At 38.1% G+C, this 144179-nt stretch overlaps 1 protein-coding gene across 1 annotated transcript; it reads right to left on the bottom strand.

The window, feature by feature from the left end:
* Positions 1–97714: 97714 nt before the first annotated feature.
* Positions 97715–99206, bottom strand: TCIM (transcriptional and immune response regulator). Its single transcript, XM_025993890.2, has one exon. It carries the CDS (start codon positions 99003–99005, stop codon positions 98622–98624), a length of 384 nt encoding a protein of 127 aa, XP_025849675.1. The 5' UTR covers positions 99006–99206; the 3' UTR covers positions 97715–98621.
* Between the last annotated feature and the right edge of the window lie 44973 nt (positions 99207–144179).

Raw genomic sequence — 144179 nt, forward strand, 5'->3', positions numbered from 1 at the left:
GGCTTGAGAGTCATGTGGTCTCTGTCACAACTCTTTTAACCAGTTCTGTCACTGTATAGTGAAAACAACATATAAATGAATGGACATGATTGTTTTCTAATAAGTCTTTAATTACAAAATTTGGCAGCAAACCAGTTTGCTGACCTCTGGTCTATTGCACCCACCTTCTATGCCTGATATTAGTTATTTAAACCTCCTTTCCATTTTTCATGATTAAACCCAAAAAAATTAACATTAGTAATATTTGAAAATAAAATAACTTTTTAATTGGTTCACTCTTTGGGCATAGATTTTCCAGATTGGCAGTATGGTTGACCCTTGAGTAATGTGAGGGTTAGAAACACGGACCCTGCACAGTCAAAAATCCATGTGTACCTTTTGACTTCCCTTAAATTTAATTACTGATAGCCTACTGTTGACCAAGAGCCTTACTACTAACACACACAGTGGATTAACACATATTTTTTATGTTTTATGTATTATATACCATATTCTTATAATAAAGTAAGATAGAAGAAAACATTATTAAGAGAATCATAAGAGAAAATACATCTACAGTACCCTACTGTATGTATCAAGAAAAAAAAATCAACGTGCATCTGCACAGTTCAAACCCATTTTGTTCAAAAGTCAACTGTACTTTTCTTTTAGCAAATTGAAGATATCATTTCATTATGTCTGGACTTTCATTGTTGCTGTTGAAAGGTCAATGATAAATCTACCTATGTTATGCCTTTGAAGATGATCTCTCATTTCTTTGGCTGTACTTAAGATTTTCTTTTTGTTTTTAGAGTTCTGTACATTTATTAAAATGTCTTTAGATGTGAAATTTAAAAAATTACTTGCTGGAGATTCATTGGGATGTTTGAATGTCTTTTATTGTGTCTGAAAATTTCTCTGTCATCATCTTCACATGCTGCCTCTTTCTTTTCTCTCCTTTATGCAGGAATTGTAATTAAATATATATTACATTGTCTCATTATTTTATCTTTCATGTCTCTTAACTTCTGTGTGTCCATTTTTTCATTTCTCTATTCTGCTTTCTGTACAATTTCCTCTGACTTATTTTCCATTACACTATTTGCTCTTCATTATGTTCCATTTGCTTATAAATCCATTTATTAAGTTGTTGTATTTCAAATTGTAATCTAATCCAGAACTTCCAGAACTTCAATTTGGCATTTTTTCTAATATGCTAGATGATTTTTTAGAGCATCCTCTTGTGGGAAGATACTGCAAGTTTTTTTTTTTTACATAGTAGAACCTTTTTATAATCTGTTTTATTTTTTTTAATATTATTTATTGAGGATCTCTGCAGCAGTTTAGCATCTGCCTTGGGCTCAGGGCATGATCCTGGAGTCCTGGAATCAAGTCCCACACTGGGCTCCCTGCATGGAGCCTGCTCCTCCCACTGCCTGTGTCTCTACCTCTCTACCTCTCTGTCTCTCTGTGTCTCTCATGAATAAATAAATAAAATCTTTAAAAATATATATTATTTATTTATTCATGAGAGACACTGAGAGAGAGAGGCAGAGACATAGGTAGAGGGAGAAGCAGGCTCCCTGCAGGAAGCCAATTATGGGACTCAATCCCAGGAACCTGGGATCCCAGGAACCAAAGGCAGACACTTAGCCACTTGAGCTACCCAGGTGCCCCGTATGTTTTATTTGATGTTTAGTATTTCTAGTATAAGAAATGTTTGCAGATCCGTTTGTATATTTGTTGTTGATGTTTCTTACTCATGATTTCTTTTTCCTTATGTGCTTAGTTGCATTGTGTGAAAAGATACTTATGAGAATTCTTTAAGTCCTAAGATAAAGGAAAAAGGTTCATTTCTACATAGGGTGGTTGCCTCAGAGAACTATCAGTTCTAATGACTTTATTTATTTATTATTTTTTAAAGATTTTATTTATTTATTCATGAGAGACACAGAGAGAATGAGAGGCAGAGACACAGGCAGAGGGAAAAGCAGGCTCCATGCAGGGAGCCCTGCGTGGGTCTCAATCCCAGGTCTCCAGGATCACACCCTGGGCTGCAGGTGGCACTAAACCGCTGCGCCGCTGGGGCTGCCCAGTTCTAATGACTTTAAATTAATTTCAAGATCCAAAGGTTTTGTGTTTGTGTGTACATGTTTGTTTTTCTTTGTGTTTGGTCACACAGGTGATATGAATTTGGTTTCAAATCTGAAAAAGGGTCAGTTTTGGTTTATAGCTTATCTAGGACAGGATCTCTTTGTCCTTTAATTAGGATGAAGGCAACTTTTCTAGAGTTTTTCAGCAAAGGTGACTTTGTTTTTAGTTCATTCTTAATTTGAAAGGATGGGTCTTTGCAGATCCAACTTACTATCTAAAAGTCACCTCTTGGAACTCCCTAACTAGACTATTTCTGAGCTTTGATTATCTTGCCCAAGAATATGTGTTATAACACTTTCCAGTAGAAAGTTCAAATGTTCTGGGTAAACAAATGCTTCCACAGGGGGGAAAAATGGTTTCTGTGCTCTTCCCCAGATTCCTTCTTTCTCTTTGATTTTATCCTGACAATTCTTTGTATGTGTCACATCTCAGATCATTGTAAGACATAAAGAAATCTTTTAATACATTATTTGGTTGTTCTTAGTGGGAGAATTACTCCAAATGATCTAGCTCACGTTACTAGAACAGAGTTTGAAAAATCTTCAGTACATCTTGTGGTATTTACCCCTTTACTTTGTATTTAGGAGTTTTGGTAAAAATGAGTGAGCCTTGATTTTTCCCCCCTTGTCCTCAATTAGTATCCTGTTGTGAATTGAAACCACAAATGCTTAAATTAGAAACTTATCTATTAGGGACTTGGATTCTACTTTCAAAGCTCAGTACCTGAAACTAAAATACAGTGTGTTTCTATTTTTGACCTGCAGCACTGAGCTGGAGCTAATGATAATAGTGATAGTAGTAAATGTTCTCAAGTGTATGCAGCCTGTACTGGTAAACTTGAGCAACCACATTTGCCATTGTAAGACCATGCCTTTTTGTATTATGTCCAATACCAGTCCATTGGTGAAACATTTCTTCTCTCTGTTCCCCTATCAAAGGGCACCTCCTGTAGTTGGATTCCAAATTCTGAAAAGTAAGCTTGTCTTGTTACGTTCCTCTAAATTCTAAGAGCAACTGATGGCTGCTTTATTTACTTGGCACCAAGAAAAATAAATAAATAAACAAACATAGAACTCAGACTTTGTCACCAGCTTACACAGTAACATTAAATTTTATTGTATAAATTACAATAACTCAAGAGTCCCCTGCCTTTCAGCACAGAAGCCCACTGCCCAAGTTTTATCCCAGAGTTTATGTTGAAGAATAGGGCTTGGGTCTTCTCTTTTGGGTTTCTTATTACCATGGTATTTACTTGTAGTCGGGGGGGGGGGGGGTCTGGCCTGCATTAGATGACTGCTCTAGTACATCCTATCAGCCTTTGTTACTATCCACTACTGTTGCAGCCCCTCTAGTCTCAGATGATAAAGGCACTGTTCCAGGCTACTCTGTCCCATCTCAGGCACACAAGAGACCCTTACTATAAGGGTCACATCACATAAGTAAGATCAGGTTGTAAGTTCTGACAAGATTTTGTGGAAATTTTGGGTATATAAGAAAGTAAAGCCAGGAAAACAACAAACGCTTTTGAAAATGGCTATTCTCTGAGATCACAGGTTCAGACTCATTCTTGTGGAATGGCCACAAGTCAAGAGCCCCTAGTCTCTGTATACATGTGGTCAGTTTACTTTCACTGTCTATAAGGCCCTAAAGTTTTTCTACATTCTTTCAAGTTAATATCTCTCTCCTAGTCATTGTTTCTCTTCTGGGATTGATGCCTTCCACAGTTTGGCACACAGTAATAAGATTTCTTTTATATCCAGATGGACAATTTAATCAGAAGAAGCCAATCATTAGTGTACTCTGGATTGTTTCTAATCACACCAGTAGCACATTCCAAGTTGAATGTCATGAATCTAGGTAAGTAGATTTTATAGTGGGACAAGCAGTAGAGGGTGAAGATTTTGCCTTTGCGTCCTTCCTGCAATCTTTGAGTCATTCCTAGATCTCCCACAACAAACTCCTTGAACAAAAATACATCTCCACAAAGATGAGAAATAAGTTGTACTCTAAATCTGTACTTAGAAATGAAACTTTTCTTCTAAGGCAGTTTTTTTTTTTTTAAGATTATAGTTTGCAACGGTAGGGAAAGAAAACAACTTTCCTCTCCCCTTTAATGTTAAGTAACTGGGGCCTGTGAATTAAACTGACAAAAGACAGATTACTAGAAGGAAAGTTTATTTCTTATGGACAGAGGGTCCTCACAGAAAAGAATTGAAAACCCTAAAGAGGAAGCTAAACCAGGGATTTATATATCATTTTAAAAAAGGGCGATAAGGTATAGAGAAGGGGTGATAAGTTGTGGGAAAGTGACATGAAATTGATGGTAAATAAGAGTTGATTCGTAAGGTTTGTTATGCAGTCACAGGTGATAAGAGTTGTATGAAAATTTCCTTTACAAATAATAATAATAATAATAATAATAATAATACATATATGTCCTGCTTTTAGTCAGAAAGTGGAAGGACCAAGAGCTCCTCCTGTGTTTGATGTTTCTTAACTGCTTTCAGCTCAAAATAATTCTATGCAAGTAATCCTTTGGCAAATTCTTGGCCAAAATAATCCTTTGGTGAGTAGTCTGTTTTGAGGGGAAGCATTCTGATGCCTTTCACCACCAAGTGGCATGCTTTAAGTCACCATAGGCATTAAAACAAAACTACACAAAACAGAAATTATCAAAGATCACTGTGCGATAAGTGAAATTGTTTTGTGAAAAAGCTGTGCGTTTAGTACTGGATCACATGCAGAATGTAAAATATATTTCTCAGAGAGGATCTGTTAAAATGTTTGAGGAAAGTTGTTTTCATGAAACAACTCATCTAAATGTGCAGCCTTAACCACAACCATGGCAATCCTTTAAATTGTTATTCTTCCCAGCAATTTAGCTTCTTGAGCCACAGTTTCTCAGGCATCCATTTCTGTACTGTCTTTGCATTACATTTGCATGACTAAAAATATCCAAATGATTTTCCTAAAAGAGAAGAGCTCCCCAAGGAGTATTAGTCTCAACTTCTAGAGGAAAAAAAGCATTGTATCCCACTTTTAAATAACTTCTTTTCGTCTCCAGCTTCTACTTATCAGCATTTCCATAAATTAGTGAGCCAAATTTCAATTAGGGTGCTTTAAAGATGTTATTTTACCTTGTCATTCCACATATATTTTCATGGGTCATAATGTTGATCCTAATATAAACACTTTGAGGTTAGATATCCTACTTATGTTTATTTGAATTTCCATTAAAAAGTTACCTAATAAATATAATTTATAAAGGCCATCACATGATCAGAGGAGTGCAGCAATTAAAATGCAGATTAGCATTTTTGAGAAGTTAATGAAACGTCTGAGGCAGTTCAGCTAAACGCCCAGTACCAGGAACCATTCCTACTCGCCAATCTGTCCTTGTCCAGGTAGTGTTTGGTGCCATCCGGTGGCTGTTGTCTGCTCCACTTAAAATATTACTGGAGTCCATTCTGGGTCCCTGGGACTGGCTGGAGATCAATTTCCAGGATCATAACAAGAATTTGAAGAATCTCCAGGTAAGCTGGTACACACTTCATCGATAAATGGAATAGGAAAATCTGGAAATGTTCAGACCCAATCTCTACCTCCTGGTTTGTGAACTAGGGTTTTCACCATTTTTCTACCTGGCCCTATATTTCCACCCTTCCTTCCTTCCTTGCTATCATTACTGCTGTGCTAGAGAAAGGGGGCCAGAGGAACAAGGTTGATTCTATTAAATTTTAGTTCTCATTATAGAGGAGTTTCACAGCACTTGTCAAATTAAAAAAGAAACACAGACTTAGTAAGAAGAGACTTTATTCAGAAAGAATATCACAAGGGTTTGGAAAGTATGGGAAGGGGACTACTGCAGGGAAGAAAGATAATTGCAATAGGAAGAGTGCTGTGGCATAAGATCGACTAGCATCTCAAGGCCTAGACAAAATAATTTTCTTTTAAAGACTTATTTATATATTTATTTGAGAGAGAGAAAGAGAGAGAGAGAGGAAGCAAGGGGAGAGGCAGAGGGAGAGGGAGAGAATCTCAAGAAGACTCTGCTGAGCATGGAGCCTGACTCTGTGCTGGATCTCACAACCCAGAGATGATGACCCCAAGATCATGACCTGAGCCGAAACCAGAAGTTGGACATTCAACCAACTGAGCCACCCAGGTGCCCCAAGAATTTTCCTTTAGAGAGAAAACAAATATAGAAATAATGGGATGAGGGTGGCATGATCAAGATCCTAGGTCAGCAGATATCTTACCCTAAGACCAGCCTATTTTCTGAGAGGGGCACTTGGGAGGGACCGTATGCTGAGTCAGGCTGAGGGGGAGCCAAATTCCAGAGACTCAGGAGAAGAGGAGAATCTAATCAAAATGGTTTACAAGCATTTTTTTCTGCTTGATCAGTGGGAACAAGTATTTCAGATCATCATTTAGAAGCCCAAGAGTAGGAATTTGGAGGATCTGTGTCTGGCCTTGTTATAGGTCAACACGGGAGCTATCTTACAAATTATTTATCTTACAAATTGTCTGTTATTATAAATAAGAAACTAGGCACTAAAAAATTCCCTAAAACACATTCTGAGGAATTATGTAGGTTGCTTAGTAGAATGATGAACTATGGAATAAGGAACATAAGAAAAGCATTGGCTAAGAGCATAATTATTTTTTTAAATACAGAACTGAATCATTTATATATTTATTTAATTAACAGGATCTGTGGAGAAAATCTTTGAGAGGAAATTTTTTGGTACTGTCATATATATGCTACCTGAATTACCAAGCTATGAAGCCAATTTGTCAAAATATAAGAAAGGCTTTGCATCTAGGATTACAAAAATATTGACTTTCAATTTTCCTTCTTTATTTTTATCCTTCTTGGCTTTGCTTCCTGTTTTTCTTTCCTAAGTTGACATAAGGAAAATTCTTGATATTTATTACCAAAAAAATTTGCCATGAAAATAGAGAGCTTCATATTTGTTAGTAATGAGATTTTAACTAATGACAGAAATATGTCAGTAAGGAATCAAAAAGAATAATTTTGAGAGCATGTGGTGTGCCAGGTTATGAGTTGGTCAGTGGCTTAGGCAAATTAGGAAATTAATACTAAAAAGAGTTTATATTAAATGAGAATTTAAATCTTAAATTAATAAAAATGATCTGAAATAATAGAGATTATTTTCTAGATCCCATATTGTAATGTGCATGCAGGAAATGGAAACCTTTCTCTATACATAAAGAAACCTTTGATGATATAAATCAGCAGAGTCCCATGAGATTGAAACAAGGGAGAATGCCACACAGATAATTCTAAAGTGACATTTTGTTAAGAGAATGAGGGCATGATTTTCATTGCTTATTGGCTAGGCTAAAAAGTACTTAGGGTAGAATATGGGGAGCAGGGTGAGTCTTTGGGTTGAATGGATTTCTTAGGGACAGAGTGAAGGCAAGTGAAACAAAATTCCAAGCAAAGAAGAAAGCATTACGCAAGTCACAATACACTCAATGGTTAAAATTGTCAAGCTATAGGAAGCAGTGGTTCAGATTTTTAGGGATTATAATATGTATCATCTTGAAATCTAAGAATTAAACCCAGGGTTCAGGTTTCATTTCAATATGTACATCACCCTTTTATACTTTTTTTTCATCAATGAAGGTAGTTTGAGTTCATTGTCAGAAGGTCACCCATGTCTAAAGCAATGTACAAGCCTCTATTGGCTTGGTATCGATGTACCTGGAACATACCTTTATTTTACTCATTACTTCACATAGTACACCTAAATGATTGCGTAGCAACATCTGATGATACAGTAAGATGAACTGCCCACAACTGAACCATCAATAAAACAGTCAATAGAATAAAAATATATAGATAAAAAAAAAACCTTGAAAACCTGACATTAGTGTTGGTAACCCGTGAAGGTTTCTGCTGAGATGTCAGAATCTTTGAGAAATTTCTACATAGAGTACTGATGGGAAGAAATTGAGGTAGTTCAGTGAAGGTTGGCTTCCAGCAACCATTCCAAATAAAAGTAAATGTCCATAGGAAACATGTAGAGCAGCCCTTGGGGAAAAAAAAAATCCCTCTAAAACCTCTTGATTTAAAGAGCCTAGGGCCTGGGTCGAGGACTGGCTATCAGACCACTGAGGAAAGTGTTTGATATTTATTTCCCAGTGCAGAAGAGCAGCACATGAAAACTGTGGTTCACTGGGAGGCCAACACAAACAGAAAAACAGCAGAGGGTTGGAAGCTTAATCCCATCAGTGCAGCAGTCTAGGCAGCTTTGGTTTTAAGCATCAGACACCAACTCAGAGTGATTTAAGCAAAACATAAAATTAGTAGGATATTAAGTCACTCACAGAATTACCAGGAATGTTGAGGAGCTGGGATTATAAAACAGGCAGGAAATAAGTTGGGGGTGCAACACTGGGCATGACAGCTTGTCCACAGCTGCTTCCAGCCATGGGCAGTAAAAGGCCATTGCCAGTTCTGTTGCTTCTCTGGCCTCTGGAAACACAAAATGTTTCTCCCAACCCTTGCTTCTTCACATTTTTGACTAATGATTCAAGAGCCCAGGCAAGTATACCTCATTGTACAAGCCTCTGCTAGGGAGAGAAAAAAATGAACCAAATTGACTTTAGGTTGTTTTGCTGAACCAGCTATTCTTCTAGGAAAACAAGGTTGAGATAAACTTTTACTGAACACATCACCAGTCAGACAAAAACTCATGAATGGAAAGTCCATGACATAAGAGGACCAGTGCTGAGAACCAAAACTAGTTCAATATAGTATTAATCATAGTTTTTTTAATTGTGCAGCAATAAAAAAGGAGATATAAAAATAATAGTTCTTTACATATAACATATACAATATAAGTAATAATTATAGTGACTGAAGTCCCACTTTATGGAAAAAATTAGAAAATTAAGAGAGTGAGAAAAAGTAAAAGCATGCTCATTTCTTTATATAACACAGATTCTTTATATAACATTTATATAATGAAATGTCAGATATTCTTTCATTATTGCTCTTGATAATTAGAAACATACAGATTAGTGTCTTATTTGAAGGAAACTAGTGAGAAAAAGAGTGAAAAGATATATATTTTTTCAAGGTTTTATTTATTTGAGAGAGAGAGAGAGAGACTATGAGCAGCATGGGGAGAGGGGCAAAGGGGGAGGGAGAAGCAGGCTCCCCACTGAGGAGGGAGCCTGACATGAAGATCGATCCCAGGACCCTAAAATCATGACCTGAGCCAAAGGCAGATGCTTAACCAACTGAGCCACCCAGGCGCCCTGGAAAGATATATCTTTCAAATTTATAGAAAAAAATTAAGGACAATATAGTTCATTAATTAAATGGTAGATCATTAAGTATAAGAAGTTTAAAAACATAAAAATGAGATATAAACAAAATAAATGAGAATTAATGTTATGGAAATGAAGAAAACCTCATTAAAAATGAATAGACAGGAGGAGGGGCAGGATGGCTGAAGAGTAGGGTCCCCAAGTCACCTGTCCCCACCAAATTACCTAGGTAACCTTCAAATCATCCTGAAAATCTACGAATGCGGCCTGAGACTTAAAGAGAGACCAGCTGGAACGCTACAGTGAGAAGAGTTCGTGCTTCTATCAAGGTAGGAAGACGGGGAAAAAGAAATAAAGAAACAAAAGGCCTCCAAGGGGGAGGGGCCCCGCGAGGAGCCGGGCTGAGGCCGGGGCGAGTGTCCCCAGGACAGGAGAGCCCCGTCCCGGAGGAGCAGGAGCTGCACCAACCTTCCCCGGGGGAAAGGGGCCCGCAGGGAGTTAGAGCAGGACCCAGGAGGGCGGGGATGCCCTCGGGCTCCCTGGGACACTAACAGGCACCTGCGCCCCTGGAGATGCCCCGAGCTCCCTAAGGGCTGCAGCGCGCACGGCGGGACCCGGAGCAGCTCGGAGGGGCTCGGGCGGCGGCTCCGCGGAGGGGGCTGCGGGGCGGGAGCGCGAATCCAACAGCGCAGGCCCCGGAGCACAGGGCGCCGGGACACAGCCCAGGATCCGGCCTCCCCCGGGACAGGCAGAGGCCGGGAGGACCGCAAGGATGCTCCTGCCTGGAGCTGAGCAGATCAGCGGCCCCGCCCGGAGCCCCCAGGCCCTGCAGACTGAGAGCCCCGGAGCTACTGCGGGAGCTGAATCCAGGGCTCCAGAGCTGGCCCCGCCACTGGGGTTGTTCCTCCTGGGGCCTCACGGGGTAAACAACCCCCACTGAGCCCTGCACCAGGCAGGGGCAGAGCAGCTCCCCCAAGTGCTGAAACTGAAAATCAGCACAACAGGCCCCTCCCCCAGAAGACCAGCGAGACGGACAAGTTCCAGGGGAAGTCAAGGGACTTAAAGTATACAGAATCAGAAGATACTCCCCCGTGTTTTTTTGTTTTTTTGTTTTTCTGGTTTTTTTTTTTTTTTTTTTTTTTTTTTTTGCTTTTTGATTTCTGTTTGCTTCCCCCACCCTTTTTTCCCCCTTTCTTTATTTTTCTTTCTCATTTTCTTCTCTTTTTTCTTTTTTCTTCATTTTTTCTTTTTTCTGTTTTCTTTCCTTCTTTCTCTCTCTTTTTCTCCTTTTCCCAATACAACTTGTTTTTGGCCATTCTGCACTGAGCAAAATGACTAGAAGGAAAACCTCACCTCAAAAGAAAGAATCAGAAACAGTCCTCTCTCCCACAGAGTTACAAAATCTGGATTACAATTCAATGTCAGAAAGCCAATTCAGAAGCACTATTATACAGCTACTGGTGGCTCTAGAAAAAACCATAAAGGACTCAAGAGACTTCATGACTGCAGAATTTAGATCCAATCAGGCAGAAATTAAAAATCAATTGAATGAGATACAATTCAAACTAGAAGTCCTAACGATGAGGGTTAACGAGGTGGAAGAACGAGTGAGTGACATAGAAGACAAGTTGATGGCAAAGAGGGAAACTGAGGAAAAAAGAGACAAACAATTAAAAGACCATGAGGTTAGATTGAGGGAAATAAACGACAGCCTGAGGAAGAAAAACCTATGTTTAATTGGGGTTTCCGAGGGCGCCGAAGGGGACAGAGGGCCAGAATATGTATTTGAACAAATCATAGCTGAAAACTTTCCTAATCTGGGAAGGGAAACAGGCATTCAGATCCAGGAAATGGAGAGATCCCCCCCTAAAATCAATAAAAACCGTTGAACACCTCAACATCTAATAGTTAAGCTTGCAAATTCCAAATATAAAGAGAAGATCCTTAAAGCAGCGAGAGACAAGAAATCCCTGACTTTTATGGGGAAGAGTATTAGGGTAACAGCAGACCTCTCCACAGAGACCTGGCAGGCCAAAAAGGGCTGGCAGAATATATTCAGGGTCCTAAATGAGAAAAACATGCAACCAAGAACACTTTATCCAGCAAGGCTCTCATTCAAAATGGAAAGAGAGATAAAGAACTTTCAAGACAGGCAGGAACTGAAAGAATATGTGACCTCCAAACCAGCCCTGCAAGAAATTTTAAGGGGGACTCTTAAAATTCCCCTTTAAGAAGTTCAGTGGAAAAATCCACAAAAACAAGGACTGAATAGATATCATGATGACACTAAACTCATATCCTTCAATAGTAACTCTGAACGTGAACGGGCTTAATGACCCCATCAAAAGGCACAGGGTTTCAGACTGGATAAAAAAGCAGGACCCATCTATTTTCTATCTACAAGAGACTCATTTTAGACAGAAGGACACCTACAGCCTGAAAATAAAAGGTTGGAGAACCATTTACCATTCAAATGGTCCTCAAAAGAAAGCAGGGGTAGCCATCCTCATATCAGATAAACTAAAATTTACCCCGAAGACTGTAGTGAGAGATGAAGAGGGACACTATATCATACTTAAAGGATCTATCCAACAAGAGGACTTAACAATCCTCAATATATATGCCCCGAATGTGGGAGCTCTCAAATATTTAAATCAATTAATAACCAAAATGAAGAAATACTTAGATAATAATACATATACTTGGTGACTTCAATGTAGCTCTTCTATACTCGATAGGTCTTCTAAGCACAACATCTCCAAAGAAATGAGAGCTTTATTTTTTTTTTAATTTTTTAATTTTTTTTTATTTATTTATGATAGTCACAGAGAGAGAGAGGCAGAGACACAGGCGGAGGGAGAAGCAGGCTCCATGCACCGGGAGCCTGATGTGGGATTCGATCCCGGGTCTCCAGGATCACGCCCTGGGCCAAAGGCAGGCGCCAAACTGCTGCGCCACCCAGGGATCCCGAAACGAGAGCTTTAAATGATACACTGGACCAGATGGATTTCACAGATATCTACAGAATTTTACATCCAAACTCAACTGAATACACATTCTTCTCAAGTGCACATGGAACTTTCTCCAAAATAGACCACATACTGGGTCACAAATCGGGTCTGAACCGTTACCAAAAGATTGGGATCATCCCCTGCATATTCTCAGACCATAATGCCTTGAAATTAGAACTAAATCACAAGAAGTTTGGAAGGACCTCAAACATGTGGAGGTTAAGGACCATCCTGCTAAAAGATGAAAGGGTCAACCAGGAAATTAAGGAAGAATTAAAAAGATTCATGGAAACTAATGAGAATGAAGATACAACCGTTCAAAATCTTTGGGATGCAGCAAAAGCAGTCCTGAGGGGGAAATGCATCGCAATACAAGCATCCATCCAAAAACTGGAAAGATCTCAAATACAAAAGCTCACCTTGCACATAAAGGAGCTAGAGAAAAAACAGCAGACAGATCCTACACCCAGCAGAAGAAGAGAGTTAATTAACATTCGAGCAGAACTCAACGAAATCGAGACCAGAAGAACTGTGGAACAGATCAACAAAACCAGGAGTTGGTTCTTTGAAAGAATTAATAAGATAAACCATTAGCCAACCTTATTAAAAAGAAGAGTGAGAAGACTCAAATTAATAAAATCATGAATGAGAAAGGAGAGATCACTACCAACACCAAGGAAATACAAAGCATTTTAAAAACATATTATGAACAGCTATACGCCAATAAATTAGGCAATCTAAGAGAAATGGACGCATTCCTGGAAAGCCACAAACTACCAAAACTGGAGCAGGAAGAAATAGAAAACCTGAACAGGCCAATAACCAGGGAGGAAATTGAAGCAGTCATCATAAACCTCCCAAGACACAAAAGTCCAGGGCCAGATGGCTTCCCAGGGGAATTCTATCAAATGTTTAAAGAAGAAACCATACCTATTCTACTAAAGCTGTTTGGAAATATAGAAAGAGATGGAGTACTTCCAAATTCGTTCTATGAGGCTAGCATCACCTTAATTCCAAAACCAAAGACCCCACCAAAAAGGAGAATTACAGACCAATATCCCTGATGAACATGGATGCAAAAATTCTCAACAAGATACTAGCCAATCGGATCCAACAGTACATTAAGAAAATTATTCACCATGACCAAGTAGGATTTATCCCTGTGACACAAGGCTGGTTCAACACTTATAAAACAATCAATGTGATTCATCATATCAGCAAGAGAAATACCAAGAACCATATGATCCTCTCATTAGATGCAGAGAAAGCATTTGACAAAATACAGCATCCATTCCTGCTCAAAACTCTTCAGAGTGTAGGGATAGAGGGAACATTCCTCAACATCTTAAAAGCCATCTACAAAAAGCCCACAGCAAATATCATTCTCAGTGGGGAGCACTGGGAGCCTTTCCCCTAAGAGCAGGAACAAGACAGGGATGTCCACTCTCACCACTGCTATTCAACATAGTACTGGAAGTCCTAGCCTCAGCAATCAGACAACAAAAAGACATTAAAGGCATTCGAATTTGCAAAGAAGAAGTCAAACTCTCCCTCTTCCCCCCATTCCTGAGGATAATCTGAATAATTTAATAGGCACACAGAATTGCCCTCTAGACTGTTATTAATCCATGCATGAGCACATGCTCTAAGTTCAGCCTATCCCACTGAAGGGAAGAAATGATAGTCTTGCTATAGGTCATCTTAAAACTATAAGGGGTATAAGATTTAGATTGAAGTCACTGCTAAGATGGAATAGTGGGGAGATGGAAAGTTCATGGGCCCTTGATGGCATAATTGAGCCCTGGTTATCCCAAATAGATTCCCAAATATGTGAGATAATACAAGTTCATATGTTTAAAGCCAGAGACTCCTGTTACTTTGAGCCAAGAACAAACTCAAACTATAAGTCTAGCTTGCTCTCTACAGTCAAAAATCAAGCTCCAATTCTATGCTAGCTACAAAGCATACATATTCTGATTAGGGACTTGGTTAAATGTAATGGGCATATATTATAGAAGAGTATATGGCTACTAAAAACAATGAAACAGCTATTATCTGTAAAGATGATCAAGTTAAGTGTCAGGCAAGGTGAAGAACAATCTGTGTATTCTGATAACATTTATGTAAAACTAATGCATATAATGCATTTTCATATATATGGTTAATGAATATTTCTATATTAACTAGAAACTGTTACAGTGTAATGCATGGCTGGAGACAGAGTTGGAAAGAGGTCTACTTTTCACAGTATACTGCTCTGTTCCTTTTGAATTTTCTACCTTGCACTTGTACATCTAGTCAACACATAAACAAAAGCAAAATTGAAGTAGATTAAAACCAAAAAGATGAAAAAAATAATATGTTAACATTTTGAATACTTCAGATTATGACTCTTTTTACAAAGTGCCAATGTAACACTTATCAAGAGTTATCATATGTTAGGTCTGTATCAGCATATAATTATTTCAAGTAAACTAAAATATGGCTATACAGGTTTCAAGGGTTTCTTGTTGTTTTTGTCTTTTTTTTTTTTCTCTCACACAAGAAATCTAGATGAAAAAAGTAACTGGTGCTGATTCAAATCTCAAGATTTCACAATACACTTCTTCTGTGATTTTCTTAGCCTTTCTTTCAGGGTTGTATTATGGCTGCTGTTGCTATCAGCATAACATCTACATTCAAGGCAAAAAATAATAATAATAAATAAAAAAAGAATTGGGGAGGAGATGGAGTTTTTTTCTTCCAGTAAAGGAAAACCCTTAGCAGAAAATACAACAGACTCCCACTCTGGAAACACATCTTCCTGACCCCACAGCTGGAATTGGTGAGTGAAGGAGCAAGAAATTGGGTCAACTAACCAATATTGCTCACCGACTTATGAGATCAAGAAAAAGTTCTCATTAAATTTTAAAAAGCAGAAATTATGCAAAACACATTTTTGTGACACAATATCATTGAAATATAAGTTAATATGAAATGTCAAAAGAAAGAAAAATTTCCAGAACTGAAAATTAAAAGCACTGTCCTAATTAACTCTTTGGTCAAAGTGGAACAGTCTTCAATTGCAAACTCTTTAGAAAATCATTATAATGAGTATACTATATATATAAATTTATGGTAAATTACTAACATTATGCTCAGCTGAACTGTTAAGGTCCTAAATATGTCACTAATAAATAAGAATAAGTGAAAAAATAGTGAATCTACTCTAAATGTTGGAATAGTATCATTTTTATATTTCTAGGGGAAGCAAAGGGGATGAAATTAAGTGATTAATAGAAATTATGAATTAGAAAAAAGAAAAACAATAAAATGGAGACTCAAAGTTACTTATTTTAAAAATCAATAAAATAGGCAAACTTTTGACCTTATTATTACATCATAATCTAAATTTTAAAGAGACATACAAAATTCTGTAAAAAATAGACTTCCAGTTATGCATGGCAAATTGAAAATCTATTATATTTCATTTACTTGAACTTCTACTAAAATTTCAGTATAGTAATGAGGTTATTAATATACAAAGAGAAAGAGAATAGGAGTGAAGACAACAGAATAATAGTGATGTCAACCATTATTTGGAGGCTAGGAACCATTTTTTAAACAACAACAACAAAATCTCTTAATATAATCAGAAAGCAAGAAATGGAAAATAAGAGAAGAAGGATAAGAATTAGGGATAACCAATTTATAAAATGCACATCAGGTAAGTGAATGTCCCAGAAATGATGAATAGGGACAATGGCAAAGAGAAAATTATAATTAATTAAGGAATATTTTCAAGAACTGAAAGATCAGAGTCTACAAGATAAACAAACTAATTGCCCAGATTATTGATTGAAAAGAGGCCTATCTTTGAGTTCATCATTATGAAGAGAATTCCAAAGCCAATGAGCATTGGTATTTTCAAAAGTAATACTGGAAACTAGAGGTTAATAAAACACTGACTTGAAAATTCTGAAGGATACAGTTTCACTCTGGAGTTATATATCCAGCCAACATAGCAATCAAACATAAACTTAGAACAATACACATTTGTTGGCATTTAAGTTCAAAAGAAAGAAAGAAAGAAAGAAAGAAAGAAAGAAAGAAAGAAAGAAAGAAAGAAAGAAAGAAGAAAAAAGAAAGAAAGAAAGAAAGAAAGAAAGAAAGAAAGAAGAAAGAAAGAAAGAAAGAAAGAAAGAAAGAAAGAAAGAAAGAAGAAAGGAAGGAAAGAAAGAAAAGAGGGAAGCAAAGAAAAGAAGGAAAGAATGAAACTTCCATGCATTTTTTTCCTCAGGGATTTGCTAGAGGATGTGCTCCATCAAAATGGCAAATGTTTGATAAATTAGTGGTTCTCTCTCTCTCTCTCTCTCTCTCTCTCTCTCTCAGTTGAAGAGCTATTTGCCCAATTGAAAAAAAAAAGTATTTGCATAGACACATTGGTTTCTAGGAATTTTCAGAAGGAAACAGTGACATTATCTATTAGGGTGTTTTGTTTTGTTTGCATTATCTTCCTGAACAAAGTTATTTGAACAGATAGGGTCTCAGTTCTTAGTCTTGATAATTAAACTAGGTGAACATAGATGGCCTCAGTATTTCCTCCCTCCTGTCTCATCCTCTGTCCCTGACTCTTACTTCCTTCTTCCCTCCTTCCTTTTTGTCATCCTCCCCTTTTTCCTTTATTTCTTTAGACTGTCCTCCCAGAGCTCTCCTTCCTCTTTGTCCTGTCTGGTTGACAATTCTCTGTGCTTGAGACCTAGTGGAGATTCTGTGACTTCTTTGTGTTACTGTCTGGTATTGGATCCTCATGTTTCCAGGGTTTCCTTTTACATCATTCTGATGGAGCACATCCTCTAGCAAATTCCCAAGGAACAAATGTAGAGAAGTTTAATTTCTTTCTTATCTTTTCTCATTCCTCCTTTTCCTTCCTTCCTTCCTCCCTTGTTTTTCTTCTTTTATTTTGTTTCCTTTCTTTTTTTTTTGAGAACTTAAATGTCAAGACTCACTCCAAAAACATTGTCTTTCTGTTCTAACCCCCCCCCTTTTTTTTGCTAACATTGCCTATTCTTAGTAAATTTCCAATCTTAAACTATTTGAGCTTGCAAACTATTCCAAAGCTTGAGAAATACCCTCCCCTAAATTTTCTTGCCCAAAATATCATCATGGCACTGCCAATGTAGTGATTTTCCTTCTGGTGTTCTTACAGCAGGAGATTTAATAAACATCCTTGCTTGATTAACAGGTTAATCTGCTCTAGTGTGTGTATAGGGGAGAGGAGTATGTGGAGTCAAGTTGGCTGAAGACAAAAGTAGCTAGATTATCTGACACATTTCATCACATAGAAATAATATTGAGAGAATGTTAGAGATGTTTGGAAGAACTCTTATGTTATATATATCATATATGGTCTATTCTATATAATATATAATAAGTAGTGGAAAACGTTAGAATTATTCACTCCCCTCAAAATAATAAAAAATACAAGAAACAAAGCATAATCATAATGCATTTGTTGGGTTTGTAGTAAATAATATTTTAGGATCATAAGTTTAAAACTAAATTGAGATTTACCTGGAAATTGTAATATAAATGGTAGGATAAGAAGAGAAAGATTGAGAGAAAGATGGATTAAAAATGCTAAATCCTCCTCTACTATGATAGGAAATAGATAAAAGAAGAAAGAGAGAACAACACATACTAAAAGGTAAATACTATCACCATTACCTCCACCAGCAACAAAAGCTGAAAGTTCTGGAAGCCTTGTGAAATTGACCAGGCTCAGTTCTCTTGAGCCTAGATGACACTGTGAGAGTGACACTGGGTAATGGAGAAATCTGAGGTAGCAAGTGCAAAAGAGCCTCTCTTTGTCTGTCTGTCTCTCTCTGCACAGAGAGATGTCTGGAAATATATTCTCATATATTGGCAATAGTTATTTCCCAGGATTTTTTTTTACATTCTTCTTAACATTTTTTCATAGATGAAATTTTATAATGAATATGTATATACACACACATAATATCTACACATTTTGATAAAATGATAACTCATTTTCTGATTAAAAAAACTTTGAATCAGATTTCAGTAATAATAGCAAAAAAGAAAAACCACCACACATAAACAAAATACAGCTTTAGTTCGAAGTCAGTCACTGAGCCACGCATAAGTGCAGGACAAGCTGACAAAGGAAGGCTTTGCTGCTTGTACAGGAAGTATAGTGAATGGGTTTGGTGAACAGCTAGTCAGTCTCTGCAGAGATTTCTTACAGTAACACAACATATTTATAGTCAGATGATCTAGCACATAGCAGCTAGAACTGTGCCTCTTTCACTGCTGTACTGCAGGAATCATAAATAGTTATGATTGATATTGTATCATAGCAGGCTTCATCAAAATGTCATGTCATCTAAAGAAAAGCTGGTAAAATCTTCAGGATCTCAAGAATCTCTTTAGTTCTACTTGAATACTAGAATATGAGCAATCCGATAAAGATATTATAATAATATCATAAAATTATTGCAAACTTCATCATCCTTTTTTTTTTTTTAAAGATTTCATTTATTTATTCATGAGAGACACACAAAGAGAGAGAGAGAGAGAGAAAGAGGCAGAGACAGGCAGAGGGAGAAGCAGGCTCCATGCAGGGAGCCCGAGGTGGGACTCCATCCTGGGTCTCGGCATGGGACTCGATCCCAGGTCTCCAGGATCAGGCCCTGGACTGAAGGCAGCGCTAAACTGCTGAGCCACCCAGGCTGTTTTAAAAAAATATTTGTATGTTGCTTTCTCCCACATTCAATAATTACATATATCGCTACAAGCTGAGATCAAACTCTAGAGCCTCTGCAGAATTTTTGATGCTACCTTTATGAGACTCTTGAGCCTTTTTAGAAGAAACAAATTAAAGATCTTCAGTTTGGATAGTCTCAGGCAGCTTCTACCAAAGAAATACCTTGTAATTTTTTACTGGTACTTAGTAGGATCAATGAAACATTTCCATGAGATTTATTCTACACAGGATCTTGGGAATTTCAGCCTCCTGACAGATCATCCTTTGCTGGCTGCCAACAGATTACATCGATTATTTTTACCTTGTCTGTGTGATTCATTGTGGTTGAATATGGGGAACATCAAAACGCTTCTCCTGGGCATGGAAAGACGGTAGATGGAGAAAATGCGGCGCTTGAGAATTTTTAAGATAGTCTTTCTTCCTTAATCATTAATCACAGTGTATCTTTTTCTTGTTGTCGTTGTCGTCGTCTTCTTCTTCCTTTATTTATTTATTTATTTTTGCATACATATACAGGCACAGAGCTAGGATTATGGAGTCATGAGTTAAGTCTTTTGCTCACCACCCTTCCCTCTTCAGTATCACGTGTCTTCTTCAGGATCATTGCTTCACTGAATGCTGTTGAATATTGGCATATGTTTACAGCATCACTGCTAGTACCATGCTCCTTCTCTTATTTCAAGGACATGAGGATTCTACTCTGACAAATTTTTCACTAACAAATCATGTCAAAGTATAATAAGCACAAGTTTCTTTGCACTTAAGTATCAATGGCAAAAAAAAAAAAAAAGCAAGTCTTTCTTCAGGTGACTTAGGCTGGCACATTCTGACATAGTAATCAGAACTCTCCTCAGAACATTCTGTTTGGTACATTTATGTATTTCATAAGGACTATAACAATTATCTAGTGGTTTTTCCAGGGAAATGGTGTGCTTTGTTAGTTAAGAGTACATACTTAGGTATCAGACTTCCTGAAGCTGGATCTGCTAGTTACCAGCAGTGTGACCTGGACAAGTTATTTGTAATCTCTCTCTGTCTCAGGTTTTTTATCTGCAAAATAAGAATACTTAAAAATGTTTACTTCAGAGATTTGTTGCAAGCATTTAATAATACAACGTATTCAGGGTTTCAGCCAAATGTTGCCACATATAAATAAATGGCAGTGATGATGATGAAGAAATCCTAATGCTCATTCAGCACTGGTTTGTCATAGCTCGTGATTTCTACCATGCTTCTTCCCATTTCCACCAATAATTGAGGACTTAGGCTAAAGTTTTGTTTCAAATATATATTGTATATATGGGTGTATGTATAACACATCATACAAAAATATGGATGATACTTGTTATATCAAACAAGGCACTTAAACAGATATACTTAGCCATATGTGAACTGAGCAGGTTACAGGTTAAGAAAATAAATTCTTCAGAAATCAAAACCCTAAGATTCAAATCCTTGACTCACCATTTACTGTCTGTGAACTCAGAGAAAGTTACTTATTCACTCTGTGCCCCACTTTCCCTAAAAATCACATGGAGAAAATAATAGTATATTCCTCACAGGGTAGACCTAAGCTCCATAAATTTTATTTATAAGAACTTTTAGGCTTGTTATTTGAAGCTAGAACCTTCCTACAAAGTTTGAGGAACATATACAGTCTAAATTTTGGAAACTTCCCACATTGAACCCCTTCTGGGATTGATAGATTTCATTTCTTTTTTTTTTTTTTAGTTAAACATTTATTTATTAACTACTATGTCCTGAGTACTGTGATGGGGATGGTGATAAGACAAAAAAAGCATGGTGAATCCACCTAACAAGCTCCAATCTAGTCATGTGACCAAGCAAGGGAAAGCTAGGGAAATTGGGATATAGTCTTGTCTCTGCATGTCCTTGAGTCTGTTACTTCACCCATATTTACTGCAGATGTGGATCTGATTATGAGATCTAACCTTTAGGTTACCCTTTCCAACATTTCAAAATATTCCGTTTCTATTGGTTCTATAAGACTTCAGGCTCTCTTATTTCATTTCCTTCCTCCTTCCTTCCTTCCTTCCTTCCTTCCTTCCTTCCTTCCTTCCTTCCTTCCTTCCTTCCTTCCTTCTTTCCTTCCTTCCTCCTTCCTTCCTTATATACTTCCTTTTTTTAAATAAAAAATATCTCTAAAAGAGTTTTATAAAAGCTATCAGGCAATTCCAACCTAGTATAATTTAGGTTAATCAGAGCTTCACAGCTGGGAAAAAACAGATGCTTGAGGGAATCAGAATTTTTCTAGAAGCAAGAATGGAGAGAAAGATGTAATTTGGATTTTGAGGCCAAGCTCTTAAGTTTGGTTCAGGCCAAACTTAACCCCTAACTGGGGTATCTAGAAGCCAAGGAACTGAGATATCCAGAGGCCAGTTTGCTGAAGAAGAAAGAAATTGCCATAAGTAGAAGAAAAGTGAAGTATTGCTGCAATAATTCAGAATTATGTTTTTCCATGTCCATCATGTCGGTTATGTGTATTTTTAATTTTAACATTTGAAAAACAAAGGGTGATGGCAGGAAAGAAAAGAGATTTTAATTGTCAGCTTTGTTGTGTAATTACACAACAGAGCTAGCAATTGAGCCAATTATAATTGGATTATAATTCCATATAATCTGGAATGTAATTCAAGACGTGTGGTGAGCATTTATTTTATGCAAAGCATTGTGCTATGCGTGGAGAATACAGAGGTGCAAGGGTGAGGGAATATATCTAAAAAGATACATTTCTGAATTTTTTCTCTCTTTAGCAGTTTGGTGTAGTGCTGTAATGCTTAACCTTTTCTTTCCTCCTCAGTATTACTAAGGGCTAAAACATACCAGTCTCAGAACAGTGACTCAATTAAAACAGTGACTCTCAGTGGGGAATCTGGGGCAAGAAGATCTGGAAGCAAGCCATTTATACTTGGAGTTGGTAGGGAATGCAATCTGGTATGTGGGGGATTTGTGTAGTTTGGAAAAGGGCCTTCATGATTCTAATATTTTCACTTATGGGTAGGGATCATGAGGTCATCTTCTCTCCTTTCCTACTTCTTTTATGAGAATCACTGTGTATGAAGGAAATCAGGTCTCATAAACCCCAAACACCAAATCCTTACACATCTGTCCTTTTCCAGTGTTCTATCACCCACCTTTCATCCCAAAATTTTTAAGTAGTCAAACAAGAAATAGACAAGCACAATTTTTACGGATCACTAAATCAAGGTTTGTGCTCTTTGATCAAAATCTTTTCTCTAAGATATTCTTTTTTGTAAAAGTCATCAGGAAATCCAATTTTATTCTTTTTAAATTCTGAACTCCCTATTTCATCATTCCCATCTTTGTTTTTCTGTTGTTCCTCGTTTTATTTTATTTCTTAACTTTAATTCCAGTATAGTTATCATGCAGTGTTATATTAGTTTCAGGTGTACAATATAGTGATTCACCAACTCCATGCATCACTTGATGCTCAGCATGACAAGCACACTCCTCAGTCCTCATCACCTATTTAACCCATCCTCCTACCCAATTCCCCTCTGGTAACTATCAGTTCTCTGTAGTTAAGAGTCTGTTTCTTGGTTTACCTCTCTTTCTTTTTTTCCCTTTACTCATTTGTTTTGCTTTTTAAATTCCACATGAATGAAGTCCTATTGTGCTTGTCTTTCTCTGACTAAATTACTTTGCTTAGCATTATACTCTCTAGTTCTATCCATGTCATTGTAAATAATGCTGCTATAAACATAGGGGTACATGTATCTCTTTGAGCTAGTGTTTTTGCATTTTTTGGGTAAATATCCAGTAATGTGATAAGGGTTCTATTTTTAACTTTTTAACTTTTGGAGGAAACTCCACACTGTTTTCCACAGTGGCTACACCAGTTTACATTCCCACAAACAGTGCAGGAGGATTCCTTTTTCTCCACCATTCTTGCCAACACCTGTTGTTTCTCGTGTTTTTTATTTTAGCCATTCTGACTGGTGGGAGTGACATGTCAGCAGTTTTTATTTGCATTTCTTTGATGATGTGTGATGTTGAGCATCTTTTCATGTGTCTGTTGGCCATCTGGATGTCTTATTTAAAGAAATCTCTGTTCATGTCTTCTGCCTATTTTTAATTGGATTATTTGATGTTTAGCTGTTGAATTTTATAAGTTCTTTATATATTTTGGATACTAACCCTTTATCAGATATGTCATTTGCAAGTATCTTTTCCCATTCTGTAAGTTGCCTTTTGGTTTTGTTGATTGTTTTCTTCCTTTTTATCCAGATACAAAGCCATATTTTTACATTTATTTATGTACTCATATTTACCTCAGAAGAAAAGAACAGGGGTGGGAAGAAAGCAGGCCCACAGCTGTTTCCCTCTGTCCACTCCAGAGTCAGAACTGGTACACAATAAATATGAGAGGCATTCAGGGACAGGAACTGGGAGTTAACTGGGAAGGAGAAGTGCTCTATGCACATGTAGGTTTTTATCAGGGGAGGGTATAATATGGGCTAAGGGACTTGTGCATTGAGAGGCCCTATGTACAGCTTGAAGCATGGGGGAGATGAGCCCAGTGGCTACAAGAGTAAATGCCAGAGGTGAGAGAGGCAGGGAGATATGGCTGCTGTTTTTCCAGTTTTATTGAAAAATAAAACTGTATAACTTTAAGGCACACAGCATAATGGTTTGATTTATATATATAATGAAGTGATTATCACAGTAGTTTCAGCTAACATCTACCTTCTCTTTTTTTTTCTTCTTTTTTTTTTTTACAATTTTTTATTTATTTATGATAGGCACACAGTGAGAGAGAGAGGCAGAGACACAGGCAGAGGGAGAAGCAGGCTCCATGCACCAGGAGCCCGACGTGGGATTCGATCCCGGGTCTCCAGGATCACGCCCTGGGCCAAAGGCAGGTGCTAAACTGCTGCGCCACCCAGGGATCCCAACATCTACCTTCTCATATAGGTGCACTAAAAAGAAAACAAAGAAGAAAAATAAAACAAATTTCTTCTTGTGATGAGAACTCTTAGGATTTATTTTTTGAACAACTTCCCTATATATCATATAGCAGTGTTAGTGATAGTCATGTTGCAACCTCACAAATATTTTAAACTCCACTTATTCCTAGCCATCTACTGCAGAGGAAATTGAACTCACTTAGAATTTATTCTAACTTTTCCTCTTAATTCTGTGGATTCAATCATGTTTGCCATGGTCTCCTACTACATTGCAGAGGATGTACTTCTTCCTGTGATTAGCATCTCATCTCCATATTCCTAGGATTCTTACAATGGCAATTATTCATGTTTCACTTTTCTTTGGAATTTCTGCCTTCCAATAAATCCATCCCATCAACTACTGAAAATGTTCATACTTAAGACATTGCAGTTTTTTTTAAAGATTTTATTTATTTATTCATGAGAGACATGGAAAGAGAGAGGCAGAGACACGGGCAGAGGGAGAAGCAGGGTGCCTGCAGTAAGCCCCATGTGAGACTCAATCCTGGGACTCCAGGATCACGCCCTGAGTAGAAGGCAGGCGCTAAACTGTTGAGCCACCCAAGTGTCCCAGACATTGCTGTTTTAAATGGAACAATTCTCTTCAACTACCACCTTGCATTTCCTCTCCCTCTCATAAGCCAACTGTCTTAAAAATCATTGTTACACAAGCAGTTTCCATTTCTTTGCTTCTTATTTTGTAAAGTCACCGCAATCTGGCTTCTATTTACACTACTTCCTAGAAACTGTTCTTGTTATTTTCTCAATTATCTTTATGTTCTAAATCCAGTGGGCTTTTAATCAGTCTTCTTTGTCTCGACTTCTGAGCAGGGATTATTGGCCACTCTACTGCCCACAGTTTTCTTGAAACATTTTGTATCCTTTGCATCTGACAGCTCATGCTTTTCTACCTCTCTGTTGTCCTTCTCTTTCCTTTCATAAGCTCATGCTAAAATACCTAATAAGGAACATTTCCATTTTACATGTTCACCTTCATAGTATGTATTTTTCAGGCCATTTTGACTACGGCCCTGGCTTCTGCTACCATTTACAGTCTAATGACTCTTGTTAACATCTCAGGTCAAAACCTCTTTTTTTTTTTTTTAATTTTTTTTTTTTATTTCCACATATGTTCAACTACTCACCTAGCATCTCCATTTAAATGTCACAAAGACAACAAACCCAAGGGAGATCTTTCCTTTCCAGTCTAATTCCATTCAGAGTTCTCAGTCTCAGAGAATGGGGTCACCATTTATTTTCTTGCTCAAGATAGAAAGTGTGCAGTCTCTTAACACTTTCTCTCATTTTCTCTGTAGCTGCACTATATCCAATCCAGCATCAAGTAATTTTAAGTGAATTGAGCCCACATTAAATTTCTTATAGTGGTTTTTAACATCTCTATCTCCTTATCATATCCCATACATTCAAGCAATCAACTTCTATGGATTTTAATTCGTACATAACTTTGGAAAATAATATTATCTGTAATTGTCCTCTCAAGAGCCACTCTGGCATCAATTAAATCCATCTTATCAAATGTAATTATAATTATACCATTCTTAAGCACAAATCCCTTATGTGGATATCTAATTTATGACAATGACAAAATACCTACCATGACCCATGGGCTGTGCATGGTTTGACATATACATTCCTCTTCAACCTGGCCTTACTGCACCTGCCCCTCTGCAATCTGTACCTCAGCCACACCAACCTCCTATCAGTGTCTTTAATGTGCCATTATTTTTCTTCTGGATTAGAACCTGCATGTCTCTGTCTGGAATGCTCTCCTACTTCTTCTCCTCCTTGAAACATCACATTATATAACAATATATACATTATTGTAATTATTTGGGTATTTTTTCTTCTAACTACACTTTTTTTTTTCTAACTACACTTTCAACTCCGTTTTTAAGAAGCATATTAATTTTGCCTCCTATTACATCTGCAATACAGGGTACAATGCCTTCAACGTAGTAAAACTGCAATATTAAACAATATCTGCTGCTTAATATTACATTTGTGATATTTTTGCTTCTGATCTAGTACAAGTGCTACCATTATCATATCCTTGAAAAGATTAATCACCTTTGAAGCATAGAAGTTTCAGTGGTGGGTGGGGGTGAATTTGCTTCTTGTGTTTCAGAGAACTCCTCCCCTCCCACAATACACAAAACTGCCCTATGGGAAATTAATGCTACTGTCCAAGAAGAGGATTATAAATGGTTTTGTATTAATAATCAAAAAGTGGATACCATCAGGTAGATATCTGTTCTCTCTATAAGACAATCAATAAGTAGTCTATTTTTATTTCAAAGTATGTGCTGCACTGGAGATGTTCAGTGGGAAATGGAGTATTAGAGCCCTTTCCTACTTTGAGGATTAGAAATATATGAATATGTTCATGGTAAGATATCACAGGCCTAGAAAAGGAAAGAGAGTTGAGAGTTTAGGAATGGACAAAACTTGTGAGTTAGTCAAGACAAGTGCCCCAGGTCCAGTACAGATGGATATGTAAAAAGAGATGGAACATTAAGAAAATCCAGCAAAGGAGTACTAAGGAGGTGAAGTCACCCTACCCCCAAAGGCATTGCTATCCTAGGAGCTGAGCTAGGGAGATTGTTCTGCTAAGTGGTCCATCAAGGGGGGGAGAAATAGCATTCACATAAATACTGTATGTCAGCAATGACGGTACCTGCTGCTATGTGTACAACAAAGACTGTACCTGATGTATTCTTAAAAAGATACATCCTTTTTGGAAATCTCTTCAAGTGCTGTGTGACTATGTCCCTTTATATCTCTGAAAAGTACAGGCTTCATCTCACTGTTGCTGATGCTTTAGTAATTCTCCAAGGGTAATGCCACTGTCACACTCAATGAATCTAGAAAATGTCTTCCTGCAGAAACCAAATCCTCAGTTTTATTAGGAATGTCTCTGAGGCCCTTTATAATGAGAGATTCCCAGGGATGTGTTCATTCTCAAGCCCAGAGATTTGGTTACTTCTTTGTATCTCATTTTCAAACAGAAATGGGCTGTGTGTCAGATCAAAGACAGCATCAAATTCTTTGATGTTCTTCCCTTCAAGAGATGAGATCCATTTTATCTCTCCTTCATCCTGGGCAAGCCTGTGGCTGCCCTAATATAGTCAGTGAAAGTGATGCTAAACTAATTCTGGGTATAGCTGTTATTTTACTTTATTTTTTAGATTTTATTCATTTATTTGAGAGAGCACAAGCTGGGGGAGGGACACAGGGAGAGGCAGAAGCAGACTCCCCATTGAGTGGGGAGCTTGATGTGGGACTTGATCCCAGGACCCTTGGATCATGACCCGAGCTGAAGGCAGACAGTTAACCAACTGAACCACCCAGGCACTCCTGGGCATAGCAAAACATTAAACTTGTCCTCTGGAAACCTCTGATCTATGAAGTAAGAAGTCGGACTATCCTGCAGGAGAGATCATAAGGAGAAACCTTAAGACTTGATAGGTAGAAAGACAGAGCGAGCAGAGCCCAGCCTTCTAGCCATGCAACAAAGGCACTAGGCATTGAATAATGGTGGAACCACCATACCAGACAAGCTACTAGCTGAATAACACTGAGCTACCCTATATGGTATAGTATATCCTAGTTGATACTTGTCTGAATTTCTGGTCCAAAGTTGTAACACTAAGAGGATTTTTGTTTTATGTCATCATGTTGGAAGTAATTTGTTACCCAGCAATAGTTAAATGGGACTTTCTAGTAAGAAAGTTGAGGATAGGTGATCCAATCACCAAATGTTCATGAAACTCACCTTTTATTTTCCCTCTGCTTATGTCTTAACACAGAGAGATTTCTTTTAAGAGTAAATGTATCATATTTTGAGGCTATAGGTTTTGGACACTCATCATTGGAAGTGTTAGTTTTCTGGTGTGGTATGAGGTTGTCATGACCTGAGATTCTGGCCCTACATCCAGCTATGAGAGTGTGTGGTAGACTTTATATATCTGCTGTAAATTTACAACATATAGGTTAAATAAATTACATGCCAAATCATATTTATATATTATATAAGGACATCAACTTCTGGAATAAGAGGGTGAAAACCTTGGTGACCTTACTCTCCCACTAAAACAAAAATACAGGCAAAACAACTAAAGTGAGCCATTTAAAAACCACTTGTCAATTAACCAACACCACAGAACAACCTAAAAATCATTTATCAGAGATACTGCTAAATTTCAGTTATGATAGAGGAGGCAAGTATGAAGTTTTAACTTGGGCCTAATCATTTTGGTGGTGTGATATCCAAAATCCAGAAATATTGCAGATAATGTCCTATTTAGAGCTTCTTTTAAAACACCATACCCACAATATAGCCAATGTTTTATCCAAACTTGCAGCTCCCTCTCAGAGCATGGTGGTTATGTGGTGTGATCCAGAACTCAGCTTAGTGGGGAAGAGGAGGGAGTGTACCCAAGTTATTTATTTTTTTAAAAAATTTACTTATCTATTCATGAGACACACAGAGACACAGGATAGGGAGAAGCAGGCTCCCCATAGGGAGCCTGATGCAGGACTCAATCCCGGATCCCGTGAGGCTTTGACTTCAGTTGAGGCCAAGAGGCTGGCTGGGAATTTAAAAGAAAATCCAGGGGTCCCTGGGTGGCGCAGCGGTTTGGCGCCTGCCTTTGGCCCAGGGCGCGATCCTGGAGACCCGGATCGAATCCCACATCGGGCTCCCAGTGCATGGAACCTGCTTCTCCCTCTGCCTGTGTCTCTGCCTCTCTCTCTCTCTCTATGACTATCATAAATAAATAAATAAATAAATAAAAAAGAAAATCCAAGAGAACTAGAAAATCATAAGAAATTTTGAAAAGTTTCCACATATTTCTAGGGGACTAAACAGTTGTGAGAAAGGTTAGGGAAAAACCTAGAAAAAATCACTGGGCAGTCCCTCTGGCTGACTTTGAGGGTCTGAATGAACAGAAAGTGAAAGCCAAATCTGTCTTGTAAACTGTAGTTTGAAGTCTTACCTTCTCATATAGATCCATTTGGCAAAAGGTATAAATATAAAAAAAAGATATTTAAGAAACGCTGACCATTAAATTATACTGATCCCAGGTGACCCCTAGGAAGCCAGATTTAAAAATAAAAACATATACCAAGATTGTATACTTTGTAGACAAAGTCTTTAAGTCAGCAATTATAATACAGTATGCTCAAGGAACTAGAGGAAATTATGTCTAAAGAGCTAAGAAATATAAAAAGGTGTGAAGGAAGAAAAAAAGATGAAGAAAAATAAACAAAATCTCAGAGACTTGTTGGAAATTGTTAAGTGTATCAACATATACGTAATTGGAACCCCAGAAAAAAGATAATGAGACAGAAAGATATTTGAAAAATGACCAAAAATTCTCAAATTGATAAAAAATATTAATCAACACATTCAAGAAGCTTAACAAGCCACAAATAAAGTAAATCAAAGAGATTCACACCTAAACATATAGGCATATCATGAAATCAAAGAAAAACAGGAAGTGTTGAAAAGAGCAAGAAAAAAATGACACCACAGACAAGGGATCTTTACAAAGACTAGAATGATTCTTCTTTTTTTTTATTAGAAACCATGGTGAGTGGGGGTTGGATGGCTCAGTAAGTTAAGCATCTAACATCTCTAGTCTTGAGATCAAAGTCCTGGGACCAAACTCCCAAGTCTCTGGCTCTGCGCTCAGTGGGAAGTCTGTTTCTCCCTCTCCTTCTGCCTCTCCCCCCTGCTCATGCATTCTCTCTCTCTCTCAAATAAATAAATAAAATCTTGAAAAAAAAAAGAATCTGTGATGACCAGAAAACTTTGACATCGTCAAAGTATTGCAAGAAAACCACTATCAACTAAGATGTTTATATGTAACGAAATTCTTCAAAATTGGGAAAATGATGAAATTTTCAGAAAAATAAAAACAAAATTTGTAACTGCTAGACTTATCCCCACCAAAAAGATAGTAAAGAAGTCCTTCAGACTGTAATGAAAACACACTGAATGGTAACTGAATCCACACAAAAATATAAAGAGTACTATTAAAAAATATATATAATGATTATGAACAATAGTATAAACATATTTGTTTATAATACTTTACTGATCCAATCTACTTTAAAAGGCAACTGCATAAAGCAATAATTATAAAATTGTTTATAGGCTTATAACATGTAAAAATGTAATTTGGATAACAATGATTGTACAGAGGATTGGGGAGGGAACTGAAACATTGGAGCTAAATATTTTATACTAATAAAATTAATACTAAACCTAACTGAAATTATTTTAAGTTAGGGTGCTATGTGTAATCCCCAGGGTAATTACTCATTAAGAAAATAACTGGGCGGCTTGGGTAGCACAGGGGTTTAGCACCACCGTCAGCCCAGGGTCTGGTCCTGGAGACCTGGGATCGAGTCCCACATCAGTCTCCCTGCATGGAGCCTGCTTCTCCTTCTGCCTGTGTCTCTGCCTCTCTGTGCCTCTCATTAATAAATAAATAAATAAATAAATAAATAAATACAATCTTTAAAAAAGAAAAGAACTAAAAATATAATAAAAGTAAAACAAAGGAATTAAAAGATACACTAGAAAATATCACTTAACAAAAATGAAGCCAAGAATTAAGGAATAAAGAAGACATAAGACAAAAAGAAAACAAATAGCAAATAACAGACATAAATCCTATCTTACCAATAATTACATTAAATGAAAATAAGTTCACCAATCAAATGTCTGAAATTGGCAGAATTAAGGAAAAAAAGGATTCAAATATAGGCAATCTACAGAAAACATGCTTCGTATTAAAAAACAAAAATAAGTTGGAAACAAAGAGATAGAAAAATATAATTTATGCAAAAGGTAGCAAAAAAAGAATGAGTGAGATACTAATATAAGAAAATAGACTTTAAGTTAAAAATTGTTACTAAAGACAAAGAAGAATATTTGATATTGTCCAGGTCAATATATGAAGGAGATATAATGATATTAAACACAAATCTATTTAAGCACAGAGCTCCAAAATACATGAAGAAAAAACCAATAGAATTGAATAAAGAAACAGACATTAAAATACAATAGTCGGAAACTTCAAATACCTACATACGATAATGGAAAGAACAACCAGGAGAAAATATCAATAGGGGGAAAAATACTTGAATAACATCCTCAATAACACAGTAAACCAGTGGGGACTACAAGACCTCTCTGGAAGGCTCTATGCAACAGTTTCAGAACACATATTTTTTCCCATAGCAAGACCATATGACCTAGCGGCCATAAGATCAACCTGAATAGATTTAAAAGGATTGAAATTATATAAAATGTATTCTTCAGCCACAGTGGAATTAAATTAGATATCAACAACAGAAGAAAATTTTGGAAATTCACAACTATGTGGAAATTAAGTACACTCTTTGAAATAATGCAATAGGTTAACAAAGAAAACATAAGGGAAGTTACAAAATAATTTGAGAGGAATGAAAATGAAAACACAACATACCAAAATTTATAGTAAGCAGATAAGAGAGTGCTTAGAGGTAAGTTTATAGCTATAAATTCATATGTAAAAAAATAAGATCTCAAGTTAATAGTTTCCTGGTTTATGAACTATAAAATAAAGAACAAACTGAACTCAGAGCAAGCAGAATGAAAGGAATAATAAGATTAGAGTGGAAAGAAATAAAAATAAAGGATAGAGAAAAAGCAATGAGATCAAAAAAATTTTTTTGAAGGGATCAAACAAAATTGTTACATCTCCAGCTAGACTCTTCAAGAAAGAGAGAGAGAGATTGGGAGAGAGAAGACTCAAATTACTACAATTAAGGATGAAAAAGGGACACCACTACCAATTGTACAGTAATCATATGCCAATGTACTATTAGATAACTTCAAGGAAATGGACAAATTTTTAGAAAGACAGAAACTAACAGAATTTGCTCAAGAAGAAAAGATAATCTAAAAGGATTGACAACAGGTAACAAAATTGAAATAGTAATTTTAGAACTTTCAGCAAAGAAAAACTAGGCCTAGATGGCTTCACTAGTAAATTGTATCATACATTTAAAGACTAATGATGATCAGTCTTTTACAAAGGCTTCCAAAAAAATTAGAAAAGGAAGTACAGTTTCCTAATCCATGTTATGAGGCCAGTATTTTCTTAGTACCAAAACCAGATAAAAGTAACAACAACAAAAAAGAAAATTACAGACAAACATCTTTTTTGAATACAGATGCAAAATTCCTCAGAAAATAATAGCAAACCAAATACAGTAACACATAAAAAGGATTATGTATTAAGATCAATTAAGATTTATCCCGGTAAAGCAAGGTTGGTTAAACACCCCAAGACAATTAATTTAATACACTATATTAGTAGGATAAAGGGTTAAAACCACATGATAACTTCAATAGATGGAAAAGAAATCATTTGACATAATTCAATGGCCTTTGGTGATAAAAACACTAAAAAAACTAGGAATAGAAAGTACTGCTACAACCTGATACATACTATGGAAAATCCACAGCTAACAATACATACTAGAGAAAAACTAAATGCTTTCCTTATATGACTAGAGACAAAATGAGAATATCTGCTCTTGCTACTTCTTTCCAATATTGTAATAGTGGTTGTAGCCATAAAAATTAGGCAAGAAGAAAAAATAATGGATATCCACACTGGAAGAAATGAACTATTTCAATTTGCTATTTGTTTCAAAGGAAAAAAAATCTTGCAGAAAGTCTAAGTGGGAGGATTCAGTTTTCATCTCACTACAAAGCTATAGCTGATAAGAGAGTATAGTACAGACTTAGAAATAGATCAATGGAAGAGAATTGCGAATCGACAAATAAACCCTTTTATTTTTGGCTGATTGATTTTAACAAGGTTGCCAAGAGAATTCAATGGAGAAAGAATATTATTTTTCACAAGTGTACTGAGAAAACTGCATATCTACATGAAAAAAATTAAAATGAAGCCAGTTCTCTATTTCACACCATATGCAAAAATTAACTCCAAATGGGTCATAGACTGGGGTGACTGGGTGGCTCAGCCCATTAAAGGTCCACACTTGACTTCAGCTCAGGTCATGATCTCAGAGTTGTGAGATCAAACCTGGAGTCAGACTCCATGCTGGATGAGGAGCCTGCTTAAGATTCTTTCTCCTCCCTCTGCGCCTATCCCCCTCAAAAAAAAAAAAAAAGAGAGAGAGAGAGAGAGAGAGACATTTAAATTTTTAAAAAAGGATCATAGATCTAATGTAAGAGCTATAAGACTCCTAGTAGATAATACAGGAATGAATTTTGTGGCCTTAGATTAGGAAATGGTTTAATAGACATAAAATCACAAGTGACAAAATTTTTACTTCATAGTTTTACTTAAAACTTTTGTGTGTCAAAGGATACCATCAAGAAAAGGAAAAGAATCCATAGAATGGGAAAATATTTGCAAAGGAAATGGTTTAATAGACATAAAATCACAAGTGACAAAATTTTTACTTCATAGTTTTACTTAAAACTTTTGTGTGTCAAAGGATACCATCAAGAAAAGGAAAAGAATCCATAGAATGGGAAAATATTTGCAAATCATACACCTGATAAAGCATTATACCTACAATATATAAAGAAGTCTTATAATACAACAATAAAAAGACAGACAAACCATTTTTATATGGACAAAGGATTTGAAAAGATATTTTCTTTTTTTTAAAGATTTTATTTATTTATTCATGAGAGACAGAGAGAGAAGGCAGAGACATAGGCAGAGGGAGAAGCAGGGTCCCTGCAGGGAGCCCGATGTGGGACTCCATCCCAGGACCCCAGGATCACTCCCTGAGCTGAAGGCAGATGCTCAACCACTGAGCCACTCAGATGTCTCCCGAAAAGATATTTTCCCAAAGAATATTAATGTGCCTAATAAACACATGCCAAAATGTCCAACATCATTAGCCTTCAGGGAATTGCAAATCAAAACCACAGTGAGATATCACTTCAAACCCACTACAATTTATTTATTTTTTAAACTTTTATTTATTTACTCATGAGAGGCACAGACAGAGAGAGGCAGAGACACAGGCAGAGGGAGAAGCAGGCTTCACGCAGGGAGCCTGACATGGGACTCGATCCGTGGTCTCCAGGATTAGGCCCTGGGCTGAAGGTGGCGCTAAACCGCTGAGCCACCCAGGCTGCCCCTACAATACAATTTAAAAGTAATGTCCAGTGTTGGTGAAGGTGAAGAGAAAGCATTGTTGGTGGGAGTGTGAAATGATGCAGCTACTTGAGAAAACAGTTTGGCAGTTTCTCAAAATGTTAAACACGGAATACCATGTGACCCAGAAATCTACTCCTATTTACAACCCAAGATAAGTCAAAACCTATATCCATGCAAAAGTTGTACACAAATGTTCCTAGCAGATTTATGTATAATGGCCAAAGGTGGAAACAACCCAAATGTTCATGAACTGATGAATGAATAAGCAAAACATTGCATACCCAAGCAATGGAATATTTTTCAAAAATTTAAAAAAAGATGAAGTACTAATGCATGCAATGACATGGATGAACCTCGAAAACATGCTGAATGATAAGAGCTGGTCACAAAGGCCACATGTATGGTCTCATTTATGTGTGAAATGTCTGGAATAAGCAAATCTATAGTAATGGATTAATGGGTGCTTAGGGCTAGTTGGAAGGGCGGGTAAGCAATAGACAGTGATTGCTATGTGTACAGGGTTTCTTTTTGGTTTGTTGAAAATGTCCTAAACTTAGATAGTGGAGATAGTTGCACAACTTCTGTGAATATATTAAATACACGGACATTTTCAATAGGTGAATTTCACCATATGTGAAATATATTTCAATAGACCTATAAAAAAAAACTGTATGAAAAAGATTAACTAAGCCTCTGTATAATGTTACCAGAATTCTTTAACTGATTAGTAAACTGTAACTTTCTTTTTTTTTCTTTTTTAAAGATTTTATTTATTTATTCATAAGAGACACAGAGAGAGCAGATAAGCAGAGGGAGAAGCAGGCTCCATGCAGGGAGCCCAATGCAGGACTCAATCCAGGACCCTAAGATCATCCCTGAGCCAAAAGCAGACTCTCAACCACTGAGCCACTCAGGCGTCCCTAAACTGTAACTTTCTTGAAAAAAATTCATGTATGGTCATGTGTAAACATCCAATTGTATATTCAGTTACTTATCACGATTGGCATAGTTTTCCTGCAGCTGAAATTGGCACAAAAAATGCCCTCAATTTTTTTTCAAAAAAGTAATATTTTCTTTCTACTTTGGCTGATGTACTGAGCATCTTTCTTCCCCTTCTGTTTTGCACTTTTTCTCTTCAACATTAATTGCTCCAACTCTAATACAATCAGCCAAAACCTGTGTATGCAATAGAATCTCTCATGGTTTTACTCAAGCTTTCAGCTTCCTTTTAAATTGTCCAGTTCCTACCATCCTCTCAGACTTGTTAGTTTCAGTAGGATCCTTTCAGTAGTGGCAAACTAAACTAGTTAAAAAACCAAAACTTAACCATTTACTTTTTATCCTTGATTTGATCATTTGTTCTAACGGATAGGGCTTGTTGTTTTTTTTTTTAATTTGTCTCTGGCAGTTATCATTTCATAGATCCATTTCTATAATTTCATTGATTAATGAATGAAGGGAATCAAAATTAAAATACGTGGTGACAGAGGTGTGTCAGAATGTGGAAAAATATATATTTTAAAAGATCTCGAATCTTTTTGCCCCATTCTCTTCTTTTCACTATGTGCTAAGCAGGAACTATGGATTTCTCAATGTATGTAGGAACTATGGCCAGAGCCCAGATCACTTTACTGGATAAGAATTTTATTAAACTGAAGATGTCTTCTTTCTGATAGCATCAAAATGAATAAGTCATTAGATTTACAAAAATTAAAGAAATCCTAATGGGGCATCATAAGAAGCCACATGACTGTAAGTTGGAATTCATTTTCCATGAGGTGAGCATGTTTCTAAATGGTCATGGATGGATGAAACTCTTCCATTTATATTGGATTATTTCAAAAACAGCAAGCCCAGAATCTGATTTAATTTGAAAGATGACAAAATTATATTCCTCTGCTGATTCTCCAGGTGTTAGAAGTAGATGAGGAGGTTTTTTTTTTTTTTTTCCCATTTTTCACCAGTCCTCCCTAAGTTAATTTGACAAATGGCTTTTACAACAAGACAACATGCAATTGGAATTGCGTCAAGAATAATGAAAGTGTCAGACAAATGGCAAAGCATAATTGGGGTAGCTTGTTTTCTTTTCCTTGAAATTGTAATACATTTGACAAACCAAGATGTTGTGTCTGCTGTGAAAACATCACTAGAGCATCACTAGCAATTGATAGTACTAGCTAGTTGATACTAATTAATAACAACGGAAAGAATATTCCAAAAGAAATTTCTTAGTAGCTTATAGGGGAACAAAATTGTCTGAATAAGGTTAAAATTAATGTCTTTATTTCTCTTGATAAGAAAGTGAGATTGAACACCAATAAAAAATAAATTTATTATTAAAAAAAAGAAAGTGATATTGACTTGAGAATATCTTAAAAATAATTGAAAACATAAGGCTTCTGTTTAGTTCCATAGCAATTGACTATATGACCTTAAGCAAGTTACTTTTCAATCATTTTTGCACATATTCTTTCAATAATGTTTTTTGTACTGTGTGCCAGCCCTTTATCCAAATCATGATTATAGAGCAGTTCTTAAGACGTTCAATACCTGGTTATAGTTGCTGAAAGGTTTGAGGGGTTTTAATAGTTGCTATAATGGTACTAACACATGAAAAATAGAGACACAATCCTTGAATAATTAAAGGAAAAATCATGGCAGTTTATTTCTGTCTCCTGCACAAGATTTAGTGAGACCTCTCCAGGTCAATGGGGAACTGGGTTCCTTACAGTCAATCAGGGACACGTTTCAAGTCACTGCTTCAGCATGTCCCTACAGTATTGTTGCTGTTGACTCAGCAGAAGCTGGGCCACTGTCACAGGAAGACGATGATCAATGACCAATGACCACAGATGGTCAGTGACCAAGGATGGAGGTTTGAGAGTGGTAGACACCACTGCTCATCCAATGCCAAGATCGTAGTCATAGACAGGCCTAAAAGCAAGGGAGTCTGGAAAATTTAGTCTAGCTTGTCAATTATAATATCCAAGAAAAATAGGAGACCAGATTTTTGTGGCAACCAGCTATCTCTGGAGAAGAAAATTCAAAAAGCACAATAATTGAAGTATTTCTCGTCTATAAAATAAAATATTATACTTAAGTTAATTTGATTTAAGCTTTTAAAAGGAAGTCTCTTTGGTACAATGCAATCTCTAATGTACTCACTTAGTATAACAATACAGATATTTAAAATAAAAAGATTGCAAGTTCGGAAGAACAATACAAAGACATTGAGAATGTGATGCTTTACACATTTTATTTATTTATTTATTTGTTTATTTATTTAGTTTTATGCTCTACATATTTTATTTATTTGTTTTTTAAGATTTTATTTATTCATTCATGAGAGATACAGAGAGAGAGAGGCAGAGACACAGGCAGAGGGAGAAGCAGGCTCCATGCAGGGAAACTGCTGTGGGACTCCATCCCAGGTCTCCACCATCACACCCCAGGCCGAAGGCGGCGCTAAACTGCTGGGCCATGGGGCAGGGTTGGGTGGGGGGGGGCTGCTCTACACATTTTAAAGCAAAATATATTAAGCTGTGGACCAAGAGATGCCCTCTGTGGCTAATTACTTTTTCTTTCTAATTACAATTGTCTATTGCCTCCAACAAATAGCTAGAGTTAAGTTCACAGCATTCTAGGCACATTAGCTGTCATAAAATGTTTTTTCTTGGGAAATTTAAAATATATAACCTTTGCTTGGCAAGCTAAGTATGGCTGTACCTTGAATAGCCCTAACCCTATAAAGTTGCTAAGTTTTGAGTTCATGTTAATGATTGTTTAAGTTATCTCTAGGTCCCTTTTCTTTCCAAGAGAGTCTGGATGCAGGAGTATAGTGGTTAGATCAGCTATTATTATGATTATTAATAATAATAATAAATTTCAAAAATTATCAAGCAGGACACATCAGTCATTTAGGAAACATTCAAAACACATACACTTGGTTCTATATCTGGAGATACTGGTTCAAAGCTTCCCTGGAGGCCCTAAGGGCTGCATTTCTTATATATTTATAAGCCTATTTGATAATTACTATTATTGTGACCTCAGGAATAGGACAGAGTAAAGGATTACTTTTTTCCAAGTATGTGATATTCTAAAAGTCTTCAAAGGCTCTAAGAGAATTGGACCCAACTGGCCATTAGACGTGAGGGTTAGAGGGAGGGAAAATGGAGCAGAGGACCCCTTGTCACAGGCAGGTTTAGTCTGTTTGAGGTCCCACTCCAGCTACCTCAGCACATAGTACCCTTCCCCTTGGTTCCAAGTGTCTGTTTTGACTCAGGTTTGGAAAATGTCTTTTCCTGAGAATCCTGTTTACAGGTTGGACTGTTTCCGTGAGCATGAAACTATTTCTCTGAAGAAAATCCCAAAGCTTCCTGGGGAATATTTGTTAACTTGGAGCAAATCTTACAGCTCACTGTTGAATTCGGTGCTACAGAAAACTGGCAAGGTGAAATGAAAACCAAAGCCCCTTCCCATGCATCTCTTTGAGCTTTTTCAGAAGGTAGTTCAGGAAATAGTTCTCATCTTTCAGAACTTGTCAGTGTCACCCGAGAGATGAGTGACAGTGTCAGGAGGATATAAGATTTACCCATGTCTATCCCCACAGCTCAGGAGGCTACATGAATTCAATTTACCATGTGCTTTCATTTTGAGTGTTTTATTAATAACTCATGATATAAGAACATTTCATTCTTGAACCTGATTAATTAACCTGTCTTATTTTGTAGAATCATCTTAGAAGGAGGTGATGGTACGGAGAGATGTAGTGTCATGGTTAAAAGAATTGAGAATAGGGCAGCCCTGGTGGTGCCGCGGTTTAGCGCCGCCTGCAGCCCAGGGCGTGGTCCTGGAGACGGGGATCGAGTCCCACGTCAGGCTCCCTGCGTGGAGCCTGCTTCTCCCTCTGCCTGTGTCTCTGCCTGTGTGTGTGTGTGTGTGTGTGTCTCTATGAATAAATATAATAAAAGATCTTTAAAAAAAAAAGAATTGAGAATAGGGTCAGAAGGTCAGAATTCAGCTTTGCAACTCTCTTACTCCCCACCTCTCCCCACTCCCCTTTTTCCAGGCCCTTAACCTCCCTCTCCTGCCTCTCTTCCTCCAGGCTCTTTCAGAACTTCTGTATCCTAGGCACTTTTTTCCACCGGACTGTGTTGGTACTTAATACCAGTAGGATCATTTCTATCCAAACAGACCATTTAGCAAGACTTGCCTACAGTGCTCAATTGCTTGAGCAGGGACAGTGCTTAATTTGCTTTCAAAAGAGCCCATCCTACTGTGAATGATAATTACCACATTTACTCATATAATTTCACTCTTTAGGTTACCACTAAAAGGGAAGATTTTATAGTTCCAATAGCGATAAATACGCATGTAATACTGTTGCCCACATGGGAAAAGTCTACCTGTCTTTCAGGATTTAGCTAAATGTCTGTTACTTTTTGATATCTTTACTTAAAGATTCACTCTCTACTCTCAGAGGAAATTATGGTTTTCTCCCCTGTTCTGTGATATTTTGGCATTCTTCTATTATATAACTATACTTATTTGCATGCCCATCATCTACCCTAGACCGAGTCATATCCAATTTTCTAAATTCAGCTACAGGTCTGGTTTGAATTTTTTTGGACTAATTAAATGAATAACAATGAATATACATAAAGGTATTTTTTGTTTGTTTTTTTGGCAGGAGGGAGAAAGGAACAGTTAAAGTGTTACAATTAGAGGCTGATTTTCTTTCTTTATTTCCCCTTAAACTTGATTTAATTAAGTATGTTTATCAACCTAGTTTTCTAAGTTCCAGGAGTAAGGGATATACTAATACTAATACTAATATTCTCTATCCTATCTCTTGGGGCTAGGAGGAACAAATAAAATATTGTAAAATATCGAATAAACTATTCAAAGCAGACTATTTAAAGAAAACAGATAGTATTCTATGTGTTCAATATATGGCATTTTAAAAAATCCATTGCTTAATTTGACAACAGTCCCTTGAAGAAATTAAATTAAGTATTATCTCACTATACTATAAAGCAAGGGGTAGGGGTATTAAGGGATTCATCTCAGTTACACAGCAAATAGTAGAACCAGAAGTAATCTAATTTCAGATTCCTCGTGCAGTGTTCATTTTACTACATCTCATCATAGATATTAAGTGTGAGGGCTTGGTTGGCATACTTAATGAAGAATAAAAGCATTTCCCCTCTTTTCAATCCAGAATTTGTTTTGTTTTATTGTGATATGTGTATATGTGTTTTAAGTGATCTGGATTTCAACTACACATTTAGAGGTCCTATCTGTAGACAGGACCTTAGGCCAAGTAAGAGATTTATGTATTCTCAGTTTTACTTAAAGTCCAAAAGTCAGAGGGTGCCTAAGTGGGCTCAGCTGGCTAAGCATCTGACTCTTGATTTCAGCTCAGGTCATGTTCTTAAGGGTCCTGAGACTAAGCCTTGCTCGGTGCTCAGTGAGGAACCGGCTTGAGATTCCGTTGCTCCCTCTGCCCCTCTCCCACCTCTCACTTTCTCTCTCTCTCTCTCTCTGTCTCATAAAAATAAAAAAGTCCAAAAGGCAGAAAGAGAATAGAATACCTCTTTTTTTGGTGTTTTTCTTTCTTTTCTTTCCTTCCTTATTTATTCCTCCTTATTATTCCTCCTTTATTATTATTTTTTAAAAGAGCCATCAGCTTATTGTTCATGTAGTCCCAGAGTGGGCCTTACCCAGGCATCTGGGATGGACAAGGCTGGTGTTTCTCTCTGTCAATTTTTACTAAAGAACTTAAATCTAAAAATGCAATTGATGATGACATAGTGTTTTTTAAAAGTTGCACTTTTCCCAAGTTTCAAAGCTGTCTTTCAACATTTGGAGAATTTCATATAATTGTCTGCTGCATTGCCTGAGATAGATTATACTGTTGGGGCCCTTCCCTTCTATCATCTATCTCTTTGTGGTGTCTTATTAAGATAAATATCAAGGATAGCCTTGAAGGGGAAAATCAACAGAGAGGATGACATCAGAGGGCAGCAGACTGTACTGGGGAATTGTGGAAGATGTGAGACACTCTTGTAAAGCAGCTCTGTTCCAACTCTGCTCATATTCCTTAGATGACTCAGGAGTGTCTGTATGAGTGGAGGTGGTTATACCAATGGCAGCTAGGCTATATTTGCAGCATGTAAATACAAATTGTCATCATCACATGCTTATCCTCTGACCTCGAACCCCCTCATGTTACAGCAATCCCAATGACTTGGGGCTCAGAGCAATAGAGATGCTCACTTCGATTTACCAGTTTGTTGAGATGGGTTCATGTTGAGGAGAACCAGAGTTCTTAACTGGCTTTTCAAATAAAAGTACAGGTTTCTTGATGTGATTAACAAAACTCAGAACAACTATATTGCCATCTAGCTTTTTGTCCACAACTTTCTGGTCATTATAGGAAATAGCTTAGAAAACAGGAAATCTTTCCTTGTTCCAGGTGATTTCCCAGACTTCATTGCCATGAAATGTCACCTTCTCAGGTGAGAGAACAGAATTTATCACAATTAAAGAAACCATTGACATGGCTTTAAGTGGTTAAAAGTTCCTATTGACTTGAGATCACTACTCTATTTGTTACACGTGCACATGTGCATGGAAAATTTATTATGACTGCAAACGTTACTTGTTCTTCAAGAATGATCACATAATTTTTATTGCTTTCAGAAATGTCTGCTGCAAGAAAACTTTCTTGTCTTTGAGAAACTAATGAACTATGTTTATGATCTACAAATGTATACTGAGTGGTGAAGTAATACACACTGACCTGCTGGGGCACTCGTTTTCCACCTTGCACTATATTACTGCACAAAGTGAGCAAAACAAATCAGGATAATTATTGGGGGGGGGGCATCATGCTTCCAAGTACAATTTTCTCCAACTAGTTGACAAGCTGTGACGGCATTAATATCTAATTAGACCATACTAGAAATGAACGGCAATTTAAATCCCTGCACAGCCTTCTTAATCTAGGATTGTTGCATCAAATCTAGGAAACTTTCATAGCAGGTATTGTTGCTATCTTTACTCATCAGCTGTAATATGTGGTTCCTAATTGTGGTAGCTTTTCTTGATTTGGAGGTGCTAATGACATTCTCTCCTTTCTTTTGCATATTTTGTTTTTGTAAGCACATTAACAGTCAAGCAGGCAAACAGGAATGGACTGGGGGTGCTAGTTAACAATTGTTTTCCAATAGCTTTCAAAGTATAGAGCTGCCTAGTAATGTTGAACTAGAGAAAGAATTACTCCTCCCACTGAACTCCTACAGTGGAGTGGAAGAAGGATAAAATGTGCCTACAGGAGAGACTCTTCTCTGGTGAGCTTTTGGCATGGAGACAAGAAACAAAGGAGCATGTAAGCCATCCACAATGAACTGAGCAACTGGACCCTTTGCTATTCCAATGCAATGGACTCCACTTCCTACTTAAGCAATGTCCAGTGTGAGCCAATTTTTCACCAGTCTGCTCTGTGGAAAAACTGAATAATGGGGTATCAGAAGAATGAGATCTGTTCCTGCCCCTGTAGTTCCTTCTGAGGGAAAAGAAGACGATAGTCTTATTAGTAGTTCTTCAAAGCTTTTAAGCTTCAAGTGCTACTGTTTAAGAAATCCATAAAGTTTGGTAAGTCCAAATAAAAAGAAACAGGGAAACTGAGAGACTTTCAATCTAATCATATAGGCAAACTTTTCCGTTTGCCCTTTGAGAATTAGGAATAATCAGGTCCTGATCCTTTAGTATGAATGAAATAGCTGTCCTTAAAATGGAGTGGATTAGGGTGGCTATTGGTAGCAGTGGGTCAGAGCAGAAAGCCTTCTCCCTTAATTTTCACAACTAAATGCCCAACTCTGGTGTTCATTATTTACTTGAAACATATGGTTGCCAATCAAATATCCCATATAATAGTGTGACTTTAAACAGATTTATTTATCCAAGAGTAAAAGAAAATAAAGCCAACAAAAGTCTGAATTTTACGTATTTAAAAATAAGCAGTCAAATCTAGTGGGAACACTTTGGCATATGATTCAGGGGACCTAAGGCCTTCTCTACTTCTGTAGAAGTATGACCTTGACCAAATTATTAAGAGTTTTTGCCATCATCTTAATGCACTCCAGAATAAATTTTAAAATGTTAGAGCCAGAAGAAATGTAATATATAATCTATCCAAATCCCTTTTTCTACAAATAAAGAAACCTGGCACAAAGCTTAGGGGTCTTTCTCAAGGTCATATCAATTAAAACAAAAAGAAAAATAGGACCAAGGTCTTGCTTTATAATGCCCCCCCCCCTTTTTTTAGTGCATAGTTGCTGTGAGGGCAACCTGAGAAGGTATTATGTCAAAGAATGGCATTATATAAATCTAAATGAGTATTACTAATGTTTGCCTGTATATCGTTAGGGAAAATCATAAAGATTGAATTTTCTACACCAGATTGAAATGAACCTGAGGAATTGAGTTTACAATGAAAAGAAAATGTGTACCCTGTAAAGATTCATTTTAGTATTTAGGAAAAAAATAAAATAAAAGCCAATTGAAATGTTTAAAACCACAATCAATAATTTCTTTCCATTCAAGATTATTATAAAAACTTTCTCACATTTACTTTGTCTTCTTGCATTATTTTGGCTGCCTTGGTCTCTTGCTAGTCTATCTGGAGATACAATGAGCAAGGGAGAGCTAAAAATCTAAAAAATTTTTCTAATATATATAGTATAGTGATAGTAACTAGAAAAGATAATATCAGATCCAAAATCTGTACCTTAAAGGCTCTGGAGAAATAGCAGTGTTTAAACACATTGATGAGGATTGTCATTTCTTGTATCATTGAAGCTCATGACCCTGGGCCCACTGATAATTTGTCATGAAAAATAAAATTTTAATAGTATTTTTTATTTCTGAGAACATTGCAACAATCACCTTTAAGAGACATCAGTGACAGTATTGTGATCTGCAGTTTCCTTGAGGTTGCCCTTGTGGATGTCCTTCACAAGAACGACCAGCTTTTGTCTCTCCTCTGAACCACACAGAAAGGATCAGCTGTTCTCACTTAATTAAATGGCTATAACCTTTAGTAGTCCTGTTCTCTCATTCTGTCCTCTCAGGCAACCTCAGTGCAACACCCACCAATATTTAAAGAGTGATCCCAGCAGGGCTATTCTCAGTTGCTGGCAGGCTTTGGTTTCTTCGATCATTGTCTCCAGAAATTGTATATGGACTACATTCTGATAAATTAAATCACATCTTAAATAAGCTAGAACTCACATTTTCAAAAAAATGAAGTAATGAATCTTGCTCCCAACCCCCACCCTTCAAGTCCTTAATTTTACCTGAATTACAATCCTGGATTCTTATATGAGTAGGTTTATTTAAAAATTAGGTCAACTCCACATCAACTTAATTATGAATATAATCTAATACTGTCAGTAGGTCCGGACATGGAGAAAGTATGAAATATTGAGAAAACATAAAATTTGAACCCAGACTTTGGTTCTATATCTTATTAATGTTTGTAGCCAGAGTCTGACACTCGTTCTTGACTATAGTTTGTTAAACAAATAGTAAAAAATGAATAAATGAATTTCTAAAAGAAATATGTGAAATTGATTATGTAGAGGTAGGTTCTTAACCTTGAAAGCAAGAATACCATCAGATGTCATTTCACATAAACCAATAATTGAGTTATATATTGCAAATGAATTCACTTGTTTTTAAAAGTATTTTGTTTCATTTAACTGTAACAGTACTGAAAGGGTAGAGACTTTGCAGAAATATTTCATTATATTTGGCATTTACCACTTCATTGAGCAACAATTTTGCCAACAATTTGAGGAGGTGAGGAATTTGAAAATAAACTGAATTTATTCAGTCCAAGTTGTTAGCTCAGTGTTATTTAAACTTAAAGGAGTATGCAATTTTTTGAGAAGCAATGAGTTTTCTGTCAGTGGAAATATTTAAAAAGGTTGGTTGAGGAAATTTCTGCATATCAGGAAAGGTGTTTCCTGACCAAGGGTTTGCAATATGTGTTAGTATTTGGAATAACAAGTAGAGTATTAAAAAAAAAAGAAAGAAAGAAGAAAGAAAGAAAGAAAGAAAGAAAGAAAGAAAGAAAGAAAGAAGAAAGAAAGAAAAAGAAAGAAGAAAGAAAGAAAGAAAGAAAGAAAGAAAGAAAGAAAGAAAAGAAAGAAAGAAAGAAAGAAAGAAAGAAAGAAAGAAAGAAAGAAAGAAAGAAAGAAAAAGCGCCCAGTATTTGATTGTTTCGTTTGTGATTGGGTCTTGGGCATTAGCATTGTTTAAAGCTCCCCCAGTGATTCTAATGGGCAGCAAGGCTTGAGAACCATTCTGCGGATGATTTCTCTATTTTCCCTCAAACCCTTAAGATTTTGTTCATTTGAGGATGACTTGTACTTTATACTAGTTTAAGAAACACAAAACAGGACGTATATTTGAGTTTTGCAATTGAAAATATAAATCAAGATGTTAAGAGTCTTCTATGATCTAAGCAACCTAAACTGAGTTGTAATGAAAAAAATCTGGTTTTTGCACAAGTGTCTACTGTGTTCCAGGCATGGTATAGGTACTCTGCACATATTAGCTCATTGAGCTTTTAGAATAACTACATGAGGATGGTGCTATTGCCATCATCATCATCCCCATCACAGTAAGCTGATACATAAATTAAGGAACATGACTATCCGCTGAAAAGTTGAAAAACTGAAACCAGGCACTTTGGCTTAAGAGAATATATACCTAGTGAAAATACTGCACAGCCTCTCATGATTTTAAAATAGGACCCAACACAACCTGTATGCCCAAATAATTCGTCCAGTCGAGTGGCCTCCGTTAGGACATTATAAGACACTTGGGAAATACTTGATTTGTTTCAAATGAATGAGTGCAGAATTCAGTCCTGTCTGGAAGAATGAGCTTTACTCTCCAGGATCATCCAGGGATTCCATTAGAAAGGTATTAAAGACAGGTGGAAATTCATCCTTGCTATGAAATACTCCAGAAAATGATGTTGCATGATATCCCAGAGGTAATACATTTTTAATACCTAGCCTCCTTCCTTCTGAAATTTTCTTCTTATGGTTAATCCAAAACCCTCATATTCTAATTTAGACTGCTTATTCTGTTACATTCTTTTCTGACTTCAGAGAAGCTGGGGGGAAAAGCATTGACTGAGTCAAGTACTGTTTCCCTCAGCCAATAGCTGGGACACGGGGAACTTTGTGCTTTGATCCATCAGCTAACTGAAACGTGTGCCAGTGGTTGTCCACTCTGAATGGTCAGGAGCATTGGTTAGGGTACTTCAAAAAAAGGCCCATGCTCAGGTCCACCCCAGACCACAGTTCCATGTCGGGGTCATCTTTCCATCCCAAATAGCTATCTGCTTCATAACTGCCAATGTCTCTTTAATTATTTGCATAGCCGGCACCTTTAATACATTTTGGTTTTCTTTACAGTGAGTATTTGGCCATCTTTAGCACACTCCATAGGTTGTTGTTCACTTTTTAGAGTTCCACTTCACTCACATCTCTACCCCCAAAATGTTAACTGAATACACCCTTTTGGTGCTAAGCTAAAATGAGGCTCAGGAGAAAGCCTCCTCCTCTTTTCTGCACAGTATCCCCTAAAAAGACAGATGTTTCTTGCCCTTACATAAAAAGCAGATTATCTCTGTCTTAAGAATTGCATCAAGGGATTGATTTGGAAATAAACACATTTCCAAATTGGATATGCAAAAATGATTTGGCATGTGCTATAAAGTTAACAGGTTGGCAGGCAGCTAGATACATCATTGTTTTCTTATTTACCAAATAGCATGATTTTTGAAAACTGGAGAGTCTCTATTATGTAATTGTGCAAAACAACAATAAATCCACATGTGGCATAAAAAGGCTTATTTTGAAAAGTTAAAACCAAAGTCTTGATAGGACAATAGAATCAAAGCAACTGCTGGTTTGTTTCAAACAATATATGTGTTTGCTGTCACTCTTGACTCACATCAAAATGATTCTGAGGTATAAAATAACAAGCAAACAAAACCACCCACACCTGTTCCTGTGAGGGCAAAACAAGAACAGAAAAGCAAATAAAGCAAACAGCACAACATCCACAACAGTAACCAGAACCCCAGAACACTGCCCTGTGTTCAAGTTGAGGGAAGCGCCACTTGCCTCCACAGGGCAGCCCAGGTCCTCCCCGCTGTGTGCAGGGCTGGAACGGGAAGAGAAGAAGAGTGTCCACTTCTCATTTTTACCTCAGGTTTTTTTCATAAGAGCTGTCAGTTCTCTCCTTGGTGATTTATTGCTCTCACTTCAAGGGGGGAATTTAATATTTGGTTTAGCAAACTGGCATGAAATTAAAGGATACCAAGAAAGACCCTGAACTGATCTAGGGATGACAAAAAACATTTTAGAGGTTTCTGTGGACCACACTTTCATTTATTAGAGAGTGACAACTTTTTATACAACGTACTTTCTGAGTTTCCAGTTTTCCTTTTCTTAAAGAAAGAACAAAGTCACTGGGCTCTGTCATGATCTCGGAGCCTTTGTGACAGGGGAACAAGTTGAGGAGAGTGTTGCCTTCCCAATCTCGTTCACAAAAGGGAGCCCATTTGGAGGTAAGGGTTACTTGTAAGCTTATGCTTTTGTCTTAGGCAGCATCTCTGGAAGGGCTTGCATGTTCCTTAGAAGGGCAGGCAGTGGCCCTGGCATTCTCTGGAAGCCTAAGCTGAAGGGCTATGGGTTCAGAGATATGCAAAAGGGGATGTTCCTGAGGCCCATTGCCTCTCAAGGCCCTGGCTACCACCTCACCAGCATCTTCCAAAGCTCCCAGGACAGACCTATACACCAGCTTTGTGCACTGGGAGCTAAAGAATCCAAACCCAGGAAATTTTCAGTTGCTGTGAGCAAATCACAGTCTTTCTAGGCCTGTGATTTCTCAATTTTCAAACAATGGGTGGGGATGGGGTATAAATGAAAGAATCACTACAGATCCTTCCACCCCTGACATTGTATGCGTAGTGATTTAATGTGTCTTTTTACACAAACACCCACACATATACTCACACACATATATGCACATATGTGCACACACATATATGCACTCATACACTCACACACTTCCACAGTTTGAGGAATCATGGTGCCGAGAGTTAAGAACGACAGTTTCTCATCCACAGGGACATTGCATTAACTCAAAAGAGGCAAATTTTCTAAACATTCATATTTGCTGTTTCTGTGTTAACATGCACCATCTGGGACAGTTTCCCCTATACCTGTAGCATAAATAAAGGCAGGAAGGGACTGACATTGTTTTCAGCCACTAAGGATGCATATTTGCATATTTGGTATGTTTACATGAGACAAAAATGGTTGCTTTTAAGTATCCTCAGCCTCCTAACACCCCAATTTCATCCATAAAGAGTCTGATTTTTGCCTTCCCAGCTTCTCTTCTGCCTTCAGAGGCCTTCAAGAGATCTACAAAGGTCTCTACCAGCCTTGAGTGTTTGCAATGCAAAAATTGGGAACAGGGTCAAAGTCCTGGAGATACTATAGGAAAAGGAGGAGGATTTCGGACCCTACCAACTGATTTGAATAACGTAGAAGTGATTGAGGGGGGCAAATGGAGTTATAAGGGCTGAGTAGAGAATCGTTTGGTTCAGGGCCTTTTTAGGTGCATTGTAGCAGCTGCAGAATATAATGGATGAGAATAGGAAGGAAGAAGGGATGGTCATAAGGTTGCCTTAAACTGTGTATTTGGATTGATCATCTTAGGGCTTTTTAAGAAAAGCAAGCAAAAGACTTGAACTCTCTTGTGTTTTAGTGACTGTTCCATAGCTCTGAGACTGAGGTACATTGGACCAGGTGGTAGAAGAGTTTCCGTTCTTTTCCACAAGGGAATGGAAAGGTAGTTCAGCAGACGAAAACTTTGTTTAGCTCACAATTTGTGCCAACATTAGTTATGATGAAAATGTAAACCCCCTCATCCTCAAAGGAAAACAGAAACAACCAGCATTCATTAAATCTCTATTTTAGATAATGTTCTCAGTGCTTAAGGCATGTATTATCTTAACAGAGATGGCCCCTCTGCTTCCTCAATTGCCCCCCCCTTTTTTCCAGCAAAGATGATAATTATGATAGCTATAAGGAGCTATCTGTTATTCATGCTTTTGGCATAAATACATGACTGTCATTATGCCAATAAACAACCGAAGGCAAATGATAATGAGACTGATGCTGAACTCAATCCAATCTCAAGCAGTGCTTCCTGAGCTGTGAGGCTCCAATGTGTCATTTGTAATTTCAGTATAATGACCAGAAAGTTATCCCCAAATCCCTACTGTCTGATGGGGCTGGGGAGATCTCTCCTTTTCTTTAAGATTTTATTTTTTATTTATTTATGAGAGACACAGAGAGAGAGGCAAAGACACAGGCAGAGGGAGAAGCAGGCTCTCTGCAGGGAGCCCGACAAGGGACTCGATGCCGGGACCCGGGATCATGCCCTGAGCCAAACACAGATGGTCAACCACTGAGCAGCCTCCTAGGTGTCCCAGATCTCTCCTGACATAGAGGAAGGACATGCTATAAAAGAAGAGTTAGGTGTCCCGATTTCCATTTCAAGCCATTGTGAGATCTGCTATCTAGGTGAGGTCCTCTATTTCCCTGAGTTAATTATCTGTGAATGAACTCTGAATTCATTCCTTGGGGAAGAAAAGCTGTTATATGTTAAAATATTCATCAATAAACTGATCAATTATTAAGTTAGAACCTAATCAACTAACCATTCCAATAAAATTACAGAGTAAAACTACACATTTTAAAAGGCAGGGTTACACATAGTTAAGGAGAATGGCTTTCAATCTGCTGCGATCACAAACACAACCACCAATGAATATGGGTCTGGGAGAATTATTCCCCCTGAAGATTGAGAAAATGGTTGGATTAATCAGAAGGGAATGATTTGAACATCAAAAGATGAGAGAGGCCCTTGGGAAAATGGATGAATCCATTGAACAAACAGATCTATGATTCTTGTGTAAAAAATCTGAAGGGATCAGTCCTATACGTTGCTTTCAGACAATCTATTAAAAAAAATCATGCCTTAAAAAATTCACATTTTGTTTATTCTTTGTTAATTCTAAGAATTAGTACAGAATGCAACGATGTCCCAAATCTTTTCAAATATAAAATCATTTATTTTTGTACTTTTAAGGTTTAAATTTTTTGTGAGAATATCTGAGATTAAGCCACTTATGTATGTGTACACCTGTCTGTTTGCTGTGTCTGATCAATTATTCTGTGCTACCCCAGAATATTTTTAACACCTCTCAAATCTGATAACCCATTATTGTGGTCATGGTAATGGGAATGATAATTCTGAGATAACTAGTAGGGAACTGGTACCACTCTCACTTCTCCCTCTCCTCACTATTTATTTATTTATTTATTTATTTATTTATTTATTTATTTATTTATTTATATTGGTACAGTGGTGTTTTTTTTTATTTTTTTTATTGGAGTTCAATTTGCCAACATTTAGCATAACACCCAGTGTGCATCCCACCAAGTGCCCCCCTCAGTGCCCATCACCCAGCCACCCTAACCCCCCGCCCACCTCCCTTTCCACTACCCCTTGTTCATTTCCCAGAGTTAGGTGTCTCTTCACCGTTTAAACTGAACCCAGTTGTTTCTCAGGGGTCGAGTCTTAAGAGTCTTGCTGCAATTTGCCAATCCACACAGATTCTCCCCACCAAGCATTGTGCAGTGTTAGACATTAGAGGGCGCCCATGGTGCAGAATGTGTGGTGCCTGTAGTTTGCAGATAGCTGGTGTCCTTGTGGTGCAGCACTTGTCAGCAGTTTTCAGAAAGGAAACAGGTTGCTTTTGATGCTGGCAGGTGGTGATCATTGGTAGATGACTCAACTGTATTATGTGGAAGAGCTTGGCCTCTTGCTTTAAGCTAAACAAATAAGCTTGGCTCCTTTCATTAAAATTGTTCCCTTTTGCTCGTCTGTGACATTAACCCCAAACCACCCTTCAGCTTTTACTTATAAGGACTACTCTTGCTTTCATGGAGGGATGAGGTATGGAGGAGTCATGGAAGGTGAAGGAAGATGTAAAGGTATATCAAATTAAAAGAAACATATTTGATACTGATAACCAGAAACTAAAATACAATCTAGTAGAATGAGAAACTAAATATATTGAAGTCAAAGGACACCATCTCAAGGATGTAGTGAACTCAGATGTTAAATTAGAATTACATCCCAGTAGGATTCAGATGGAACCAGGCCAGGGATTAGGGGATGACATTTCTTGTCCTGGTGCTTATACAGTAATGTTCCATTTTGTTAATGTAAAATAATGTAATTAAGTGAATGTGACAGCAAGTGATGTCCATTAGCAATAGTGGATCATTCCCTCTGCAGAGTGTTCAAGAAAAACTTCAGGACCAGATAGTCTGATGTATTTATAAGGAAGAGCCTATTAGTTTGAACATGAATCTGAGAAAAATGAATTGGGAATAATGAATTCTCTTCTTCAAATTCTCATCATAATGTATTCCAAAGACTAAAAGAAATAATTGGATTATCTGTTCCACAGTCCTGTTTTCTTAATGCAGATAACTGATATTTGTAAGTAATTTGGAAATGTCACTTAAAAAAAAAGTGACAGCCAAGCAGAATTAAGAGCAGATAGATCAACAGATAAGCCGTTAGGATATCTATTCAAAGTATCAATGTGGAATGTCACAGTCCATGTTCTTGTGCATCACAGTCCTTTTCACTGTTTGTTCATCTTTGTAGCTCCATGTCGTGCAGCTGATGGGAAGTGTAAGGCTGGAAATAAAACCAAGGTCACCATTCCTTTTCACTCGGGATGCTAAGGTTGGTAAGGTTTTATGTTGCATTGTTGTAGCCTAATTGCAAATCCTCTAGCCTACCCCATGCCTATCAGTGGCATCTTCATGCATCTTCTTATTTCAGCAATTTAGAATTGATTCCATCTTCAGTCCCAACTTTTTCTTGTCCATAGGAGTCTTCCTCATATCTAACAATTTGAAGTGTATTCATTATACCAGGCCCAGGTGACATGCCACATTCTTTAGAAAGGCTTCCTTGATCTCTGTAGTCTAAAGAAAGAGCTTTCTTCCTCCAGAACTATGACATTCTGTGTGTCATTTGATGAAAGTTGTCTTATTTCATATGTGGTCATACCTTTTATCTTCTGATAATTGGTTAAGTTCCCTGAGAATGGGAATTGTTTTTTCTCTTTTGTATTCCTCATGCTACTAATATGTCTTTTGGTGGAAAGGAGAGGATCCAAAGGATTTATTGACTGGGTTATTGCATTAAGTATGTTAACTAATTAATTGATAATGGTACACCAAGGAACAGAGTGAGTTTGTCTTGGTACTGCTCCTGAAAAACCAATTAAACGACATATTCAAGAAGGAATGAGGTTACGTTTAAGCACCACTCTTGAAGTTGGCCTGCCATGGGGGGGGGGGGTAAACTATGGAGGAGTCATATCATGGAAAGTGAAGGAGGCTAGAAGAGTCCATCACCTAAAAAGAAAAGAAAACACAGTAAATGTTGATAATCAGGAAACTAAAATGGAATCATATTAGATTGTATTTTTTTCTCTCTTGCCCTCTTCCCTTCCTCCCCCTCTCTTGTTTTCCTAAATTAGAGTTGTACTGTGTATTCTGGACTGGGAGGTCGTGGATTACTATTTTAGATGCAGCCCACCAAGTCAGGAATAAATATGAAGACTCGTTACTCATATTTTTGCTTTCCTTTGTCCTCAGTACATGCAACACGCAAAGAGGTGAGTGAGAGGAGAGCTATTTTATGTTCCAGACTCCAATGTCCCCTCTCCAGGGAGGAACAGAACAAATTCTTTAGGAAGGGCAGTTTGTAAAGCAGAATAATCTATGACTCTGGAATAACACAAGAGGGAGCCCTTTCCAACCCAGGCATAGGAAAGAAATGTGCCCTTGATTTGAGAAGCCCAGTTCCCTAACTCCTAATCAGACAGCTACTAACGCTTGTACTCATTTTTTGCCTTTTTAAAATTCAAAACCATGCAAAATAAATATATATATGGTGAAATACACTGAGTTATAAAGAAGCATGTTGAGATGGTAGCTAATAAAAATATTCTACTAAAATTTTATTCTTTCATTTTATACTAGAAGCAACAACTGAATTAATTTTATTTTGCAGTAAATATTTATCTTTCTTTATATGTATGTGTGTGTAAACTGTGCATGTGGTTTAGAATCTCATGTGTTTTGTTCCATGTCATAAAATGTAAGTGAAAATATCCTGGCCTAGGATTCTGGAGACTGAATTTAATCCCATTTTTTCCATTGTATGATTTTAGATAATTAACTACTTTCTCCTTCCATTTTTTTAGTCGGTAGGATCACAAGTTTTGATCTGATGGTTTCTAAAGTCCTCTCCCAATTAAATAGTTTACTGGGCCTATGAAATATGATAGCTTTATTAAGTGTTTAATAAATATTTGGGATATAGATATTGAATGGATATAATCTATAGATATCTAGCTTTTAGGTCTCTTACTAAAAAGAAACAGTATAAATTGAATATATGGAAAATGGAGTGTTTTAGAAACCAGGAGGAGTAACTTAAACTTTGAGGTCAAAATATTTTTGTTAATTTTCTACACAAGTGAATTACCATATGGTCTTGAGGTGACTCAGTTCTGGTGACTAGGTTAGGTCTATAAATACATGAAGACATTACTCGATCTTTTTGATTAGTGTGTTGGTTTAACCGATCCAAGGAAATGGTTTTATTTGTTGGGGGTGGGGGCTGGAGGTTGTGATGGCTAGTTCTGTTTTGTTGTTGTTGTTTTTTTTTTAAGCAGTACTTTTTAAATATCTGTATTTAGAGGAATAAATAAAACTTCACCAGATTGAAGATACTGTTTAAAGGGCTTAGGCTTATATAATAACTATCTCATGATAACTATCTTAATTAGGGGGTAGACGGCATTATTGCTATCATGTTGAGCTAAACTACTTTTATCCTGTCTTCAGTCCATGGATGTAGACATCATTCTAGGTTTTGGCTTTTATTCTCTACATCATTTGTTTATATGGGACATTCTTCCTTCTCCTCCCACTCTCTTCATCTTGTCCTCTTTCTCTCTTGGATTCTGGGAATCTTGCATTTCTCTATCAAGCCATAGAAATCTTCACTAAATAAACTGGCCTGGTCAACCCCATGTAGAAAATTGGAGATTGTGAAAGAATAGAAAAGGATGAGGGCTCCAGAAGTTATTTTCTGGGGGAAAGTAACAAAAATGCAATGACATGGTTTTGGGAAAGGGAATATAAAAGAATAATCAGAAGATATCATGAGTGCAAAGCACTGGTTATGTCATATAAAGGGATAAGGTGCATATGGAAAGAAATACACAATATGCAGCCATAATGTAAAAGAGATCCGGAGCAGATGGATATTCTAAAGTTTAGGCAAGAGCTTACTTCCTTCCTTCCTCCAGTCTCTCATGAACATTGAGTATCTCCTATGTGTCAGGCTCTGTGCTAAACACTTGATATCAAGGACAAATTGCATGTGTTCTATGGTTTCAGGACTACTGGAGACTAGCCATGAAGTAAACAAGTGAACATATAAGAATGGAAAAGAGTAAGTATATACGAAAGAGAGTGGTGCACTATTCCAATAATGGTCCTGCTTGTCTAGAACAAGGGAACTTCACAGAGAAAGAATCAGTGGTGTTAAGTATAGAACAATTGCTAATTTCCCTGACAGATCTAGGGAGGAAGGACATTGCAAGAAGAGGGAAAATTTTGCAACCGCACAGAGATAGCAATGGCACAGTGTGTTCAGGGAACTGAGAGTTGTTTGGTATTGTTGGAGACCAAAGTTCAAGAGAGGTCATAGAGGAAGGTAAAACCGCTAAATCAAATAGGGGTCAAACCATAAGAAGCCTCAAAAGACATGCTAAAAATGCCTGCCAATTGATATTATAAGTGATTCACTGGGGATATGTGGGGATAAGGATGGTGAGATGAATATTTCAGAGAGATCACTGTTGAAGTTGTGAAAGATTCATTTGGGTGGTATACACATGGAGGCTCTAGGCAAGACTACTCTTCACAGTGGTCTCTACTTACACTTGGCATTTGAGAGTGTTTTGTAGTTTAAAAAGCCCTTCATCTCACCTCATCTTATCCTCTTCTCTGGTAGATGGTGCAAAATGGCATCGTGAACCTCATTTTACATGTGAGGAAACTACATAGAGCCCATAGTGAGGTTGGGATTAGAGCTTGTTCCAGGTCTTTTCTTGCCTCCCCTCCTCTCCCCTGCCCTCTTCTCTTCCCTATCTCTCCTTTCCTTCCTTCCTCCCTTTTTTCTTTCTCTCTCTCTCTTCTTCAATTCTTTAATTACAGGAAGCTCCTTTCCTAAGTTACTAAAGAAAGGCATTATGGAGCAATAGAGCTGTGCCCCAAATGCAGTCAATATAGTTACTGAAAAACCAAGCAGTAGTTAATGTAATGTATTTTACTGGATGAAAAATTCAGTTGCCAAAAACAATGTTGCCATTTCACATTCATTACACATTCAGTTGCTGATACACAAAAATATATGTATGTATATATGTATGTGTATGTGTATATATATATATATATGCACATATCTATGCCAAGTTGCATATAGGTTGTGTGTTTTTCTTATACAGAGGAAATTAGGTATAGATGGTCAAAATTTGTTCTTGATTTGCTATGTACATGGGTTAGGAAAAAACTGTAAAATAAGTTCAGAGGCACTTGGTCTCTTAGAAATAGTTTTTTTTTTTTTTTTTTGTAGGTACCTTTCAAATGAGAATCATTGAACAAGAGCTGTAGTGCCAGCCATGTGTTTGTTTCTCTGCTGCTGGCTTACAAGAAATCCAACCAGCAATCCTATTACCCAGAGAGAACACATTTTGTTAAAGGCCAGATTTCTCCATGAGGATTCTTTTTAGCATTTTTTTTCTTTAAAAAAAATTTGCCCAATAAGAAATGCCTTTGTTTGTGTTAGCAACTGGCTCCAATTATGAGGGTTTTTTTTTCTCTCTTGTTAATGGCTATAAAGAGGCAGGTTGTGGAACTGGGCATAATTTTCACAGCTAAAAATAACTTAATCTCTCTTACCAGGTCTTCAGGCACAACACAAGGAAATTTTCTTCATGTAGCACTCATCCAGCGAGTTCGCTTTTTACTTACCTGAAGTCATGCCCCTGGAAGGGCAGTTAGTCTTAAGGATTCTGGCACGGAGTATTAGCAAAAGCTGTAATCATACATGTCAAAGGATAAAATTCTCCAGAAAAACAAATAAGCTCCCTAAGAGTTTCCCAGATGTCTCAACAGTACCACGCAATAAGCAGCACAGACTCTTTGTCCTTCTGTTTGACTAGGCTGTTGAACCCTAGATAATGTATATGGATATTATCTCAGGCGTGCTGCAGACAGAAGCAAGGATTCTTTGGGGGGCATGCTGAGTAGATAGATCTCTCATCCTCTCTTCATTATAATTGCAGTCTGCTCAAAAATAGTTTATTTATCTGATTGAGGTAGGCCCAACATAGAGACAAATACTGTGCTGACTTTAAAATTGTGGAAGCCACAGTTTCTCTGGAGATGAAAATATGTAAGTGAAGCACAGCTGTGAAGTGCAAGGATGAAGATTTAAGGGAGAGGTTGTTCTTTTCCTGGCTCTTGTTCTCTTGTGTGTGCTTTAGCACCCCATGCTGCTAGGACCCATTTTATGCTGGGATCAGAATTAATGGAGCTGTTCACTTGGGCTCAATTATAGAGCACTCACCTGGGAAACTGTAAGGAGCAGAACTGTAAATCTTATAATCAAATATTGAATTATCTCTAATTTATTTACTTAGGGAATTGAGAGCTCTGAGTTCTGCAATCAAATGTGCAAAGATTTATTATGAAAGGACATTTTTAAGAGCGAGGGTTGGGGGGGTGGGGAGCAAAGCTTTTAGTTTTCCTGTGGTAAAAACATCTCTAAACGGCAGGGTTTTTAAAGGCTAAACCTAATTTGGCGAGTAGGGGTAAGGTTGCCTAAGGTTGCCTCTTTGTGCCAGGCACTATGCACAGGGCGGCCAAATCCCCTGCAATACCAGGGCCCAAGGCTCTCCTGCTACCTGCCGGAAATGAGATGCAAACATAAAGACCTTTTTTCCCTCTTAAGTAGAAACAAAATGAAGTTGGTCAGACCACCGTGGTGTTTGTTTGCCCTTCTACTCTTCCCTTGTTAACAGAGCCTAGAAGTAATCTCAGCGAGTACTTTCTCCCTGCCCATGTTTTACAGTCTTTCGATACAGTGGACAGCTCTGACAGCTCCCTTTGCTCCCTCCTGTTCCTTTAAAGGCACAGAATTACAGAGAACATTGAATTGAATTTTGCAGTGGATCAATAGTTATAGAATCTGAAGCATTCCGCGTGTGTTCCTCTGTAAACTTTATTATCCTAACATCTTGAATTAAAACTTGAGACCATATAAAATATTTATCGATGGGAAATTTACCTTGGATACTCCTTAGATTTTTAGAGGTGATTAATTATGTGAAATGCCAAAGCGAGCAAATATCTCAGTCATAAACAGGGGAGCCTCAGTTTACACAATACAAGCATTCAATAATTGCTATGCATCTTATGTTTGTAAAATACAACTGAAGTTATCATATGTAGATGAAGGTGGCAACAGTTGTTTCTGAATCACCAGTAGGACTTCCTTATTGCAGCCCACTGTCACTCCCAGGTGTTCCACAATCTTCAAGGGGAGGGGACCAATTAGAAGGTGTGCCAAGGGAAGCCCCACAGGTGATTCAGAGGTGAACACCTCCACCCCACCCCACAGGCCCCAAACACACACATTTTGAACTCCATTAATTTAAAGCAGTGGTTCTCGGAGCACGTGGGTGGCTCAGTTGGTTCAACATCTGCTTTCTGCTCAGGTCATGATCCCAGGGTCCTGGTATGTAGCCTGGTATCAGCATCAGGCTCCCTGCTCAGCAGAGAGTCTGCTTCTCCCTCTCTCTCTGCCTCTTCCCCTGGCTTGTTCTTTCTCTTGCATGCTCTCTCTCTCAAATAAAATCTTAAAAAAATTTAAAAATAAAGCAGTGGTTCTCAATCAAGAGGGATTTTTGTCTCCCAGGGAACATTTGGCAATGTCTGGAGACATTTTTGATGGTCCAGCCATAGGGAAAGGATGGGAGCACTATTGCCAGTTAGTGGGTAGAGGTTGAAAATCCTGCTAAACAGATGTTCAAAACAGACATCTGCAAGCAACAAAGAATTATCTAGCCAAAATGTCTACAGTTCTGAAGTTAGGAAAGTCAATTTAAAGCAACTTTTGGCTTGGCACACTACAACCTATGGGTTAATGCTGGCCCTCTACCTGTTTTTGTAAATAAAGGTTTTTAGAATTAGAACACAGCCATGCTAATTCATTTATATATTGTCTGTGGCTGCTTTCCTACCACAGTGATACAGTGAGTAGTTGTGGCAGAGGTTGTATGATCTACAAAACCTAAAATATTTATTATTTATCCCTTTGCAAAAGAGCAAACAGCTTTTTGTAATATAATCATTTTAATTTTAATTTTTTCAGATATATTTAGGTAATAATTATGAGACCACAAAAACATTAATAACATTCATTGAGGGCCCAGATGCAGGATCAGATCCAGGTCCTGCAGGACCTGAAATGCGTACAATTTAATGATCCCTTTTTAAAAAATTGGCATAAATTATGTATTTATTAACAAAAAGAAAATCTCAACAAATTATTGTAGACTTACAAATTCAGTTTCCTCTAATACACATTTAATCAATTTTCCAGATTTGCTTGCATAGAAAAGCTTCCTGACTGTATTTTGGCTGACCCTCTCCTCAAACACTATATCTCAGCACCCATGGGACCCACAGAGGCTAGCACAACCTGGGGACTCCAAGCCCCTAATTAGCTTCACTGGTATCTTCAGCTCTGTACAAATGTCTCCAGCACAATGTTTTTGTTCAATAATCAAGATCAATGAGCATCAGAAGAGTTGGGCTCTAATTCTGGCCTTGCCATTCATTAACCATGTGACCTTGGGCAACTTAAGAGTGACCTTGGGCAAGTGAATTCTGTGTCTCATTTCCTTAAATGGTTATAATGTAAATTGTCCCTTTAAGTGACTAATCTCCAGAAGCTATTGTTCAATTTCGTTTGATTTTAAAAATTTGGGTGCTCTTGGATTTGTCTTAGAAAGTTTTTATTATCTGTTATATTGCCATTTCCCCCTAGTTAAAAGAAAATTGGTGTCTCAAGACCAATATTCTTATTCAGTTCCAGCTCTATTCTAGTCCTAGATATTTAAATAATTCTGAATTGTCTATGAATCATTACTATTCCTTAGGATTTCTCGCTTACAATTTGTTCAACCAAGCCTGCTCCATTGAAATGTGTTTTCTACTTTGTTGTTTATTTTTGATGCTTAGAAATATTTTTGAAGCACTCCATATAAAAAGCATAAGTAATTCAGTTATAAGAAGCCAGGAGAAGGGCAGCCTGGGTGGCTCAGTGGTTTAGTGCCACCTTCAGCCCAGGGCCTGATTCTGGAGACCGAGGATTAAGTCCCATGTCAGGCTCCCTGTGTGGAGCCTGCTTCTTCCTCTGCCTCTCTCTCTCTCTCTGTGTGTCTCTCATGAGTAAATAAATAAAATCTTAAAAAGAAGAAAGAAGAAGAAGAAGAAGAAGAAGAAGAAGAAGAAGAAGAAGAAGAAGAAAGAAGCAGCCAGGAGAAATTCCTTTTCTTTCTGAAGATTTTTTGAACATTCTAGTGGCTATAAATCTTGCCTTTTTTCTCCAATTATCAGCAAATTATTAACTCTGTTGTTCAGGTTTCACACATGAATAGTCTTCTCAACTGGATTTCTTCACCTAAAATAGTTCTCTTTAGGTGCACTTTAAATCAGGATCTAATTTTAGTTTGTGGATTCAGCTCAAGAATTAAAGAACTGCCACTTTGACCTCACCAAGGATTCATCCTGCCTGAAGTATTATTCTGACATGTCACCAAGGAACTTGGGACAGGAGGAAGATACAGCATTGACGGTGGATGGGAAGGTAGGAAAAGGTGGGGCCAGGTGTAAATAACCATCATTACCATCAACTGCCATGTGCATGATGTCTCCAGATTTTAGATTTTATTAAGGAGGATGAACTTATCATTATTGTCACTTCTTCCCACCTCATGTATGAGGTTTTAGCATAGGCATAGATAACTATGATTGGAAAGTACTGTAGAAATAGTTGTTTATGTGGGTAAACTGGTTGTTTATGTGGGCAAACTGAAGTGCAGATAATTTTAGTGACAGCCAATTATAAATTGAATTAAGCCTTAGAAACAAGATTCCGAAATTCTAGTTGAAAACTCTTTTTTTTAAAAAAATAATTTATTTTCAAAATCAAAACCATAAGACATTAGAAGTGTTGGTGAAGATGTGCAGAGAAAGGAACCTTGTGCACTGTTGGTAGGAATGCAAATTGGGGCAGCCACTGTGGAAAAAAGTTCCTCAAAAAATGAAAAATAGAAATACCATGTGACCCAGTTATTCTACTATTGGGTATTTATCCAAAGAAAATGAAAACACTAATCCAAAGAGATATATGTACCTCTGTTTATTGAATCATTTGTAATAGCTCAGATATGGAATCAACCAGAGTACATATCCATAGATGAATGGATAATGGATATATATATATATATCCATTATATATATATATATATATATATGAATATATATATTGGAATTATATATATATATATATATATAGGAATATTACTCAGCCTTAGAAAGGAGTGAGATCTGCCATTTGCAACAACAACACCTAGAGGGTGTGATGCTGAGTGAAATAAGTCAGAGAAAAATAAATGCCATATGATTTCACTCATTTGTGTATTTTAACAAGACAAAGAAAAAAAAAAGAGACAAACAAACAAACAAAAATGTCCAGAAATCTCTTAAGTACAGAGAACAAACTGGTGGTTGCCAGAGGGGAGGTGGGTAGAGGGGTGGGTGAAATAACTAAAGAGGATTAAGAGTACAATTACCATGCTGAGCATGAGGTAGAGTGCAGAATCATTAAATCGTATTGAACACTGAAAACTAATATAACACTGTAGGTTAATTTTACTTGAATAAAAAATAATTAGTTTTCACTTATAATCAAAGTAGTACAAGCACATGCAGTTGACTCTTGAACAACACAAAAGTTAGGGGTACCAACCCCCCCTTGCAGTTGAAAATCTTCATTACTACTTTCGACTCCTCTGAAACTTAACTACTAGTAGCCTACTGTTCACTGATAACCTACTGATAATATACATAGTTGATTAAAACATATTTTGTATGTTATATGTGTTATATACTGGATTCTTACAAAAAGTAAGCTAGAGAAATGAAAATGTCACTAAGAAAAAATAAGAAAGAAAAATATGTTTACCATACTGTACTGTAAAAAATCCACATATAAGTGGACTGACAGAGTTCAAACCTGTGTGTTTGAGGGTCAACTATGTATACTTTGACACCTTGCCTGGATGGAACTGCCTTTCTTCTAGCATCACACTAGATTGATGGCTTGAACAAAGTGTAGAATTCTAGGTTGAACATTATCCCCTTCAAAATTTTTAGGGTGGTGTTTTCTAGCTTTTGAGTAGTCTTCTACTCTTCTGATTAATGGTATTTGTTTTTAAATTATTTTTTTAAAAATTTATTTATTTATTTATTTATTTATTTATTTATTTATTTATTTATTCATGATAGACAGAGAGAGAGAAAGAGGCAGAGGGAGAAGCAGGCTCCATGAGGGAGCCTGATGTGGGACTCGATCCGAGGGCTCCAGGATCACACCCTGGGCTGCAGGCGGCGCTAAACAGCTGAGCCACCAGGGCTGCCCTTAAACTATTTTTATTGTTCTGAAATCTTGTAAGATATCTATCCTCAGTCACTTTTCATAATAATGTGAAAAATTTTTGTTGGCTCTTCTAATACATTGTGTTTGATACTTGGTGAATAATTTTAATTAACTAATTAATTAATTTATTTTAGAGAGGGAGAGAGAGAGAGAGAGAGAGAGAGAGAGAGAGAGCAGTGGGTATGGGTAGAGGGAAAGGAAGAGAGAATCTTAAGCAGGCTCCACACCCAGCACAGAGCCTGATGTAGGACTTGATCCCACAACCCTGAGATCACAACCTGAGCCAAAACCAGGAGTCAGAGGCTTAACTGACTGAACCATGTAAGCGCTCTGAATCATTTAAATTTAGAAAGTCATGTTCTTCAGTTCTAGAAAATGTTCTTGAATTTTTCCTTTCATAAATTTCCTCCCATTCATTATCTACAGCCTCATTAGGAAAACTTTTGTAGTCAGATAATGGACATTCTGGATTGATTTTCGTTTTTTCCTGTCATGCTTTTTACTGCATTTTTTATTCTGATATTTGAGAAATTTCCCAGACTTTATGTTTTCATTCTACCATAAGAGTCTCTAATTTTTACAAATAAGTGTTTTATTTTCAAGAACTCTTAACTCTTCTTTGACTGTTTGCTTTTTACTTAGCATCCAGTTCCTATTGCATGGATCCAGGAGTAAACAAGAAGGGGTCCAATGACATTTTAATCAAGCCTATATATCCACCATGCTTCATATCATGGTGATGACAGTCCTGTATCCAATCCTCAAGCATATACAGGCATACCTCATTGTATCACACTCTGCTTTTTTGTGCTTCACAGATGTTGCATTTTTTTTTCTTTTATAAATGAGAGGATGTGGCAACCCTGTATCCATCATGTCTATTGGCACCATTTTCCCAATAGAATTTGCTTACTTTGTGCCCTTGTGTCACATTTTGGTAACTCTTGCAGTGTTTAAAACTCTTTTATTATTATTATATTTGTTATGGTAATCTGCAACCTGTGGGTATGATTTGCTGAAAGTTCAGATGATGGTTAGCATTTTTGGTATGTGCATTTTTTTTCTTAGATGTAATGCTGTTGCACACTTAATCGACTATAGTACTGTGTAGACTTAACTTTTATATGCACAAAGAAATCAAAAACTAATTTGACTTGCCTTATTGCAGTATTTGCTTTATTGTGGTGGTCTGGAATCAAACCTGCAATATCTCTGAGGATGCTTGTGTGTTCAAGGGCAATAAGGAAATAAGAGATAAAGTCCCACGAACAAAATACATTAAAAAATCAATTTATAGAGGCAGATCTGTCAGGATGACAAGGAATTGAGATATGTTAGCTGGGGCAGGCTTTCTCAGTATCAAGATTCTTAGAAATGTTATCTTTAAGTTTGATAAGCATGGAATGTTTGAACAAATGAGTTGGGTGGCATGAAATAATAATTTTATTTACTTGTGAAAATATAAAAATATGTCCTAATTTCCTATTTTGGTACTTGTCCTTGTCATATTGACCTACTTCCCTATCATGTTTGAAAACAGTTATATTGATGGAACAGAATAGTAAGCTTTAGAATGACCTGGCAAACTAGTTTTTAAAAAAAGCAAATATGTATACACAAATATATACATACATATATTTATGCATGTGTGTGTGTGTATATATATATATATATATATATATATATATATATATATATCAAGGCCAAACTCCAGATTTGGTCATATTCTTTAGGTATTGGTTCTAGTATCTGTTTCAAGCACATCCCTGCAATTCCAATTAAATATACCTGAGAAACCCTGAAATGAATGCTTACTGGTCTCCATCTGATGCACGTGTCAAACGCAAGACTTTACCTAAAAACCAGGTCCCCTGGGAGTCGTTTTTTATTTTTTTTCTTTAGAGCTCTGAACCTACTTAACTCCAAGCTACCAATAAGACTGACTTTATAATCAGAGGTGAATTTTCTCTCCATTCCTGCTAAGATGGATGATATTGGCTAAATTATTTAACCTCTGTGAACCTGAGAAATATATGAAGAAAACAATAAGCAGCAATATGTTACAAAACATGCCTATTATGTGGTAGAGTGTAAAAAAAATGTCTCATGTCCTCTCTCTTTTGATAGCATTTTGGATGAGTGCTTCCTGATGAGGTAGGAGACCATAATAAACCCACTGATAATGTATCTTTGGCTACTCGATGTGATGGCTTGCCCTCTGTAGATCTCTTGGACATAGTAAGTCCCATCCAGGGGGTGTGGATCTTCCTTAGATTCAGTCCCAGACAGTGGCACTTCCTGACCTGAGTGCCTTATCCTTTTCCTGATTTTGTGACTTCCTGATCTTCTGCACCTTGATAGGCAGCCCCTGTGGAAATAGCACTGGGCTTTGGAGATCACCATGATGTTCTCAATTCTAACTGCTTAACCCAGGAGGTTTCACAGAGGCAATTCTGGACCTCATAATATAAAAATTTCCTTCTTCTTCTTTTTTTAAAAGTATTTTATTTATTTATTCATGAGAAAAACAGAAAGAGAGAGAGGCAGAGACCCAGGCAGAGGGAGAAGCAGGCTCCCTGTGGGGAGCCGGATAAGGGGCTCAATCCTGGGACTCCAGGATCACACCCTGAGCCGAAGGCAGATGTTCAACTGCTGAGCCACTGAGGCGTCCCTAAAAGTTTCCTTCTGAGAAGAATTTACTTTCTCTTATTACATTTTCTTCATGTTACTTGTCATCTGTAGAACATGATTGCTAGAAATATACATTATAAGATAATTGCCTTAATGTCTGTCTGCTCTTCTGAACTCCAAGCTCCATGTCCATTTTGCTCACCACCATATCCCCAGCACTCCTTGTGCAGTGCTCATTGCCTAGTAGAATCTCAGAACATACATGTTGAGTGAGTGCATGACTGAATAATACAGAGATAAAACCACTTGACTTTTCTGCCTCATATGGTAATTATACTGATCAAATCAGATGATGTATATGCAAATGACTTATATATAGTATATATTATTATTGTGTATATATATTTGTATATATTATGATATATATTTTTATGATATGAGTGTAAAATACCTTAATTTTGTTAACCTCTACTTCACCATAATGTGTTCATAAAAAGCATTTGGCTATATCAGTACTACCCAAAGTTTCCTCCAAAAGCCAAAGCAGCATCTGGGAATTTGTTAAAAATGAACATTTATAAATGCTACCTAAGACCTACTAAATCAGAGCCCCTGATAGTAGCACCTAGGAATCTGTGTTTTAATAAGCCCTTTTGGAGGTAATTCAGATGCACACTAAAGTTTAAGTATTACTACCCTAGTAGTACCCTAGTAGTACCCAAGTAGTATATGGTAGCACATCTGAAAGTTTTTAGAATTACATAAAGTAAGCTTAGGATTCAGCTCTAAAACTATCCTTTTACTAGCCACAGGAAAGTTGAAAAAGAAAACCAAATCTGGGGGCATCACAATGCCTGACTTTAAGCTATATTACAAAGCTGTGATCTTCAAGACAGCATCAGACTGGCTCATTTTACTTACCTAAACAATCCCTCTGGATCTCAGCTTACTCCAATCATTCAGCTCTCAGAAAGGCCACATCTTCAGGAAGAAACACTCATTATTAACATTAGTACCTTGTTTATTAGCTTCATATATCCTAATTTATAGTTGCTTCATTATTTTTGGCCTATTTATTTGTTTTTTGTCTGTCTCCCCCCAAAGATAAGTGGTCTACAAGAGAGGACAGAGTTTGTCTTTAATGGACAACCGGATTTATCCCCAGTTTTCACACAATGTTTTGGTGCATAATAGAGTTCAGTAAATTCATAATTGAACAGACAGCTTTAAGAATGTATTCATCAGCAAAGAGTATGTGTGTATTAGTGAAGCATAGGATTCATATTGAGGGTCATGGTTTGGATCATGTTAAAATTTGTGCCTGCTTCCACTTTCCTGATAATTAATACAGATTTGATGAATTCTTAAATTCTCCATATTTTCATTTATAAAAGAAGTTGAGATTTCATCTGGTGAGATGATACCCTTGCCCATCTGCCAATGTCATTCAGTCATTTTTGGAGTAATTTGGAGGTCTCTCAATATAGTGTTTCCAATAAGTTAACTCCCAGGTATCTGTGGGTAAATTATGTTTCACAAACCTTGCATTAAGTCCTTGATAAAATTGTATAGATTTACTTTGTACATCCTCAGTCAGTCCAAGCAGAATTTATCCTAGCTGGGTATCCTTTTAAACAAATAATCACCTCTCCTAGAAAAAGAAATATGTGCATATTAAATAGAGCAAGTTTCTTCAGACTGGGATGAGAAAAGAGGCTGCCTTTCAACACTTCCTTTGCTGGTAATTAGGGAGGATTCTGGGCATTTGGGCCAAATAGGAAGGATACTATCTTTCTCACTTTTCTGATTTACTTCTTTCCCCAGTGCAAGATGATTATATAAAAACAGACTCTAAAAGTCAATAAATCTACCCTTCACTTGGATTAGCTTTTAAAAAATACTCACCACTCTATTACAGATACCATAGGTCTGCTCCATTATTCCAGTAAATAAAGGGAAGACACTTTATATAAAACTGCAATTAAAATATTACCAAAACAAGGAGCTTTATCTTGCGTTTAAGAACAGCCCAATTAGGGGATCCCTGGCTGGTGCAGCGGTTTGGCGCCTGCCTTTGGCCCAGGGTGCGATCCTGGAGACCCAGGATCGAGTCCCACATCGGGCTCCCAATGCATGGAGCCTGCTTCTCCCTCTGCCTGTGTCTCTGCCTCTCTCTCTCTCTCTCTCTCTCTCTCTGTGTGACTATTATAAATAAATAAAAATTAAAAAAAAAAGAACAGCCCAATTAGGAGGACAAAAATCATTTTTAAGAAATCTGAAAATATTGTTATCCAAGGGAAGGAAATTGCCTTAGTAGGTCCTCACTCAGTGTCGGCACTTCCACGTGTAGGTGGCTTGTGCAAAGGTGGCCCTTCTCCTACATGAAAGATGGCTACGAAGGAACTTCTGTTTTCCCAGCTGCAGACACCACCTCCCCGCACTTAGCCTGCTTGCCTTCCCCTCTTTCTGGGCTACCTATAACCTAATCTTTGTGATTCTCTCGCATTGTCTCCAGGATGCACTGTGATATGCTCAACATCTAAGGCAGGCATGGGGACATTTCAGAGTGAAGGTTTTAACTGCTTCTATTTACAAGAAGAAGCAACTTCGAATATCAAAAGTAACAGAAAAATTGGAGCATGACCTAGAACTCTCAGTCCCTGGTCTGTCTTTCATATTCACCAAACCTAGCCATTTTTTTTTGTTTTTTTTTTTTTAAATAGAAGATTTGCATGTCTTCTTCTTCCAAGATAGTCCAGATTTGAGCCTAAGGAAGAAACCCGAAGAATTTACCCTAATGAGTAAGTCCCATTTTTGACAAACTTTAGACTGGATATCACTTATCCTAATGGATCTCTGCCCCACATGGAAACGATCCCTCTCAGGGCATCTCTTCATATGCTCTATGTAGTATATGTTATTCTAATTTTATAGAAATGAAACAGCAAGGACTTTAAAAGCTTAATTGTGCTGACCAAAGTCATGTGTCCAGTTATATGAAGGAGGAAGAATATGAACAAGGGGTGCCATGTTGTAAAATTCCAGGGGAGAGAACTCACACCATAGTCTACATGAAAGGCACCAATTGAGTGGGACAGTGGTGGCTTGCTATGTGTCAGCCACAATTTGACATTGAGTGCCGTTTGTTTCACACTATCTTAAAGCAATACATTCAACAAACTGGTTTGTACTACAGGGATGATCAATAATGAAAATAAAAAGAATGAGCGACATTTATTTATGTGTTTATTTATAATAAGTAGACTTTTTTAAGAGCAGTTTTAGGTTCACAGCAAAATTGAGTAAAAAGTACAGAGACTTGCCACATCTCCTATTCCTTAATATTTGCATAGCCTTTCACATTATCAGCCTCTCTCATCAGAGTGGCATATTTGTTATGATCAATGAGTTTACATGGACACATTATTTTCACCCAAAGTTCATCATTTCTGCTGGGGTTCACTCTTGGTGTTGTACATTATATGGATTTTGACTAATATATAATGATATATATCCACATGGAATATAATATCACATGAAATAATCTCACTCTCTTAAAAATCTCCTGTGTTGTCTCTATTCATCCCATCTTCCCCCATCCCAGGAAACCACTGATCTAAACTATGGTTTTGCCTTTTCCAGAATGTCATATGGTTGGTACTATATATAGTACATGCTATAGCATGTAGCCTTGTTAATTGTCTTCTTTTCCTCAGAAATATGCATTTAAGTTTCCTCCCTGTCTTTTGTGGCTTGGAAGCTACTTTTTAAACATTAAATAATATTCTACTTTATGGATATACCACAGTTTACAGCAGGATTTTTAAAATTCTAAAGTTAAAGGATGTCTGGGTGGTTCAGCCATTGAGCGTCTGCCTTTGGCTCAGGTTGTGATTCTGGGGTCTTGGGATCGAGTCCCGCATTGGGCTCCCTGCATGGAGCCTGCTTCTCCCTCTGCCTGTGTCTCTGCCTCTCTCTGTGTGTCTCTCATGAATAAATAAATTAAATCTTTTAAAAAAATTTGAAAATTAAGAAGTTAGTTTGTCTTTAGAGAATTAATTTTACTAAAAATAAATTACTTTTAAAATTCCAACTACTCACCATAAGATCATTAAAGTTCCTTGTTGTCTTCCCTTTGCTGAAATTATATAACAAAATAATATAGGTTTTTGTCCTCATAACATTTTTTTTTAATTACAGAAAAATGAAGTAAATAATGGACTAGGATTTAGGAGACCTAGGATTAGTATTCCTGTTCAATCTGACACTACTTAGTAGAGATCCAATCAGGTCACCTATCTGAAACAGTATTTGTTAACCTGTAAAAGAAAATAAGGGGGTTAGAAAATACCTAATATTCAGAATATACTAGGAATCTGGTTCACAAACCTATATTTCATAATAAATGAATACTAAATAAGTTTTCTCTGATTTGTGTAGTAATTTTAGTCCATTATTACTCTGATCTCATTTTAAAGTGTTAAATCTATATCCAGAAATTAAAAATAAGACAATATTTACATACAGAAAATATATTATTTTTAGTAGTATAGTATCTTCACTGTCAAAGGTTTTATCTCATTCTGAATTCATTAGATGAAAAAGTCCTTTTTAGCAGAGAAGTTTTAAAACATCCCAGCAATTTCTTTTTGCAAAAGGTTGTGTGGTTTTTTGAAAAAAACCCAAAAACATTGTATGTCCAAATTTCTAAAATGCAATACATTGTCCTTGATTAGTTCAACACATACTTATTGAATGCCCACTACAAGTCATGCCAGACAATGTCACGGTGAACGAAAGGGAGACATAGTGGCCACCTTCCTGATATGTACAGACATATGCAGTGTAAGGCATTAAACACAGAATTGTACAAAAGGACAAATAATGACACGTGTGATGAATATCACGAGAGAGTGTGTGCAACTGGGAGACTTTGTTTTGACCAGGATGGTTGAAGGAGACTTCTCTAAGAAAATGAAGGAGATATGAGTGGCAAGTAGGTGTTATATACTTCTAGTTACATTTAAGAGCTTTAGTTTGAATGGTTTGAGGGTTCTTTGCCCGATATATGGATTCAAGAGTGAGTCTATGAACTCTTCAAATTAATATAAAGTCAAGATCTTGGGTGAAAGCTTGGAAATAAGTAGTTGTTTCAATTATGTCCTCACCCATCATAGGGCAAACATCTCTATGAGCTAAAATTTCAAGCCAAACTAGTAAGCATGGATGGGGCATTTGAAGTGATCTGACTAAAAGGTAGTAGTCCCAATGATCTTAGCTCAGCAGTCTACCAGCTACATACATGGCTTTACTTGGAATATTTTTCAGGAGTCACAACTGAAGTTTGGCAACCAGCCTGGGTGATGAATAGCACAGTGTTAGCCTATATAGACTCAGTTTCTCTTCTCTCTGTATATGTTTGTATTGATTGATAAATATATCCACTTTGGAGATCTGTCTCATCCACCACACATCTGCTGTTTCTTCAGAGAGATATTTGAAACCTTTGAGCAGCTCTTTGGCAACATCATGTATTAATTCACTACAGAGAGTACAAATAAAACACTAACAATTGAAATGTGGGTATTTTTACTGGCAGTCTTGTTAAAGAACTAAAGTCATGGACTTTTATACATTTTTTTTTCTTTTAAAAGTGGCAGAAAATACTGTCAGTCCCACTGTAATTAAAAAGCAAATAGACCATCATCAGAATACAACTCTCATTTTATAGGTAAAAGAACTAAGGATCTGAGTCATTAAGAATCTCTTAAAGTAACATAACTATGAGACCTGTAGCCCAAACCACTGTCACCCTGGCCACAAAGCATACTATATAACATGGAATAAAAGCATATACTTTGGAGCAAAACAACCTGAGGTTCAAATCCCACCCCTGGATTTAAGGCAAGTTACTTAAACTCTTGTAGCTGGGTTTGCCCACTCCACATCTATAGTACATCTTCTTCTTTCTTCCTTGTTGCAGATGCCATTTTGCTTAGCTCCTCAGGTGGGTATTTAGGAAAATTTTTTTCTAAAGGAGAGAAACATCTCTTTTGCTAAGCATGGTCTCATCTGGATGTGATAATCGAAAATGGAGCAACCATCATATGATCATGAAAGGAATGAGCCCAGGATAGGATTAAATACCAACGCTACAGAATAGAAATATGGAAAAAAACCAGATTCTTGGCACATTTTTGAGTCATTAACTTAACCAGTACTGGAGTTGCCCTACCTCTAAATTAACTCCTATGTAAGATAATCCTTGTCTCTGTTGTATAAGCCATTTGGTGGTGGTGGTGAGGGGTTGTGTTTCTTCCTGTTGAAAGCATTCAGCTATATGATACATTCAGCGTACCATTCTAAATGATAAACTTTGAAGATCTAATTCCTTGATTTATTAAATGAAGATCGTAATTGCTATATCAATGAGTTGCTACAAGAAGTTGAGATAATGTTTTCAAATGATTTAACATGGTGTCTGGTATAAAGCAGAGTTCTATACATGATGGCTAATACCACCCTGGGCCAGTGTTCCCTTTATTACATTACCCTAGCTTCTGGACAATTTAAAAGTGTAACCAGATATTAAATTAGAAATTACATCAAAAGAAATAATAGATAGGATATTCCAAGGAAAGGTAATAGACATAGATGCAAAATCTCAAAGATTTTATGGATTTTTTGTTGTTTTTAAATCAGATTCATGACTTTTGAACCACTTGTCTACAATTACAGTAAAATGCTTGAGGAAGGAATGATATTCAGGTGTATTTCCTTGGAGAGAGCTGTGACTCAAGTTCTCCTGGCTCCCTCAGACACAGAAACACCCCCGGCGGGAGAAACATTCTCCTCTCACTTCCAGCCAAGAGACCAATTTCAAGGAAAGTAGGCAGAACGCTAAATATATGTGATCCACAGGGTATAACAGAGTGGAGAGAGAGAGACTGAATTGCATGGTCTGAGAAGTATAAAAAGTGTAATGGGAACCGGCTGCCTGCTGCTGATAGATGAGCTGAGGAGAAGCTATATTGGGTTTGACCTTCTTTGGGGCAAAGGGCACAAGCGTATTTCCAGTGAACCAGATGTGGACTATCCGTAAAAAAAGAATATCTGGGATTTTCCAATAGGGCCACCAGGAGAGGCCATCTGGCTTCAGCTAAGGGAGGCTGAAGTGTTGCTGTCTTCCCTGAGGCCAAGGAAGGAGAAAGTGACAAGCCAGAAAAGTGTAAATGATCTGTGTCAAGAGAAGTGTAGTCACCCAGGGATGCAGGAGACAGAGCCTCTAAAGAGCCTACAAAGGCAGTGGTGCAAGAAAGATGTATGTAAACCCCTGCCAGGCGCGGAGAGCATAGGGCATCAAATCACAGCGCTGCAAGAGCTCCCCAGCTCCTTTGTGTCCTCTAGCACCTGCAGGCTGCTGGCCCGTCGCAGGTGGGAGAGAAAACAGATCCGATGAAGATGGAACCTTCCACGACTGCAGAGCCTTGGCATTCTGAGTACTGAATCGAGCCTGTTTTGTGACACAAAGAATCTTAGGACTTTTAAACTCTTGGGGCTTATCCAAGTTTTTATCTAGGAGTATGGGAAAAAAAACTGCCACCACGAACAGACTTAAAGGAAAAATAAAAGTCAAATACAAAGTTGCTGGTATGTTTATGCCCCATGAGCTTAGTAGCTCTTTCGATGCACCAATTACACAATTTCCTATTATATACTCATTATGTGCTCTGCACTAGATAAGTGTTTCAGAGATGAAGAAAATCAGATACAATCACCATTTCACTAAATTGTATAGTGCTGAGGGTACCAAGAATGGCTTTTATCTGTTATTGCATCCATTATAACAGCATAGGCCCTTTTTCTAAAAACTTTGCAAATTATTGATGGAGGAGGAATAGCAGTCATAAAATGATTAGAAGACCTGAGTTCTACTTTCACTGAAGAGCATCAATGAGACATGTCCCAAACACCTACCTTTTCTGATGCTTCTTTAGCATATCTGTACATTGAAAGAGAATGGGCTGGAAAAGCCATATAATGCTTTTTAGGTTTAAAATTCTACAATTCCATAGCAGCTTGATTCACAATAACTAAAAATTGGAACCAGACCAAATGTCCATTAAATGATGAATGGGCAAATAAAATGTGGTGTGTGGAATTTTATTGGCAATGAAAGGGAATAAAGTAGCAGCATATCCTCAGAGATATTGCGGGTTCGGTTCCAGGCCACCACAATAAGGCAAGTACCACAATGAAGCAAGTCTAATGAAGACTTTGGTTTCTAGTGCATATGAAAGTTATGTTTACACTTTATTGTAGACTATTAATGTGCAAAGCATTATGTCAAATAAAACAATGTATGTACCTTTATTAAAAAATACCTTACTGCCAAAAAATGCTAACCAACCACTATCTGAGCTTTCAGTGAGTCATAATCACTGGTCACAGATCACCATAACAAATATAATAATAATGAAAACATTTGAAATATGGCAAGAATTACCAAAATGTGACACAGACACAAACTGAAAAAATGCTGTTGGAAAAATAGTATTGATAGACTTGCTGGATGCAGGATTGCTACAAACTTTTCATTTGTTTAAGAATAAATAAATAAGTAAATAAAGCAATATCTGAGAAGTGCAATCAAGCAAAGCACAATAAGATGGGGTGTGCCTGTATGACCTTCAAAAACACTGTGCTAACTGAATCAAGCCAGACATAAAAGACCACATATCATATATCCCCATCCCCATGACAGCCCACGAGAGGGAAATCTATTAGACACATAAAGTGGTTGCCAAGGGCTAGGGGAGGACGATGAGGTGGAAAAGGAGATGACGGGAAAGGGTATAGGACTTTTTTGAGAAGTGTCAAGACTATCCTAAAATTCATTGTGGTGTTAGCTGTGCAACTCTGGAAATACACTAAAAACCACTGAATTTACAAATCAGTGTATTTCATGGTATGTGAATTTTATGTCAATAGGGCTTGTTATCTTTTAATCTATGGTTACTATGTATAAATTAGAGGAAAACATCAGAAAAACACATTGAATTAAATAATTTAGTAATAGCTCAGAGGAAGCAAATGTGATAAACTGATTTTCTGGTAATATCAGTTTACATTAAAAGAGAAGATATCTTTGTTAATATTTTTATTTTAATAATACGTGTAATCCAGAATTAGGTATAATTTATCAGACGATGAAAGAATAAAAGCCCCTTTAGCTCAGAGGACTACTTTTACCATTTTTTCCCTTTAACTTCTGAGTTCTGAGAGTCAAATTGTTCTGATCATTGATGGGTGAATAGTTAAAATACATAAGTGCTTTTAAATTTAGTTTTTAAAAATATCTTTTAGGGTTTTTTTAAAGTGAAATAATTTCACCTTAATCTTCTACTAAGGAGAAAGAAAAAGGACACATATATTGAGCTAGTATACACTAGGCTGTATCCCAACTGAGTTTGCATATGTCACCTAAATTACTCCTCGCAGTCAATCTAAGCAAAGGTAGAGTTATCCCCAAATCACAGAACATTAACCTGATGCATAGAAAACTACATTATTTGCACAAGGTGCACAATAGCACTCAGATTTGGATTTAATTCTGTCATTAAACTTAAAAAAATACAGAATACAGAAATTGACTTGAGTTTCAACTATTTCTGTTTTCATTTCTGCAGTGACACTCTAGAGGTGATATCCTGTCACATTCAGTATAAACTCCCCAGCCTAGCACTTGATATCTTTGCTAATCTGGCCCTATTTCTTATCTGCTCTGAGGACTTAAGTCATAAATTCTTAAACCTATCGTATTTTCTTACTGTCCATCTCCTAGAATTTCCTTTCCACTTATATAAGTTCTATCTCTCCTTAATGGAAGGTGTAGCTTGAAGTTAAGTTATATAATATGACCTTACTGAACATATTCGTTAAATGACAGACAAGGCCTTTAGGGGTAAATTTTCACAAATAGTTGGGGTTAGAAGAAAGGAGGAGACAGTATGTAGGTCTGAGACAATTCTTGTCCCCTTCCAGCCCCATGAACTGATACTGAACTTGATGAAGTGAGGGATAGAGGCAGAAGCAATAAACAGCTCTTTTCTTGAGAAACCACAGCACGAAAGAGTCCAAAGAGTTTGCTTCGATGCCCAAATGATACATTGTTAAATGGAAAAAGGTAGAGGCATATTCATATCCTTGGGCAGCTTGGGGGGTAAGGAAATCTCCTGATCCTTCAAAATGTCAGTCTCTCTAGGTGAAAGTGTTGCTCAGTGCCAGCAGGCCTCCGTGAGCCCATGTCAGTCCTGTATTCTGCATAGTTATGGAAAGAACACAGTGTCACTAAGAGTGATGAGTGACCTCACAGGTAACCAACATCAAGAAGTACGAAACTATTGGGGTGCTTGGGTGGCACAGTCAGTTAAGCACCTGACTCTTGGTTTTGGCTCAGGTCATGACCTCAGTGTCATAGAATTGAGCCCAGCTGAGTCTGCTTGAGATTCTCTCTCTCTCCCTCTCCTCCTCTGCCCCTCCCGATCATGTTCTCTCTCTCCCTGAAATAAATAAATAAATCTTAAAAAAAAAAAAAAAAGGAGAATGAAACTATGGACCTGAGAGACTTCAGGGAGCACAGGGAAATAGTTTTTGTTGATTCGCAGAAATATTTGGATGAGCTTTTCCAAGGGACTGAATTCCTTCAGTGTGAATGGGCACAAGTCGGTCAAGATGAATTTATTATTGTTAATGAGACTCATTAGCATGCACGGGTGATAGATGACAGGGGGAAATTGAATTATAATTTGAATTCTATCCACTTTACCAAATGTATCTTTCACTCTACTCCATGTTTATCTCCTCACTTTGTATTGTTCTCTTTTTTTCATGCAATTTCTTACAGATAAATATAAATCCATCAGGGCCAGTAGTCATACATGTTGCTTTCTTTATATTGGTCAAAATGCCTGGCCTTAGGATTATCTACTCAACTGTTCCAGTTAATGGGCACAGCTCATAGAAGTTAAGTCACTTGCCCAAGTTAAATTGTAAAGCTCAAGTTAGATGGAACACTTGAATGGTATTCAGGCTGTCCTCATTATAAGTCATCTTTTAAAAATTATTCCAGGGGATCCCTGGGTGGCTCAGCAGTTCAATGCCTGCCTTTGGCCCAGGGCGTGATCCTGGAGACCCGGGATCGAGTCCCACATCAGGCTCCCTGCATGGAGCCTGCTTCTCCCTCTGTCTATGTCTCTGCTTCTCTCTCTGTGTGTCTCTTATGAATGAATACATAAATAAAATCTTAAAAAAATATATTCCACATTCTCTACCTGTTAATTCACTACACATCTTGCCCATAAGCAGCTGGAAGTGCTAGTTAGCAGCAAAATGGCCACAAGGCAGCTAGTCTAAAGCAAAAGGAGAGGTAATTATCAATGGTTAGGTTCCTACTCTGCATAACGAACTGTTCTAAATAATTTGCCCATTTAACTTGCTTGGTGTTTATAAAAACGTGTATAGATGTTGCTATCATTATTTTATGAATCTAGGTCTGTCTGGTTAAAATTCTTTCCTGAAGAAGCAGCAAAACATACCATTGGTCTTTGAATAATCAGGAGATACCATGACCACACAACTTTCTTGTGTCTGAGTTTTCAGAGATTTGTAGATATCATCAAAGAAGTTCAAGTAGCAAAAATCTGTCAAGCATCTCTCTAAAGTACATATTTACCAAAGTAAACCCAGTGGCTATTAAGATTTGACCGGAGATTTTGCCAAGAGATTGGGATGAACCCAAAAAAGACAGTGTAAAGAATTCTTAAATTCTTTTCACATGTGTATAATTTCTATGTTAACAAGGAAGCAGCTTTGATCTAACAGATAACTCAGGAAGTAATCTGGAATTCTTCTACATATCTATACCATCCTCAGGGCAAAACAGAAGGGCATGTCTATTATTTTGATTCACGTGAAAAGAGCAGCATGGGCTCTAGGCAGTGCCAAATTCTTCAACTTCCAATTTGAACAGGGCAGGAAGTAGCTAAAGATTAACAAAGTAAGCAAGCTTGTTTGCTGTATAAACCTATGGATAAGTTTGAGGCTCACTGCAGGAATTCTGAAACTCCTGGGTTTGTGCTTGTGTGGTTTCCATAACAACTAATGACAGAAAATGAGGCAAACCGGCATGACTCATATGAAACATTTCTGTTCAGTTCTCAGAGGCCAAATTTGGTCATTGGAAGACCTTTACAGAATACAGTCATCTCTGTCTTACTAATCACACTCAAAGGACAAAGTGCTCCTCAGTGAGAGCAGCTCTCTCCATGAGCGAGTGGCCAAGGAGGCATGTTCATTCATCTGTGGGGAACAATGAGGGCACCCTACTATTCACACTTAGCTATTCTCTCCAGTGGAGCCACTGTCAAAGATGGTGTTTTTTGGGGGGTGTTAGAGAACGTCAGAGTGTACATAGGGTCTGGCTGGGGTCAGGGCCAGAAGCAATGGGACCGTAGTTGTTAGGGTGGGGGTCAGCGTTGCTACAGGAGCCAGCTTGACTTCTGTTGGATCAGGGTGGCGCTGGGTGTAAAGAAGAGAATGACGGGCTGTTCCAGGCCTTAAAAGAAAGTCTAAGGCTTACAAGCAGTCTGCAAATACCTCCCCACCACCCCATCCTACCACTGCCATAAGTCACTATCCAGGCTGCCTCTTTATCTTCATGCCCTGCTGACCTTTTTTGCTATAGCCCGAGGACTTTGTGCACAGCTTCTCTTTAACAGTTTCGTTTCCTGTTCTGCTCTTCTAGCCACTTCCATAATTGTTATCTTTTCCACATCATTGCTTAAGGCTTCCTTTAATGCTCACTGCCACTATGATTCCTTTACCTTCTCCACCTCCCTCCTTGCCCCTGAGCCTGTCCACTTTGCACATGGCAACCACAGGGAACTTTGAAAAGTATGGGCCCACTTTGCCATCCTCTGTGAGATAGCTCACTGGCTTTGCACTGCTCTAAGAGTGAAGTACAAACTTTGTGAGCTCTACCCCAGACATCAGATTTGTCTTCTCTACCTAGCTGCCAAACCAGCTCTCTTGTATCAAGGCCTTTGCATACCTGATGTGCGAAACAAAGGCAGAACAAAAATTATTAAATTTCTTTATTGCTTACAGCCCATTGACAAGTCCCTGAAACAGGCAGAGTGACATTCCTCTAGAGACTCCACTGCCTGATGTTGATACTTGGCTAAAGGCTAAAGGCAATCTTAGCCCAACCCCTATGATCTATATGTCTATTTAACATATAAAAATTCCTTTGGAAAGTTCCTTTAGTTCCACACCCCAAAGATAGATGTTGGCAATCATCTCCCAAGCATATGACCCACCGATACACATCTGAAGAGTCTCAAGACTAAGGTTTTATTAAACAGTAATAAATAACGTTTTCCCAACAATAGCTAGCCCCCTCAAGGTCCTGGAAACCTTGCTTCCAAAATGCCTCAGAGATTTATGCTAACCCTAAACCCCTCCCAACTTGAAAGTATAAAATGAGCCATTCCTCATGACATTGGGATACAGCTCTTTCTGCCCATGAGTTCTGTCCCCATGTTTTAAGAAAATCACCTTTTTGCGGGCACCTCAGTGGTTGAGCATCTATCTTCGACTCAGGTTGTGATCCCGAGGTCCTGGGATCGGGTCCCTCATAGGGCTCCCTGCAGGGAGCCTGCTCCTCCCTTTACCAATGTCTCTGCCTCTCTCTCTCTCTGTGTCTCTCATGAATAAACAAAATCTCTAAAAAAAAAAATCACCTTTTTGCACCAAAGACATCTTAAGAATTCTTCCTTGGCTGTCGGTTTCAATCCCCAGCGTCTTTTCCTACATCAATACCTAGACCTTTTGCACACGCAGTATTTCTGTCTCCACCTCCCATCCCTCACTTGCCGGAGACATACTTTAGATCTCACTTAGAAATCCCTTTCTCAGTAAGGCTCAATATAAATGAGGTCTTCCTGGATACCGTCCCTCGTAGCAACCTGGACTTCAGACCCATTACCATATTCTGAAATGATATATTCATTTATATTTGTGACTCCTATTTGTCCCTGCAAACCCAACTTCATATCCATGCCTACACAGTATGTGGCCACATGCATATTAGTGCGTGGGAACTACCTACACAGCACAGACATTGATTTCAATCCCTCTGACTTAAACACAGTGGGGCAGGTGTAGGATCCTGGAGCATCAATACTCCTAGGTACTGCTTGTCCTCAGGTAAGATGACAAAAGCACAGCATGCAAAAGATATCTTATCTCACTATATTTGGAACCTGCTGAATCATGGAAAAGGCTATTCAGAGAAGGTTTGTGATGCAAGCTCTCCATTATCTTATGCACAGAGGAAATGGCCACACTTGTTCTGGCAAGGGCTGGTTTTGAATCATTTCCTGCTCACTCTGGAGACGCCTTGAGTGCAGTACCAGACTTACTTATGAAGTATGTCAGTCTTTAGCAGGTCAGTTTGCCACTGTGAGGTCTGTTCTGTGTTGCAGAGACAACTCCATGATGCAGAGTACATTTCTCAGGGAAGCCCTGGGATTTGAAACTGGTGAATCAGTCCAAGACTGACCACAACTGTTGGCCAAGGAGACATTCCCTGAAAAACATTTTGTATGGTGAGACTCCACCTTGGTGTTTTTTCTAGAGCAATGGTAAAAATAGAGAACGAATTCATTCAGAAGTCTTTTTAATCATAATAAACGATGAAAATTAAAGTCTTTGGAAACTGAAATGTTGTTTCCATTCCAGGGTCTTCAGATGGAAATCAGGATAAAGGGATGAAGAGCAAGAGGGGAAATGATTGAACAAGTTCTCATTAGCTCATTTATTAAAGAATGAGCCTCTGAAATAGGCGAAATTCTCTCCATGATCAAGTAAGGAGAATGCAGCCGAAAGGTTCAATGTCTGGCCCCGTGTCACAGAACGAGGGAGTGACAGAGCCAGGATAGAAATGCAGAGCCCAGGCCCTGTCTGGAGTCCAGTTCTGCTCTGAGTGCAGTGCTCTCAGGGGAGTCCAGACTTGCACTGACCCCAGAGAAACCGTTCATTTACTTATCCAGTTACCATTAAAATGTTGCAAAATAACGTGGAAATGTTTTCCTTTCTAAAATATTGTTAGAATAATTGGAATCAAGTGCCATTCTCTTTATTGAATAACACGTTTTAGTATAAATCATACAAAATTGACTTTTTTTTTTTTAAACTCAGAGGCAGTCAAATGTTGGCAATTTCAAATCGCATTTGTCTTTGAATTGCCTCTCTCTCCTGACATCGCTGTAGTTTATCTCTATTTTTAGCACTTAGCACATTGCCAATCACCTGGCGGAAACCCAGTAGGTGTTTACTGAAGGAATGAACAAAGCTGAGTTATACTATCGGAGGCCCAGACATCCTTGCATAGTGCACTTTTTACATGGAGACCTAACTGTCAGGTTTGATCCCATCGGTAGTGACATGGAACAGGGAGGCCAGGCAAAAGTTGGTCGAGGGCAGCCCGGGCGGCCCAGCGGTTTAGCGCTGCCTTGAGCCCAGGGCCTGACCCTGGAGACCAGGGATCGAGTCCCACGTCGGGCTCCCTGCATGGAGCCTGCCTCTCCCTCTGCCTGTGTCTCTGCCTCTCTCTCTCTCATGAGTGAATGAATAAATAAAATATTAAAAAAAAGAAAAAAAGTTGGTGGAAACAGGCTTTCAAAGGGACGCGCTCGCTCCCGGATGAGGTTCCAGGCCGCAGGGGAGGGAAGGCCGGGCCGTCCCGCGCCGCGGAGGGCAATTGGGCTCTAGAAGGGGGGAGGGGGAGGGGGAGGGGCCGGGCGTCCGTGGGGTGACAGGTATCAGGCCCGTGGCTGGTGGAATCGGCCTGGGCGATAACGGCGCACGCCCTATATGGGGCCTGGGTAAGTACCGCTCAGCTTTCCTGCAGAGGTCCAGGCTCTGCCCGACGACGTGTCCGGGCGGCCTGCTGGGGCCTCCCCGTGCCCCTTGGTCCTGCCAGCCCAACAATGACATAATATCTTCATAAAATTGATGGTAACTTTCTAGAGGCATCTGGTGCAGAATAAAGTACGTGGGCTCTGGAGCCAGGAAGACAAGGCGGGGTTTCACCTCCCGCACTCACCACCGAGACCTCGGGTGAGGCACGCGTCACCTCCTGCCGAGTTCTCTGGCCTGCACAGTGGGGCTGGCGGTGCACACTGCCAGGGTCCCTCTGCGGACGCAGGGAGGAGGGAGATTCCATTTCTACGAGCCGGTCTCGCAGTAGAGCCTCAGCAGTGTTATTCCGGAATCCTACCCCTACGCGGAAATCACCATTTAAAAACAAAGGTTACTGGGGATCCCTGGGTGGCGCAGCGGTTTGGCCCCTGCCTTTGGCCCAGGGTGCGATCCTGACCCTGGAGACCCGGGATCGAGTCCCACGTCGGGCTCCCGGTGCATGGAGCCTGCTTCTCCCTCTGCCTGTGTCTCTGCCTCCCTCTCTCTCTCTCTCTATCATAAATAAATAAAGAAAAAAAAATAAAAACAAAGGCTACCATTTCATTTTTCGGGGGAAAATATAGAGTCCTAAAGACTTTATTGTTTGTGACACTAGTGACACTAGCTTCAGCTAAGCCACAGTGATTAAAATGCTTGAAAGGCAGTGTAATGTGTCGAATTATTTTTTAAATGATCATTCAAATAAAAAATATATAGAAGGAAGCAATATGTCCCAAGTATGAATTGTTAGGAATACCTTATATACTAGTACAGCCTGGTAGTGTCAACAAATTCCAGAAAATAAAAATTCCAGTTGCTTTTCCTTTGTGGGAGAGGTATCTTTGTAATAAGAAATTCTATTTTAATACTGTGAAATGGTAAACTTCCTGTGTTCTGAGTTCATTATCATTGCTCCGCCCTGTGAAGATGATAATGGTCAGCAAAACAGAGCTATTTTGGTACCAAGTAAGGCTGCAAAATCTTCCTCATCAGCAAAATTGAAGAGAGAGGCAAGGGAAAAGGCTTTTATGTTTGCAATTAAATGGGTCTCCTTTGATATTTAATAGTAAAAAACAAAGCCTTTGTTGTTCTAAAACAATCTGGTATTTTAGGGAAAAAGACAATTCACATGGAAAAATGTCTTTTTTTTTTTTTTTTTGCTGATATATATGAAGACACACGTAGTGAAAAAAATTATGTACTATGTATACCTCATAGAGGAAGATTTTCAGATTATTTTTGGCCCTTCTTTTCTTAAGTAGAAATGCCCAGAATATTGTTCATTTGTTTGTTCTTACTTTATTACAAAAAAAAAAAAAAAAGAGAGAGAGAAGATCTTAACATAGCTTTAATTAATTCATTTTTTAGGGGTTAACACTGTTGTTTTGACAGAATGGAAATTCAGTACTTTCTCACTTCATTCATTTAGCATTCAACAAATATTTATTGATTATTTACTATGTGCAAGACACAGGCCTGGGCTCTGAGGACCCAGTGTCCTACAAGAAAAAAAGAAGCGTCTTGCCTTCTTTAAGCTTATATTCTAGGTGACTTCTCCCACCATGATAACCATCATCCATGTTTTATTGTAATTCTTGGTGACACGATAGTAAAATGACTTAGTTTCTCTATTCTGACTTGCTCTACCTACACATGGAGTAGGACACACACACACACACACACACACATTTATTCCATATACAATTATATTTTTATTTCAATTCAAATTCAAGTGAGCAAATATTCATTGAGGCCCAATTCTGTAACAGACACCATCCTGGAGTTGGGACAAATTAGATCAAGTTTAGATTAGTTAGACCAAGTCTTTTCCTCCAGCGAGCAAACAATTAGGGAAAACGAGGGGGTAGGAGTTGGAGGGGCTTGGAGAGAAATATACCAGGCAGTTCAGAGGAAACAAACACTGATGCACAATCCTAAAGTTTAGGAACTCCCTCCAGGGGCAGATGTTTGACTTATCTCATAAAAGATGGAGTGGATTTGAGTCGGTGGGGAAAAGGGTATTTCAGGGCCAGCACAGTAATTCTACTGCTTCAGTCTGAGTTTGCAGAGCGGTGGCCCTAGGAACTTTTTCAGTAACACAGAATCCCAGGCGTCCCGCCTACGTCCTAAGTCTCCTGCGTTTTTAACAAGATTCCCAGGTGATTTGTGCACAGGTGAAAGTTTGGGAAGCCCTGGGCTAGAATACAGAGGATGATGAGTGTCTGAAGATTGTGCCTTGGGCCCGCAAGCCTGGGGCGCAGGGCAGGTGTGAGCGGCAGCCAGGTGCAGAGTGTGAGGAAAGGTTGTAGTGGAGTCAGTGTAGAAACCTCCAGTCAGCGTGGGGCATGAGCAACTTCCAGTTAATTAATACTTCCCTGGGCAGAAGCACCCACTTCCTCTTCTGGGTTATGATTGCTACTGTGTGTCTTTTTCTTTTGCTGGGCTGACTGACCTGTGTTATCATTATTTGTTTATGTGCCTGTCATCTCCCAGCCCTCCCCCAACCCCACAGCAATATTTTAAAGATTTTATTTATCGATTTTGAGAGAGAGAGAGAGAGAGAGAGTGCGTTTGCATGGGCAGGGGAGAGGCAGAAGCAGAGGGAGCCCATGAGGGCTCCATCTCACAACTGTGAGATCATGACCTGACCCAAAATCAAGAGCTGAAGGCTGGACCAACTGAGCCACCCCCTACAGCTAATATTGTAGGGCAACCCCCTACAGCTAATATTTTAAAGCAGAAGCTGTTCCTTTTTGCATCCTCTAAACCTTGTACTCAGAAATTAACTAGTAAGATCTAGGTCTGCAATCAGTAAGAGGGAGGCCTTAGCTGATTCCCAAATTACAACTAGCTCAATATTGTAGTTAGGCAAAGCTGTTGAACATACATTTATTTATTTATTGTTTGCTTGCTTATTTATTTGTTTACATACGTGCTTACTTAATGATTCAAAACCTATTTACTGAATGCCAGGCATTTTCTACCTTCTGTTCTTTGTGCCTAAGAATTTTTCCTTTCTACTGCTTTTCAGCATCTCTGTCCCTATGTCCATCTTACTGCCCTGGACAAGGCATGTGACTTTAATTTTTTTTTAAGATTTTATTTATTTATTCATGAGAGACACAGACTGAAGCATCCAACTTTTGATTTTGGCTCAGGTCATGATCTTGGGATTATGAGATCTAGCCCTGAGTTAGGCTCTATGCTCAGGGTAGAGTCTATTTGAGATTCTCTCCCTCTCCCTCTGCCCCTCCCCCAACAACCATGTGCATTCTCTCTCTCACTTTTAAATAAATAAATAAATAAATAAATAAATAAATAAATAACATCTTTAAAAAAAAAAAAGAACAAAAAACCCACAAGATTTGTGAATATTGCCATTCTCTGGCTTCAAATTCTTCAGTGGCTCTATTTACATTATAACACAATGCAAACTCTGTAACCTGACCCCCAAATGATTCAGCCCTGTTTCTGTCTCCATTTCCAGCACATTCCGTTCTTTCCTCTACTCTCTGGACTCCAACACCACCAACTTGTTCTCATTTTCTTGGACAAGCTATGGTTCTCCAAACACAGAATCTTGTCGTAAACTAATCCCATTCTTTGATATTCTCTCTTCTACATCCTTTGATAGAATAACTGGTACTCATCCTGTACACTGACGTTTATATTGCAAGTGAGCCTCTTAGTTATAATTAAAGCCTGTAAAGTCAGCAGTATTTTGAAAGTCCCTTAAAATAATAAGGAAATTGAATAGCGCTAACATTTCAAGAAAGGGGAATGCCTTTATGTTTGGTTATGAAAGTCCATCCCACCTTTTTTAACTTCTTTTTTAAAATTATATTAAAATATTCATAATATAAAATTTATGATTTTAGCCATTTTAAGCATATGATTCGGTAGCATAAAGTATAGTTACACTGTTGAGCACACTGTTGAGCATCACCACATCCATCTTCAAAACTTTTTCATCTTCCCAAACTGAAACTATACCCATTAAAAAATCACTGTCTATTGCTCCTTCATGTCAGGCTTAATCTCTGAATTTGAGTGCTCTAAGTACCTCATATAAATGGAATCAGACAGTACTTGTCTTTTGGCTTGGCTTATTGTCTTGTACTTGTCTCTACTTGGCTTATTTTACTTACTACAATGTCTTCAATATTCATTCATGTTGTAGCATGTGTCAGAATTCCCTTCTTTTTTAAAGCTAAACAATATATATGTGTACCACATTTTGTTTATCCATTTATCCATCGATGGGAATTTATGTTGCTTCTACCTTTTGGCTATTGTGGATAATATCATTCTGATCATGGACATACAAATACGTGTTTAAATCTCTGCTTTCAATACTTTTGGGTTTATACCCAGAATTGCTGGATCATGTGGTAATTCTACGCTTAATTTTCCGAGGCGCTGCCATGCTATTTTCCACAGTGGCTGCACCACTGGACCTTCTCACTAGAAATGCCTAAGGTTTCCAGTTTCTCTATATCTTCTTCATCAACAACTTATTATTTTCTGTTTGTTTGCTTATTTTTTTTTAATAGTAGCCATATCAGGAATGTAGTACATACTGCATTTTTTAACTATTGTAGATTAAGGAATTAGAGAGGCTATAATCTCATTTTGTCCCTGTCTCTTATGTTTTCAAGATGGCTGAAACCATCAAGTTAAGTGGCGTTCCCCATAGCACACATCCGAACAAGGCAGTAACTAGAATCTCCTGATTCCCAGTGTTTCATGGAGCCTTTGGATATTGGGGAATCAAAACCATTTAGCATCAGAATAAGGGATACATCGGGGCTGAAATCAAATCAGATATGGGATTGAGGTAGAATTCTTATCTGGTACTTCCCTGAATTCTTATGAGATCAGAGCAACATTGGAAAAGTTGGTGACTCGCCCAGACCTTCCATTTTCTCATCTATAAAATGGGGATAATAAAACTTATCTTTCAAAAATGAAAAGATTAAATAAAAATATTTAGCATCTGTTCAGTTCCTGACACACTGTGTAGGGACTGAAAAAAAATACCAATTTTCCCTCCATTGCCAATATCTAGCACAATAGCGGACACTTGTTAGGTGCTAAACCAAGGTTTGCTAACTCAACTTGCCTTAGCAAGCAACAGGGTCTGAAGCTGCCTTGGGCTTAGTTTTATTCTGGTAATTTCTTTCCAATTTCAGGTGGGTTCTAACAAAAGGTCAAAGGAACAACAGAAGCAGATGGCCTTCCTGAGGTGTGTGCCAAAGGAATTCGTTGTGTGTCTTAGGGGTGCTGTCTCCACCCATCACGCAGCTCAGAGGCTCAAGGGCAGATCCCCAACATTGTGCATGTCCCTTCCTGAGCACTCCCTGGCGCAGACTACAAGTCTGACAAGGAAAATGTGCTGTGATCATCACAAGGGGAGAAAGCAGCTGCTCTAAGGTGGAGTCTATTGTCAAGGCTCTCCTGGTAACAAAAAGAGGAAAAGGCCTATCAAAGCATTTCCTGCCCGCAGGAGCCATGTGCTTCCATTAATTCTTCTCCGCAGTCAGTTTGTCGCCCTCAGGCTAATGTCTCTCAATGTCCACTATCCCGGAGAACAGAACAGGCATTTTTAGCAGTAAATTTTACACCCCTTCCAAACAGTGTGGTTTTAACGAGAAGGACAAGCTCAGATGTTCAGTGATGTGTACTGATGTATTTCATAGGGAATGAAAGAGTGTGCTTAAGGCAGTTCGGATTTTTCGGAATTCTACCCACACCTGTCAACTGCTTTGGAACTGTGATGGGTACAGGGAGATAATGATGAAGTCGCTGCCTTTCCTGAACCATCAATGGATTATAGAAAACAATGAAAATTCTCTTGAGTATGACATTGGTAAAATTCATACCTTATGGAAGGGATTAGCTAGCCCTGAGAGTCATTCCTTCTCAATGAATGACTAAATTTTATGAACCAAATTAACTAACCATGGGAGTCAGTAAAAATATATATTTCTAAATATGTGACTGCATTTTGAGAACTAAACTGGATATCTCAGGGAAGCAGGCCTGGCCTGTGACTATTATCAATAAGGTATTATTGTCAATAAGATAAAGTGTAGTTTCTTATACTGCACCTGTTTCCTGGGAAGAATAGTGCTACAAAGAAAGTGACCGGTGAGCATGGTATGTACAAATAAGGGAGATGGAGAGGCAGAATTTGGCATCTGCATAACTAGCCCTTTCATGGTGAGATCCTCTAAGTACTGATATGGTACTTCAGTAAATACTGAATGATAATCAGATGCCTTGGGCAACATCCTCTCGGCTACCAGCCATGTGAATGAGGCCATCCTACAACATCTAGCCAATAGGTGGCCTGCCAGCTAACCACAGATGCATGAGAGAACCGAACAGAGGACAGCTGGAGACAGGCCAGAAGAACCCCCAGGCTGCCCCACAGAACCAGGAGCTAACCAGAGCCATTGTCATTTTAAGTCATTAAGTAATGGGAGGGTCCTTTTGGCAGCAAAAGCTAAATGTTGCAGTGGTCAGGAGGTAAGAGGTCTCTGCTGTGAGGCTAGTTCTTCAAACCTTATCGAAGCCAGAGTGAAATTGTCCTTAGGCCACCGTTTCTCCCTTTGCTTTCACAAATAATTTGTCTTCCTGCTTGGCAGTTGAATCTCTCTTATGAATGAATAAAATGGTGGTCCTCATCTATATTGTGAACTGCAAGTTTAATTAGGTTGAGTCTTTCTAAGACTCTCAGCCTTGGTGCCCTCGGTATCAAGTCTCCAGGCTTTCTTGGCTGAGAAGCAGAGTTTTGGGCAGCAATGCATCCAGCATGTCCCTGCCCTGCCCAAGGACACATTTGTCTAGAATTTTTACAAACCCATGGATCAGCAACTCAACTTTTAAATCCAAGGAGAAAAAAAGGATTCAGTTTCTTACATCAGTTTTAAAATAAGAAAAAGCTGTAAAAGAATAAAGGTTTACTGAAATAGGTGTGAAATCTAATCAGTGAGATATGGAGATCCCAGTCTTGACATCTTTCAGGGATGATGAGGAATCCATTTGCCAGACTAGATACTCATGGAAGAATCACATGCCCTTTTGATCCCTGAAGAAAGATGAAAGTGTCTGTGTCTTCAACATCCAAGTGTGTGTAGAATAAAAAGATAATATCACTTCATGCCTACTTAATATGACTATCATCAATTTAAAGTTAAGAACCAAATACGCAGATTGTTATTTTGCTACACACCCCACACTTACCTGGCTGATGTATTTTAATCAATTTATTTTATTAAATTATTGTTCTTTGTGACAATAATATGATCTTAAGAGTTGGTATGATATATACATATATATGTGTTTATATATTTTTTCTAGTTGAAATTAGGTAATAGTCATGGCATTTGGTTTCGAAAAACATATTGCAGGCTTTATTCCACAAAGGTTCCTACGCTGCTCACACACAGATTATGGAATGCTCTAAATCTGTTCTATTCATTCCAGAATCCTTGCTATGTAAGGTAAGATATATAGAATTACTTTTGTGCTCAGCATAGTCTGTGTTCAGTCTATTTATTACTTGGGACTTTCTAAGCTTCCTACTGTCATTCCCACCCTAACTCACACTCAACCAAAGGAATGCCAAAGTTATGGCTGTGACTGGTTATACCAGGACTCTGAAGCCAGAAGAAGAATAGAGGAAAACAATACTCTTTAGTCTTAGACCCATAACTAGAGATACAAAAATTATGTCAAGAACAACAGAACCAGACATGATCAGCAAACTCAGTCCACAGATGTTTAGAGAACGTGTTCACTTCCACTGAACATTCTGAAGCCATTCATGTATAATGAAAAGCAAACAAAGCACTTCATGGCAGAAATGCACCATGATGCAGTGATGCCTCCCCAGCATCACTCTTAATCTGAACTATGTGGCTCGTGCCATGGTTGAGTTACTCAACACTAACTGGCCTCTGTTGACTGCTCTCCTTTGAGATGCTAAGGGGACAAAAAAGATGCAGATGATCACATGTTCATTTCATAGATTAATAATTTGATATATCAAACATTTTATGTTTATGTCAAGTGTGTCTGTTCATTCAACAAACATTTATTAAGTATCTACCTCTGTGGTAGGTGCTCTGTAATATTCAACCACGAGCAAAGCGCCGTCCCTGTCCCCAAGGATCTAACCCCTGTAGGTACTTCACTTCTGACCATTTGTATATACATTCTCTTAATTTGGGCTTCCAGTAATCAAGGGAAATAAGTATGGAAGTGTTATGAGTTGAATTGCATCCCCTCTATATTCATATGTTAAAATCCAGTACCCTGTACCTCAGAATGTGACTGTATTTGGAGACATGGCCTTCAAAGGGGTAGTTAAGTGAATAAAAGGCCATTAGGGTGAGCCCTGATCCAACATGCCCCCTGCTCTTATAAAAAGAGAAGAATAAGTCATGGCGAGGGAAGATCATGTGAAGACACAGAGACAAAGATGGTCATCTACGAGGTAGGAGAGAAGCTTCAGAAGAAACTAACCTTTTGACACCTTCATCTTGAACTTGTAGCCTCTAGAAATGTGAGGGGGAAAAATTTCTGTTGTTTAAGCTACCCATCCTATGGCACTTTGTTAGGGCAGCCCAAGCAAACTAATATAGGAAGGAGGTGTTATCCTTCTTTCACAGTTGATAACGTAAGGCTGAGAGAGAGTAGATAATTTACTCAAAATTTACACATATCTAGTAAATGGTGGAGGCAGGATTAGAAGCCAGCTCTTCTTATACCCTACATGTTACTGTTTATCTTTCTATTGTCTACCACGAATCTAGCCATCTGACAGCCAAAACCAAGAAAAGTTGGGAGCAACTGTTTCTCTTAGTGCACTGCCATCTCTGGTCATTTCTCCTTTACTGATTTCAGATGTTCCTTTATCCTCAGTCTCAACCTTCCTTATCTCAGTGGAGGATCCTTGCTGTTAGGAAGAAGGTGTTTTTACTAAGTGCTAGTATGCTAAGTTGTAAGTGATTGTTAGTAATTAGTGCTAAACATTTTTTAAGCCTAACGATTTTTTTAAAGATTTTATTTATTTATGTGAGGCAGAGAATGAGAGAGAGAGAACATGAGCAGAGAGGGATAGGCAGAGGGAGAGGGAGAAGCAGGCTTCCTGCTGAGCAGTGACCCTGCTGTAGATGATCCCAGGACCCTGGCATCATGACCTGAGTAGAAGGCAGATGCTCAACCCATTGAACCAGGGGCACACAGGTGCCCCTAAGACTGGCTTTAAAAGAATAACTTGTCTGGGGGCGCCTGGATAGGTCAATTGGTTGAGCATCCAACTCTTGATTTTAGCTCAGATCCTGATCTCATATGTCATGAGATCCAGTACTGTGTAGGGCTCTGTGCTCAGTGGGAGTCAGTTTGGATATTCTCTCCCTCTGCCCCTTCCCCCTGCCTCATGCTCTCTCTCTTAAATAAATGCATACATTTTAAAAATAACTAAATAACTAAATAAATGAAAGAATAACTTGTCTGGACTAAGAAATGAATTCTCCCAGGACTGCAGCAAGTGGTAAATATAGTGGGGGTGGGGGTGGGAGAAAGGCCTTCTATTCATATGAAAAATGTATTTTTATTGCTAAGATTATGTACCTTATGGAAGTTGAGTTCATGGTGATCAGGGGATTTCTTAGAATTTATGAGCAAAGGGAAAATAATGGTATTTGATTAGATGAGAGAAAATAGAAATAACAAATTACAGGATAGGGTGCTAGTCACATCTTGGGTCAACAGTTTGTTTAGTCAAAAATGTATTGAAGCCTGTAATGTGCTTGGGGAGACATGGATGATTTAAAATGAGCCATGTGCTGAGACTGAACACAGTTGGTGGCTTTAATCTAGGTCAGTGGTTCTCAATCTGACTTTGTAGCAAAATCACCTGGGGGATGTTTTAAGAGCAGAAATAGCAGGTGACCAGCCCCAGAAATTCTGAATCATTAAATCCAGGGGTCTGGATTTTAAAATGTTCTCCAGGAGATTCTGATAACAGTAGGTTTGCAAATAACTGCACTGTGGAGGTATTCCACATTTATCAGTCTGGAAGGATGCTCTTAAATAGGTTTTCTATTTATTGTGGCTCCCGTGACTCTCTGAGGTTGAGTGGGATTCTCCAAAATCTTTCAGATGATAAAACCTGGGCATAGATAATAAACATAGACAACTTGCAGGACAGTAAGAAGAGAAGGCAGTGATAGGAAGCAGATTTTCTCCTGGTAAGACATATAAGACAAATATCAGACTGAAATCTAAGGAAAGAAATTACAGAAAAGTTATGGAAGCATTCATCTACACACAATGCAATTGTTAAAATTCAAGATAAATTATACTCTCCTCAACATATATCCTTACTTGGTCATGATTTTTAAATTAAGGACAGAGTCAATATAGTAAGAAAACTCTAATGCCAAAAATCAAATCCTTTTTAAGTCTTCTAATAAAAAGTGCCATCAATTGACGATCCAACTGTAACATAAGAAGTGATTCCCTACCTCTGATGTTCTTCACAGTTAACTGTAGAACTTCGTAAGAACACCCATCACTGGGTGTTCGGACAAGGAATCTATTTTTGTTCGGGCAAAACAAAATCTTTGACATATAAGCACACATGCTTACACACAAGAGGTTCGGACAAGGAATCTATTTTTGTTTACTTATTCATCACACACACACGCACACACAGGGGCAGAGACACAGGGAGAGGGAGAAGCAGGCTCCATGCAGGGAGCCCGACGTGGGACTCAATCCCAGGACTCCAAGACCATGACCTGAGCCAAAGGCAGGTGCTAAACCTCTGAGCCACCTAGGAATCCCCAGGAATCTATATTTTTAAAATGCTACAAACGATTATTATTCTTATGTACTGTCGAGATGGTCTCAGTGGCTCCGTCATTGCAGGGATGTTGAAGAGCATGTCAAACTACTACCAGCTGGCCCCAGCATGGGTATCCACCAACCAGAAAAGAGTTAGGCTATTCAAAAACATAGATGTACCCACAGAAAGTTATTTTCCTCACCTTCTGCCCTCAGCAACCATGATTAATAATCAAAACTTCTTATTTACACTTTTGTTTCATTTAAGAGAAATTCCTGTGACCTGTGAAATGCCAACTGACCCAGAAAGAAGTCCTACCATTGAAGGTGGTAGAGTTATTAGTTCCCATTTATGTCATATCTGAGATCAGAAAAGGTCACAGACATGGTCCTGTCAGATCTAAGTTTTTTTCCCCTTTACAGATGAAATCTGGAGATAAAAAAGAAATTTGCTTAAAGCTCAGTTGGGAAAAATCTTGCCTCAGTCTGGTGGTATTTATTTGCTCAACCTTGTCTGCTACCACAGATGAGGACATAGAGGCTCAAGAAACTAATCACTATGCTCTCTTAGGACTATAAATGGTGTGTATATGTGTGTATGTACATGTATTTGTGTATGTGTGTATATGTGTATGTGTATGCCAATGTGTGGACATGTATAAATATGCACATGTGTATGTATATGTGTTGTGTGTAAGCATGTGTGCTTATATGTCAATATGTGTGTGCATGTGTGTGCATGTATGTGTTTGTACTTGTGCACATGTGCAGATGGGGAGCTGGTGTGTATAAGGGGTAGGGAAGAGAAAGGTGGCTACAACAAAACTCCTCTGAAAACCAAAAGTTTTTGGTTTTCAAACCCAAAACCAAAGTTTTTCAGACCTTTTTAGAACCACTGCTGATCCATACTGGAATAGGATGTTTATTTCCAAAATTCTGTAAAACAATTTTGCTAATCTTGGGTACATACATTAAAATAGAACACATTTGTGTATGTCTATAATAATCACTTAAAATATCTGGAAACTTTGTAGAAAAGATACTTAAATGAAGAGAGAGGTTAGTAGCCATTTCTTTATAATACCTGTTAAATAATAAGACTCATGATAAGGTTCAAACATAGTTGCAATTTCTAAAAAATGTAATTAGGGACTTTACTAGTTTGAGTTTCCCCCAATCTGGCCTTTCTACCCTTTTCCTCAGTTTCCACACAGCTGAGCTTTGATTACAGAGCTGCAAACATCCTATTGTGGCTTTTCACCTCAGTAGATTAACGGTGAGGCAACAGAGTTCTGGAAGAATCACTATAGATAGAATCTAACCATGTGTTCAGCTGCTAGACAGTGAGTGCATTCTTTTTCTATCTTTCTTTCTTTTTTGGTCCTACATTGCTTATTAGGTAAGAACTTTGCAAACATTACTTAACATTAGCAGTAATGATGGAGTTAGAAGGAATTGTGTCTTCTCCATGGCGTACAGTGAGGACAACCAATAGTGTGGAGGAACTTGTGACCCTTGCCCAGGTCACGGCTCTTGCCACCTGCAGATGTCAGTTCTCTCATTTCCCTGTGCTGGTGGACTGGTTTGGTGATCCACTGGGTGTCAGAATTTCTTCTGATGGCTTTATGGAATGGATTAATGACGTTAACCTCAAAGAATTTGTACGTGGAATCTTTACCAACCCAGTAAGAATTCAGGGTTTTCAGGGCCCTACAGTGACTTTCCCCTTGCTCCTCTGCAACAGACTGAGGCTTGGGGCAAACTCTAGCTGGTTAATAGCATGATGGGCAGACTTGCAGTAGGTCATATCCTTAGGAACCAGGTGTTTGCAATCATCATGTTGCACATGAGTCCAGTATATGACATAACATCAGCTTCTTCCTCCATAGCTCCCGGATGTACTTGTAAGCACCTACCTTTGTTCACCTTTGAACTGATGGCTACAGCCAGATGGAAAGGAATGCATTATTTTTCAAAATATTAATCATATCTTTTCCTAGGGTCCGATGTATAGTAGTTAGGCAGTAAGTGTCACTCGTTTATTTAAAGTCCTTACTGATTCTCCATTGCCTTCAGAATAAAATTAATAATCAAGCTTGTCATTTAAAACCCAGTTGCCTTTCTAATTATTGCCCCCAAATGCTTAGGTCCCTAGCCACAAGAACTGCTTAGAGATTCTCAGAGAAATCACATTCTTTCCTTCTGCTTTTGTAAACATTATACCCAGATGCTGAACTAAATTTTCTCTGTCCACTCTCCTGACTAAATCCTACTTTGAAAATTCTCCATGAACTCTTCTAGGATCTCCCTAGGTTAGGTTAGATTTCTCCTACTGCTACTCTCCAAACACACACAAATAGACCCAGACCAACCCATATGCACACATACCTGTGCTCTCATGGCATCCTGTTTAAACTCCTATCATGTATCCCACCATATCACATTTATTTTAAAACATTTCCTGGCTTCTCTGATAAGGAGAACAGGGATCCATTCTGACGATGGAGGTTTACACATATGGACATTTACTATATTTATGTTGCATGAATGTATAAGAGGCAAAACCTAATTTTACCCTACAACTCTCTAAGTGTAAGAAAGGGAATTAACCAAGCATTATGCCATCTTGGGAAATCCCAATGTGGAGTTTAGAAGGGTTTTGAGGCACTCAGAAAGGCCACGTAATACCTAGACGGTGGCTTCATTATTCATTTACTAGATAAAGCTTTCAAGGGAACATCAATTGCATCCTCTGACTACTCTCTAACATGGGGGCGCGGGGGGCGGGGCGGGAATAGCAGGCACTCCTATATCCCGGGCCCATTTCTCAGTAAATGCCATCTGTTGGAGCAACCTATAGATATAAACCCTCCTTTGCTGTAGGCCACAGTGATGAACAGAGGAGCGCTACTCTGAGCAATAATATCATGAATCAATAGTTTCTGATTTCCCCTAATGAGAAAACGGAGGCCCAAAATGTTGATTGACAACTAGAAGAGACATTAGATGCGATCTTTTGTTCCAAGTGCTAACCCAAGTGTTATTTTAACTGCAAACTTGAAAGGCTACATCTAAGAACCCTTGACACAATTAAAATGACTAAACTATGAGGCTTTCCTATATAGAACAAGTGCCAAATAAACAGATGAAGAGACACAGAGCAGATAAAAGCGATTTCTCAGAGGCTGTGCCTTCCTATCTTTCTGACTTACTAGCTTCTAAGTAATTGTCATTTTATAGGAAAAAAGAGAAGCTAAGTTTCTCCTAGAGAAGCAGTCTAACCTAGCGGTGAGGAATGAAGCTTTGGAGCAAGAATGGCTGTATTTGATTCCTGGCCTCATTAGCTGTATGTTCTTGAGCATACCACTTCATCAATCTGTGCTTCAGTGTCATGCTATACACATATGCACATGTATATACACACATGCTCTTATGTCACAATACTGATTTATGCCTAAAAAACACAAAGAAAATTGTCTATACAGTCTGCCAAATAGTAAATACTTAATTAAATTTAGTTGTCATTATTATGATTCCTAATAATATAAATGTTATTAATGACCCATTTCACCTTTGTGTTTTTACTTTTTTTTTTTTTTACTTTTTTTTTTAAATTTAATTATGATAGTCACAGAGAGAGAGAGAGGCAGAGACATAGGCAGAAGGAGAAGCAGGCTCCATGCATCGGGATCCCGATGTGGGATTCGATCCTGGGTCTCCAGGATTGTGCCCTGGGCCAAAGGCAGGCGCCAAACCGCTGCGCCACCCAGGGATCCCGTGTTTTTACTTTTATATCTTCTATTACAATGAGATGCCTTGAGAAATATTTGGCCATCCCTGTGCCATAGAAGGATTTCTGAACTAGTTCTACCTATTCTAATGATGTTTATTGTCACTTCACATTAAATGATGAAAGCATTATGAAACTAAAAATCACCCTTGTGATTCTAACGTTTGTTCTCCCTGAAGAGGAAAGACAGCATGTTCGTGCAATAATCTGCTGGGATTCTTCTCTACACTGTGTTGTGGGTCATATTCCAATTGCTTTTAATTTGTTTCCCATGTTATAGTCTCGCAATCAGAAAATAATGATAATATACTGCAAGAGAACTAAATTAATACATACTAATTTGCAAAGTGGATAAGACAAACATTTTACTCTATTGAAAACAACAGAGGTAGAGCATATAGTTATGCATCAGTGTAATAAATTCAACCTTTTGACTATGTTCAGTATCCAAGATGTGCTTAAAGTCTTTAAAAAGAAAATAAGTTAAACATTTTCCTAGGAAATACGAGTATGATAGCTATCTTATAAGAATAAATTACCAAATTTCCTTCTCAAGCAGTTTGTCAATGTCTTTTGGGGATTCTAGATAGAGAAAATGTGTCACTAGCAGGCCAGATCAGAGATAGGAAGCTTATTCTTAGCATGGGCAAAGAAGACTTTAGGTGAGATCATTAAGCAAGCTCAGTTTGCAAGCATAGGAAAATAAGGTCATGGGGCAGAAGACCCCTTTACAGTCTCTGCTTTGGTAATCCCTAAATATCATAAGGAGCTGAGCCTTCCACTTGTCAAAAACTTCCTCTTTTGTTCTTAATTTATATTGGTGTCATGGATGTCTTTGCAAATCTGATAGAAATTTATAAACACTCCTCCCAGAAAAATGCACACACACAAGCACACGCTTCTGCATATTAATATTAATGCATGTTCTCACATAAAAAATTCCTTTTTAAAAAAAAATTCCTTCTTAATGGAATGATTTTATATTATCTTCAGTAAACTTATCAGTTAACATTTGAAAATAGATTTGATCACTTCATTTCGTTTTTAGAAATGTATTGCTTAAAATCCTGACTTGTAACTCTCCCAGACGATTTTAGATCGTTCACTTGTTTTGTTTTCCTATGATCAGCAAGTTTTAGAAACCTCTATACATGTTCCAAACTGCTTAATTTCTGTGAAATTTTATTTCTGTCTGCTAGTAAAGGCCAGCAGGCATTGATGTTTGCCTTCTTAGAAAGATTTTTATTATAGTTTTATGACAAAATAAGCAAAGTGACTGTAATATTATTCCCATATTGGTTTATATGGAATCAACCCTGATAAGCCACAGAATCTTGATCATATTTTGGACTCTAACCTCAAAATATATTGTTTTGAGAGAGATAAATGTACAAATGCACGTAACTCCTGTAGCCACAGAGGAGAAATTTCAAAATTATGGAGAAAAGAGCTTCTTAAAGCTCACCCTCCACGGACACATAAACACCACTGTTGATGAGTCAGTCAATGAATTTCTAGGTCTATATCTTATATTTTAAAGTTAGTGCAGAGAAACTTCCTAGATATTCGATGTAAGAATTTGTTTTGAAGAAGTTTGGCAATTAATGTAAAGCCACTCTAAAAGTACATTTTACTTTTAGAGTAAAATCCTTAGAAACAGGGATCCCTGGGTGGCACAGCGGTTTAGCACCTGCCTTTGGCCCAGGGCGCGACCCTGGAGACCCGGGATCGAGTCCCACGTCAGGTTCCCAGTGCAGGGAGCCTGTTTCTCCCTCTGCCTGTGTCTCTGCTTCTCTTTCTCTCTGTGTGACTATCATAAATAAATTAAAATTTAAAAAAAACCCTTAGAAACACTTATAATAAATAAATATTTACTATCTTACTTTTTCCTTTGAGACCAATCATCACAGACCAAGAGCAGCTAAGTTTATAATAATTTATTAAGGTTGCATATCATTTGTCATGTATAATAAATTATAGAAACCATAGCATCTTCATAAACTATTTAATATATCATACTTATTTCCTAATGCTTACTGCAATAACTGTAAGAAATCTAATTAGATTATTTTTTTAGCATTAGTTAGAGGATAAAAAATCATAAAATTTTTCACAGTACTTTGGATATTTGAAGGACCCCATTATTTTATCTTTTGTGCAACCAGTTTGAAATGTATTAAAACCTTTTACAAACCAGAAGGGTTTTACTCAGCTGCTGAAAGTATTGCATAATTTGTAATTAACCCCTTTTTCAGGCACTGCAAAAAATGCCAATAAGCAGTCAATTACTGATCTCTAAGAATCTATACCAATAGATCACATTGAAGCCTGGCAATATTTTGACACATTCGAATAAAAAATTTAGTAAACATCAGAGCATAGATTCTCTCTCCCTGTTTGCCCCTCTCCCTCCTCCCTCTCCCTACCCAGTTTGGCTTAGGAAACAAAGTTCAGGTTGAATTTAAGTCCTAGGGCCTGAGAAAGAGACTCTGGCAACAGTTCTTCCCCAGCCCTCTTGCTATCTTCCTTCTCAGTCCTCATCACATCCCCTCAGACTCTTCTCTTGACACCGGCATCAGTCCTTTCCCCGCAGGGGAGAGTTTTCAAATCCTTGCTGAAAGCATTTTGTTCTCCACCGTAACAGCGAAGGCGTGAAATTGGTTGGAGTCTTTATAACCAGTTTGTTCTGTTCCTTTCCAGCTTCCGCAATTCTGATGAAAGAGAAGCTTGCTCGGTAGCAGCAAAATGCTGCATGTGTTGGGTGTCACAAACTCCTTCGGTCTCTAAAATGTCTCTTCTTGGATAATGTCCTTATCCATCCTCTTGTCCTCAGTGAACTTTGATGGAATATTTCCGCAGTTTCAGAAATTGGAAAAGCTTGTCTTTCGTCCTCTTCTTCAGGGCCATCAGGGCTCGCGTTTTCTCCTCCAGATCTTGATCTATGGCAAAAATGATCTTAGCTCTCTCTTCTGCCTTCTTGTCCCCAGAGTTTTTGAAAAGTCTCTGTAGAGATTCTTGGTCTATGTTTTCAAAGATGTTGGCCACTGCCTTCTTACGCGAGGCCGTGTCGAAGTGGTAGCCGTGGATGGACGGGCTAACTCGCAGCGAGGTGGACATGACGCTGGCTTGGCGGCTTGGCTTTGCTTTCATCGATGTGAGGATCTTCGGGAATTCAGCTCCCGGGCTCTCCAGAGAGTCTGTGGCAAAAATCATTCCGGGACTGCTATTTAAAGTGTGAACAAAAGCTCCAGGCTCAAATTACACTGGTGACATCAGAGTGATCTCAAGGAAGAATAATCACAGACAGGTTTAACAGTTGAGTTGCCAATATCCTGTTCTTGTGCAAAATGTTCAAAGCTGTGCTCAGGGATGGAGCAGGGATGTGGGCATTTCTTTTTACCTCATCTGTGGCAATAGGATTATACAGGCTTGGGCCCTGCTTTTAAAAATAGCCGAAACCAGGAAAGGGCAAAGGTAAAACACAAACAAAGTGGCTTAGACTCACAAAGTCTTTCCAAACAACGACAGAAACAAAGGCTTCTGCTAACTACAGGAAAGTTTTAATTCCCGGAGAAGTCATTAAAGTGTATTCCAAACATTTGGCAGCCCACACCCATGTCCTTTGGACACCCCCAGACAGGGCCACTCCACAGCTGCTGAGAGAAAGCCAAAGAATCAAGGTCGGCAACCTGGACTACATCTGATTGTAAAAGGGGACTTCACCAGCCACTGGCTGACATGACACCGACTGAGACTGTGACCTTTCAGAGACTGTATGTAAGAGCTAATCGGTAATCACTGAATAAAATTATACTTTACAATTTTTAAATTTTTTAAAAGATTTTATGTTTAATCTTTACACCATGGGGCTTGAACTCACAGCCCTGAGATTAACAGTCGCACATTCCACCAACTAAACTGGCTGGGCACCCTATACTAATAATAGCAATAGACAGTATCTCCTTAGGCTTGTGTATATAGTGACAACAATATCTATTTTAAAAATAAAGCAGGAAGGGAAAGTCAATCAGGTACTTTATAGACATAGCACTCAAAAGAGTGAATTGACTTTTTCTTTTAATATTTATTCTTGCACCACCCAGACATAGTTAGAGCAGTACCTTCTTTGGAAGAATTTAAACGTGTTCTTCTCACCTTCCACAATATTCAGCCAGCCAGTGCCCCATGTGTGGAGCACTTACATTCAACCAAATGATAGATGTCAACTTCAGAGGGCCCCAGAGACTTCTCTTCATGGACCTTCTACTTGGTTCCCTTTCTAGGGGACCATTAGAGAAACAGGCCTGGTCTTCAAAATTTTCTCTAATCAGTCAAGTTAGGTCTAGACTATGTAAAAGGGGAGAGAGTGTGGGGAAGGTACCTCACTAGAAAATTGAGTTAGAGACTCATCATTCATTCATTCACTTGCTCATTAAATCCATCAATATTTATTAAAGGTCTACTTTTAGCTAGAACAGTTTTAGGCATTGGAAGTGCAAGAGTAAACCAAACTAAACAAACAAACCAAACCACACACACACACACACACACACACACACACACACACACACAACAGCCCTATGTTACTTGAATGGAGTTTACATTCTACTGGAAAGTAGATAATAGAAAAATAGGTAATAAAAAATTTTTAATCACATCTATAATCTAGATGATGTCAGAAAGTAACACCTATTATGGATCAAAATGAAGCCTAGTTGTTCGGGAGAGAAGGTGTGTTGAACTTTGGAATACTCTGACACTGTACAGAGACTTGAAGGAGGGGAGGTAATTAGTTGTGGAGCCATCAGGAGGAAAGGTGTTGTAGACAAAGGGCACAGCAAGTTCAGAGGCCAGAAGTTAAGAATGTGTGTAGAGTATACGGAGAATGGCCAGGGGATGAGTGTGGCTGGAGCAGAGTGGCCAGAGAAGAGGGGAAGGGGATGAGGTCAGAAGGAGATCACAGTGGGATAGGATGGGACAGACTGTGTAAAGCCTCAGAGGCTTTTTCATGGGTTAAGCTTCTCCTCCGTAGGACATGGGTAGCCTTGCAGAATTTGGAACAGAAAAAAAGACATGATTTTACTTATAATTTAAACTGTTTCTTAGTAGAGAATACATTTTAGGGAGATAAGCAGTTGCACAAAGAGCAAAACAACTAGTTATGTGATTGTCAAAATAAGCCAGGCAAGAGATGCTGAAGGTTCCCACTAGGGAGGTGATCATGCAGGTGGTGAGAGCTTATCAGATTGTGGGCATATTGTGAATGGCGAGTCAAATGGATTGCTGAAGGCTCCAATGTGAGGAATGGAAGACAGACAGGAGCCCAGCATCATCTCTACCTGAAGGTTGCTTCCTTGAAAGGCATTTCTAGGTGAGCTGGTGTTCCATTCCCCAGCTGTGGCAGTGGCTGCTTGTTCCAGCTTTTCCATGGAAGGACCCTGTGATCTGCTACCAATGACAAAGGGCTCACTGGCACACCTCTGTGGCTATTAAAAATATACTCATTTACTGCACTGTTAAAAATAATTATTATTATAAAATCTTGACAAAGATTTTTAATGAATTTTTATTAGGTGCCAAACACAGTGGCCAAACATTTATACAATCCACCTTCATGTTGTCATTACTCAAGACTTTGCCGACCTTCTCAACCTATGCTCTTTCTTGAGGTGATTTTTCTAGGCTCATGCTTTCTATCCCCTACTCAATGATTACTCCTAAATTTGAATTACAGCATGCCTTTGTCTTCTGAGGTATGGACTCATTTATTTAACTAACTGATCAATACAAATATATGTAAATATGGTACAAATAGCTCTTCAATTATAAAAGTCAGAAACCCAGCTATAATCTTTGGTTTCTTCCTCTCTTTTTTTCCTACCTATATCTTTTCTCTGTCTCCCTCTCCCAGTCTCTCTCTCTATATAAATGTGTGTGTGTGTGTGTGTGTGTGTGTGTGTAGTATCTATAAGATATTTCTCAATCTATCCACTCTCTCTCCATCTGAACTGCTGCTGTTTAGATGAGCTTCCATGTAGTGGATGCCCTACTGCAGGACCTTTAACTCCCTTTAAGATTTCCCCAGATGCTCAGCTGTCAGCTCCCTTCAGAGACTGCCACCACTGGAGAAAGTCATCCCCTCCTGGTGCAGCTGCATCTAGTGATTGATCAGCATGAGGGGGTAAAGGCCCACTGCCCTTGTCCCAACTCTGAGGGGTCATGCACACTTCAGGGCATCCTTTAGGGTCCCTCTGCCCAAACCTATTTTTTCCCCATCTGAAGGCATTGGTCCCAAGAACACTCCATGTAATAAATCATCTGCCTGCTGATTTCCCTCTCAGGGTGTGATTCCTTGAAGCCTAGTCTATGACACTCTGTCTTCTCTCAACTGGACTAAAGCCAAATGTCTTTCCTGTAATTCCTGCTTCCACTTTTGCCCTTCATTCTCTACAAAAGCACCCGGGGCAATAGCTTCTAACAAGGAATCTGGTCACACCACTCTTGCTGTTAGTCTTAAACTAAGCCCCCAAATCTTAACATAGGCTTTTGAGCACAACCTGCCCTGGTTCCTGACTACTTCTGCAGCATCAGAATTTGTCACTCTCCCCCATGCTTTTATGCCTTCAAATTCCTTGAATGCACCACACTCATTCCTGCCATGGGTCTTTTCACACATTTTTCTCTCTCCAGAGTGTTCTTTTCTACATCTCATTTCAGCTAGGTAATTCCTATTCATCCATAAGCCTCAACTCAAAGCTACTTGGTCAGAAGGGCCTTCTCTGTTCTCTGGTTCTTTTAGACTAGATCAGTTCTCTCTGCCAACATACCCTTCACTATTCTTTAGTAACATTTACTACAGTTTGCAAGCATATGTTTATTTTTCCAAGTAATCATTTAAAGTCTAGCTCCACCAAGGACAGTGATCAGATTAATGTTCCTCATTACTGTGTCTAAAGCTCCTGGATCATTTAATTATTTTTTCATAGTAATAGTAAGTAACATGTATGTAAATCTATTTAATTCTGTAACAATCCTTTATAATAGGAACTCTTGCAATCCTCATGTTACAAATAAGAGAACTAAGGCATTGAAAGTTATCATTTGTTGTAGGTGAATAATGGCTCCCCAAAATGTCCAAGTTATAATCCTTGGAACTTGTGAATATAGAGAAAAAGAAATCCTCCACTGCAAAAGGTACTTCTATGGAAAAACGAATTTTGCAGGTGTAAATAAGTTAAAGATCTTGAGATGTAGAGATTATTTTGGATTATCCAGCTTGGTTCACATAATTGTTAAGAGTCTTTATAAAAAAGAGAGAAAGATGCTTATGCTGCTACTTTAAAAGTTGTTGGAGGAAGAGCCCATGAGCCAAGGAAGGTAGACAGCCTCTAGAAGCTGGAACAGGCAAGAAACAGATTGTTCTCTGCATCCGTCAGAAGGGATATATCATTACAGACCCATTTTAGACTTCTGGCCTCTTGAACTCTAAGATAATAAGATTGTGTTGTTTAAAGCTCCTAAAACTTGTGGCAATTTGTTACAGTGACCATAGGAAACTAATTTACTCTGCAAATCCTTCAGTTATGATGAGACAACTTGAACCCGGGACTATTTAAGACCAAAGCCCATGTTTTAAACTCTATACTGTATTACTCTCACATCAAAAAGCCTAAATAAAGGTTCTACGTGACATTGAGCAGTTCTTCTTGAGTGTTGCCTGCAAGCATTCAGATCCATTTGAGAGATTAAGGAGTTTCAAAATTGTTTAGAGGACAAAACCATCCATAGGAAAACAATGTCGGTTTCTGTTTCCCAGAAATGTGACATAAGCCTAAAGTTTGTGATTTGCTGATGCTCTTTGCCAAAGGTAAATCCATATGTGCCTGGAAAGCCTTTTACTTCTGTCACCCTGCTCTTTCCCTTCTTCACATAAATATCTTCAGTGAATGATGTAGACAACAGGATTTTAAAAACTACTGGCAAAGATTCCCACATGGCATGTGGACAGGACCATATCATATAGACATCTTACAGAATGTTTGCTTTCTGTAGTAAAGACAGGAGATAATGAAAGCTGCTTGAAAGAAGCAGCTTCTGAGCTGGAGTAGTTTCTTCTGGGCACCAGTTTAGCCATATGCTTTCATCACGCAAAGAGACTGAGTTTCTATTTGACAGTAATACAAGTGCTTGGTTAGTTTTGTGTCTGATGAAGAGATTTGTGAAAACAAGGAGAAAGATGGAAACAAACACTGACTCGTAGACCTCGTATTCTTCGTTAGAATATGAACATGAGTCTTCATAACAATACTGAAGCCAGATATCACCAACTACCACTTTGACCATGAAGGAGGAACTAGGCTGAACAACCTGTTCAAGGTAAGTAGTGAAAACTGAATTCATTTCCAAATTTTTTTAACCCCAAAATCTCTTCTGGGAAGTTTTTCCTAGCCTTTGGCTGCATTACTTGCCTCTCCTGTTCGCATGATTGGGACTCTAAGTTTACCCTTTCAGAAAAAAATATGACTTATTATTAAATTTATTAAAATAATGAAGATCTGAGGTGCCTGGGTGGCACAGTGACTGAGTGTCTGCCTTTGGTTCAGGTCATGATCTCAGGGTCCTGGGATCAAGTCCCACATCTGGCTCCCTGAATGGTGTCTGCTTCTCCTTTTGCCTATGTCTCTGCCTCTCTCTGGATCGCTCATGAATAAATAAATAAATAATTTAAAAAATCACCTAAGATATAAAGGTATAGTGACTGGTACACAGAATGTATCCAATGGATATATACTGAATTATTACATGAGTAAGAGAAAGAAAGTGAGCAAAGAATTTACTTGTATTCTGTCTTTGTGTATCAACTCATCTACTCAGCAACTTCCTGAATATGAAGTGTTGAGAAGCCAGCAACTGGAGCTTTGTACCTTATACTTCCATTAAATTATCCCTGGACTTTTTTGTTTTAACAACAAAAGTTTCACACTGCATTGTAATTTACAAAATGCTTTCACATATATTATCTCATATGACTTTCACAACATCCCTGGTATGGTTGCCCGTATTTTATAGGTGAGAAAACTGAGTATTACAGAAGTTAAATAAGTTTCCTCCAATCTTGGAGCTAATTAAATGACAGACTGGCCCTGGAACCCTTATTTTCTGATCCAAAATCCTGTGTTTTGTCCTATCATATAGCTTCCTGATTATGTTCATTGTTTACTTACTCCTATAGTTTGAAATTCTACCAAACTGTCTTTTATTTTTCTTTTCATTTATGTGTTCAGTGATATATAGATTCATTCAGACACAAAGTGCTGAGTGCTGAGTGCTGCGTATGTGCCAGGTACAGCGCTATATGCTTGAGGAATATGTTGGGGCAAAAGGACATGGTCCTTGTGTTTGTGCAACATGAGGTCTAGAAAAGAAAAGGGGCTTTGGATAAATAAATAAGCATATGAACATACAAAGAAAAAGTTCATAAATTTTAGAAAATGAATCAGGTGATATGAAGGAGGAAACAAGATGAGGCTTCATTTTAATTGTCCCAGTTATGAAAAGCCTGTAAGAAGAGACATTAAACTGAGACTTGAAGTAAATGTTGAAATTAACACAGAGAGGAGCAGGGCAAGGAGCTTTGGATGCAGACAGAAGTCCTGAGCAAAGTTGCTGAGGTGAGAATGAGTTTGAAAGGCAGGAAAACAGACACAAAAACAATGCAGGTGGGAAAGAGAAACCAACAAAGAGAGGAGAGAAAGACTAGATTGGTAGGTGGGGGCCAAATGATGTATAGGAGAGTGTTGAAGGCCATGCTGAAGATTGAAAATTTTAACCTAAGTGCAATGGGCAGTCTTGCAAAGATTTTAAGTGTGGAAGGGGTGTCTTAATTTATTTATTTGTAATTACCTTGACTGTTGGGCCAGCAAAGACAAGAGAATAATTATGGTTTCAGATAGTACACAGATTATTGTCAAGTTCATTTGGGAAATGAACTTTAAGGGACTTGGTGGTGAATTGTATTGAGAATGAGGTAAGGTCAAGAGCTGCTCCCAAGTAGCCTGGGCTCCTTGGTGGGAAGGCTGGGATGGAAAGGCAAAAGCAGACATGGATTTGGGAGAAAGATCCAGAGTTCCATTATGCACACAGTCAATCTGCATGCATGGGAAACAACCAAGAAGATGGTCTGAATATATGAATCTAGAGGTCAGAGGAGGAGTCTGAGGTGTAATTTTCACTCTTTATCCTTTCTCAGCAGTAACTGTCGAGAAATCAACATTGACTGCAGCTTTTTTTTTTTTTACACCACTCTTGAATAGATCCAGAGCCCAACTATGCCAAGTACAAGGTTGACTTTTAATAAATAATTTTAGAATTATATTACATAAGAAAAATACTGAAGCTTACAGAAGGCTAAGCAGATACAAAGATGAAAGAGTTGGTCGGTAGCTGTGTTGTTTCTTGTGATCTGATGTTGAAATAGTCTACATTTTTCTGTACTTAAACAGCTAAAACGGAAGTCATTCTCTTCAGTAATTAAGGGTCTTTATTATATCCCATATTTTTATATAAGACCTAGTCTAGATTTCCATTCCTTTGATGGTTGTAGTTAATCCCTTTTTAAAATTAATCAGCATTTTTATTTCAGTATATTTTACTACATGTACCTTCAATCCTCAATTATTGCTGCTGATGAGAAGGAATGGCAGTTTTATTTAGAAACTTTAATTCTGACATTTATTTTTGATCATTGAGAGAAGCTAATTATAAATTCTGGAGCAATACAAATTTCAACACAAAAAAGAAACAACGGAGAAATGGATTTTGAAAATGTTTCAGTCAAAATATGGGGAAAAATCCACAATCTTTTATTGAAAAGAATTCCAGCCAAGACCATTTAAAAAAGTGCTTCTTTTTTTGCATGTGAAATGAAACAGCTGTCTTTGCTTAACCATCGGTCTATATTTGTAGTGTTTCCAAAAAAAGAACTGAAGATAAGCTTTTCTTTTTAAACATTTCAATTAGCTGTCCAGATTCAGATATTGAACTCCTGATATTTATAGCTTCTTAAAAGAAAACACTCCTGAACATAAACTAACATGTTTTTCTCAGGAAGTGAGCATGGGATATTTTTATATATTTATAGTAGCATGTGTGTTTCTATAATCCATGACTAAAGCCAAAATAAGTCTTCGTGAACCACCTCCTCCCACTCCTTGCTCCCACCCGCTCAGTGCGTGCTTCTGGCTGAGAATAGTGACGTTGGCGAGTTTCATTCTTTCTCAGACTGGAACTATTAGCAGAAAAGGGAGCTGCCTACATGGGCTTCCCAGATTTTGTAAGTCATTTTGCAAAGGATATGCGTAGCCACTCCTAAACATCCCCTTCTATTTTCTTTTCCTGAGCTGAGTACTGTCACATCTGGCCCTGCAGATGTGACCCACATCTCCCTGCAGACCAGCCTCATTCTTTATGACCTCCTAAGAACTATATGCAGCCCAAATTTGTAAGGAGTATAGAGAGTCAGTGAAGGGTCTCACTGAGGGACAGTTGGGGCCTTGGAATTCTTCGAAACGTGAAGCAAATTCTTAGCAGAGACAACACAACTCAATTTAAATACCGAAGGTTGGGTGCCTGGGTTGCTCAGTCAGTTAAACATCTGCCTCGGATCAGGTTATGATCTCAGTGTCCTGGAATCGGGTCCAGCATCGAGTTCCCTGCTCACTCCCTCTACCCCTCCCTTCTACCTGTACTCACTCTGTTTCTCAAATAAAGAAATAAAATCTTCAAAATAATAATAATAAATAAATAAATACCCAAAGATTATGCAGAAGAAAAATCAGGCTTGTCTGAAAAGTGCCTAGGGGTAGTAATAAGGCCTGTACAAAAAGTGAGCTCCAGGAAGACCGATTTTGATTCAGTACAATAAAGGCATTTATTCAATGAGCGTAAGCAGCGAGAACACTCAAGTTCAGTCAGGGCCACCACTTAGTAGGTATTCTGGAACCATGTAAGCAGTAGAAATAGATCAACACTTGTTCTTATTTCTTTTAATTTTTGTAGTCATGAAGTTACACACACGTAAATGTATGTGACATTTTTGTTTCCGTTTCTATACATGAGAATATATATCTATCATATATAAATAATGTACATATAGAACTGAAATGCAAATTTCAAAAAGACAGTTAAACTTACTAGCTGTATGCACTATGCTGTCCATTCTACTGTATTCCATCCTCTCATCTTTCAAAAATGGTCTGGTCACAAGCCATTGAACTGATTTCACAACTCACTAATGAGTCATAGCCTGCAATGTGAAGCCCACTGAACTGGACAATTAAGTGACTCTTCCAACATTGAGCAGAGGAGGTAGTCATCCTTCTCGTCAATCAACGTTTACATAAACTGGTTGTTGCTGTGTTGTTGCAGCCTTTGTTTTTTTGTTTTGTTTTGTTTTGGTTTGGTTTGGTTTTTGATAATTGTCAAAATATAAGAAAGACATTCAACAGTCACGCTGCCATCACTATAATCATTTTGGGGATTTTCCTTAAATGTCTCTAGAACTAGATTGTAAAAGCAGAGAAAAATATCTCAGTAATTTAAACCACACAGGCATTCATGCATTCATTCATTCTTTTGTTCATTTGTTCAGTATAAAAAATATTTTATTTTGAAAGCCTCCCACTTTGCTATGCCCTAAAGAAACAAATACCGATATGCAGATTGGTCCTGTTTGCCACTCCTCCAAACATCCCAAAGTGTTCCCTCTAATATTTCTGCAGAGACAATGACATGAGAGATAGAGGAGCAAGTAGTAAGATGCGAACTGTGCCGGAGGGCAGTGATGGTGAGATTCTGCATAGCCTTGGGTGAAAGGTGACAAAGTAGATCCAAACTGACTCCCAGGATGCTTAGCAGACACCTGTTTTCAAATGCATGGGGTTAAACACTGACCCTCAGCTAATTTACTAATTATTGACACATGAGTATGAGGATCCCTAAATACCGGGAACATTGCACAACCTCTATAAAATCTAAGCTTCTCTCCTATTGATAAGCCAGCTTTCCTATTCAGGGAGTTAAGCCGACTTAATCTACTGTCTAAGTTTTTAGACAGCTGGGAAAGGAGAGGAAACAGCATTTAATGTCTTCATGTGCTTCAGGATCATTCAGAGAAGGGCACTCAGTAAGAATTTATTGTGGATTTTATGTTTCAAGTATGAAGGAAATGGATCCTGGTGTCTGAATTTTGGCTGTCTTTGTTTTGAATACTAATAAATTTGTCTGGTCCACAGTCACTGAACAATTCTGACTAAATGTTAACTGAGCCCTTCAGAATGTGTTAACTTTCCTATATAAAGTTTTTAAAAACTCTGACATCCACTTACTCTGTGTTTTGTCTTTTTCTCTTCAAAGTATTCTACACACGCTCTCACATCTTGTTAAATGTTATTTCTAGTTAATTATGTTCTGAGTTCTGTGCGTAGGTAATTCTTTTAGGAATAAACATGAATTAAACTGAAATGTCGGCAGAGCCATGCTGTCTGTCCCACCATATGGATTTTGTGACCAGAATGGCACCATCATACCTATTTAACAGATTTGACTCAGGAAGATGAGGCAATTTTCTAAGGGTTCTGAGTTGTTAATGGTTGATCTTCTGCAAATTTGGGTAGTGGACAGAGTTTGTTCTGCGTGTCTCAGATTCCTCCTCCTGCTTATTTCCAAGTAATGAAAGCCTTCCCTCCCCATTCAAACTACTCTCTAACATGATTGCGAATCAGCACTTTACACTTTAGGGCAAATAAGAATAACTTCATGTGGTAACTTTTAGAGGGGATGTTAGCATTTAAGACATATTCTTCGAACACGAGGTACATCTTCAGCTTTCTGTAGTCAATGAAAGCACACAGCTGGTTCTCAGTCCTGGTCACAATTTCTACTCAGTTGCTTAATGAGATTATCCACCTGGCCAATAGTAGTTATCAATAAATCACCAAAATTACAAAATAACAAAATGTTACAGGCCTACTAAATGTGTAGCATGATGCCCATGGGGTTTCGACTTTCAAAAGAAATATGTACAGTGCCGTGAGGAGTCCGGCTCACTTGAACTGAATGATGGTGGGTCTCTATCTCCAAATTCCCAACTTGGTTCCAGCATTCACTTTGCCTAACCTTAAAGACACTTCAGAACACCAAGTTCCCAGACTTTCCCCTAGTCCAATCAGGCTCTGTGTCCCCAAGTATACCACAATTCTTGACATGCACTCTGGTTCACCACTGCCCCCCAGCTCCTAATCCAGAAGGAAGTAGGGAAGCCAGAAGCTGCATGATGAGCAGGTGTGGGGGCATGGGGGGGCATGCTGGCCTCATGGGCTTGGGGGCCTACGGGAGCCTCACGTTCAGCATCATGCCTCTTCCACACAGTGCTTCCTTGTGGGCCAGTGGATGGGAGGGGTCCCCGAGCCCTTCCCTTCCCCTCTGAGGAAGCTGCAGAGCAGTGGAGTGGGGAAGCCAAGAGGCAGCTCCCTTGGGAGCAGAGCCCAGGTGCTTCATAACTGAAATCAGAAGGGCAGGAGCTGGTCAGAGCCCATGAGAAGGAAACCTCATCTTCGCATAGCCCATGCCTCATGTTGAGGTGATATCATACATCCATATGCTTCTCACCTAAGTCCCCAGGGTCCGAGGGAGAAGCCTCCAGACCCCCTTCTCTTGCAGTGTGGGGGTGGTGGTGCTGCAGGGGGCAGGGCTGGATGGGGAGTCACCAGACTTTTTCTGCCCTTAGGGCAGTATAGCTGGCATTTGTTTTATAGACTCTTGTCTTTGGAATTGGGGGGTGGGGGGGGGTGTTTCAATCTGTTATATGTTCTGTGTTTAAAGAAGAAAAACCTATTTATTAATGAAAAATATAACACATATAAAGGGGGGGAAAAAGGTTAAGTGCTCACTGGCCCTTTTGTGCTTCTCTCTGAGTCCTAGATCCCTGGGGTTGCAGAAAAGGTTAAGGCTGTGCATAAGCAGAATCTGGCCATTCTGCTGTCCTTAACCTTCCTTCCTCTTCTTACTCCCAGCAGGAAGTCACTGATAGAAGATGACACTTTTTTAAAAAAAAGAGAATATTAATGGAATGTTGCCTAAATCTGAACCTTACTTTACAGTTTTCTGCTTGCCTAGAAGCCAATAAAACTGAAAGATGACATCAGATATATTTAATAGGTATTTTGAGAATGGTCATATTACATGACCCCTTACACTAAAACCAAATGCCCTAATCATTTTTTAAAAATGTATTTATTTAGAGAGCAGGGGGTGGGGTGAGGGGGCAGAGGAAGAGGGAGAGAGAAAAGTCCGTGCTGAGCATGGAGCCTGATGCAGGCCATCATCTCACAACCCTAAGACCATGACCTGGGCCAAAATCAAGAGTCAGATGCTCAACTAGCCAAGCTACCCAGGCACCCTAATCATTGCATTTTAGAGATGACAAGGGCTATGGAGTCTTTTTTAAAAAAAGACAGGTTAAGGCAGAGTCCTGGGCTTCAGGGCTCAATTCACCCTATCTTGGCACACTTGCTATTGTTTCTCTGAAGACTGTGTGGCTGTGGTGGGCTGGAGACTCAGTTTTTCAGAGACTTGCAGAATTAAAAGAGACAATGAGACTTCTGACTGTCTCCTGCCTCTGGCCCTGATCACACACTCATCATTTTAAGTGGGCAAATATGAAATTCTCCTAATTTTATTCCTGTACCCCTGGCTTCTATGTTGACTTATCACTTCTACGTTGACTTGTCACTTATTTTTATTTTGATGATAGTGGAGAGAGAGGGTGAACTAGTTTCTTTTTAAGAAAAATTCTGGAGAAAAGTTAAAGTCTAACAAATTACTGCCCAGAATTTGACACTAGACAGATGATGGCCATAAATAATCAGCATTCTGGCAAGCAGGGCTCCAAGTCTGGGTAAAGGAAAGAGAGAAAGGAAGTCTTATTTCATGAGTTCCCCCTGTTCCAGACACCTCTCATACATTTTACAAATGGTCACCAGAGTGCTGAGAGATAGGAAGTCAGATATTTGTGGAAACTGAGGTTCAGTTAATCACTGAGTACATACTATGGCTTTCTTTGCTTGGGACTACCTGAGAGCTTGTTTGGAGGTTCTAGCAAGGGAATGCAGGTACTCTACTTATATACCCTTGACCAAAGAATGGTCTTCCTCTATTTGGGAAGGTTGTCCTCTTGAATCTACTGAGCACACAGCTTCAGGAGGGATGCACATGGAGCAGGGAGGGAGAAAGGGGATCCCTGCCTAGCTGCTTGATCAGCTTCATCAACCTTTGCAATCAGTGGAGTGACAGATATCACAGCCAGATCGCCCTCACATCCAGCTTGGAACTTTCTGAATCCAAAACCACAGAGAGCCTTTGAAGCAAACTGCTACATCTTCCATCTTCTGTGTCTTCCTCCCCTTTTCGGTTCTATCTGCACTCATAGGGCACTTTACCTGTGGCAGCATATTACATATATCATCTAAGATAATCCTCATAGCAACTTGATGAACTCGTTGGAAAACTCAGGCTTAGGGGAGTTAAATATTTCCCAGGACAGGGAGGAGCTGAGATGGAATGGCTGTCCCAGTTATGTGTGACTCCAGGTCCCTGCTCGTCCATTTTCAGGGACGTTTGAAAGAGGACTTTACACATGTCAGTAATTTTGCAGCTGGGTTAGACCCAAGAGAACAGAGAGGGAAGGGATCTATGATGGAGAAGACATAAATGGAGTCAAAAAGGAAGGAGAGCCTTGCTTTAGATGGAGAGTCTAGCAAGGTTTACAGAGATGGATAGTATATATATATATATATATATATATATATATATATATATATAGAGAGAGAGAGAGAGAGAGAGAGAGAGAGAGAGAGAAAGAGAGAGAGAGAGAGAGAGAGAAAGAGAGAGAGAGAGAGAGAGATGTATTTATTTGAGAGAGAGAGTGAGGGAATGAGATGGAAGTATGGAAGGAGAGAGAGAAATTTAAGAAGATTCCCACTGAGCACACCCACGCCGGGCTCAATCAGGTCCTGAACCAAAACCAAGTCAGACACTCAACTGACAGCACTACCTCTTTTTTTGTTTGTTTTTTGTTTCTGTTTTTTTGTATAGCATTTAGTTTAAACATTGTTTAAGTGCTTACTTTATGTCCCAGCACCAGTGTCTCCACTTGACCCCCACTCCATTCCTGGTCCACAAATGTATTTCTTGCCTAGTACATCATCTCAGTTGATGGCAACAACATGCACCCCTGTGCTCTTTCCCAACACTTTGTTTCCCTCTCCCCGCCCCCCTTATAGTCAATCCAGTGAATTCTTGTGGGTCAGCTTCCTGCAATATACCTCATCAGCTCTACTGCTACTACTGTCTTTGCCACCATTAAGTTTCTCCTAAGATATCACCAAAGTTTCTTGGCTATTCTCACGCACAGCATCCAGAATGTTTGTTTTAAAGCGCAGATCTCATCATCATTTCCCCTTGGATAAAATCATCCAGCAGCTTCACACTGAATAGAGTAAAATGTGAACTTATGTGAGTTTACAAAGCTCACTCTAATTTGGTCCCTGGGTACATATATGGCCTTTGTTTCTCTCTGTTTCTCTCCGTTATCCACACTGGCCTTTGTGCCTCTTGATGTGTGAGAGTGCTCCGGTTTTAGGATGTTTACACTGCCTTTTGCATAGAATCATTTCCCTCCCATACTGTCATATGCCTTCTTTTTTTCATCAGTCAGATTCCATTTCTAATGTCCTCTGTCTATAGTGGTCTTTTCTTAGCATTTATTATAGGTTGAATTATGTCCTCCATAAAGATATGTTGAAGTCCTAACTCCAGAGCCTATAAATGTGACCGTCTCTGAAACTAGAGTCTGCAAATATAATGAAGTTAAGATGAAGTCTTACTGGATTAGGATGAGCTTTAATCCATTGATGGGATCCATATAGGAAAAGGGAAAATGAGGGAAGGACTATGTGAAACATAAGGCAGAGACTGGAGTGATGTATTGAACAAGCCAAAGACTGCCAGGGATGGCAGGCAACTGGCAGAAGCTAGAAGAAAAAGAAGATTTCTCCCCAAGAGCCTGCAGACAGAAAATGGCCCTGCCAACATCTTGATTTCGGACATCTCTCCTCCAGAACTGTGAAAGGATAAATTTCTGCTGTTTCACACAATTCAGATTGTGATAATTTATATGGCAATCCTGGAAATTAGTACAGAATTCAAGTAAGAGTTGACTGCAACGATTTCTTCATCCTATAACCCTATTTTAACCCTATTTATTTTATCTCTAGTGTTTATCTCTCTCTGAAATTATTTTTCTGTTATTGTATATTGAATTCATAGCTCCATTTATGATAATTATACCTATTTATAATATTTATATATTATATATAATAATACATAAATTTATGTATTAATTCATATATCCATATTTATTTTTAAACATGCTTCAGTGGGATGCCTGATGGCTCAGCAGTTGAGCATTTGCCTTCAGTTCAGGGCGTGGGGACCTGGGATGGAGTCCACATTGGGATCCTTGCAGGGAGCCTGCTTCTCCCTCTGCCTGTATCTCTGCCTCTCTCTCTCTGTGTCTCTCATGAATAAATAAATAAAATCTTAAAAAAAATAAATGTGCTTCAATATAATATAAAATGTCTTTTTTTATGAATTTGTACATTAATTATATCTTTTCATGTATATATAATAAATACATGTGTATATACACATTTTATACATATAACATGGATATTTGAAACACAAAATTTGTCTGGTTCCTTCAACACCTAAAGGATTGCATGTGTGTGACAGGGCTACACAAGTATCTGTTGCATTAATGTGTGAAGCTTTTTTTTTTCGAGTGGTAGAACTATGCTCACCTGACCTCTGACAAAGCCTTTGTCATAAATGCTGCAATCTCTTCCCTCATGGAAGGCTGGGTTATCTCAAATGCAAAATATTGTATCAATACTTCATTTGATAAATCAAATTCTGTGAGCACTGAATCCAAATTCTATTCCCTTTATTCAAACTCCCAGGGAGGTGAAGAAAATTGTAAAGATGTGATTTTTGTATCGGTTAATGGACATATATATTTCAGTGTTATTCTAAGAGCAAAGTTCTGAATTCGAGATTATAACAGTTATTCCAAAAAGCATGGAAAAGGCAAATTAAAACAAATATATTAGGTGGAAAGACCCAATTAATTGACTTTTATCTGTTCCCATTGCTTAAAAACTAAAACAGGAGATCCCCAAACAATTATGATTTTTTCCATGGCTTAGCAAAAGTAAGTTCATTTTCAAATCAGAGTTTATGTTTGGCTAAAATTAGAATAGCAGTTTATGTTCTAATTATCATGTGATCTGCTTAATTTAGTTTGTACTAATATCACTTTCTGTTTCCTAAGTATATAGACTTGCAGATGTATTGAGTATCATAGGTAAATCTTGACATAGAAAAATCAAGTTTGTGTCAGTGGCTCAGACTTAAGAATCAAAACTGTCTGATTTCTATCACAATGCACTATATGATCACTAATAACTCTGATTTTCTGAGCAGGATGTATCATTGTTTTTCATGTCATTTGTTACTTTAAAAATTATCATAAAAGTACAGAGATTAATAACAGCAATTTAAAAATGCCCAAAAGAGAAATCAGTCATAGTCTAACCAGGCTCAAATAACAACTGTTAACATGTTACTTTATCTTGTTAGAGTTGGTTTTGCATGTACATATTAATAAAAAATGTATGCACAGAAGTATGGGCATGTTTCCAACAAAATTAAGAACATAAGTGGGGGGTGCCTTGGTGGTTCAATTTGTTAAGTGTTTGCCTTCGGCTCAGGTCGTGATCTCAGAGTCCTGGGATTGAGCCCCACATTGGGCTCTCCACTCAGCAGGGAGTCTGTTTCTCCCTATCCCTCTGTTTTACCCCTGCCCCCTTGATTGTGTGTGCTCTCTCTCTGTTGAATAGATAAATAAAATCTTTGAAAAATTAAGAACATAAGTTAAACAATAAACAGTTTTTGTGTCTTGCTTTCTTTGGGAGCTATATAAATATCGATTTCTTTTATTCACATTCTATGTGAATTTTGTTTGTGAATACAACTTTCAGTGATTGCTCTAAATTTAATTACATCAATACTATAAATTAGCAAGTGACTTTTTGTTGAAAAATCTAAGCTACTCCTAATTTATAAATGATGTTTCAGTAAATACTGTTGTCCACAAATCTTTAAGTACATCACTGATTATTTCCTTGAGGTAAATTCATATAGGTAGAATTGTAAGGTCAATTTTGTGTCTCCCCAATTCATACAATGAAACCCTAACTCTCGGTAGCTCAGAAGGTCACCTTATTTCAAAATAGGGTAGGGGCACCTGGGTGGCTCAGTGGTTGAGCCTTTGGCTCAAGTCATGATCCCAGGGTCCTGGGATGGAGTCCTGCATCAGGGTCCCTGCTGGGATCCTGCTTCTCCCTCTGCCTATGTCCCTGCCTCTCTCTCTGCCTCTCTCATGAATAAATAAATAAATATTTTTTAAAAATAGGGTCATTATAAATAAAATTGCATAAGATGAGGTCATTCTGAAGGAGGGTGGGCCTTTAGCCCAGTATGACTGGTATCCTTATAAAAAGATAAAATTTGGACATGGACATGCATGCAGGGAAGGTGATGTGAAGACACAGTGAGAAGACAGCCACCTACAGCCAAGGAGAGATGCCTGGAATAGATCCTTCCCTCACAGCCCTCAGAAGGAACAGACCCTGCTGTCATTTTGATTTTGGACTTCTAGCTTCCAGCACTGTGAGATGATAATTTTCTGTCATTAAGTCACCCACTTTGTGACCCTTTGTTATGGCATCCCTAGTTCATTAACACAAGAATAATTGAAATCAACATTCTCATTCAAAAAGAAAAGAAATGAGAGGCACCTCACTGTGATTGCTCATAGCAACACCTACGGAGATCTATCCAGGCACATATCACCAGTTTCTTAATTTGACTCTCCGGAGGTATGACTTTTTATTGGTCTTATCTTTGTTCTCAGAACTCTAAGCCCTTCTTCTGGGACATCCTCCCTTTTCCTAAGACATGGCCCATTTTTGCAGTTGACTAGCTTTGTCAGCTCACTTCCTGCAAGAACTTAGGAGTCCACTTTCTATATCACTTTTAATCCAAGTCTACAATGCTTCTACTAGTACAATTATAGTAAGTATCTTGTAGGTATTCTAGAAATCTTATTAGGGTTTATTCCACTAGACAAAATCCACACCTACAAATCTCTGGCTTGGGCTGAGAGTATGGATTCTGTGAGACAAACAGCCTTATGTTTGCTATACACCTTTTGGTCTAGTTAAGAAGACTTAGCATATCCTCAAATTCCTTTGAAGTTTTAACAAACAGACTTACAGCCACACTCTCAATTTGTTCTTTATTCTGATGTTATTTCTTACTTTGAGAATCTGTTGCCATCTAGAGAAACTGGAAATCAGAAATGGTTTTATTTTCAAATCCAGCAGGGTCTGACTCCTTCATATTTCTTCAAAATTATGCTTAAAAGTAGACATATTACTTTATTTTGCTAATCTTTTTCTATTGATAGGTTATCAAATGTAATTATAAGAAATTAGGCATTTTCAAACTTCTGCCTAGAAATCTCTTTACCCAAACTCTCTATTTCATTAGTCATATTTCCTATTTTCCATGTTACTACGGGTCACAGTGATGTCAAAATTTCTGCCACTATATAATACCGATTTCTTTTTCTTAAGCATTCAATAATAATTTTCTCACTGTCTTAAGGTTTACTAAAGTCACCATGGACATTCTAGTTTTTATCCACCATACAGTCCCAAAGAGAATGCAGTATGCTTCAGTTTTATGTTTTGACAGTACTCCAATTGCAAACATTAATTTAGGTATCAGATAGGGTTTGATCAGGGAAACAGAACTAAGAATGACATAAGGGATTTATTACAGGAATAAGACCTTATTCATTTATAGGAGCTGACACAGAAGTCTAGGGAACACTGTTTACTCTGGTGGTGTGAATAAAATTCTTGTAAGTCAGGAAGACCAAAAGTCAGGAAGAAAACTAAAATTGAATTGGGAAGGACTAAAGAAAAATGGAATCTGTGGAGACAAACAAGAATCCTCAGGGATAAACTGCAAACCAAACCGTAACTCTCACCCTTTCTCTTTGATGACTTCAGTGACTTGCAATGGAACTAGTGTCCTTTGCCACAGAGCCATACGCACGCACACACCTGATTTAGGACTCCAAGAAGCTGAAAAACAAGATCTAGTGGAAGCTGGAGGAATTGGAAGAGCCACATGCCAGGTTGCTTCCTCATTACCACAAGGTAAGTAGCAGATGGAGGTTTCAACTGTGAGATGGCATGGCAGCTGGCGCACTCCACCCTTAGAGGGTAATGGCCGCTGTGTCACTTGCACCTTCCAGTAAAAACTGCTTAGATGGAAGGTGATTAGCTCTGTTCATATAACTGAAGGCAGTAGGAGGTTACACATTGATTGAAGTCTGATTTCTGTAATCATGATTCACAGAATACACTTTTTATTATGGGACTGAACTCTAAGAGGAAGTAGAATCTCTTAATGTAATGCTTTTCTTTCCATTAATAGGATAATGAGGGATTTTTTTAATGCATTTTCATCTTCTGCTTTGGCTGCAGGAAGCTCAAATTTAAATTGTGATGTTGAGTTTTTGTAATTATCTTTGGTCAGTGTTTTCTGCTTTAATAACTGCTTCCCCTTCATTATTGCTTTTTAAAAATTTTGATCATTATTTTAATTATTTAGTACTTAACTTTGTAGGCCATCTGAAAAAACTTCTGGAAGTAGGTTGAGTGTAAATATAATATGTTCTTGTGGTAGTTGTATTGCTGCTGCCAAGGCTTTTTCTCTCGCTGGTTGATCCTTTACAGTTCTCTGTCTCTCTCTCTTATTCTTTCTCTCCCCTTTTCCTTTCTGTCTTGTATGCAAACTTTAGTTCTTATAATTGAGAAAGAGATCTTGGATTAAGTTCAAGTGTGGTTATATGATATGTCAAGGGCTTATTTCATTCAAGAGTTTTCATACAATGAAGAAGATAAAAGTAGAGAGCCCCTGGAAGAAGCATGGCTCTTCCAGTGAGCACCATAAAACCAGAGGCTTCCATTTTGCCAACCAGTCTTTAGCTTTTCCTTATCTTATTCAAGTGTAAGTTAATCACATTATGCAAAACTAGGAAGAAAAGAATATGATGAATTTTAGATTCTCACTGAGGATTAATAGTCTGATACTTCCCATAAATCCAGTGCCATATCTTTTGAGTTCTTAATAATGCAGTACATGACAAGATAAATTGCTACCGACTTTAAGTAAATTACAGAGTTTTACCAGTCTTAGAAACAAAGCTGAAACATGTGACATCTTCAAAGTATTCACAAAACAACATGAAAGAACTTCCAATTAAAGCTAAAGAAAATGGCAACCATGAACCTACACACAGTTCTTGCTTCACACTCTTTTTAAATCATTTCCTGGCCTAGAATATTTTTGTACAGGGGGGTTGTAGGATCCACTCAGACACTTATAAAAACACATGCTCCTCCTCTCATAATTTGGAGGCATTTCTGTTCACAGGCATGTAGCTTTATCTAGCCAAAAAGCAATGATGCAAAAAGGATTTGGAAGAAGCACACACAATCTTTTTTTTTTTTTTATTTTTTTTTAAAGTAGTTCTCCATCCCTCTTGGTTATTGCTCTATTAGACACTAAGTTATCTCCCATAGTAATTTACATAGTCCACAGTGGATATTAGATAAACATCCATTAAATTAATTAATAACATTGAATATAAATTCTCTTTAAATGGGGGAGAATTTGTGTGTGTTTCTGTGTGTCAATGTGTGTGTGTGTGTGTGTGTGTGTATGTGTATGATAGTAAAAGAAGAGAAAATTTGGTAAGGTTATCTGTCCAAGTCCTGCTACCAGCAAGAAGTACTGGAGGTCTTTGGCTACAAAATGCAAAATTAGTTCTATGTAAACAACAGCTGGAAAACTGAAATGATGGAAAAAAAGTCAGGCTCCAAGACACAATAACTGCACAAAATTACATACTTTCAATTCTTTCCTTTTTAACAAAGATAAAAAGACTGCAAAGTGTCTCTTTTTGCCTTTTGTTTTTTTCTCAGTTCTTATTTTGTAGCAGAGAATAATGACCTTCATGGTTCAACAACTTAAATAGTTAGATCATGGAGGCAGGTAATCAAGAACAATGAAGGTCTGAATATTCTGGTAAAGAGAAAGATCCACTATAAGAACTGACTGGAGGGGCATCTGCGTGGTATAGTCAGTTAAACAATCGACTCTTGGGTTTGGCTCAGGTCAAGATCTCAGGGTTGTGATTTCTGGGCCCTGGCCTCAGGGTCATGAGATTGAGCCCCACATGGGGCTCCACACTCAGTACAGAGTCTGCTTGAGTTTCTCTCTCCCTCTGCCTCTGCCCCTCACCTTCCTCATGTGTGTGCTCTCTCTCTTCCTCTCTCTCAAATAGATAGATAGATAGATAGATAGATAGATAGATAGATAGATAAATAAATCTTTTCAAAAAAGAACCGACTAGAACACAGTGCAATTGATTCTCATTCTCATTCTGTAGGCACCATGAGCACTGAATTAGTGGATATTGAACCCTTACTCCTCGGGGAAATATACTGTTAGGTTCCTGAGATCTCTGGTCACAACATTTTCATCAATAGATCAACACATATCTTGTTATATGCATGCTCCTACTTAGACATCTTATTGAATATTTATTGTTAACTCACTAACATTAAACTCACAGCCAACAACACTATAACTCATGCCTGAACAAAGCTTATCTAGTACATGTTTCCTCCCTAAAGGTGATCACACTGGACGCACTTAGCACTAGATCTGGGGGCCATCTGAAACAGCAAAATCACCAGCAAAAAAAACACAAAAATGTGGACTAAATAGACCACAAAAAAGACACTTGTTTACAGTATGGGAGCTGGAATAAAAAGGCAGTGTCTCTTTGTTCAGCCTCAACTGGGAATGTGTACGTCAAAATATGCACATTTTTTTGCTACTTCCACATGTCTGCAAACGACCATGAAAATACCAAAAATATTGGTTTGGGGATTACTGATAAATTTTCATGCTTAGGTGAATTCACAAGTACAGAACCCATGGATAAAGAGGATTAACTGTATAGACATCAGTGGACAAACTGAGACCCCTTAAATAGAATCCAATTAGGTACACCACATTTATAATCATGCCTATTATGCATCAACATGGATTCAGGAGGAAGTAGAAACAAATGGTCCCATGAACATGTTTTCTAATAAATGTGCTTTTCCATTAAATGTATGATGGGTGAGAGGCTTACCCACTTGGCATAGCAATGAGAATTCTGAAAAAAGTGCCTATATAGCATTGAAGACACAATGGCATAAATGGAGAACATAAAAGGGTGGCATGAGAAGTGAAAACAGTAATGAAGCCTCTTGAAGAAAGTTATTCCCAATGTCATTTTAGTGATCTTTGAAGTGTCCCTGGGCTGGTGAGAAGCATTAGACACCATTTCTGAAAAAGAGATAATGATCATCTAACTGGAAAAAAACTGCAGGTTGTCTGGATCTTGCTTTTGGATGAGGCCAAAAAAAAAAAAAAAAAAAACCTCAAAAATGAAAACAGAAACAAAAAACAAAACCAAAGAAATGGAAGTGTCCCTAGATTCACATCTTAACGAGTCCTAGTTAATTTCAGCAGCACTTCCTTTGAAAGAGCTCATTAGAGCCAGGCCAAGGAGGCTGTAACCAGATTTTCAGTTGCTGAAAATCCTAACAATGCAGTAGAAAACAGTGAGCACAGGACAACACGGAAAAGGTACAATACAGGTATTTTTGTACCCATCTGATGCTAAAAGGATTTTGTTGTTTTAGGAATTATTGAAAGTGTTGCATAAGTGGAATATTGCAAAAATCAAGAATAAGACACATAAAGGAGTGCATGATATTCAACATGTGGCAGTTTTTGCTATTTTCACGCTTATTTTGAATGGGGAAAACAGACGGCCTGTGAGGCCCCTTCGTCTAGGCAGGTTTCTGACCACAACAGGCAGGCGCCGCAGGGGACTTCCCGACTGCAGCAGCGGCTGCTACTGGCCACGTACCTCTTCTCTGCTTCCTTTCCAAGAGCTTGAAACACCACCCCTCAGGCTCCGGTGCAGTAAAACCTGGCCATGTGACCGAGTTCCAGCCAATCAGGCACAAGTGGAAGTCAGTGGGCGGGACTTCCGGGGACGCTCTCCGTAGGGAGCGGACACATTTCCCCCTCCATTTTCCAGAGCTGGTGGCGGCTCTGGATGTTTCGAAAAAAGAGGACGAGAGTTACACCCGAAGAACCGAGGAGCACAGCTAAAAGGAGCCTGACTCCCTGTTGAAAGTGTGACGCCTTTGTACCAACACCAGTCTGCTGACCTCGAGCAAAAACAAACAAGTAAACCCTAAGTTGTTTAAGCCACTGAGTTAGGGTTTGTGTGACTAGCAGCTGAACTGACTCCCTGTCTGACAGATGGAGGGATGCTCCGCCTGCATCCCTCCATCTCAGCAGCTCAGCAGGATCTAGGAGGGCCCAGTGTGTGATGATCTCAAGACTTTGGACCTTGTTAGGGAATCCAGTGATGAGTTCTAACGTGGAATGTGGGGCTGTACACTGCTCTGAGGGTGGTTTTACCTGACCTTGTTGGGTGGCACTGAGTCTACAGAAGTTTAAGAAACAGTTTTCTCTTCTTTTTGAGTGTTGGATTTAACATACAACAATTCATGCCAAGCACTATGGCACACACATTTCTTTCAGTTGGGTGAGTTTCCAGGTTTTATGGTCAGATACTTGATTCTGTATAATCATTTGTAAAATGTCCATTGTAAATAGATATTAAAGGGATTCGGGACATGGCCTCCTCATAAAAGTCAGATCACTTAGATGAGGGAATTATGTCCCACTTTGAAGTTGGCCACCAATTCTTCCAGGTATTACTGTATATATCCCAATCAATTCTGCCTGGCTTCTGAAAGCCTGAGTTCAGACTTTCTGCTTCTTTGCCTTACTGTTGGATGATAACAGACCCCTCCCAAATACTGAAAGGAATGTTCCAGATTTCCTGTTTAACAAATGATGGTGAAGATGGGCAGAGGATGAGGCGTCAGTGATCCTACCTATGAAAATATGGTGTAAATACTTTGCTAAAAAAGGATAAAGATGAAAGGTCTGTAAGTGGCTCTGTATCCATCCATTGTTTAGTGCAGACGGCGCTGACTCACTGTCCTTATGTCAAGGGGAAATCCTGTATTTCCCTCTCTGGGGCTTTTGGTTTAATCTTACTTAAGAGAGGCAGGCGCTTTATTGTTCTACTGGAGCCTTGGTGTCACTATTCCAGACACACTTGTGCCAGATTTCAGGTGGTCTCTGTAAATCACATCATTGAAACTTGGGCATAACTTTTTCACTTTTCTTGTTTGGACACTGGGTAGCATTGTGTTTGCACACAGATGTGCATCTTCCTACTCACTGGGACAATTCTGCTAGGTCTTCATGGTAACATCCTTCCAAGTTCACCTGTCATTCTCAAGAAGAATTATTCTCAGCTTTTTTTTTTTTTTTAAGAGAGAGAGCACAGGGAAAGGAGCAGAGGGAGAGGGACAAGTAGACTCAAGGCTAAGCACATGGGGCTCGATCCCAGGACCCTGAGATTATGACCTGAGCTGAAATCAAGAGTTGGACTCTTAACTGACTGAGACATCCAGGTGCCCCTGCTCAGCACTTTTTTTCCTATCATATTAGGAAAACTCCATACTATGAAAATTCCAGCTACTTATTTCATCATATTAGTACTATAAAATTGTCAATCATTTACAATATAATGTACTCAACACTGTTATCATCAATTTACAGAAAGGAATATAAAAAAATTAAGACATAGTGTCTGCATTAAGTGGATGAAAAGAGTCACTCAACTTGATAACAATATGGTCTAGAACTCAAAATTCCTCAGTCATTAAACTGCAACTGGAAACTACACAAGACTTAATAAGAAACCAAATGGACTATAGTCAGGGAAGAAATCACCAAGAAGATAGGTGGACATGAGGGCTTATTGTTATGTGGTTCTAAATTAGGAGGCAAAAAAAAAAAAAAAGGCAAGTCCAACAAGAATTAGGGTTTGGAAAAGTTGAGGATCAAAACTCACTACTATTGGTAGAGAACAGTAAATTAAAACCCTGTTTGAAAAAAAAAAAAAAGGATTTGCAAAGAGAACTAGAAGCATTTTAGATTGTTTAGGTGAGGCTACGTTGTGTAAAGTGAGCTTTATCTGTTAGAAAACCAAGAACCTTTAGAGATGCTCAGGGACAAAATGAAACAGTGTTTAAGGAGATATTTGACAAGTGTTCATTAACTATTAATATAATGCTTACAAAGCAAAGAATAATAAAATTAAAATTTAATGTAGAGATGCTTAAAATTACTTAAAAGGATAAGCAGTTTACTTACATTAAAGGATCTATTTGTAGACAATGAAGATGCTATGTCCAAATTACAGAATGATGAAATTTGTGGGACAAAAAAGAAATTATTTCTTTCAATCTTCTAACATTTCTGATGAAGCATTTCCTCGCAGCTATTCACTATCATTAACATGTTGCCTATCATTAACAAAACAAAACAAAGCAAAGCAGAACTCCCATTGGCATACACAGCCTGGTGCAGGACATACAATCTAATTAAAAAAATTTGTAATTTAAATTTAAGTTAGGTCTTTCCATTAGTTGCTCTAAATTAGTGAGTCATAGTAACCAAACTCTGGTTTTATGCTCTGAGTTGTAGTTGGTTGGCAAAGCTACATAGATAAGGAGGCTATTAAAAGGGCCATGGTGAAAACTAAACTTTCTGCCCATGCCCATCACGTAACTTGTTTTCCAATTCAACTGCTTCAAACATCAATTTGTACCTGATAGTTATTTTTGTCCAAAGTCCAATTGTTTGATAACTTTGAATTCATTCTACTGGTTACTGTTTTTCCTCCCTCTACCTTTCCCATCAAGTTGACTTTTGTGTTTAATTCTTCAAGTTCAATGATCTATCCTTTAACTCTTGTAAAATCCGGTGGATTTAATCTTTCTTCTGCCATCAGATGTCTTTCTGCTTGACTGAACTGCACCTGTGGTCTTTGAAGAATACCTTACACATTGGGGATAGAGACATTGGGATCTACCAGTATTACGACAAGAAAGACCCACCAGTATCACTGACAGAGCATGGTAACATAGAAGAAAAGCAGAAGCTGGCAGAATCACGAGATTATCCGTGGACACTCAAAAATAGACGCCCAGAAAAACTTCGAGACTCACTCAAGGAGTTGGAGGAATTGATGCAAAACAGTCACTGTGTGCTGAGCAAATGGAAGAACAAATATGTCTGTCGGCTCCTCTTTGGTTCAGGTGTGCTGGTGTCCTTAAGCCTCTCTGGGCCACAGCTGGAGAAAGTGGTGATTGACAGAAGCCATTTTGTATCTTGGCTATTTCCTGTGGTGCTACTTTTGAGTAGCACCAGCTCTCTAGTGCTCATTGTTCATTTTGAGAGCAACCTAACATTACAAAAATCTTCTGGTGTTCATCTTTTTGGTATTGTGGATGTTACTCAGAGCCATCTGTCAGAACTTCTGGCCTGCAAAGGAATGGCCAGTAGGCCAATGCTGTTCTTTTCCTTAGGCACAGAGATCTATAACTAGCCTAGAGTTCATCCTGTTCTGCTGCTTGATTGGCCACCTGCCCTATCCTATAGAATTTACTTACTTGAAGAACTAAGAATATAATTTACTGTTCATCCCATACCCTCACCTTTCTCATCAAAGAATAGCAGAGAGTAGGTAATGGCACTTTAGTTCAGCATCCTTTTCAATGATTGATTGTCTCTTGTTGGGACGTCGCCTCTGCCTGGTTGGACCTCTTCATTCAGTACTGTTGTATGGTCTCTCATCTCACATCATGAGTGGGCAATGCAGGGCAGAACCAGGAAAGCAGATATCTGGGCTTTGGTTTTAACCTTTGTGTGCTGCCAGCTGGGCTCAGGCTTCACCCTTTGGAAAGATAACCACCATCTGCTCCAATCATATAGACTTGCAGCCTGGTTTCTCTTGTGAAAATAAAGTTACTTTAGACCCCTACCCCCTACCCCCAAAAATACAACTACAATAATTTCCAATAATTTTATTCATTACTATATGAAATACTTTTATTCAAAGACTTTAAATGTAAAACACAGTCATCTGAGTAATAACCAGGTCAGATCTCTGTATATAACTTCTCTCAACCTGAAAAAGAAATGATGATTTCATTCTTAATTTAGAGAATGTTTTTGCTGTATGTAACCTTTTAGTTTCCAAATTTTCAATTTGCATGTTCTCTTTATCATTTGCATATAATTTATATATTATAGAGTTTTGCTCTCACATCAAAGTACGTTTTGAAGTTAAAAGGTTTTATTGTCATTAACTCTCTCTCACTGACAGATCTGAATTGCCAGTGATAAGACCAGATGGGTCCCGGCTCAGGAAGAGCTTGGTTCAGATCTTGTCTATCTGGGAAAGATAGACAAGAACAACCTCATAATTATTGGGGGTGGGGGGGAAGATTCTCCTAGTCCAAACTTCTGAATATATATATTTTTTTATCTGCTTGAATTAGAGGAGCAGTTTCTCTATTGTAATCCACCACAGGTTCTGATTCACTCACCCAACAGGGAGTGCCATCAAGTTTCAATGGTCAGAGCTTTTATTGGGTTTCATTATGTAGGAAAATTGGTTGAGTCATTAGCCTTCTTCACCCTGTGGTTAGGAGGTTGGACTGACCTCACATAGCTCCAAGTCCCAGCCCTCTAATCACACAATTGATTTTTCCAGCATGGCCGGCCCTATCCTGAAGCTTGAAGCTATCTAACATCTCCCTAAGAGCATTAACTCATGTGTCATCCCAGAGGTCTACTACGAATAACAAAGACACTCCTATAACTTGGAAATTCCAAAGATTTAGAGTCTTCCTCCTAGGAACCAGGGACAAAGACCAGTCAAGTTCTTTATTATACAACAGGATTCAATAAATTTATCTACATTTATTAATGTCATTATACCATTGAATATCAGGCAGGGAGAGCCTCACAAAATATAAATTTTTATGCTGTGCTTTTTAGAGGTGAGAAAAGAATGAAGATTGACGGTCTGTTCAGTTCAAGATAAAAGTTTTGACTCTTTTGGGAAACCAGATACTTTAAGCAAGTAAAGAAGAATGCTAGGCACTTCACATTTTCAATTTTCACATTTGTAAGCAAGAGAGTAAAAGGTCTAATATTGTAATAACTTCATATGGTGACAGATGTTAACAACACTTACCATGGGGAGAATTTTGTCATGTTATGTTTATAAGTATTGAATCACAATGTTGTACACCTGACATTAATATAATATTGTATGTCAACTCTATTAATGTACACCTGACATTAATGTAATACTGTATGTCAATATATTAATATAATACTATATGTCAACTATACTTCAATGAAAAATGAAGAAAATCAAATAATATAAAAGTTTTAAAAAAGACTTTAAAAAGGCAAACATATTTCTGTAAATTAAGTCAAAATAAAAATACGTATTTGAATTCTGTGGTAATTATGTATAACAACTGTTAAAAAATAACTTCTGTTTTAAAGCTTGATGAATTCATTTTTGGAAGAGAAAATAAAGATGGAAAGTAAGCCAGACCCTCCAAAATACAAGGTACAGATGTTTGGCATATGCTGTTTACAACCATTATCACTGGTGGCAACCAAGGAAAGTGAACTCTTGTCAAAATGCCCTAGATTTTGCTGTATCACTATAGCTTTGATTTACTTTGTATTTTTCCCAGAGAAGCAATAACAAACTTATAAAGATTACATTAGCATTTTTATACCTTTGTAACGGTGGGTTTGATGATGGCTTTGCATCCTATTAAACAAAACTAAGGGTATTTGAAAAGTGTTCTGCTACAATTTTAATATCTAAGGAGTCTCATGGTTCACTTATTTACCCAGATGGATCCTGACTCAGCAGGCAAGTGACACAAGAAGCGAGACTTGCCTCACAGAAGGTTGCAAAGTGGAGGCTTTTCAGAAGGAATCTGAACAGAGTATCTCTTCAGGCTTCTTTCCTTCACACAGACAATTCTGTAACATTTTATATATCAGAAAACTGATGCCCAAAACTAGGTAATTTGTTCAAAGTTATATGGTAGATCTTGTTTAAATAAGAATGATGTAAAAACAACTTAAGCCTGAAACATTTCTCAGCAATCCATCCACGTTACATGAAAGTGTGTGATAGAAATTGTTGGAAACTATTTATTAGGAATCCACAGCTTCTCTGAAAAGAACGAATTTTTTCAGACATTCTAAGTTGCCTATTTTATATCACATTTAAGTAAACACCTCACTTGTTAGGTGGCTTGCATCAGATTAACATGATTTATTTAGATGATTATCTTCAAGTTTTAAAAGAAACTGGTCCTTCTGTGGTGTTGGAAACTCTTTGTTAATATAATGTGTCAGAATCATAAACCACCAAAGGGAACTGTTTGGTTACTATGGAACCCTAAGACAAATTATTTTCTTTTGTTGTTTCTTGGAGAAAAGACTAGAGAAAGACTAGACCTAAGGACAGGAGTAAAGCAGAACAAAAGTACCAGATCATTTCCACTTCTGGGTAAAGGGAAAGATGAGGTGAGGTCAAACCACAAGCAGTGTAATTGGTTGCCTTTGTGGTATAAATACGGAGTCTGTAAAAAGCCCCTTTTTGAGTAAGACCTGGGTTTGGCAGAATATTAGCCTGACACTAAATAGTTTGTGTTTTTGTTTTGTTTTATCCACAATAGTTCATGAGGTCTCTTTGTGATTCAGGTCCTTGTCTATAAGACCCAGAAGTTTTGTTTTGTTTTGTTTTTTAAAGATTTTATACATTTATTCATGAGAGACACAGAGAGAGAGATAGAGAGGCAGAGACACAGACAGAGGGAGAAGCAGGCTTCATGCAGGGAGCCTGATGTGAGACTTGATTTCAGGTCCTGGATCATGTCCTGAGCCAAAGGCAGATGCTCAACCGGTTCGCCACCCAAGTGCTCCAAGACCTGGGACTTTATAATGGAGCATATAGCATGGACAAATGATTCATAAGCAACTGTTATCTAAAAAAATGAATATCCAACAGACAAATAGGTAAATGGTACATAACTGGTGATTTAGAAAAGGACAAATGTAAATAGCCATTAAATATTTTGAAAATGTGTTCAAACTTATTAGGAAACAAATTATCAAAATTATTTTTAATGATTGTCAAAATCATTAGTGATTTTTTATCTACCAAATTGGCAAGTATGTAAAAGTAAGGAATGTTCAGATCTGTCTTACTTTACTGCAGTAATTGGAAAGCAAGATGATAGAGTCATCTTTAAAAGTTTTATATTTTGAAATAGAAAATCACAATCAAGAATTTATATTATATAAGAGACATACATACTATTGAAAATGAGCCTTCATTGCAGTGAGATTTGAAAACAATGTTACAAAAAAGAAAACAATGTTACTTTCTAATATAGAGAAATTCTTAAATTACAGGACTTCTTTGTGATGAAATTTTTATATACAGTAATTAACATCACATTCTCAATCATTAGCATTCCAGGATATATTCATGATATATTAAGTGCAAAAGACAAACTTCAAAAGAGAAGTGTGATTCCTATTTTGCTATAAGAGACCATATGGATGGCAAAATACTGGAAGGATAAGCTAAAATGTTAACACCAAGTGTCTCTAGGACTGAAAATATGTCTTGATTTTTAGATGTGTATTAGTTCTTTATTATGTTTTTTAAAAAAGGAAATGGAGATTACTTTTAGAGTCACAGAAACCAAAGAATGTTATTTTTCCAAAAGAAGCTGAAATGGAGTAGAATGATCTCTAAAAGCTTCTCACTAACAAAATTCCATGTTTCTTTCTTTGGACCAAAAGAGCATGTTGACACATTTGTCACCCACCCATCAATTGATGGGGGCTTGTTTTGCATGTTAGCTAGCCCTGCATGGCATGCCTTTAAAACTAACTAGAAGTGAAGAAATACACATCTTGATTTGGGAGAAAATGGAGTCCAGAATTTTAGGAATCATTGCGGCTTTATTGGAGGCACTGCAGCACAGAGTAAGCACTGGCTTGGAACTGGATCTGTAGTGACAGAAGAGGCTGTTTGTTTTGTTCTTTTGAAATTATGAGTGCAGAGCTTTGGCAAATATTGTCCAGTGCAGCATTCCTCCAGTTTTTAAAACAACACCCACAGTAATAACTTGCTTTACAAAGCAAGTCAGCACACTCAAATGCACATGAGTGCTTGTGCAAACACAGGCACACACACACAAATGCAACAAAAGTTTCAATCACACATACAAATTTACCACTCTTACTACATACTGATCTTGCTAGTCTGTTTCATTATAACAAAAGCTGGGTATAATGGCATAGAACTTGGCATTGTCAAGGGATCTCAAAACATGAACGCACACAAAATACTAAACACTAGGGATCCTTGGGTGGCGCAGTGGTTTGGCACCTGCCTTTGGCCCAGGGTGCGATCCTGGAGACCTGGGATCGAATCCCGGTGCGTGGAGCCTGCTTCTCCCTCTGCCTGTGTCTCTGCCTCTCTTTCTCTCTCTCTCTCTCTGTGTGACTATCATAAATAAATAAAAATTAAAAAAAAAACAAACTAAACACTAAAGATAGAAGATCTATATTCTCCAAAGTGAAGCAAACTCATTACATGAGTGAAAAAAATGTATTGAACTTTTATTCATATTCATTTATTATTTAATGTATATTTGTATGTCTTATTTATAATGTATATATTAATACTGCATACACATATAATTTATAATTAAACAAAACATATAAATTAGCATAGTCTGGAGATGTGTACTCAAATTGTTTTTTCTTTGATAGGGCTTTGTGTTCAAAAAGTTTGGAGAACAGCAAAAAGAGTTGAGAAAAGAGATTTCTGGGAGTATGTAGTTAGTAAAGTTCTCCAGAAAAGAATATTAATTGATTTGAGCCTTGAAAGATGTATTTTGTTTGGCCAGATATGTGTGTAAAAGATGTCATGTAGAAATTTGGTGTTCAGAGGATCAAGTTGTGGGGCAATGGACAGAGGGACCTTGGAGAATATCAAAAAAGATGGGAATCAACTCTCAAGACAAACACACAGGAAAATAGGGGCAGAGGAGAGATCAGAAAGTTTCCCTTTCTTTTAAGGGCCCTAGGACTGGGGCATTATGGATTGTTTCTGGAGCTCTTCTGTTAGTGTGCCTTAGAAGTTGTGCTGCATGCCTCTATTTACTCATCCAGATTTATTCTCTACCTATCCCCACCTGCTTCATGACATGGGAAGGCCCAATTTGAATATGTGATATATTTCTTGGGAACTAGATTAACAGAGGTGCAAAACAGGTGGAGGTGAATTTCTAAAAGGCAGGATGTGGAATAACTGGTAGTCTGAGCACTTGAAGGATAGGCAGCACAGGAAGAGAGATGCAGGTTAGTCTGAGATGCAAATAAAAGATTTATCATTTCGAAAAGTAATCCTATGCAGAAGTGTCCTGAGGAGGCAAGTGCATTTATTACAAGGTATCACTCTCTGCCCCCTCCAGTCTAGGAAAAGGGCAAGGGCAATGAAGGGAAGGATGCACAGCGCACTTCTAAGGTTCTGACAGTGTTCAATTTCTTGGTCTGGTGGTTGATTCATAGGCATTCATTTTATTGTTTACTCTATAACTGTACACATATATTTTATACAATCACCTGCATGTTGATGTATTTCATAATTAAATAAATGGAAGAAGAATGAACAAAGGTATGCTGACCAAAATCACCCATGATTTCTGTCAACATCATATTTGATATGCTTTACATACTATTTTTTTGTTATTTAATCTCCATGCTAGGCTTGTGAAGTAGAAATATTCCTCCTTTATTTCAGATATTGTCAGGAGTGTGGGAAAGTGGTATGTATTAGCTGGCAGTATTCTATGAAATGATTTAACTAGAAAAAAATTGTGAAAGATTGCCCAGAGTGTGATGTCTCACTTTGCAAAACATCCTTACTTTCCATCTCAAATCAATTTGTGAGCCCAGAGTGTTTTTAATAAGTAATTATTATCTTTTTAAAATGGTCTTTAATCATTAACAGGAAATTTTATAGTTCAATGAATGCAAACTCAAAATCATTGCCAACTTGTGAAACAACCTTAAAATATTTACCATATTTTTATCACTCTGGCTTTCAAAAGCAAAGAAAATTTCCAATTTTCCTCAGTTATCAGAACAAAGTGGAGTGCTTACAAAAAGCTAAGCAGGATGAAGTTTGGCATTATATTTAGTTTCTAAACAGAAAGTTCCCAGTACATATGTGCATAAAGTCCCCTTGAGAGTGACCTAGCAACAGTGAATAGTTTCAAGGATAAAAACAGAAAAGTGTTTATTATACTCATTCCCTACCAAGAATATAAATGAGTAGAGACATTGTTATTAAACCTCTTTGAATTGGAGTTTTTTTCCAACAACTCACATTTACTACTGTTAGTTTCATTTTAAAGTCAATGTGAATTCAGATGTGAGGAAGGAAATGCTTTATTCATATGAAATTTCTGCAGTGATTTATACACAAATGCTTCAGGCAAAAAGTGAGATGAAAGCATTTTATTCCCCATTTAGAATTCTTTTCCACAGTTCATAAGTAAAATTCCTTCTCACTGTGGTTATTGAGTTTAAACCCACTTAAAGCCCTGAAAAAAATCATGGAAGAGGTACTCTTTACTTGGGCTCAGTCCCATCCTACTATAGAAGTTGCTTAGACAGAAGGTTCAGGGAAGAGGATATAAGAAACTCACCAACATGACTAGAACACAATACATAGTGGCTTCACTTGATTTCTGGGAAATTAAGTGGAAATAATTATGGATCACAGAGAGCCTTGAAAGCACAACTGAAAATTTAGCATTTTCCATTCATCAATAGTAAATCAATGATATATTCTTGAGCAATAGAATAGTCCAATATATGTAGTATTTTAAGAAATATAGTCTCATAGTGTACCAGTTAAATTGTGTGCACAGAGGACAAATTGAGAGTAACCCACAATTGGAACTATACAGTCTTATGTATTGGAAGAAGGATGGACAGGGTGATTACCTTTCTGTAATTTAAAATTTCAAAGAAGGAAGACTTGGATAGAGGTATGGACATATAAGGGAAAGGAAGAATAGGCCATAATTACAAACTCTGGCCTTCAAGATTGGAAAGAGAGTGGACAGAGCAAGATTATAGAGAATGTGTCTGTTCCCTGCTCTAGATTTGGGTGAGTTTGCTTTGGGCCTCTAGAGTTTGTGATGGCCATGGGACATCCACTGAGACGCATTTAGTGGTAGTAAGTGAAATGGTAGTCAACTATGCAAAATTATTGAGAGTGACTAATTCTCTACAAGAGAATTAGAATGAGAGAGAAGAATAGAGGGGACAAGAGAAAAATGTGCCATGAAAGTGGAGTGAAGAAATAGCAAGAGAAGTGGAACAGGGCAATGCTATGGAGACAGGGAATTTTAGGAGAAAGGGAACAGGGCAATGCTATGGAGACAGAGAACTTTAGGAAGTAGCTGGATACCAAGGTCACACCTTTTACTGATGTTAGGGGCATGAGATTTCAGAGTCACCTTGGATAGAGCACTTGTATTCAATGGAGTGTTTATAGTGAAAGTCCAGGGTGGAGTGGAAGAAAGCTTAAAGAAAGGTGTTGTGTGTAGATCACAGGAAGAATTGTACAGGAACAGGAAGTAGTAGAAGACATGAAGTAGATTTCAGCTACAGAATCAGCAGAATCAACTGGAAGGATTTATTGTAGGACTTGGGACTCTTGGGGCATGGGAACACTTTTGAACCCGAGGTCAAGTGGCCACATATTTTGAAATACAGTACCATAAAGTACCACAATGAGCCTGGTCATGGCTCCAGTGCTGTAACCTGATTTCTGGTTTTCTGTTTGTGGCTTCCATGGGCAAGTTTTAGAGATCAGCTCACAAAATAAGAGGGAGATAGAAGAAATGCTAAAATACCCTTTGTACTCAATTTCATCGTAAAAGACAGCCTCACAACCCCCTTCTAACTGGTTAGAATCTGGCATCTTCAGAGCCTACTTATTTCCTGCTCAAACTGTGAGGATAGACTCAAAACAGATGTGTTATGACCTTATCAAAACCTACACACAGGCAGGAGGCCATGACATACTGTTTAAATACAGCCCACGTGTCGCTAATACAGGCCCCCATTTTCCATGATGTACACCAGGCCTGGGGCCCAGCCAGCTACAAGGGCCCCAGGCCAGAAGTTTCCAAAGAACATGTTCCCCTGAGAGGAAAGCCTGGGCCATGGAGTGGCTGCTCAGTCACACTGAGATGTTTTACCTTAAATCTGAAACCACCCAAGAGAAATGTGACATCCTATTTTGACCCTTTTCAATTTTCTCATAATGAAAAAAAGAAACGAAGTGGGTCTTTCAAAGGTCAACTTTCTCAAAAACTGGAAAAGACAAACAAAATAATGCTTTTTTGTTTGTTTTTGTTTTTTGGGTTTTTTTTGACATGACTCAAGTAACAGACTCCTGCCACTTCCCTTTTGGTTCAGTTCCACCATCCAATGTATCTCTCATTGGGACTTTTATTTTCATTTAAATTCATCTTTGGCATTTTTATTAATTTGTTTACATTGCTTCTTTTGGACCAGCCTGAAGATGCCTTTCTTTTATTTCTGTCTCTTCTCTCTCTCTCACATGCACGTGTGCACACACATGTTCACATGCACACACACCAGTTTCTCTCTCACACACACACATGCACATACATCACAGTCTCTGAGTTTCATTTCTCCTCTTCAAGTTTCAATTCAACAAACATGTACTGATGACCAACTATTTACTAATCACCACTTACCCTTGTTTTATCTTGAAAGTGGCTATATTTATTTTGCAGAAAAAAGTAAAGTGTCCTTGTTGAAAAATATAAAGAAGAAAAATGTAAGAAAACCATTTAGGTCCCATTATTCAAATACAACCAAATTAACCACCCATTAGCTATTTCTCCAAGCATATTTATTATATATATACATATATACATATATGTATATATATATATATATTTATAATTTTGTAAAATGCAATCATATGTATTTCCTATAATGAGCTTCTTTCACTCAATATGCTGTGACTATCTTTCCTAGTCAGAATGATGATGCTGATCACTACACCATCATTTTAATAGTCACGTCATATTGCATGGTACACATTCACTGGAATTTTCTTAACTAATCTCCCAGTATTGTTCATCTAAGTTCTTATGACATTTTTCCTATTCAAATTTCCAGAAGCAACCTTTTGCATACAGCTTTTCCATTTTTTTCCCCTAAGTGTTGGGAAGTAGGTCAGCAACTCTTTTCCCTTGAAACTTCTTCCTACCCCAGATTGACTTAGGAGGGCTTCAGAGTGATTTTCAAGATGGAGATCTTTCATGGAAGTCACATTTTATGTGCTACTCCAAGCAGATGACACCACAAGATGGAAATGACATGCAGGCAGATTTTAGTTTAACACTCAAAAGCATGTCTAAAAGTAACTTGATTAAATAAATTAGATAGTATAGATTTAAAAGTGCTATGAAAGTTGATAGCAAAATAATTATTCAAACAAATACCATTATTATACTGTAATTCTGGGAGGAGTTGCTTCATTAAGTGATACGTTTTTCAGTCTTTGCTATGTTTGCACTAGAGCTGGATGAATTACTTTCAACAAAAACAAGACATGTCCTTATGTGAAAGTTTGAGCAAGCTGACTTCCTATATATCATTCTTCTATAAGTTTCTAAGCTTCCTAGTTGGAGTCAATATTATAGGGGCACTCAATCCCAGATCCTGGGATCATGCCCTGAGCCAAAGGCAGACGCTCAACCGCTGAGCCACCCAGGCATCCTTTGACTTTTTAAATAAAAGTAATAATGTCCTCAAGGAGCAAAGTGTAAAAATTTCCCGGTGGCCAAATCTTCATGACCTCTGAGCCATTCTTTTTTTTTTTTCTTTTCATTTTTGTACTGTGGTCATAAGGTTTTGTTTTGTTTTGTTTACTTTTTTGTTTTGTTTAATTAATTTTAATTCCAGTGTATTAACACACAGTATTAATTCAGGTGTATAATATAGTGATACAACAATTCCATGTATTACTCAGCACTCATCAAGATAAATGTACTTAGTGTCCTTCACCTGTCTCATCCATCTCCCCACCCACTGAAAAAATATGCTAAAATCAAAATGAAATGTATGTGCAAGTGCTTTGAAGTCATAAAGGCTGTCTAATGTTTATCAATGACAGTGACAGTCTTTATCTCTGTCCTGTGAAGTCTTTGTGATGTGAAGAGTTCAGGAAAAGGAAGAACCTTCTAGAACAGAAAGAGTTTGCATTTGCCTGTAGCTCTGGTTTCCTTTTAAAATTATGCCATGCCCTGAAATGGTGTGTGATTCTCTTCTTTTCAAAATATTTGCAATGATTTTCCATAACATAAGGCTTGTGCTTTTTAGCTGGAGTAGCTTACCTCCAGGGTTATTTGGCTGTAAGTACAGGGTACTTAAGCCTCTAAGATAAATCATTTGCCTGCAGCTTAGATTTCCTGGAATTTTTGATAAAAGAAAATCAGATCCATTACAATCTAATGAAAATAGGTATTATGGAGTAGAATACAACATTGATAGACATTATTTCACTGTATTTTAAAAATCGTCTATATAAATTATCATAAAACTTCAAAACTTTTCCCTTTACAGTCAGATAAGGATAGGAGCATTCATGTATCTCACAACCTTGGAGGTACTTCTGCAAAAAATTTGGGAGAGGCATTAACTTAAGAGCAAAGAACAGACTCCCAGCCTGGTATTCAAAATCCTTCATAACGTGGTCTCAATATGCCTCTGATTTTTTTTCCTGCTACCCTTCTATCTCAAATCTGAACACCAGCTGGCAAGTCCGCCCCCTCACTATCCTTCAGGAATACCAAGCTCTACAATGCCTCAACCAGCTTCCCTTCCAGGATGTTCTTTATCTCTACTTCTCCCTCACTTCTGGTTTTCAAAGTTTGGCTCTTGTTAACTCTTCAGCAGCCCCTACTCTCTTAGTGGTTATCCTCTCTTGTATCCCACAACTGTACCTATTTTTTTCATGTTCTTTGCCACTATTGACAAAATACATTGCTTTACCCAAAACATACAACCTCTTGTTTTAACTGTATTTCTTGCCTTCCAAGCTTATACTGAATATTCCCAGAAGGACTTTTAATATTCTATATAAATCTTGACACACTGTGAAGCACATAGTGACATAGATTACAATACATGGACAGTATTTTAGAGCTCATTGAATCTGAATTTCTCATTTTATGGGTAAGAATCTTAAAGAGGCCAGAGTTAGGAAAGTGACCACTAACTGAATGAATGAGAGAAACAAAATGAGGAAACCTGCAGGATAAGACACAAAAGTGATGTTCAGGAGTCTTCTTTTAGTTCTGTTAGGGGTTAGCTGTATATAATGCCCTCTAGTAATGAGAAAGAGAGAGAGTGTGTGTTGCTTAGTCTATGGCACACAGATTAGGTCAGAAATATGGAATTTCATCTGATAGAAAGGATAGTTCCATTTGTTTCATTCTGGCCTCTGGGGATCTTTCCTGCTGATCTGAGAGAGATCTGGTATTTCCTGATAGGAGGAGGCACTTCATTCTTGTGATTTCCCTCATCTATGCTAAGCTCTACTTTGGCCTTCATTTGTAGTGTGGCTTTATTTTTGGAGTTCTACTCATTCACATGCAAAACCATAAATCCCACACCAGTCCTCTGAAGCTTTTCTTTATAGTCACCACTACAATTGTTTGTGCAGGTGTACCAAGCCTCCTTTATTGAGTATGATGTCACTTGAGAGGCTGGTGGATGATGAAAGTTGAGAGACAGGCGGATGGATGTTGGTGGTGAGAGGTGAGGCTTATGGCTACCAGTGAACAACCCAAGAGAGAAGGTGATTACTAAGACTTCTTTATTCATTCTTCTTTCTCTCTAGAAGAAAAATAGCATTGGTCTATATAACCTGTATTTATTAACTCATTGAAATCTCACAGAAATCCTGGGAGATAGGTACAGTATAATCAGAAACTAGGGCCCAAAAGGATTATAAATCACCCAAGTGAGTTGGCTTAATAGGTGTCAGCACCAGTATTTGTATTTGGAGTTCAGGTCCAGAGCTGTGCTTCCATCTACAATGGTCCTCTCCTATCCAAAACCACTGTTTTCACGAGCAAGAGGCATGGCGGACCTACCTTATATGTAAAAATGAACACAGTGAGTTAGATAAAATAAGGAAACAAAGGAAATGTGAGTTTTTTGTATAACCTGGCCCCATGCTGACCCCTCCTGGACAAACCTGACTTGTTGGCACTCTACAGTGATTCTCTCACCACTTGTGCTCACCTCAGGGACTTCTAACACTCTGGAAATCTCAGCTCAGATACAATGCTGTAATGGAATCTCACAGAAGGCTGAGTCCTCTTAGTTGCATCCCTTTAGAGCTCCATTTTATTTATCCATCACGGTCCTTACTCAGTGTGGCTACCGATTATTATCCCACAACTTCACAAGACTGGAAGCTCCACGCGGGGCAGACATCACACCTACTTGATTTGCCACTCTACACACTCAGTGTCTAGAAGAGTACAGGACTTAAACCCCCATTGCATCACTGGATATTGAATTAGTATATATATTTCTATGTAGAAATTTGATTTGCCTTTTCACCACATGAAGTTTATTTTTAGGTTTGTTGATTTTTAACAGCAAACGGCATGGTTCAGTGGAAAGATCACAGTCTATGGAATTAGACACACCTGAATTTAAACTGAGCTGTTACATTTGAGTTGTCTGGATTCGGATGAAAGAGATATCAGCTGCTAATATTCAAGTCTTATTTTCTTTGATCTTTCCATCACACACTCACTTTTACTTAAAGTGTTCCCTTCGCTTTGTGGTGCCATTCTTACGATTCTCTTTCTAAATCTCTGAGAACTTCCTCAGTTTTCTTCCCCTTTACTTCAAAGTTTTCTTCTGCAACCTCTCTTCATTTTATAGCCTTTATGCAGTGCTCTTATTTTCTCTTGTAGTTTTAACAGGCCAAACCTGAATTTTTCTGCTGCTTCATTAGTATCTCCATGAGAATACAATTAACCCCAGAATATAGTACCCCAGGAGGTACTATAGTTAACCCCAAAACCATGCTGTGTGATGCTTGTCCATCACTTGTAATTTCTGTGTAGTTTAAAGCTTAAGGTATTATTTTAGTGAATTACTTATGGTTTATTTCTAATTGCTGTGGGAAATGTATGTGTCACATCCTAGCTCAGTTTCACTTACTTTGTAATAAAGACAATTCCTGTGCATGCACAATCTATAATCTCAGAATGAACCAACAGTGTTACACTTGGTTCTGGGTGTATGTTGGTTGTGTTTTAGAAGGTACTAACTTCCACCACTGTAAAACAAAACAGGCAGAAAAACAAATAAACAAAAAACAAAAACCCACGTCTTATATATCTATGAAAAATAAATTGAATATGTTGAAGGGAATCCAGAAGTGAAAGATATATCTAAGACATGTAATTGTAGAAATATGAGTCAAAAAGGAAAAAACTTAAAAATGAAGAGCTGGTAAATATTATTGTGAAGTTGGGGAAAGAGAAAAAATATTGGAAATTTTTAGTCTGATATAAAAATGAGTTGTAATGGAAAAAGAGAAAAAAGGGGGGGGGAGGACCCTCTAGTCCTATATACTAATTTCCCTCAGTCCTGGAGCTCTTCTGAGGGAGGGGCCTGCTGTGCTGATTCTCAGGTGTGTGTACCTGGGGGATCTGCCCCACCCCCTGCTGGGTGCCAGACTCGGAGTGAGCTGTTAAGCCTGCCTCTCCCAGGCAGAAGGTGAAACAAAGAGGAAAAACAACAATGGCGGTGGCCAGATTTCCAGCTCTGGAGTCAAGCTCCCCACTGGTAACTAACCACAGTTTCACAGTCCGCACTGGCCTAGATGCTCCTGGGGTGCGAGTGCACTGATCTGCACAGCTTGGGGGCACCCAACGGCAGGAGACATGCAGAGACAAGGTAAATAAGAAGATAAACGTTTCGGGATCCCTGGGTGGCGCAGCGGTTTAGCGCCTGCCTTTGGCCCAGGGCGCGATCCTGGAGTCCCGGGATTGAATCCCACGTCGGGCTCCCGGTGCATGGAGCCTGCTTCTCCCTCTGCCTGTGTCTCTGCCTCTGTCTCTCACTGTGTGCCTATCATAAATAAGTAAAAAATTGTGAAAAAAAAAAAAAAAGAAGAAGATAAAGGTTTCATTGTGTCTTTTCTGTGCCTCCCCGCTTCCACCTGGCCCATAGGATTCTGCCTTTTTCCCCTTGGGCGCCCTGAGATCCGGGGCCCTGTGCCGCTGGACCTGTGCTCCCAGGGACTGCCTCTCCCAAAGGGAACAGGGCACAGCGACCTCCATGCCAGAACGGGTTCTAGGATAAAGAGCTCTGGAGCCAGCCCGCCTAACCGACTGGCTTCTGCCAAATGCCCCGGATGGCTACGGTCCACATTTGAGTTGAGCTTTCCCCCAGGCACCCCTCCTCTTACACTGACTCCGGGAATCCCGAAGCTTCACTGCCCCTCCTGCGATTCTGCCCAATTTCCCTGCTAAGTACTTTTCCATCAGGGAAAAACTCTGGCATGGATTTTTAAAGTTCCCGCTTCTCCAGGGCTGGGCTTTCCTGCCCCAGAGGCTTTCTCAGCTCCACTTTAGCCCAGCTAGTCGCATTCCCCTCCCCCACTTTATTCTTTTTTATTTTATTTTTTTCACCTTCCTTTGTTAGAAGCGAAAACTTTTCTCTCTGTAGCATTCCAGCTGTTCTCTCTTTAGATCTCAGGTCGAGTTTGTAGGTGTTCCAGGTGTTTTGAAAGTTACCCAGGTAAGTTTGTGGGGCCAGGTGAGTTGAGGACCCCTACTCTTCTGCCATCTTGCTCCTCCCTTTAATTTCTATATTTTAAACTGATATTGGTTCCATTATTAATTATGAAAATTTATCTAACATAGCACAAGTAACCATAAATGGGCTTAAATAAATGACTGAAGAGTATGTCTATAAGTCAAGTGACTAAGTCTCACCACACTTAGAATCTTTGCTTCCGTGATCTGGGTCTGTAAGAACATTGGATAACTGTTTACTGATTTGAAATAGCATGGAAAATGTTTTCAGTATTTCTTTTTTTTCTTCCTCCTTTTTCTTTTATAACTTTAAATGGGTAGTTCTTTAGAAAAGCCACAGTGAAACTTTTATCTTCTTATTTACCTTGTCTATGGATGTCTCCAAGCACTTATTTCAGAGATAGCATGAGAAAGTTGATGGGCAAAAGTATCTCGGAGAGCAAGGCTCAATGCCCTAAGGTCTGTCCAAAGTGCCTTCTACAACTGTGGCTGATTATTTTTTTGTGTTTCTGGCTCTGTAGGCCTGCAGAGTGACTTAAAAACATATTTACCTATAACCTGTGGATCACTCAGAGGTGCATAATGTGAGGCTAAAAGTGTAACTAACACATTTTTTTAGTCAAAGAAAATGTCTTAACTTAGAGGTTATTTAAACATGAAGAAAAGTCATTTCTCTTTGATAAATGGCAGGTTTGATTTTTGCTGGGTAGTTACTGGTCAAATCTTTATTCTTTCTCTTATAGAAGGCCATTCCATTTCAGATTGTTGTAGCAAGTTTGGGGATACCTCCCTTAACATAGATACATGTCTGAATGACATATTTCTTATCTTGATATTTGAACTTTCTTTTGAAATTATTTTTAGAGTATATATCTCCCTCCATATGGGTTTTATTGCCCTGAGAAGTTGTATAAGTATCTGAGTGAAGAGGACTGTATTCAGATTCAGTAAGTTCTAGGAGTGGACTAGAAGGGATTTCTGATCTCTGATATCATTCAATGAAATATGAGATATTCTTTCCTGCACTAGATAAAATACATAGCTGTAAGTTTTTTCCTTTTTGACTTTCATATTTCTACAATTACATGTCTTAGATATATTTTTCACTTCTGGATTCCCTTCAACATATTCAATTTATTTTTGGTAGATATATAAGACATAGGTTTTTGTTTTTTGTTTATTTGCTTTTCTGCCTTGTTTTGTTTTATAGTGGTGGAAGTTAGTACCTTCTAAAACACAACCAACATACACTCAGAACCAAGTGTAACACTGTTGGTTCATTCTGTGAGATTATATTCTCTCTTCCTTCCCATTCTGCCCTCCTGTTTTATTTATTTATGTTTTAGTGTTCAATTTTGGGACTTTCTATAAGTATTGCTGGTTTACATAAATTTGGGATTGAGCATCCTCTAACATATAGAACAAAATACACTCTGAACCAAGAGGATCACCCTCTAGGACCCCTCAGGTAGACTACATTCTCTGTCCCCTACCACTTCCTTACCCCCCCTTTTTTCTCTTTTTCCTTTACTTTTTTTTTTTTCGTTTTCTTCTTTGTTTTTCATTTTTGGCTTCTTATTTTCACTACTTTGTTTTTTAAAATTTGTTTTTTTACTTTAGTGGTCCTTTTGTTTTATTTTGTTCTGTTCTTTATCTTTTATTTTCTGGTCTCTGACATCATCAGAATCATATAGGGTGTATTTTACTTAAGTCGTGGTTGATATTGTTGACTCAGCCCACTCATACAGCCACTCTGCACTGAACAAAGTGACTAGAAAGAAGAATTCACCACAAAACAAAGAACTGGAAACAGTACTCTCTGCCACAGAGTTACAGAATTTGGATTCCCATACAATGTCAGAAAGTCATTGTAGTTAACTTTAATAAATTATAAATTTTTCATTGTAATTGACTGTAATAAAAATTGTAAATTTTTACAATTAAAAAGCTACTGGTGGCTCTGGAAAAAAAGCATAAAGGACTCTAGAGACTGTTACTGCAAAACTGAGATCTAATCAGGTCTAAATTAAAAATAGATTAAATGAGATGCAATTCAATCTGGATGTTCTAACTGCTAGGGTTAATGAGGTGGAAGAGAGAGTGAGTGACATAGAAGACAAGTTTATGGTAAGAAAGGAAACTGAAGACAAAAGAGAAACACAATTAAGAGCCCATGAGGAAAGGCTTAAGAAAATAAGTGATAGCTTGAGAAGGAAGAATATATGTCTATTTGGGATTCCAGAAGAGGCAGAGAGAGAGAGAGGACCACAAAGTTTATTGGAGCAAATCATAGCTGAGAACTTCCCAAATCTGGGGAAGAAAACAGGCATTCAGATCCAAAGAATTGAGAGGGCCCTTCAGAAAAACAATAAAAACCATTCAACATCTTGATATTTAATAGTGAAACTTGCAAATTTCAAATATAAAGAGAAAATCTTAAAACAATGTGAGATAAGAGATTCTCAATTTATATGGGGAGAAACATCAGATTAACAACAGACCTCTCTACAGAGCCCTGGCAGGCCAGAAAGGGCTGGCAGGATATATTCAGGGTCCTAAATGAGAAGAACATGCATCCAAGAATACTTTATCCAGCAACGCTCTCATTCAGAATACAAGGAGAAATAAAGAGATTCCAAGATAGGCAGTAACTGAAAAGAATATGTGACCACCAAACCAGCTCTGCAAGAAATATTAAGGGGGGGGCACTGTAAAAGAAAAAGGGAGCCCAAAGAAACAATCCACAATAAGAGGGACTGTATAGTTAATACAATGATACTAAATTCATATCTTTCAATAGTTACTCTGAACGTGAATGGGCCAAATGATCCCATCAAAAGATGCAGGATATCGGATTGGCTAAAAAAACAAGACCCATCTATATGCTGTCTATAAGAGACTCATTTTAGACCTAAGGACACCTACAGCCTGAAAATGAAGGGGTGGAGAACCATTTACTATTCAAATGGCCCTCAAAAGAAGGCTGGGATAGAATCCTCACGTCCGATAAATTAAAGTTTATCTCAAAGATTGTAGTAAGAGATGAAGAGGGACACTATATCATACTTAAAGGGTCTATCCAACAAAAGAACCTAAC

The sequence above is a fragment of the Vulpes vulpes genome, chromosome 7 (assembly GCF_048418805.1).
Source record: "Vulpes vulpes isolate BD-2025 chromosome 7, VulVul3, whole genome shotgun sequence".
NCBI classification, from domain to species: Eukaryota; Metazoa; Chordata; class Mammalia; order Carnivora; family Canidae; genus Vulpes; species Vulpes vulpes.

Bases quoted from the DNA above. Each gene is read 5' to 3' on its own strand.
- TCIM (XM_025993890.2), bottom strand. From the start codon at position 99,005: ATGATTTTTGCCACAGACTCTCTGGAGAGCCCGGGAGCTGAATTCCCG.